Consider the following 144,179-nt stretch of genomic DNA (forward strand, 5'->3'; position numbering starts at 1 on the left):
TAGTGATAAATCATATTACTGAGGACAAAGCTGACAATGCAGAAATAATCTACAGCGCCTGCTTCAGTCTTCAGCTGCAGAGAACAACTCTTCTCTCTCTCTCTCTCTCTCTCTCAGTCAGACAGTCAGTCAGTCAGTCAGACAGACAGACAGACAGACAGACAGACAGACAGACAGACAGACAGACAGACAGACAGACAGACAGACAGACAGACAGACAGACAGACAGACAGACAGACAGACAGACAAGCTTGATTGATGTGCGATAGAGTGTGCCACTTCATTACTGACTCAGTCTGATGCACTAAACAACAGAGGATGGACTCTGGGGCTGGACTGGCTCAAGGTGTCTGGGAAATAACTACCTTCCGTAGATTTGTATTGTGGGTTGAGAGGTGGCAGTGGAAGGATCGCATTCTCAGTCATGTCTGTCTGGTGATCTCACACTGAGACAGGAATAACAGAGAGGAAGAGAAGTGTGATGATGACCAAATAAGGAACTAAGGAGCCATAAAACTCTCCCAAGTATTTCAAAAGGAATAAGAAACAAAGGAAGAAGGAAGGATCTGTGTAACCCCGAGCTATGAAAAGCCTGGATGATGCAGTAGTGCATCAAAGTTGCAGCATAATTTAACATCAACAGTAAAATTTCGAACAAGAACATGCATTATTTAAATACAGCTGTAATACCTTATTCACAAAGATAATGTGCTTCATCCTGATATGTTAAATAAAATGTTGACCATTTTGGACTTCTAGTACTCATAAACCTAGTTCTGGAGTAGAACATGCTTTGATTGGACAGGGAAGAGAGATGGATTGAAAGAAAAGAAGCGATGGAGTAAGAGAGACTGACAGAGAGAAAGAGAGAGGAGAGAGACAGAGGCAGAGATCGGAGCCCTGAGAAGAGAGACATTGAAATAAATAAATACAGTAGCAGTCAAAAGTTTTGGAAACAGCTACTGTACTCATTCCAGGGTTTTTCTTTATTTGAAATATTTTCTACATTGTAGAATAATAGTGAAAACATCAAAACTATGAAAAACACAAATGGAATCATGTAGTAACCAAAAAAGTGTTAAACAAATCAAAATAAATATTATTTTTGAGATTCTTCTTTACCTTGATGACAGCTTTACAAGCTCTTGGCATTCTCTCAACCTGCTTCATGAAGTAGTCACCTGGAATGCATTTAAATTAACAGGTGTGCCTTCTTAAAACTTGTGGATTTTCTTTCCTTCTTAATGTGTTTGAGCCAATCAGTTGTGTTGTGACAAAGTAGGGGTGTATACAGAAGATAGCCCTATTTGGTAAAATACCAAGTCCATTATCTGGCAAGAACAGCTCAAATAAGCATAGAGAAACGACAGTCCATCATTACTTTAAGACATGAATGTGAGTCAATCCGGAAAATGTCAAGTTTCTTCAAGTGCAGTAACAAAAACCATCAAGCGCTATGATGAAACTGGCTCTCATAAGGACCGCCACAGGAAAGGAAGGCCCAGAGTTACCTCTGCTGCAGATGACACGTTCATTAGAGATAAAGATAAATGCTTCACAGAGTTCAAGTAACAGACACATCTCAATATCAACTGTTCAGAGGAGACTGCATGAATCAGGCTTTGATGGTTGAAATGCTGCAAAGAAACTAACGGCCACCAATAAGAAGAAGAGACTTGGGCCAAGACACACGAGCAATGGATATTAGAGCGGTGGAAATCTATCCTTTGTTCTAATGAGTCCAAATTTGAGATTTTTGGTTCCAATCTCCATGTCTTTGTGAGATGCAGAGTAGGTGAACAGATGATCTCTGCATGTGTGTTTCCCATCGTGAAGCATGGAGGAGGAGGTGTGATGGTGTGGGGGTGCTTTGCTGGTGAAACAGTCTGTCATTTATTTAGATTTCAAGGCACACTTAACCAGCATGGCTACCACAGCATTATGCAGCGATACGCCATCCCATCTGGTTTGACCTTAGTGGGACTAACCATACTTTGTTTTTCAACAGGACAATGACCCAACACATCTCCATGCTGTGTAAGGGCTATTTTATCAAGAAGGAGAGTGATGGAATCAGATGACCTGGGATGAGTTGGACCGCAGAGTGAAGGAAAAGGAGACAACAAGTGCTCAGCATATGTGGGAACTCCTTCAAGACTGTTGGAAAAGCATTTCAGGTGAATCTGGTTGAGAGAATGCCAAGATTGTACAAAGCTGTCATCAATGCAAAGGTTGGCTACTTTGAAGAATCTAAAATCAAAAAATGTGTTTAACACTTTTTTGTTTACTACATTTACTACATATAAAATTGTTATTTTACAGTTTTGATGTCTTCACTATTATTCGACAATGTAGAAAATAGTTTTTTAAAAAGAAGAAAAACCCTGGAATGAGTAGGTGTGTCCAAACTTTTGACTGGTACTATAGATACATAGAAAAATAGAGTGAGTGAAGCCCTGCAGTGTCGTGTCAACCATTCAGCATTCAAAGGAATGCTCCAGACACATTAAAAGCAGTAAATGAAACAACTTCATTCGAGTGGTTTGTCGTATCGATGCCCCTGCCTTTGATCTAGTCATCACTATACATTTTTATGACTTATCTAGGCCTCAATATCCTGCTGTTTATATACCTCCCTAGGCTCCACCATTATGCTTCACAGCGGCTCACCAGAAATGCAGGAATAAAAAACATATCCCCCTCAGAAGGGATATTGGACTTGGTTTTCATTTTGTTTTAGCACCTCCGGGCCAGAGAGCACATTAGAGCACTTGGATTATTTGGTTTGTTTCTGGATGCATATGTGTTTGTGTGTGGTAGTCGGGTTTCACAACGCTACACACTCATGCCCATCTTTTGACACAAAGCATAGACTGGTAACGCTGCCTCTCCTCTATCTGGAGAAAAAAAGGAAGAGAGCTCTCGCGCTCTCCTTCCCGGGGTTGCCGTGGCAACGTGTCTGAGACAGCAAATGTGCGGTACTTCTCTCAGAGGCTGCTGGTGACCGCTAAATAGGACCCTAGTTGAGAAAGAAGACAACACAATGCAGTGGTAGAGTCCTCGCCAAAAGCTCCAGTCCATGTACTGTGTACGTGCTGCCCGGGAACAAGATTGAGTTTAGACGGAGTACATTATTACATTATACTTTTACATTTGAGTCATTTAGCATGACGCTCTTATCCAGAGCGATTTACAGTGGTTAGTGCACACACTTTCATTTGTTGCATTCATGGTCTTTCTTGTTCCTCCAACATGTCGACAGGATTCAATTGTTCCACCCGACTGCTTCACCTACTGGAGCCGAGGAATCATGTACTGGCCCTGACAGAATTATCTATTTGAAATCCATCTGAAACGTGAATATATGATTTAGACTACACCAGTACCCTTTGTGTATTTCATCAGTACTGCAATGAATCATTGAGTCTTCATAACATATTTTAAGTGATACAGGATCAATCAAGGCTATTGACATCAATTGAAAATACATGAACTGTTTACAATTGTCTTGTTGCTATGTCATTTACTGTATCTAAGGGAAAAAACATGGTAGAATACAGAACTTGAAGTGTATGTTTATCAAACTGAAGGCCATCCACTCTCACACTGGAAAATGTTTTCTAATTTTCTAATCTCAATTGGCATAATGGTTTCAGGGGTTTTAAAAAGGGCAGCTATCACTCCGTCCCTTAGCTCCATAAGAGGGCCTACTATTGCTCTGTCGCAGAGTTTCATCACAGTGCCTGATATCGCTCCACCACAGAACCCCCTCCTTGTCCCTAAGCCCCACTACCTGTCCTAGTGCTCCATCATGGAGTGACATCATGACAGGGCCTATTATCTTTCCTTCATAAGTCCCTTTCTCATTCCATCTTCAGAACTCTAGTCTGTTCCATCAGTTGAGAACGTCTGGTGCATTTATCTGCTAGAAATGGGATCGGTACTGGTACTTCCTGTATATAGCCATGTGATTTTTACTCATTATTCACTGTATATTTATTTCTTGTGTCATTATTATAGTTTTTTTTTAAATGTATCTTTATCTCTGCATTGTTGGAAAAGGACCCTTGAGTAAGCGTTTCACTGTTAGTCTACACCTGCTGTTTACGAAGCATGTGACAAATACATTTTGATTTGATTTGATAATGTCCCTAAGACATCTTAAGAGGTACATTGATTTCTGCCTCTCTTCTAAAGCGGCAGTGGCCAGTCTCCAACTCATGTGTTACTCCTTGGTTCCCACCGAAGCATCTCAAACGCTAGCCCCTGTTTTTCGCTCTGTCTCTTCTTCTCTCATAGTCTCTCCACCACCGGTCTGTCTCTCTCTTTTATCCCTCAGCACATTCCCTTTTGGTTCTCGGGGATGCTGTTTAAGCTGACGAGGAGCAGGAGCTCTCCCTTTCAATTTAGGTCAACTTTCTGCCCTACTTAAGACCTCCCTCTCCCCCATGATAACTAGGTCACTTTCCAACATCACATGCCTGCACACCCATGTGTATCATCTATACAGCAATTCTATTAATTATAAAGAGTATAGGATGTTATGGCAGCGAACAATCAGTATGGGCATTGGGGTCATGGAATGCAGAGGCTGATGAAAGAAATGAAAGCTGAAATTAATCATTCTCTCTACTATTATTCTGACATTTCACATTCTTAAAATAAAGTGGTGATTCTAACTGACCTAACACAGGGAATTTTTATTAGGAATAAATGTCAGGAATTGTGAAAAACTGAGTTTAAATGTATTTTGCTAAGGTGTATGTAAACTACCGACTTCAACTGTAAGTATGTGATACTGAATTGACATCACAATATGCCATTGTGACACAGAGACATGACATCACAGTGTGCCTCTGTGACACAGGGAAATGACATCACTATGAGCATACAGTATGTGACACAGATAAAGGACATCACGGTCTACTTCTACCCCTACCAAAGAACTACATCAACATATGATTCTGTGACACAGGGAAATTACATATACCATTACATATACCATTACATCACAATGTATACATGCAATACAAAGATGACATCACTATGCGTCTCTGTGACACAGATGAGACAGAAAAAGATATCACCATCAACAAACAATCTAGTTTGATAATCAAACATTTATTTCAATATTTAGACATAGTCAACTCCATAGAATAGTGAAATACAGAGTGTATTTAGAATGTGGAATACAGAGTATGTCTGGTGGTATCATTATACACAATGATAGGAATTCGACCCTCTAAATAAGAGCGACTTCTGACTGAGGCTTCTGTTTCGCTAGCCACAAAGCTATCTGCCAATCACCACATCTGTTCTGAATGTGCACAGGCCAACGTTGCAGATGTATAATAAAGCCAACTGTCAGTTCGACCATAGAAATAGAATGACTAGATTATTATAGATTCCATTTCTATAATCTCAACTCTGTACAAATGCATCCTCAGTCTATTGAACATCAAAACATCTTCTGCCAAACATGATTTTATTTCTGTAGATATGCTTTCCTAACAACATTGTCTGCATGGCAAAGTTACAAATATTGTATTTACAGTGATAGAAATAATTCAGAGTTAATCAATTGGTTGATTGATTGATCAATTGAGTAGGTATAAATCAAGGTACCAGCCAGAACTTTCAAAAGGTGTCATATACAAAAAAATAAGCCTTTAGATACAGTACATATCAAAATGACCATGCAGATATGACCACAGTTTAAAGCCATCATGAAAGTACACAGGCAAATATGAAACATTTTCCCCTTAAGCTGTCGCTTCCAATATACCCTTTGAGACATAAAAAATATGTAGAATATTTATATAATATCAATTCAGTGTCACTGAAAAGAAAAACACACACACACACACACAAAAAAAACGTGATTATCGATGGACATTTTTAACAACATCTTCATTTAATACATCTTACGTTCATATTGTGTACAGACACAAACAAACTGAATTACATTCCTTATCTTGGCAATCCAAATGCGACTGACATATCATGACCACTGTAAAAAAAAAAATTTAAAAAATGATACTGTGGTAGATATCTCATGTTACTTCATAAGTAGATAGTGTTCTTTACGCATAACACTCATGTCAGGGGTCTCAAACTGGCGGCCCACGGGCCACACACGTATTTAATGCGGTCTGACCTTGATTTAACCTCGTTGAAAGAGAACGTGGTCCCCGGCGAAATGGCTTTGAGACCCCTGCTGTATATGTGCAGTAAGCTCTTGGCACAGTTTTGTAAAGGTATCAGCCTACTATAATATACGTACTATACACGCCCTACTTACATTTATAGATTGCTGAATGGTTCTACCTTTGTACACAACAAACTGGATATAAATCATTGATTATTTGTCCTTGAACAATAGTCTTGTTCAGTGGCAGCATGTCACACACATATAGATCAGGTGTGATAGTTACAGTGCCACTAACCAGTGGTAGTGAAAGTAATGTTATTTTTTCACTTCTGTACTTTAGATCAAGGTTGTAATAGTTGTGTGTTTATATTCACTTTTATTTCTATTAGTTTTGACATTTTTATTTGAAATTCAGCTTAGTTTCAGTTCGTTTTCCGACCTGATTTGTTAGTTTTGATTTAGTTTTGAGTTGTATAAAAATATTTATATTTTGTTTTGATATTATTTAGTGCTGGATTCAATCCGTATCGCCAGAGTGTCGCCGAAGATCCACGTTAAAATGTAAAGGTCATTTCCGATTGAGCCGACATATGCAACGTTTACAGTGAATGCAGTCGCCGCGCCCGCGGGGAACGTTGCCTTAAATTGTCAATCACGCTATATAGCGGATCTTCAGCGCTATGGATTTAATAGAGCCCTTAGTTTCAGTTTTAGTGTTAGGGACAGACAGCATGCATGGGAGGCTAGGAGCCATTTGTGTTGCATAGTTTTTTGGGGGTGTTTTTTTGGGATGTCGTCTTCTTGCAACTGGGAGGCAGTTATACATAAGGTGACTTTTAAGGTCATAGGTTAGTTTTAAATTATTCAATAAAATTATTAGAAATTATTAAATCAATCTCAATGTAAAAAAAAAGGAATGGCGAAAGATCTGGAATAGCAAAACATACGGTGATAGGAAACTTTCTCTAGAGTATGTTTACACCAGTGCTTTTTACATTTAGTAGTACTGTACATGTAAGAATACCTAGACTATTTTTAGCTAGTGATAGTGTTCGAAGATTATGACACTGATCCTTTTTCTCAAATATTTTATGAGTTGGAGAACACATCGGGAGGGACCTCAGACCATTCCTCCATACAGAATCCTTCCAGATCCTTGATATTTTTTGTCTGTGCTTATGGACTGCATCTTTCTGGATTTTGATGTGTGCTTGGGGTAATTGTCTTGCTGGAAGATCCACTTGTGGCCAAGTTTCAGCATCCTGGCAGAGACAACCAGGCTTTTGGCTAAATGATGCCATGAAGCCGTTGACCTTAACAAGGGTCGCAGGACCAGTGAAAGCAAAATAGCCCCATAACATCAAAGATCCACCACCATTTCACTGAGTCATTTGAGTCATTTTCTATCAAGGTATCTTTACTTTTACTCAAGTATGACTACTGGGTACTTTTTTCATCACTGCAAAATTGTTTTTCTCAAAGTTGTCGGAATTCCACGTGAGTCCACTTAACAATATAAACATTACGGCTATTCGATCAAATAAGCCTCACACAGCAAATTAGCAATTCAAATGTGTTTTGACCAAATTTGACAGCTGCATACAAATAAATCCCCACTTCCTCTGCTTCTGTCTGTTTTTTTCCACATGGACAGATTTTGGGGTAGATTCAAGTCTCTCGCTTCGCCTCTTCCTCTCTGTAGCGATTCACAAGCTAGGCCTATTTGAAACGTCGCCATCTCCTGGACGCATTTACCACCCAATTTGTTTGTAAAAAAATAAAAAATATAAAACTGGACACAATTCATGATGCTTTATTTTAGTTAGTTTTGGAGTCAAAGATAATAGTTTCAGTATAGTTTTAGTTTTTCAAACAGGTTTGTTAATTTTGTTTTACTAAATTGTTTTTTCATGATTAGTTTTGGTTTCAGTTTTAGTTTACTATAATAAACTTGCTTTCGACCGATTATGACTCACTTGTTTACTATTCCTCTTGTGGGAGGGAGAGGGATGGTATTGGCATTATACAACCTCGTCTCTCAAGACTTGTTTATACCTGGCGCTAACATGCGTTCTTAGTGCTGGTCTTGCCCACACTCTGATTGTGCCCACATTTTCAGAAATGCATCTAATGTGGTATTAAAATGTCTCAAAGGCTGCATTTACACAGGTAGCCCAGTTCTGATCTTTGTTTCACAAATTGGTCTTTTGACAAATCAGATCACCTCTGAAAAATATCCGATGTGAAAAGCCTAATCCGTCCACTGTGTCTGCATTGGTACCAGATTTCCTGGTTCCTCCCTGTATGTAAATTATTTGACTGCTATTCTTTCAAAAAAATATTGATTTATTTTAAGACACATATTGACATCTGTCAATGATTTTAAAGGGCGAGATAACGATGATTTAAAATGGTTGAACTGTCCACATCTGTCTATACTTGTGTGCCTGACCACCTATGTGTACCTGACTACCTCCGGATGTGGGCTGAAAGATCTGATCACTATCCAATCACAATGCACAGTCAGAATGTGAACAAGATCAAGAAAGGACGCATGTTAGAACCAGCTATAAACAGGGATTCAGTCGTGACTCGTACACTGTACATTATAGCCCAAGGGAGACGAATGTATGATTTAATTTAATCTAACAGTACAACCAAAGTCCACAGTACAGGCTTGGCTGTCACATTGTCCAATCTGGAAAATCAACCGGATAATTAGACCAATTGGTGTGCGCATAGCAATGGGTTGGGAAGTGAAGCCTCTCCCGAGAGTGGTTTCCTTTTTATGGCACTCATCAATAGATCCATTTACTTGAAAATGAGTTGAGTGCAAAGTGAGTAGCATTCACAACATGTACAGCAGTTATAGATTTTAGTTGGCTATATGAGCTGATAGGAAAAAGGGTACTTTATCAAAATATTTATCAAAACAGCGAATACTTATTAGTATACTTATTTTAAAGGCAACAAAGGACACAAAGACTCAAAGTCCTTCTTGAATTTCCCATCTTTAAGAAATGTTTTTTTAAATTAAGGCTCCTAGTAAGCAATTATCTTACATAGTTAACCCACTGCCCCTACTAATAAATTATCTTACATAGTTAACCCACTGCCCCTACTAATCAATTATCTTACACACTGTATGCACTGCCCCTGTTCATCTATTAATATACAGTATTTGCCACTGTATACCACTGTGAGCAAAAAAAAAAGAAAGCATGATATACTGTTTTCCAGAAATCCTGGTTGTAAGAATCCCAGCGTCAGAAGGATATCCACTCACGACTTCTGAAAAACCTGGGGATTTTGGGAGAGTTACTGGGATTTCTAACCCCAGTGATAACATTTGGTGATTTCTCAAAACATCGCTCTTTTATAAATCACCTGCCAAATCAATGCATATCCTGCTAAAGTTCCAAAAACAACAATAAACACATCTCTGGTAAAATAGACTATCAATAATTAGCAAAAAGCAAATGAGGACATGTGAATATTGTTGTCAGCACAATCAGAGTACTATAAATATGTACAGTACATAGCAAAAAAATAGAAACATTTATTTTCACAATTGTCAGAGCACTATATGTATGAAAGTTGTATTATGAAAAGCACCTCTAGAGTTGCTATGCATTTACTATGCAGTTGCTATGCAGTGCAACACACTATGACAGTCACATTACACAGGGATATTAATATGCTGAGAAAGAGAACAGATCGTCAATGGAAAAAGCCTACAAAACATCATGTCTATCAACTTTGGGTGCGTTCATAAAATTCACTCTGGCTATCTACTCAGATTTCAGAGCACTCTCGTCAGAGTGTGCCAGAGAGCAGAATTACTGATGAATTTATGAACGCTCAACAGCTGTTGAATATGGCCAGTATCAGTAAACATAGGCAAAAAAAAGCGTTACTAAATTGTTGCCAGCAGCACAGTTACAGTCATCAACGCTCTGGATAACATAAACAGCCTAACCAGCTCTGCTAGGGTGAGTAAAATGGTCAGAGTGAGCTGTTCTCTCATTTATGTCTGGAAGTAGCTAGCAAGCTAGCTAACTTTAGCCAGTTAGCTTGGGTGATTGACTGCCGTTGACTGCCAACTCTACTCCTCGGCCAGAGCGTTCAGTGTGCGCTCTGAACGCTCCGAGAGTGAAACGCTCTGAATGTACAAACAGACAATCTGACAACGCTCTGAATTTACGAACGCACTCAGAGCACCCTCTGGCACTCGGGAGAGAATTTACGAACGCACCCTTAATAAACAACTTGCACGGTTTATTGCCATCGAAGGCTCTTGCCGGGTGATAACAAAATAGTATCAAATTCCTAGTTCAAACCACTTTAGCCACTATATAAAAAGAGTTAGAAGTTGTGCTTCTCAAATGGATCAAAGTTAATGTAATGAAAGGAGGGTTGAAAAGTGTGCGCAAAATGACCTTGTGGCGATTATCCAGCGTCTCCTGCATTCTTAAAGGATTATTGTGCGTGCTATAGTTTCATTTTCTCAAAGAACACACAGCAATAAAGGTAGCCCCGGTCCTATCAAACCAGGTCTAACAGTAAAACAACTGCGAAAAATGAAGAAGGATCAGATTATTGAGTAATGGAGAAACCCCTATGTACTGTACAGTGGCCTTCCTGGACCAGACACACTAAGATAGCTCTAATGAACTATATGACCATAGGACAATTTATCCAGCCCAGCTAACTCCACTGAATCCATGACGGGTTTGATAATATACAGCCGTTTATGAGCTGAATGTTCTCATTGGTCTTGTTGTGAGGTCCAGACTAGATCCAGTGTAGAAGGCCACTCATGGGGGGGGGACAGATAGGACCACCACATGGGCAGTAAGGGGGAATGGTAAGAATAAGTGCTGACTGTGCAGCTGTTCACTCCCTATACGCCAGACCCAGGGTGGGGGGCGGTGTTTGGGAGGCACCTTTGAAATAGTTCCTGGAGTTGTCCGGACTTGGACCTCTATCCGGGAGCAGGATGATTTTGCCCTTCCTCCGCAGGGTGGACTCCCGACTGGAGGCGATGGAAAGGGTCTCGGAGGCGGCCTCGCTGCCCACTCCACTTAGTCCCTCCACAGGGGTCACACGGATGGTGGTGATGCCCTGGTGGGGGTGGTGGTGGTGGTGGTGGTAGTGTGGGTGGTGCATGTAGGGGTGACCCCCTCCCCGCTCGCTGCCGGTGTCCGTACCCGTCTGACTCATCCTCCCGTCGATGGAGCCGTAGCCGTCCTTGAGCGAGTCGCAGCTCTCCGAGTCGCGGTTGAGGTCGTTGAGCTCAAAGGACTGGCGGATGCTACCCCGTTGCTCCTGCGGCTTCCACCTCCAGGAGCCACTGCCGTCCGGAGGCTTGATCACAGGCTTGTTTTCCGGGTGGGCCTCCACCCTTACGATGCCCTGGCCCGGCTCCTGGTCTGTCAGGGCCTTGTAATGGATGGAGCCTGTGCAGCTGACCACGCTACCGTCCTCAGAGCTCTTGGGGCTGCCGTGCTGGAGTAGACCCTGCTGCTTGGACACGGTGATGACCTGCATGATGCGCGGCTGGTTAGTTAGGCTATTAGTCCTGCACAGGGCGCCCTCTTTGGCCACTTTCAGCCACTTGGAGCGCGCCGAGCCTCCTCCGCCAGGGATCCCACCGCCGACATAGCTATCCTCTCTGTCCTCGTCATCCTCATCCTCCCTGGTGGAGGTGCTGCTGTTGTGCTCCTGGGTCTCCTCGGGGATGTGGACCAGCTGGGAGGAGCCTGGCCGGGACTGGATGGAGACGCGGGCCCCCGCGGCCAGGCCGCTGCTGCCCCCATTGTGGGGGAGGTGGTTGGACAGCGGCACGATGCTAGCTGCCAGCTTCATGTACTGGGCGGGGATGTGGCCCTGAGCACGGAGCTCCGCCTCCAGGCCCATGGCGGACGGCTCAGAGCTGCACCTCAGCTCCATGGTCCTCTGGGGCGAGGAGGAGGAGGATGTTGAATGGTGGCGTCCCACCACCACCCCACTGTCCATCACCTGCAGTGAGAACTTGCGGTTCTCGTTCTTGCTCTTCCACTGCGACAGCAGCTGCTTGGAGCGCGTGGAGTCCATGGAGGCGTGGATGCTCGCGTGGCGGCGCGGGACCCGGTGCTCTTCGGGGAGCGAGCCGCCGTGCGACCTGGGTAACGTGCTACTGTTAAAGGTCACCAGGCTGTCCTGTTTACACAGCGTGCTTGACGAGGTGATGCACTCCACATCAGCACTGGCCCTCTTCAGGTTGTTCAGGGAGCTGGACTCGCGGCAGGAGGGGACCCGGGTCAGGAGGGTCGCGGGACGGGCGGCGGTGAGGCTATCGGTGGTGCTGATGCTGTTCAGGCTGTTCATGCTGTTGAGGCTGTTGGGCTGCAGGTGGCGCCCTGCGCTCTGGCTGACGTTGGGCACGGTGTTGCTCCTGGGGGGCTCACGGAGCGGGGGAGGCTGGGGCTGCTGTCTGGACGTGTCCCGAGTAGGCTGAAAGTTACCCACTGCATACAGACCCTGAAGGGAGGACAGACCATGACAGCATTCTTTATAGGTTGAACTACAATCCTGAGCTACCTCTACCTACCTATCTATACCTAATATATCTGTATCTACCTATAAACTGTCTAAAATTGTCTTAGGCGTCTGTAGACAGACATTAGTACACAATCAAGCATCATTCAGTGAACATATGTAAGACAAAAAACATTTTTAAAAAAACAAGCAAGGGCAAAGAGCCATTCGTTCAACATGAGGTCTGCACGATTGTGTCAGTGGATTTGGTGTGCCACTGGTCATGTGACATGTCTTAGTCACTGAGTCATAGATAATGCAGCAGCCAACTGCATTACTGTCGTGGTAAATTGTCAGTGGCACGATCATAGCCACATCATAGCCTCAAGCACTTCTGATTTAATATTCCTCAATGTGAGGATATTGTGTGGGTGGGTGTAGGTGGTGTGACATGAATGTTTGTGGGATGTGCATGTCTGTTATTTATACATGTCCATGATCCAGTACCATGAAAATCCAATATTTTGTCGCATATTGCTGAAAAGGATTTGAGCAAATGCACAGTATCTTTACCAATCGTAATCATGTTATGTATTTCTGATGCTGCCCATTAAGCTAATTCAATGCACATTTCATTTTGGTGACATATCCATTACCATGTAGCCTAATTATAGCCAACAGTATTTGAAAAATGTTGAAACATTGACACCCTCATACAACAGCATGAATCATATTGCTCAAAACTAGTGCATCCTGCTCTGTTCAGCATGCCGGTAATTGGATTTCTGGAACCCTATTTACAAAAGCACCACAGACTCAACAAACAAGCTAGCAAAACATGCCACTATTCATTACATCCATCAATATACAGACAGACAGTTGCACCTTTTCCTAGAGGCTCCACTCTTAGAAAAAAATGGTTCCAAAAGGGTTCTTTGGCTGTCCCCATCGGAGAACCTTTCGGTTCTAGGTAGAACTCTTTTTATTTCAAGTTAGAACTATTTTGGGTTCCATGTAGAACCCTCAGTGGAAAGAGCTCTGCATGGAACACAAAAGGGTTCTACCTGGAAACAAAAGGGTTCTACCTGGAACCTAAAATAGTTCTTCAAAGGTTTCTCCTATGGGAACAGTCGAAGAACTGTTTTAGCTTCTAGATAGCACCTTATTTTTTCTAAAATGCCAGAAGGAGATGAGAGGCTAGCTATATCAGAGGTGTGCTCTAGTATTAGAAAGAATGGCTTCAATGAGATGAATCTTCAGATCAATGTTCTTCAATCCTGGTCCAGGTGACCCACCGGGTATGCAGGCTTTTGTTCCATCATGATACTTACACACCTAATTCAACTAAATCAATTTGGCATGTTATTTAATTTACAAGGTGAATGAGGTGTGTTACAACATGGACTGGAACAAAAACCTGCACCTCTTGTCAGTCTCCAGGACCAAGAGCCTGGAGTGTCCGAAATGGCACATTATTCCCTATATAGTGCACTTCTTTTGGCCAGAAAAAGTAGTGCACTTTATAGGGGATAGGGTTCTCTTCCATACGCAGACCCAGATCTACAGTCGTCGAGTGTCACCAGTTAGTCTCCCCGGACCAAGACCTAGAAGATCAGTGATCAACTAGAGATCTACTAGAGCATCTCACCAGGTAGACGGCGATCCCGCCTCCGATGAGGAAGCCACAGTAGACGTCGATGGCGTGGTTCTTGAACTGGATGATGCGGGTCAGGCCACAGATGATGCCACCCATAATGAAGGTGAAGACCAGCAGGGGCTTCAGCAGCTTGGAGGAGTCCGTCAGCGTAGCGTTGAAGTACATCTGGAGGAGAGAGGAGACTCAGTGTGCCATTACTCAGGCATCCATATTAGGAAGTCGCCAACTGACAACTGTGGAAGTTTTGTCGGAAAACTCACCATACTTACATTCTAAATAGTAGGCATTTTGGGTATGCGAAAATATAAACTTTTAAAGTATATGCATTCTTTAAATGCCAGGATGTCATACTCATTTCGGTTAATTATCTAGTAGAATTGTCTGCACACTATAGAGGAAGAGGATCGTCTTTTCAGATCCACGTGCGATTGACAACAGCTGATAATCAGAATATGGGACTCGCTCTACAAAAATGAACGAATGACCGATAACAATTGCACATTAGATGATGCCTTCACAGTATAGATGTATTATATAGTATGCTGTTATTTGTTGCATACTGCATTCAGTTTTACCAAACAGTATGTTCTAAATAGTATGTAGTATGTAGTATGAGTATGTAGTATGCAGTATGTAGTATGCCGTTTTAGTAAGTAGCAGGCAAGACAGATTTCGGCCACAGCCAGGGAGTTTTGTCTGACAACTGGCGAGTTCCTACTATGGATGCCGTACAGCTAATAATTCAGCTATCGTCTATACAGTTATCTATTTACCATATATCCAGTTGCATTATGGATTCGACAAATTGTTCTTGTTTGTAGAGAGGCCTTAGGCTGCGGAGAAGGATGTGTGTGTGTGTGTGTACGTCTGTGTGTGTGTGTGTATGTGTGCTTGTAGCTGGATTACTTACAGAGACGTAGACAGCAGCGAAGGCGGCCAGAGTGGCATGCTGCGAGGGAAAGGACTTCCTGGAACGACAGGAGAGGGAGACGGTCATTTTTTTATCTTCCGCTTGAGAGACGGTGAGACGGACTGAAGGGAGATCCACCGTGAAGGGCGCAACCCGTGATCGATTTGCCACAGCAATGAGTTGGTTATATTTGCCCCACAAATCACTGACCATATTTTGAGCAGTTTGAGCATTAGCATTGCGAGTTATTGTCACATCCCTAGCCTGCATTAGCTTGCCACCGAGGAATAAAGTCAACAAACAGCTGTTAATTCACTTTATTAAAAATGACGGACAATCAGACTTCAGGAGCAGCACATACCTACTGTGCTGTAGCCGTCATTCATCTATGGTCCTCCTCCAGACTCACTTGCCTATTAAAGTATTCCATAGCCTACATCATTTATACAATACAAAAACTGCACCCTTAAAGGACTTGAAACATATGCTAATCCTAAGAAAATCAACAATGTTTAATCTGACAACTGAGGGACCTTCTAACAAGGATTACAAAGGGGCCTATCTCCATGCAGATGTGCACAGGCCTACTTCCCTTCCTGAGAGGCTGGACAGAACAGAATACACACAGTACAGATTCCGCATATTGAGTAAACAGAAACTGACAGCCTCGGTAAGAGCTGAAAATGATAGCTGTGAAATACTCAGTTGCAATGGTCTGTGTGTGGGTTCAGGCAGATCTGCCACACATTCCCTGTTTCGTAAGTGCACCGGGATGAACTGAGTGGGCTGTAGGAACAGCATCTCCGGTTCTCCTTGCTCTCTTTTTATTTCTGTACCGGCAGACCGTAGCTAGGACAGCTACATTGTACAGTGAGTCAGACACAGTATTTATTAAGTTAAGCAACTTGGTGGAGAGAGTGGAGACATTAAAGTAAAGAAGATTCACCCATTTTTTTATGTTATATTGTATTTGTGCTTCTCTGAGCGATGTCCTATCAATTCCCAGGGTCATTTCATGTTTTCATGTGTATCCGAGCTACATGTGTTGCCGTTCAAGCAGGCCGATATAACATTTAAAATGGGTGATTATTTCCTTTAAGTGCCTTTAACAAACTAATGCCTCAGACTGGTGGTGAGTCACTCCTGAGGTAGAGGCTAGTGTGGGTGTTGTTTAGCAAGCTAGCGCTATTCTTAACATTGCAAATTAGCATTTCGTAACATAGCTTTCCAATGTAGAGTATATGAACAACAGATAGATGTACAGTAGGCATGTTGTTGGTTTACTGGCTGGGAAAGGTGTTCGCTGTAATAATGTGTGAAACTTCTGTATATACTACATTGGAGAGATATGCTAATGACCATCTGTGGCGGCCCACTATAGACGACGTTGCGTGCCACTTGCAGTGCACAATTTCAGTGCCTGTGTTTACAAACTCCAGGGTGAAGTTTCTCCTACGTTTCCCCTTCAAATCTAGGACAATGTTCCCCTCCACCAGTCCTAATCTTTAATTATGATCTAAATGGCAAACGTGATCCTAGATCAGCACTCTGACCTGCCAGCGTCGATGACGGCTGGGTCTGCTCCCCCAGAACAGAAGTCCTCTGTGATGAAGGAGCTGTCGTCACAGGTCAAGTTGAGCGTGGTGTAATTGGGTTTACACACTGTCAGGAAGTATGGGGCGTGGTAGCCCGTCGACAGCTGGATGATATCAGTGATGAGAGCCGTCAGGCACAGTCCAAATACATGGACCCCTGGTAGAGTGATGGGGGGGGGAGGGGGCAGGAAGTGGGAGAGCAAGGGAGGTATTACTCAGCTAATCACCAAAAGACAAGACAAAACACTATGTAGAAAATGTGGGTGTTCACTACACAGCTGTGTCAGTGTTGTGAAGTTAGATACCGCCATTATGTTTTCAAGACCTCGCAATTGAGAAAATACCAAAACTTACCAACAAACCGAACAGCACGCCGTATGTACGAGTTGAAATTGCAGCCGGCTGCATTGATATTGGCCTCTGTTTTGACCCCAGTCTTTTTCCTAGACAGACAGCAATACAGGATACCTTCTCCTATCATTATCTAAGAAGAGATTCGACAGAAAGGACAGACAGAGGGAGGGTTTAATTAACACAGACCAGGTTTGGGGTCCATCCTAGTTCAGTTTCTGTATGTTGAATAATTGGACCAAATAATTTATTCATAGGATTGCTCCTGAATTGACTAGAAATGTATTAGGTAACACTGACAGATAATGTATTCATAATCTCAGTGGATAGCAGCATCTGTTAGTGAAGGAGAGATGGCTAAAGTGAATGCAGGGCTGCTCCACCACCTGAGGCAGCTAAAATAACTACATGCCTTTGAGGCAGCTACACTAACTGGCTGCCTGAGAGGCAGCTACTACAGTCTGACACCTTCCACGGCTCCCAGTGCCATGCTAAGGTAGAGATTGGCTACTACACAGGACCACAGCTGGGACAAACCACAGGACCCGCGTGGGAAACTCCCCACGACAGCTGGCACGTACTCTCTCACCTGCGGGGTGAGAAACAAATTACCCTGTTGGGGAAACACTGTACATCTGGGTTGAACCATCTAAGCAGCGGGGGGAAATATCTACTCCATGAGAACAGGTGGGAAACACCATACAATGACAGACTGTATGAGAAAGAGGAAAACATCGACATGGAGAAAACTCCAGGGGATAACTTCAATTATGTATGAACACATACAGAATGTGAGATGCTCAGAGATGCTTGGGAAAATGGTCACAACGGGGGACCAGCGTGCGTGTGTTTCAGGGGAAAGGGGTGTATCCGAGCTCCTTCAGCTAGGACTTGAAAACCTCCCCATTCTTGCTCAATGTTGCATGCCTTCTCAAACAGCTGCGACTGTATATGCATTCGCACGTCAAGTCTTCTCTTGAGTTGGGTTCGAGGATGGAACAACTGTTGAACATCTGAGCTTGTGGTTGTTTGTGGGGGAAGGGTGGGGAGAGTGTGTGTATGTATCCCACATCTGTTGCTAAGAGGTAATGATGTTCGGAACAGTATAGGATGAATCACAATAACCGTTTCCCAAAAATAAAATGTTGAAAAAAGTGTAGGGATCTGAATACTTTCTGAATGCACTGTACATATTTAAAATAATATTTATATTTGTTAAAAAATATATATGTGGGGGATTGGAAAGAATGCAGACAATTACTGTACAATGATTGAAGCCACAATCTATTTGCAATATTAAAGCCCCTACAAAAATTATTCAAAACAAATAATAATAATAATAATGAACACATACACACAACACATTTGTGAATGTGTATGTGTGAAACACTGGAAAAGTGTGTTCAATCTCCAAATTGTAAAAGTCGTGGTAGAAAACAGAATCCTAAAGGGGTGAAATTTGTTTTGGCAGAAGAATCACCCATAAAAAAAAAATGGAATTTCAACAAAGAAGACATTGGACAAAATACACATTTCAAACATAACCAATAAATGATGACACTTGAACCCTTAAAAGCCCAAGGGCAAAACACTTCTAGAAGAGTGAGATACATTCATGCTACACAGGCATGCCCTCTAAATAAATGAATACCCGTTGTCAAATTGGTTAAACGTTCTATAACGGTTTACAATTGTCCATTCTAGGAGCAATTACTACAGTATAGCCTATACTGTATAATGTAAAGTGTGCGTTCGGCACAGTAGGAGGAACATGACATTAAATACATTATTGCCTGCATTTACTTTAATGATGAGAGGATCAGCGAGTGGGAACAAATTAAATAGGCAGGATTTATAGTCCATCAATAATCTCCTGCTACAGAATATTGATGTTATAGAATCTATATATATGATTTATCTCAAACAAGGGGGATAATATGAAGTTAATGACTCAAGGAGGGAGATAGGGAGTTGCATTAACCATCATAGACCATGTTGCTAGAGGCGGACTCATTAGCCATTGTACTGAAAATATTTGTTGTATGCTTATATGGCCGTCTTGTAGTTTTTGTATATAATACTTAAGATGTATAGTGACCTACTTCTTTAAAAAAAATAACATCAGTACAAGTCACAGCTTAGTATCTGAACCATATTAATTTTGGACTGCAAAGCTGGTAACATAGTCCGATAAATGTAGTCATGTAGCTAAAGTAGAAGAAACCTAAATAGAGAAACCAGGTGTAGATTCCTCTGTGTGCTTCCACCTCGAGACCAAGTCATGCACGTATTAAAAAAACACAAGAAAACCCTTCAGTGGAAAGCTGTATTATAAAATCCATAAATGGTTTTAGCAGGTGAATTTCACCTATAACAATATTTGGCCTTATCATGGCTATGCTTTATTGTAACCAACTGCCATTCTAAGCACCCCAAGGGCCCTGTTAAATAAAGCATGCAGTAGGATACTATAGGGCTTTAACAACAACAAAAAATCACCACAGGACCAGAGAGATGTCTGTCTGTCTGTCTGTCTGTCTGTCTGTCTGTCTGTCTGTCTGTCTGTCTGTCTGTCTGTCTGTCTGTCTGTCTGTCTGTCTGTCTGTCTGTCTGTCTGTCTGTCTGTCTGTCTGCCTGCCTGCCTGTCTGTCTGTGTTGATGTTCAGCCAGTGGCCCTAGGTGGGCAATAGTCCAATAGAAGCTGACAGCGCCAGCCAAACTGTATGGGTCTGAGAGACAAAGCATGACACCGCAAGAAGCACAACACCCCGCAGGTTGCCTAGGTGATAACAGCCGAAAGAGAGAAAGAGAATGTGTCGCCGAGCGAGATGCTGTCAGGGGAATTTTTGCTGAGGACCATAGAGAGAGCAGCAGCAGCAGAGTGATGCTAAGGATTGTATGAATATAACACGCAATTATTCACCAGAGAAATCTGAAGATGTTTTGGAACGTGTAGGCCAACACTTTCCATAAAAGGTCCATGGGAAACTGTATGGCGGACACCTTCAGGTCTGTTGTTTTCTCACACGAGCAGTGTCTAATATAGAGAAGAGACGATAGATAGAACACCATAGATGTTATCTTTATGGAAGAAACAATTCCAAAACCAAGACCTTTAGCAAAGTGATGGCACTTGAAACCCTTACAAGCCCAAAGACAGAACACTTTTGGAAGAGTGAGATATTACATTTGAAAACAATGAAAACCTATTCTTTACTAGACCCTAAAAGTAAATCCACTGTAAAGGGGGAAAAAAACCTAGGGAGTGTACACTTCTGGGTGAGTGAACCCTTAGAAGTGATCCTACAGCCTAGGAGTGAATTCATCTGCATGAGTAAACACATTGTGACATACCGTTGGGAGAAAACCCTTCTGATATAGTAAGTCTAGGTAAATGAGCATGCTAAGATATGAAAAGGCATACCTTTTTGAAGTGAACCTCAGACAGTGTAAGTAAGCCCGTTGGATTCTCCCTGAACTCTCATTCAGCATGAATAAACCATATGTGACTACTGAAATGTGGAGGAACCCTTAGGAGGGAACACACTGAGATTAAGGGCATGCTGGCCGTGAGTAAGCCCTTAGAAATGAAACATGAAGAGTGAATTTAGCTGACAATCTGAATATGGAACCCTTAGAGGGGGACTAAGCACACACACAGTGAGTAAACCAGGACCGAGTGAGTTTTCCAGCACAGGCCCTAAACCCTAAGAAGTGATCCCGTAAGAATACATTTGGTTGAACACTGACTGTGAGTTCAGCTAACACCGGAATGAAAGTAAATTGAAGAGCACACTGATGCCACTAGCTTGGTCCCAGATCTGATCGTACTGTCTTTCCAACTTCTATGGTCATTGTTTGGCGTGACTAGGAGTTGGTAAGACGCCAAAAACAGATCTGGAAACAGGCTATGATGCTAGACCCTTCAGGCAACCAATAGGGAGCGAGGGAATGAGGTTTGTGGTTATACTGACCGTAGCTGTAGGTCCAGCGAAGGCCAGGCTGAAGAGCATGAGGAAAGGGATGACTTCCTCAGCGGGCCTGATGTAGGGCATACTCAGACTGCGGTCATTGCAGCTGTAGCCCAACCGCACCGGTTTGAACACGTCGGTCAGCTCCAGGAAATACAGGCTGACCACAGAGGAAGCCATGATTGGGAGCTGGAGGGAGAGAGTGGGGAGGGAGGGGGAGAGGGGAATGGTAGGGAAGAGAGATGAGGTTGAGAGGAGGATAGAGGAAGACAGAAAGAGAAAGAGAGAGATTAAACAGAGGAGGGCAATAGGCAGATGTTTCAGAAAGAGAGGAGAGAGAGAAATGAGAGACAGAGAGGGGGGAAAAGGTTAGAAGCTGTCATGATAACATATGGCAGGCAGCAGACAGAAAGCAAACTACTATAAGAGCCCTGTCGGACAAGCCAACCAAAATAAAACCCACTATTCTTCAAAATGACATCCTTCCTGAGCACTGAGATATTAGCCTTTTTAAACAGCAATGCTCTTCCAGACAGGGCCACAAAGGGGCCCCTGTTTCCAATTAGCGACTTCATTTAGCAAACTAAGAAACATAGAGAATACAATGATGATAACTGGTTTGATATGAAACACCATTGCGCTAAAGAGTGATTGGATCCCGACAGAATTCCACAGTCTTAAGAGATTTACCGCCTAGCACTTTGTTGATAACCATCTGTTACCCAAGCACAACAGCACTGTGTACCACACCGCATAGTGCATACAGAACCAACACAACAACACGAACTGTGAACATGGAGAACACAAAACGAGCGGTTTATGAAAGCACAGCGATTACAATGGGGTAGATTTCCCATGAATTCTTCCTTCGTAGTGCACTCCACTTCAGAACAACCCAAGAGCTCCGTGAGAAATGTGTTTCTCCAGAAATCACACAGGCGGTTTCCATGTACCCCTTGCAGTGGGGATGACACATTATTACAACAGCAACAGAATGGCATAGCACGCAGGCTGCTGAGGATGCGTGAGGACTATTGATTAACCAAACAAATATATATATGGAAGCGTAGCATTTCAAAGGAAAATACATTTGAGGGGAAATGTTTATCTTTTTACCGCTGACCAAAGGCATCTTCAGAGGCTGTGATGGCATTTACAGATGTAACACCAGTGAGAGCAACCATTCTCTGTTGGTGGGGGTGTTACTGTAGTAGGAGGGACTCGTACGAATACAGGATCGGTGTGTGTGTGTGTGTGTGTAACTGTCTGGTAAACACTTCAGTGTCCGACAGCTGCTTTACCTTAAAGCTGCACACATAACAAGCATCATTACTATCGCAGAGGGACAACGCAGATAAATTTTTCGCGGTCTACCCATTTCCTCCAGCCCTTGAAGGTCTGAAACAAACTGTCAAAACATGTATCCTAGTTGGTAACTCTCCTACCTGGAATGGGTCATACCAACTCACTTCTACAGAGGTGACATTATCTTTCTGAAAATACATCACAGTATTTACACTTTCTAATAATAGCATACAATCCCTAAGCCCGAAACAATACAGAGGCCGTACATTTACGTACTCAACAGAGAGAAACTAAACCCCTGCTCCAAAATGTGGCACCACCACACGAGGCAATGTGAATGGGCATCCAATGCGGCACATTGCCTCCCCCTAGGATCGGAAGCACACATTGGACATGGGGGAAACAATGTCACAATTAACATCTCTAAAAGGCTGCTGCAAGCTCACGTTTCGAGTTTCAATTGATAATGCCATTGGTAAACAGGCCATGATGATTGAAAGGTCCCCAAATCCCACTTGATGTCTGAGGATGAGTTGAGGTGACTGGGAATGCAGCAGTCTCTTGGATGGGTTCACAATATGATTCATGATACCCAGCCTCCCACTCTCCTGTTCAGACAACCACTATCAAAGTGATCTACAATAGGGAACATTCCTTAGAACATTTCTTCCTGTCAACATTCTAATGTGGTATTCAGTGAATACTTGTTTTAGCTCCTGTTATTTTTCTATCACTCTAGTACACATTAATTGTTGTATGATTTCACAAAATTGCTGCATGTAAAAATATATATAAATATATATAAATATATATATATATATATATATATATATATATATATATATATATATATATATATATATATATATATATATATATATATATATATATATATATATATATATATATATATGTGGCCTCCCGAGTGGCGCAGCGATATAAGGCACTGAATTTCAGTCCTAGAGGGGTCTCTAGAGATCTGGGTTCGATCCCGGGCTGTGTTGCGACCGGGAGACCGATGAGGCAGTGCACAATGGGCCCAGCGTCGTCCGGGTTAGGGGAGGGTTTGTCCGGCCAGGGATGTTCTTGTCCCCTTGCGCTCTAGCGACTCCTTGTGGTGGGCCGGGAGCATGCACACTGACCTCGGGTCACCAGCTGTACGGTGTTTCCTCCGACACATTGGTGCGGCTGGGTTCCGGGGTTAAGCGAGCAGTGTTTCAATAAGCGAGCAGTGTGTCAGTGTGGCTTGGCGGGGTCGTGTTTCGGAGGACGCATGGATCTCGACCTTTGTCTCTCCCGAGTCCGTACGGAGTTGCAGCGATGGGACAAGATTGTAACTACAAACTGGGGCGAAAAAGGGCTAAAAAAATACAATAAAAAATGTATATACATATCTAAAGTGAGTAATTTATTACTTTTAATGATAGCTAAACGTGGACCATGTGAACTGAGAACTGTGAAACGTATCTTAAACCATCTGCTCGTGTGTGAGACGTTATTGACATGACAGTATAACCAAACAAACACAGAAGCAAAGGTGAATGAAGCGGCACATTTCTTCAAACACAACAATGTTGAATAATATTTAGCTTAACGCTAGTAATAAATAGGTAGGGTAGATGGACGCAAGGCAAGCCGCGTTGTCACAGGACCATTGAAGCAACTGAGCCCCTTCCATAACATGAATGATGATGAAGAGATATATAGAGTAGGCCTATAAGCCACAGTGCCAGAATTTCTACCGTATTGTTCATCACAATCCAATCCATCCACATGCATTCATTTCCGAAGCATCTTACAGTTGCCAAAAAATGATGGGTATAAAGCTAATCGCAAACAAACACCTGAGGAGCTGTGCTGCCTGGTTGCCCACCATACTGATAGCACTTTGCAACCTCATGCTCGTTTAATAAGAGCTTACCGTGCAAGTCTGTTCCTGCATCTGTTCGATTACTGCAATCCAGGTTCTGTGTAGGCTCTCTGCTCGCTATGATGCCACCAGTTAATTGACTAATTGAGCTCCATAAAGAACTTAACTAAACGATGATCTGCACGATTATCTTGCCTGTCCTTAAGCGATCGTAAAGGAGCATCGATGTAAATCGACTGAAGGAGGGGCAGTGGGTTGTTCCCCGCCCAAGGGCAAATTTTAAAAATGCAGTGTCACATTGAATATTTATGTTAGAATAATACAGTTTCCCCGGTCGAGCGACCAATGGTTTATCAGCCACATTTTTCTTTCCTTACCGTGGCTCTGAATAAATAGTCGCCATACCTTTGACCAACATATTATACATCAATTGAGTTTGTGGATTACACTTTACATGTTTCCACTTTTTCTAATGATTTTTTTGTTGTTGTGGTAGAGATATAACTTTTTGTTTTTCAGTGGATATTCCCTTCTATTCAATCCCATGGTAGAGCAGGCTGGGCCACCAGGGCAGTGATTTAAGTCCCATGGTATGACACTTTTATATTACAATGATCACTCACTCTCTCTCTCTCTCTCTCTTTTCTCTCTCTCTCTTACCCAGGGCAATCCTTCTTGTTGATGTCACACATAGACAAGAGTTAGCCGTTCTTCATATCCCGTCTTTATGCTTACTCAAGCATAGTAAACACAGTCGACATCGGCTAAAGAGAAATGAACCGAGGAAGAAATAGAGGCTGGAGCAGAGAACTCTCCATGGTGCTAAAATGAGATACTCTGTACCACTGTGTGGTTCTCCATTTTCATTACTCTAATCTTATTTTTTACTCACCTTTCCACTGACTTTTTACTGATATCAGACATGTTGTGCATTTATGGGGATGGAGAAGGCAACCCACATTTGGTCAAAACTAGCATTGCCATCCACTACAGTCACTGCTTCCAAGAATGGTATGGAATGGTATAGAATGGAATGAACTATTGAACTAACCTAACGTAGCAGCCATAAAAGACACGCGTGAAACTAGATCCCCTACATCCCTCAAACTCAACCCTGGACCTCGAAGCCAGTTCCACTGCCTTTTTTTCCATTGTACCCCTCTAATCAGGGACCGATTTAGACCTGGGACACCAGGCGGGTGCAATAAATGATCAGGAAGAACAGAAAAGCAGCATAATAACATAGCATAATATAAATATTATTAACTCCAGGTGATGTCACCAGGCAGGCCAAAAGTCCACCCAGCCAAAACAGGCTGAAATTTCAGGCGGTCTTTTTAAACAGCTCTAACTCCAACATCAGTGCTTAAAGGCACTGGGCCTTTAAGCCTGCACGGCCCACATATTCTCCAATCCAGACATACACTGAGCATACCAAACATTACAAAGACCTTCTTAATATGGAGTTGTGGCCAGTTAAACAGTCAGAGCCACATCCAACTCACAAGTTAGCAGGACATTTATGTTGTTCATCCTCAACTCATATCCATAGGGCATATATTTCCAATAGTGACTGAAACCAAAGAAGTCAGTGTTGACTTCCATCTGCTTGACGGACAAAGTGAAGGGAACCTCTGCATCTCAACGACATGTTTGCATTACAGCCCTCCTGCCTGTACTTTAGAAGCCCCATGAGAAAGCTTGTTCAACTTAATATGGGGATCTAGCCCTCTCCAATGTGTCCATCCAAGAACCAGGCCATATAGCCTAGTATAGGGGGAAAACGTGACCAAAGGAGTCCATCCTCACCTCTTCTATCACCGTCTGGTTTGGATCTGCGTCTACCCGCTGCAAGGGCAAACAGCAGCGCATCGTCTGGTCTGCGGAGGTCACCGGTTGTCACCTGCCTTCCATCAAGGACCTGCACGCCTCCAGGACAAGTAAGCGTGTGGGTCAGATCATCGCCGACGCCGCCCACCCCGGACACCCCATCTCTCAAAGACTCATGACCAAAACCGCCTGCCACCTGAACAGTTTCTCCCCTGCGGTGGCCCTCATCAACCGGCCATCAGGCTCATAGGGATTAAGTGACTTTGCATTGGGCCGATTACTGCACCTTGTCATCAACGACCTCGAATACCAATCTGCACTCTATTGCAATGGCCCAACACTGTATACTGTATTCGCCAAGGCAACTCTGCTTATTTAGATATTTCCCATCTGTAAATTGTATATTCCCACTGTTATCAGCCTATAATACACTCTAGAGTTTTATGTTTTATGGTTAGTGTTCCGATATTGTATATTCTGTATGATGTCTATTTGGATTCTGATTCTAAAATCCATTATTTCAAAGACCAACCTGATGTTTTTTTTCAGGTAATCATCTATAGTTAATCATCAATCGATCTATAATGAATGTAAAACATGGCCTACATATTTGGTGGAGCGTCACTAAACCCACAGTAATGCTTTGTAACTACACAGCAGTCTTCACCATCATGGAGAACTCCCAGATTCAGCAGGTACCATTACTACCTTTCTGACGATTAGGCCTCGAATCACACAAAATGCTAATGAATGAATCAACCCTTGGCTACATGAATATTTGACATGGGTGTAACAGGCTGTTTAAAACAGTAGGCCTGTATAAACTGGCATGGCATATTAATATTCATGATCCCTGCTTGGGAGAAAACAAACAAGGCTAAACATGTTTAATTCTTTGAGTCATTTTTGCATAGTCCAACTAGTTTTTATGAACACTCTCTAAATGATGTGGGTGTTGAGTTATATGAGCAATGAAACAGATATGAAACAAGAGTGATGTGACTATTCAGATGAGAGTGAAATGATTTATGGTTTGTCATGTTCAACACTTCAGTTGATTGGCTACTGTATGAATCTGTTATATGACACATGACAGAAAGACATGAAGATAGTCCCCACCGCCAGCTCGTTAACCTTGAATAAGTAATTTCAGGGCCGCCTCATCATTCATCCTAGCCTTCAACGTGACTGCCATACCAATACACAGTGCCGCCGTGACTGCCACACATTCTGCGCGGCTACCTGTAGGCAATGTGGTGTTGTGCATAAAATATGATACAGCTGTATTTCGTTACATTTCCGCTGTCAGTCACCGCATATTCATTCAAAACACATTGTTTCTCTAGGCTACTCCAGCGCCAGCGGTTCAATGCGCATTGGAGCTGTCGCGGAATGGTAAAACTCACCTACCTCAACGAAATAGAAACAAGGCAGCAAGGTGACGCTGTCTTTGGTCACCTTCCCTTTTAGTCTCTCTTTAGCAGACATGATGAACCTCCTGTCTCTCCTTTGAGAGGCCGGAGACAGAGAGTTGTATTTAATTCCGCCCGTAATTTTGGCAATGTAAGAGATTACGCTTCTGTAGCTGGTGGTTTCAGCTTCATCGCCAAGTGTCGCGCTTGTGTTGAATGAACGGCTCCACTGCAGCCAGTCACTCGCGCACCAAATCACTATCGAAGCAAACCGCAAAACCGAATGGTAAAATAAAAATGTTGTGAGTATTTAGATATCTAGTGGGAAAAACATGATCCAAATATTGCATTGTATTCCTTGAGAGTATTGAATATTTTGCAAGTGACAACAACGACGTGCAACGAGAAGGAAAATGCAAAAAGATCGATGCAAGTGACGTCAGACCAATGTGCTAAAAACCTATTTTTCACACGGGTGGCACGCATGGAAGTACGCGCACACCCGAATGAATACACGGTGCTTTGGAAGCGTGTGTGTGTACGTGCTACACATATAACGATTGTAGACCCTCTAGCTCTGCACTCATTGTTAATTTTCATGTAAACATCTGTCATTGAACACAAAATACATGTAATCATTGCAGAGGGGAATTGAGGCAGAGTTGCATATCTAGGCTACTGGTAATAGATAGATCACCTAAGCCTTTTATGCATATTTTGCTATAGTAGCCTAAGGGTCTTGAAGAGAGAGATTCAGGCAGACAGACAGACACATACAAATACCCACCTCTAACTTCGTTGCTGTACAACACAAAAACATCCTCAACTTTCCTTGTGTGTTTCCTTTTATGCAGAATGCTTTCCAATCCAGTCACGTTAGCTGGTTTTCGCTTGTTTGTTATTCCACACAATATCTTTGGGTGAGAGATTCCTGACATCTTCCATTTCTTATGCCAATTTAGTGAATACTGGGGCAGTTAGCTGAATTGTGCCACCGAGCATGGGATTTAAACCCTCAGCTCCAGCTTTGTTAACTCCTTCACGTGGTCAGTAAATTCTAATACTTTTCTTACCATTTTATTTTCCATTTGTTCTTATGTGGTGGTTGTGGTGACAGTTGTATCATGGTATCGTTTTGTAAGTGTAATTTCAGCTTTATTCAGGAAGACACTCCCAAGTAAATGTTTGTTTTCCTCACCCTTCAATGTAAACACCAGACATTCTAATGTTATTACAGTTATTACAACAGATGTATGCAAACGAAAAGGGCAACAACCCAACAAACAACCAAATTTGAACTCATTCTTCAATGACTTTTAGATATCAGATTCAAAACGGATTAACCAAGGCCATAGTCTTAAAAAATGTTTGGGGTGGGATGTGTTTCACCTCGTGTGCACAATTCAGAGCTGGTAACTTCCGCCATCTAGTGTTAGAGCTTGAATATTACAATAAAAGGGAAGGTTGCGTCCCAATTGTTTTGAACAGCCTCCTTTCCTCACTACCTTAGTAACATCCCTTGATGACCAATTATTTGAAACGACCTGATAAATATTGCCCTGAGACATGAGTTGACCAGGAAAAACTCTTTATCCTTATGATAAACTACAAACACTCCCGAGCACCCTGAGTTTTTCATGGTCAAGTCACATGGTCAGGAAAAATCCAGGGGCCCTAACTAAAAGTTATATTATAAAGGTAAATTCCAGTCTTTATAACTGTCAGTGATTATATAGTAAATAGTGTTATTAAATGGTATTGGAACATTGCCAATGGTGTGCTGTTAAACATGCAAGGTCCTTAATTAACACCTACACACTCACAGCTCAGAATATCCACCACAGCCAGGCTGGCAAGCTGGCAGGCAGGCAGATGCATGCCTTCCCAACTCCCTTTGTTAAATGGGAGCCAAATAGGTGTTAATGGTAGGCTACTCAAACAAACACGCATGACTAGACACTTCATTAGCTTTTTAGATTAAAAATCATTAATTTCACACTTTATTGTAAGATTAGCAATTTGAGATAGTGATATCTTCAATGTAATGTGTATCCATCGTAGTCCAAACTTTATTTGCCACATGCGCCGAATACAACAACGGTAGACTTTACCGTGAAATGTTTGCTACAAGCCCTTAACCAACAGTGCAGTTCAAGAAGAATAAAATATTTACCAAGTAGACTAAAATAAAAAGTAATAATAAAAAGTAACAAAATAAGGCCTCCCGGGTGGCGCAGTGGTCTGTGCCACCAGAGACCCTGGGTTCGCGCCCAGGCGGCAGCCGGCTGCGACTGGGAGGTCCATGGGGCAACACACAATTGGCCTAGCGTCGTCCGGGTTAGGGAGGGTTTGGCCGGTAGGGATATCCTTGTCTCATCGTGCACCATTGACCTCTGTGGTGGGCCGGGCGCAGTGCACGCTAACCAGGTCGCCAGGTGCATGGTGTTTCCTCCAACACATTGGTGCGGCTGGCTTCCGGGTTGGATGCGTGCTGTGTTAAGAAGCAGTGCGGCTTGGTTGGGTTGTGTTTCGGGGGACGTATGGCTTTCGACCTTTGTCTCTCCCGAGCCCGTACGGGAGTTGTAGCAATGAGACAAGATAGTAACTACTAACAATTGGATACCTCAAAAAGGGGGTCTTTTTTTAAAAGTAACACAATAAGAATAACAATAACGAGGCTATATACAGGGGGCACCGGTACGAGTCAGTGTGCAGGGGTACAGGCTAGTTGAGGTAATCTGTACATTTAGGTGGGGGCGAAGTGACTATGCATAGAGAACAAACACACAGCAAGTAGCAGCAGTGTACAAGAGGGAGGGTGTAAATGTAAATTGTCCGGTGGCGATTTTTATGAATTGTTCAGCAGTCTCATGCCTTAGGGATAGAAGCTGTTGCGGAGCCTTTTTAGTCCTAGACTTGGGGCTCCGGTATTGCTTGCCGTGTGGTAGCAGAGTAAACAGTCTATAACATTGGTGACTGGAGTCTCTGACAATTTTATGGGCTTTCCTCTGACACAGCCTGTTATATAGGTCCTGGATGGCAGGAAGCTTGGCTCCAGTGATGTACTGGGCCGTTCGCACTACCCTCTGTATTGCCTTACGGTCAGATGCTGAGCAGTTGCCATACTGGCGGTGATGCAACCGGTCAGTATGCTCTCGATTGTGCAGCTGTAGAACCTTTTGAGGATCTGGGGGCCCATGCCAAATCTTTTTAGTCTCCTGAGGGGGAAAAGTTTTTGTTGTGCCCTCTTCACAACTGTCTTGGTATGTTTGGACCATGATAGTTTGTTGGTGATGTGGACACCAAGGAACTTGAAACTCTCGACCTGCTCCACTACAGCCCCGTCAATGTTAACACCTTTTCCTGTAGTCCACGATCAGCTCATTTGTCTTGCTCACATTGAGGGAGAGTTTAAAGGTTTTGTTCACATCGGCTACCGAGAGCGTTATCACACAGTCATCCAGAACAGCTGGTGCTCTCGTGCATGCTTTAGTGTTGCTTGCCTCGAAGCGAGCATAAAAGGCATTTAGCTCATCTGGCAGGCTAGCGTCACTGGGCAGCTTGCGTCTGGGTTTCCCTTTGTAGTCAGTAATAGTTTTCAAGCCCTGCCACATCCGACAAGTGTCAGAGCCGGTGTAGTAGGATTCAATCTTAGTCCTGTATTGACGCTTTGCTTGTTTGATGGTTTGTCTGAGGGCATAGCAGGATTTCTTATAAGCGTCTGGATTAGTGTCCCGCTCCTTGAAAGTGGCAGCTCTAGCATTTAGGTCGATGCGGATGTTGCCTGTAATCCATGGCTTCTGGTTGGGATGTGTACATACATTCACTGTGGGGACGACGTCATCGATGCACTTATTGATGAAGCCGATGACTGAGGTGGTGTACTCCTCAATGCCATTGCATGAATCCCGGAACATATTCCAGTCTGTGCTAGCAAAACAGTCCTGTAGTGTAGCATCTGCGTCATCTGACCACTTCCGTATTAAGCGAGTCACTGGTACTTCCTGCTTTAGTTTTTGCTTGTAAGCAGGAATCAGAAGGATAGAATTGTGGTTAGATTTGCCAAATGGAGGGCAGGGGAGAGCTTTGTATGTATCTCTGTGTGTGGAGTAAAGGTGGTGTAGGATTTTTTCCCCCTGGTTGCACATGTGACATGCTGTTAAAAATGTGGTAAAACTGATTTAAGTTTGCCTGCATTAAAGTCCCCGGCCACTAAGAGCGCCGCTTCTGGGTGAGCATTTTCTTCTTTGCTTATGGCCTTACAGAGTTGGTTGAGAGCGGTCTTAGTGCCATCTTCGCTTTGTGGTGGTAAATAGACGGCTACGAATAATACAGATGAGAACTCTCTTGGTAGATAGTATAGTCGACAGCATATCATGAGGTACTCTACCTCAGGCGAACAATACCTCAAGACTTCTTTAATATTAGGCATCACACACCAGCTGTTCACCATGACGAATAGTGCTTGTGCAGGATCCTACTGTATGTGTTGATCAACATACTGATCAATGGAATGCGCGCAAAACTGAAAGCGCGAACCACCGCATTTAACTATGGAAAGAGGTATGAGAATGTGGCTGAATATAAACAGTGTAGTTATTCCCTCCACAAGGCAATCAAACAAGCAAAATGCCGGTACAGTGACAAAGTGGAGTCGCAATTCAACGGCTCAGACATGAGACGTATGTGGCAGGGTCTCCAGGAAATCATGGACTACAAAAAGAAAACCAGCCACGTGACGGACACCGACGTCACGCTTACAGATAAACTAAACACATTCTTTGCCCGCTTTGAGGATAATACAGTGCCACCGTCGAGGCCTCTAACAAGGTCTGTGCCCCCCCCTCTCCTTCTCCGTGGCCGATGTGAGTAAAACATTTAAACGTGTTAACCCTCGCAAGGCTGCTGGCCCAGATGACCTTCTTAGCCGCGTCTTCAGAGCATGCGCAGACCAGCTGGCTGGTGTGTTTACGGACATATTCAATCGCTACCTATCCCAGTCTGTTGTCCCCACATGCTTCAAGATGGCTACCATTGTTCCTGTACCAAAGAAGGCAAAGATATCTGAACTAAATGACTACCGCCCCGTAGCACTCACTTCTGTCATCATGAAGTGCTTTGATAGACTAGTCAAGGATCATATCACCTCCACCTTACCGTCCACCCTAGACCCAAAAAGGTCATCAAGGACAACAACCACCCAAGCCACTGCCTGTTCACACCGTTACCATCCAGAAGGCGAGGTCTGTAAAGGTGCATCAAAGCTGGGACCCGAGAGACTGAAAAACAGCTTCTATCTCAAGGCAATCAGACTGCTAAACAGCCATCACTAACTCAGAGAGGCTGCTGCCTACATTGAGACCCAATCACTGGTCACTTTAATAAATGGATCACTAGTCACTTTAAACAATGCCACTTTAAATAATGCTACTTTAATTATGTTTAATAATGTCATCAGGCCTTCACACAGGTGTTGCTATGTATGTTCATAGTCATATTCCTGTTCGGCTAAGAGAGGGTCTCATGTCAGATTATATGGAAGTAATATGGCTACAGGTTCATCTGCCTCACCTAAAGCTTATTCTCGTAAGAAGTTGCTATAGACCACTGTGTGCTAAAAGTCAGTATTTGGACTATATGTGTGAAATGCTCGATAATGTACGTATGTGATATAAACAGGGGTATATTTTTTGGGTGACCTAAATATTGCCTTGTTGTCATCAAGCTGCCCGCTCAAAAATAAGCTTCAAGCTGTAACCAGTGCCTGCAATATGGTTCAAGTCATAAGTCAACCTACCAGGGTAATTACAAACAAAATAGGAACTTAATAATGCATGTGTATTGATCACATCTTTAGTAATGTTGCAGAAACCTGCTCTAAAACAGTATCCACACCCATCGGATGTAGTGATCATAATATAATAGCCATATCTAGAAAAACCAAAGTTCCAAAGACTGGACCTAAAATTGGACCTAAAATTGTGTAAAAGCGATCATGTTGGTCTGATGTGTGTAATGAGGAACATCCAGACGCTGCACTTGAAGCATGTATGAAACTGCTTCTTCCGGTTACTGATAAGCATGTGCCCATCAAGAAACTGACTGTTAGAACGGCCAAATCCCCATGGATAGATGATGAATTTAAGAACTGTATGGCTGAGTGGGGTGAGGCAAAGGGAATAGCAAATACATTTTAAGTATCGCTGTTAATTCAGTTGATTGTGGTGTACCGCAGGGCAGCCAACAAGGACCAATCTTGTTTTCTGTTTTCACAAATGACCTTCCACTTAACTTGAATAAAGCCTGTGTGTCTATGTACGCTGACGACTAAACAGTATACACGTTGGCTGCAACAGTAAAATAAATAAATGAGACACAACACAGAGCTCCGGTCTGTTTTCTAATGGGTAACTAGTAATAGGCTGATGCTAAATATCTCAAGAACTAAAAGCATAATTTTTGAGACAAATCACTCGCTCAACACTAAACCTCGTTTAGATCTATTATTGAGTAATGTGGCTATTGAGCAAGTTGAGGAGACTAAACTGTTGGGTGTAATCCTAGAAAGCAAGCTGTCATGGTCAAAACGTATAGACTCAATGGTTGCTAAAATGGGAAGAGGCCTGTCCATGATAAGGCGTTGCTCTGCCTTCTTGATATCTCAGTCGACCAGACAGGTTCTGCAGGCCCAAGTTTTGTTGCACCTGGACTACTGCCCAGCTGTGTGGTCATGTGCGGCAAAGAAGGACATGCTGTAGGTAAATTGCTGTTGGTCCAGAACAAAGCAGCACGTATCGCACTTAGATGCACATGGAGTGAAAGTGTCAGTAACATGCATGTCAGTCTCTCCTTGATCAAAGTTGAGGAGAGATTGACTGCGTCACTATTGGTCTTTGTGCAAAGCATTGATTCGTTGAAGGTACCGAACTGTCTGTTCAAACAGTTGGCACACAGTTCAGGCACTCATCGGTACAACACAAGACGTCTCTTCACAGTCTCCAGGTCCAGAACAGTGGCTGGGAAACGCACAGTATTAAATAGAGCCATGACTACATGCCACCCCAGGTAACTCAAGCTAGCAATAAAACCAGTTTCAAGCAGATAGAAAAGCACATTGCCGCACAAAGGGGACTGTGAAGAGAGAGACATTTTATATATATTATATTGTAATTTGCAATGTACTACGTATTAGATCTAGATATTGTGTGTATGTACTGATATGTAGGCTATGTGTGACGTTTTAAATGTACTGTATGTATTTCAGTCCTTGACTAATAAAGTTCTATACTATGTATTATGTCATGTCTCATGTGGACCCCAGGAAGAGCAGCTGATGCTTTTACAGCAGCTAAAGTGGACCGTAATTAATACCAAAAAAACAATAGAGAGGTCTATTTTCATTTATACTCTATTATGTACAGTTCTAAAGTTTGGTTTGAAAAGGTCAACACGGCTGCACATATTGGCTTCTTATGTTTTGGTTAGTGGGAAGTGGCGGCTCCTGATAAGGTCACTGTCCACCATCCTTTTTTGCTGAACTTTGGAATTGTGATTCAGTTGCGGTCTGCTTCAATGGTGCTGAATTGGCGATTGGCGCTGTTACACCTTGTTTACTTTACCATTGACCTTTTACATTGTGACAACAAGTTTACCACAGGAGTGTCGCTCAGTGGGCAAAGCTTGAGACCCCCGAAATAGAGGACATATCAGCAGTAGGGAAGTGTCGGAAAATCCAATTTCACCACGGAGACCTTGTCAGTTGGTGTGTACACTGCAAGTCTGCCCACACAATTTACAAGGAGGGATTGTGTAGTTCCCTTGGGTTTAGCTAACTCTAGGTCCATGTGAAGATGAAGAATAAGACTGTCGTGTCCTCTGGGTCCTTTGAGGAATAAACAATGCTACCTCCAGTTGATACTAAACCCTGAACCAGTCCTATAGTTACCAAGCTGCAATGTACCTTTATATCAACACAACCATATTGTTCTGTGAAGGTTTCCTAGTTCCATTATTCACTATTTAGTGCGATGGGGTTCTCAGGAAGCGAACGCAGGAGACTGTTTTCCTTGTTGTCTCTTCTTATTACAGTACAAATGTGTTAAAGAAATTATTCATAAAGTGTGTTCTCTGTCCCTGCAATGTCTCCAAGCCTTGTCTGTGCCACCACTCAAGCCTTAGTCACTATACAGCAATAAAACAATGCAAAATAAATAATTATCCCACCAAGAGTGTCCATAGAGAACGCATGCAGTAACTGAACCAAGATGGCGGTTTAGTTTTGCTTGCTGACTGAGCTACCCTGCTTTATTTTAGGCATTGTGACAAATCCCTTTGTAGGCTCCACAAGTCTCATCACCTCATACTCAGATTGAGGCTACCCTGTCTCATTGCAAAGGGTCTAGCAGGATTGTGTGCATTTCTTTGTCTATTGCTGTTGTGCCGACCTGAGAAGGATTGATTTAGTACATATATTCAGGTGTCCCGCAGTGGACCTTTACTGAAAAGGTGACATTGATCTGACGTTATGAAATATGACTTGTTGACTGGGATATAATCTCAGTTAAGACATAACTAAAATCTAGGGTTATTTGGTCTGATGCTTTTTGTAGTCTACCCATGAGATGCTAGAATGGATTATTTTTTTAATCAGTTCATCTCTAGTGTGACGTTCAGTAACAGCGAGGTCATCATCTTGTCAGGACTAGGACACAAACATTTTCTTGTTCATCATATTCCACTAGAGGGCACACAGGCATGCCACAATATTGTTAAAGTGAGGGAACTAAAACCAACCATGATTAATATTTGTTATCAAGAGCCAAATGTTCTTAGTTACATTTCCACAGTATAAAATGTTACTGAATATGCTGGACTCTCCCTTCTAGTCAATCTGCTTGATTGTCAAGGTGATCTGAAAATGATAGGTGTCAGCTTTTCTTGGTGAATATTGGACAATAGTAAATTATAGTAAAACAAGACACTTCATCAGTCTTGTTGTTACTGTAGCCCACAGTATTTCATTCCTCGTGTACTGTACATTCAATTAATTCACAGTAAAAGCTTCCCTATCCTCTCGAACCACGTGTCTGTGCTGTAGCATCGAAGGGAGACCAGCAAAAGCCACTATAGTAATATCGTCTCAAGAAGCTTGTGATCGAGACAATGAGGGCAAATACATAATAGTATCAGCATCTGATTTTTGTCATCCATAATCTGAGGATTTATCATCTTAATCTGTGGGCTACTGTACTTCAGATCGCCTCCCTTCTGCTTATAAAGTGAGCCTTGTTTGTTATGTGAAAAAAAACGAAATATTGAAGATTTCCAGAGTGGCCACTCGAACAATATCTAATTTCCTTTGAAATAATAATGAGATTGCTGAATAAATTATGGAGCATTCAGCTTGTTTAGCTGAGCCACAACTTTTAGAAAGAGGGATTGTGACAGTCACGGCACATCTTAGGTTGGACTAGGAGCCGCAGTCTCATTGGATCACCATCAGAAACCCTCGCTACATAAATTAAGTGGTTAGTAGGGGAACACGGTTAAAGATGATAATCAACAAGATTTATGAAGACGGTGAGGAGGACCGTGGCAGTAACGATGTAAACAAGAAGAAGAAGACAGACGGACATAAACACAATTTTGGATATACTACGTAAGGCTATTGGCGTTTAGAGGGACAAGTCCATGGTCCCCACCAATACCAAACTGTGGTCTCTTTATGTTCCGAGTCAGAGTAACGGCTTGTTGCTAATTCACTTCTTACACAAAGTGAGGGAATCAAACATAAAGGATGTGTCAAATCTCACTGGGCAAATGTTCTCTTATTGTTCTACAGCCACCCATTAGTGTTGGATTTGCATGGATTTAAGCACTATTACAATGATTTTCATATAATCTTCACAGAGCTCTGTCTCTAATGATTTTCTGTCCAAGGATAAAGAGAAGGATTTCGGTTATTCGGGAGAAGGAACTAAAGTCACATTTACTAAGTCTTACCACTATGTTCTGGCTATTTTCAGAGTGAAATCTTTCTCTTTTCAAGATACACAGTTTATTAGGTACACCCATCTAGCACCATGTCGGACGCCCCTTTGCCTCCAGAATAGCTCATTGGGGCATGGAAACGTTGCTCAATTGATATCAAGGGACCTAATGTGTGCCGCCAGCCTGTATCATTGACACCAGGCAGGATGGGGCCATGGACTCATGTTGCTTACGCCAAATCCTGACTCTGCCATCAGCATGACGCAACAGGAACCAGGATTCGTCGGACCAGGTGATGTTTTTCCATTCCTCAGTTGTCCAGTGTTGGTGATCGCACGCCCACTAGAGCCGCTTCTTCCTGTTTTTAGCTGATAGGAGTGGAACCCGATGTGGTCATCTGCTGCTATAGCCCATCCGTGAAAAGGAATGACGAGTTGTGCATTCCGAGATGCCGTTCTGCGACCACTGTTGTACTGCGCCATTATTTGCCCGTTTGTGACCTGCCTGTTACCTTGCACTATTCTTGATATTCTCTTTCGTCCTTTTATAAACTAGCTGTTTTTAACAACAGGTCTACTGCTGACTGGATGTTTCTTGTTTGTTGCACCATTCTCGGTAAACCCTAGACACTGTCATGCGTGAAAAGCCCCAGAGGCCGGCCGTTTCTGAGAAACTGGAATCGGTGCGCCTGGCACTGACGATCATATCACGCTCAAAGTCACTTAGGTCACTCGCCCAATTTAATGTTCAACAAATAGTAACATAATGCTATGTCTGTCTGCATGCTTTATATAGCAAGCCACAGCCACGTGACTCACTGTCTGTAGCAGCGAACCATTTCTGTGTACCTAATAAACTGGCCACCGAGTGTGTATATCTGTTGTTATCCACATGCTTGAGTTTGAAGTAACCTCCTGTCAGAACAAATCATAATGAACTCCAGACTGGAGTGAGAAAAGTATCAATATTGTGTCCGTATACTGTCCCACGATCCGTGTGTATATTCACCATAACTCACAAATAAAACCATGATCTGTGAATATCTACAACTATTTCACAAATAAAACCATGGTCTGTGAATATCTACAACTATTTCACAAATTAAACTGTGATCTGTGAAAATATTAAAATGTTTCACAGAAAAAACATGATCCATATACTGTATACAGTGCCTTCAGAAATATTGACTTATTCCACATTTTGTTGTGTTACAGCCTGACTTCAAAATGGATGAAATAAAAAAAAATCTCACTAACCTACACACAATACCACATAATAACAAGGTGAAAATGTGTTTTAAGACATTTTTGCTAATTTATTGAAAATTAAATACAGAAATATCTTATTTACAGTACCTTGCGAAAGTATTCGGCCCCCTTGAACTTTGCGACCTTTTGCCACATTTCAGGCTTCAAACAGAAATATATAAAACTGTATTTTTTTGTGAAGAATCAACAACAAGTGGGACACAATCATGAAGTGGAACGACATTTATTGGATATTTCAAACTTTTTTAACAAATCAAAAACTGAAAAATTGGGCGTGCAAAATTATTCAGCCCCCTTAAGTTAATACTTTGTAGCGCCACCTTTTGCTGCGATTACAGCTGTAAGTCGCTTGGGGTATGTCTCTATCAGTTTTGCACATCGAGAGACTGACATTTTTTCCCATTCCTCCTTGCAAAACAGCTCGAGCTCAGTGAGGTTGGATGGAGAGCATTTGTGAACAGCAGTTTTCAGTTCTTTCCACAGATTCTCGATTGGATTCAGGTCTGGACTTTGACTTGGCTATTCTAACACCTGGATATGTTTATTTTTGAACCATTCCATTGTAGATTTTGCTTTATGTTTTGGATCATTGTCTTGTTGGAAGACAAATCTCCGTCCCAGTCTCAGGTCTTTTGCAGACTCCATCAGGTTTTCTTCCAGAATGGTCCTGTATTTGGCTCCATCCATCTTCCCATCAATTTTAACCATCTTCCCTGTCCCTGCTGAAGAAAAGCAGGCCCAAACCATGATGCTGCCACCACCATGTTTGACAGTGGGCATGGTGTGTTCAGGGTGATGAGCTGTGTTGCTTTTACGCCAAACATAACGTTTTGCATTGTTGCCAAAAAGTTCAATTTTGGTTTCATCTGACCAGAGCACCTTCTTCCACATGTTTGGTGTGTCTCCCAGGTGGCTTGTGGCAAACTTTAAACAACACTTTTTATGGATATCTTTAAGAAATGGCTTTCTTCTTGCCACTCTTCCATAAAGGCCAGATTTGTGCAATATACGACTGATTGTTGTCCTATGGACAGAGTCTCCCACCTCAGCTGTAGATCTCTGCAGTTCATCCAGAGTGATCATGGGCCTCTTGGCTGCATCTCTGATCAGTCTTCTCCTTGTATGAGCTGAAAGTTTAGAGGGACGGCCAGGTCTTGGTAGATTTGCAGTGGTCTGATACTCCTTCCATTTCAATATTATTGCTTGCACAGTGCTCCTTGGGATGTTTAAAGCTTGGGAAATCTTTTTGTATCCAAATCCGGCTTTAAACTTCTTCACAACAGTATCTCGGACCTGCCTGGTGTGTTCCTTGTTCTTCATGATGCTCTCTGCGCTTTTGACGGACCATCACAGTGCAGGTGCATTTATATGGAGACTTGATTACACACAGGTGGATTGTATTTATCATCATTAGTCATTTAGGTCAACATTGGAACATTCAGAGATCCTCACTGAACTTCTTGAGAGAGTTTGCTGCAATGAAAGTAAAGGGGCTGAATAATTTTGCACGCCCAATTTTTCAGATTTTAATTTGTTAAAAAAGTTTGAAATATCCAATAAATGTTGTTCTATTTCATGATTGTGTCCCACTCGTTGTTGATTCTTCACAAAAAAATACAGTTTTATATCTTTATGTTTGAAGCCTGAAATGTGGCAAAAGGTCGCAAAGTTCAAGGAGGCCGAATACTTTCGCAAGGCACTGTACCTAGGTATTCACACCCCTCAGTCAATACTTTGTAGAAGCACCTTTGATGGCAATTACAGATTTGAGTCATCTTGTGTGTGTCTGTATCCACTTTGCACATCTGGATTTGAGGATTTTCTACCATTCTTGCTTACAGATTTTCTCAAACTCTGTTAAATTAAAGGGTGAACAGCAATTTTCAAGTCTTTCCACAGATTTTCAATGGGATTCAAGTCTGGGCTTTGACTGGGCCACTCAAGGACTTTCACATTCTTGTTCTGAAGCCATTCCAGCATTGTTTTGGATGTATGCTTAGGGTCATTGTCCTCTTGGAATGTAAATCTTCACCTCAGTCTAAGGTCGTTTGCACTCTGAAGTAGATTCTCATCCAGGTCTGCCGGGTTGGGTGGGGAGCGTCGCTGCACAGCTATTTTCAGGTCTCTCCAGTTCGATCGGGTTCAAGTCCGGGCTCTGGCTGGACTACTCAAGGACATTCAGAGACTTGTCGCAAAGCCACTCCTGTGTTTTCTTGTCTGTGTGCTTAGGGTCGTTGTTTTGTATGAAGGTGAACCTTCACCCCAGTCTGAGGTCCTGAGCGCTCTGGAGCAGGTTTTCATCAAGGATCTTTCTGTACATTGCTCCGTTCATCTTTCCCTGAATTCTGACTAGTCTCCCAGTCCCAGCCGCTGAAAAACATCCCCACACCATGATGCTGCCACCACCATGCTTCACCGTAGGCATGGTGCCAGGTTTCCTCCAGACGTGACGCTTGGCATTCAGGCCAAATAGTTAAATATTGGTTTCATCAGACCAGAGCATCTTGTTTCTCATGGTCTGAGAGTCTTTAGGTGCCTTTTGGCAAACTCCAAGTGGGCTGTCATGGGCCTTTAACTTCTTATGGCTGGGGGCACTATTGAGTAACTTGGATGAATAAGGTGCCCAGAGTAAACTGCCTGCTACTCAGTCCTAGAAGCTAAGATATGCATGTTATCAGTATATTTGGATAGAAACCCCTCTGAAGTTTTTAAAACTGTTTGAATGATGTCTGTGAGTATAACAGAACTCATATGGCAGGCAAAAACCTGAGAAAAAATCCAACCAGAAAGTGGAAAATCTGAGGTTTGTAGTTTTTCAACTCTTGGCCTATCGAATACACAGTGGGCTATTGGTCATGTTGCACTTCCTAAGGCTTCCACTAGATGACAACAGTCTTTAGAACCTTGTTTGATGCTTCTACTGTGAAGTGGGGGCGAATGAGAGGGGAATGATTCAGGGCTCTGGCAGAGTGCCATGAGCTGGCCACGCTCGTTCACGTGAGAGCAAGGTCTGTTCCATTGCATTTCTACAGACAAAGGAATTCTCTGGTTGGAACATTGTTGAAGATTTATGTTAAAAACATCCTAAAGATTGATTCTATACTTCGTTTGACATGTTTCTACGACCTGTAATATAACTTTTTGGACTTTTCGTCAGTACTTTCCGCTGGACTTGCACGCTCGTTGTGAAATGAGGTATTTGGACATAAATGATGGACATTATCGAACAAAACAAACATTTATTGTGGAACTGGGATTCCCGGGAGTGCATTCTGATGAAGATCATCAAAGGTAAGTGAATATTTGTAATGCTATTTCTGACTTCTGTTGACCACACAACATGGTGGATATCTGTTGGGTTGTTTTGGTCTCTGAGTACCGTACTCGGATTATAGCATGGTGTGCTTTTTCCGTAAAGTTTTTTTGAAATCTGACACAGCGGTTGCATTAAGGAGAAGTGTATCTATCATTCCGTGCATAATAGTTGTTTCTTTTATCAATGTTTATTATGTGTATTTCTGTATATTGATGTGGCTCTCTGCAAAATCACTGGATGTTTTGGAACTATTGAACGTAACGCGCCAATGTAAACTGAGATTTTTTAATATAAATATGAACTTTATCGAACAAAGCATACATGTATTGTGTAACATGAAGTCCTATGAGTGTCATCTGATGAAGATCATCAAAGGTTAGTGATTCATTTTATTTATATTTCTGCTTTTTGTGATTCCACTCTTTGGCTGGAAAAATGGCTGTGTTTTTCTGTGACTTGGCTCTGACCGAACATAACCGTTTGATTTGCTTTCACTGTAAAGCCTTTTTGAAATCGGACATCAGATGACACTCATAGGACATCATGTTACACAAAACTCTCAGTTTACATTGGCGCCTTATGTGCAGCAATGTTTCAATAGCCAAAACATCCGGTGATTTTGCAGAAATACTAATAATAAACATTGACAAAAGATACTAGTGTTATTCACAGACAGAATTAAAGATAGACTTCTCCTTAATGCAACCGCTGTGTCAGATTTCAAAAAAACTTTACGGAAAAAGCATAATCTGAGAACGGCGCTCAGAACAGCCAGAGGAATAGCTGCCATTTTGGAATCAACAAAGTTAGAAACAACACCATAAATATTCACTTACCTTTGATGATCTTCACCAGAAGGCACTCCCAGGAATCCCAGTTCAACAATAAATGACTGATCTGTTCCATAAAGTTCCATCATTTATGTTCAAATAGCCACTTGTTGTTAGCGTGTTCAGCCCAGTAATCCATCTTCATGAGGCACGAGCATTTCATCCAGACAAAAACGCAAAAAAGTTACGTTACAGTCCTTTAGAAAGATGTCAAACGATGTATGGAATCAATTGTTAGGATGTTTTTAACATAAAACATCAATAATGTTCCAACCGGAGAATTCCTTTGTCTTCAGAAAGGCACTGGAACGAGAGGTAACTCTGTCGGGGACGCGCGTCATGAGACCAAGGCTCTCTGCCAGACCACTGAAAAACTACAAACCTCAGATGTCCCACTTCCTGGTTGGATTTTTCTCAGGTTTTCACCTGTCATATGAGTTCTGTTATTCTCACAGACATCATTCAAACAGTTTTAGAAACTCCAGAGTGTTTTCTGTCCAATACTAATAATAATATGCATCTATTAGCATCTGGGACAGAGTAGGAAGCAGTTCACTCTGGGCACGCTATTCATCCAAAGGTGAAGATGCTGCCCCCTTTCCCAAAAAGGTTAACCAGAAGTGTATATTTTTAAAATTGTGTAAAATACTTGTATGTTTGAGGAATTTTAATTATGAGTTTTCTGTTGTTTGAATTTGGCGCTCTGCACTTTCACTGGCTGTTGTCATATCAATCCCGTTAACGGGATTGCAGCCCTAAGAAGTTTTTAACAAGGGCAACTACAAGGAGCTTGCAGAGGTAATTGTACGCTATGATGCTTTACTTACTGAACATATGGAACTTTTGAATTGTTGAAAACAATTCCGAATGATTTGATAGCTTCCATCACCTCATCCATTAAAAGTTACATTACATTAAAGAGAGAGGTTGACACAGCAATTTTTTTCGTGTGCGCTCAGATAGGCTTTCCACTTTCCTCCTGTATTTATTTAGCAAAGATGATAACAATCACTCCAGACAGACACAAGCAAAAACTCATGACATAAATGTTGCAGCAGCCTAGGCTACACCTAAACGTTAGAGATCTGACATGCTGTATCGGATGAAAACGAGACGATTTTTCAGTCTTATCAACTGTTAAAAATTGCCCCACCGCTCTGGGACCTGCACCAGTTTGCTTGCAGTTGTCTGTTATCGTTAGGTATGTGGATGATCAAGGCTGTATTCAGGAACGTTTCTTGGTCTACTGTGTCAAGTGGGCGAGATGCACAGTCTGTGTTTGACTTTATGAATTTTGAGATGTTTAACTTCATAGAGAAATGTGTTGTCAAAACCTAAGATGGCACAGCTGTAATGGAATGTATCTGCTATTTGTATTTACAGCTAAGTCCCCTCCTGTTCCCTGATTTAAGAGGTGATGACTACTCCACTCCACTACCATTGTCAACTTTCTCCTGACATAATCTGAAGCCACGTCTCATGTGCCCGCTCATCCACTGGCACATTGAATGTTTCCCCTCCAAGCACAGTGAGTACCCCTATCAATTTTCTCACATTACTGTATGTAGAGTTACTCACTTACACAATCACATTATTACACATCAATGATTTTACTCCTTGCTTGGACTAACTCATTCTTAGCTCTTTTGTCTATCTATGTAGTGTGTTGTCTTATAGTCTTTTGTCTTCCCAGTCAAATCCTGGCCTGCACTGGTCAAGCCTCTGAACACTCCAACTCATGCCTCATACCCTCATTCAATCACTGCTGTGATCCATTTCCAACACGGTGTAAGTAGCCCCCTCATTCCCATTCCCATTCCCCATAATATTGTACTTTAAATGTCTTTATTAAATGCTTTAGGTTAAAATAATCAGTCTTTGATGATTTTTGAAGTACACTTTGTCATTGCCGTGCGTTCCGTGCCTATACCGTGGGTCTCCCATCCTCCTCAAGTTTTCAAGTCACCAGCCTCCACTGGTATATTTATATATATATATAAAGACAGGTGAAACAGATCAGTGTGTGACATATATGTCACACACTGATCTGTTTCACCTGTCTTTGTGCTTGTCTCCACCCCCCTACAGGTGTCGCCCATCTTCCCCATTATCCCCAGTGTATTTATACCTGTGTTCTCTGTTTGTCTGTTGCCAGTTCATTTTGTTTCGTCAAGCCTACCAGCGGTTTTCCAATGCTCCTATCTTTCTCTAGTTCCTGTTTTCTAGTTTTCCCGGTTTTTACCATTCTGCCTGCCCTGACCCTGAGCCTGCCTGCCGTTCTGTACCTTATCACACCACCCTGGATTACTGACCTCTGCCTGCCCTTACCCTGCCTGCCGTTCTGTACCTTCCGGACTCTGCTCTGGATCACTGACACCTGCCTGCCCTTGACCTGTCGTTTGCCTGCCCCCCTGTTTTCGTAATAAACTTTTGTTACTTCGAAACTGTCGGCATCTGGGTCTTCTCCTGAGCCTTGACAATATATACATATACATACGGATCATTACTTTATTTGAAAAATATTTGAACACATTCACAGATCATGGTTTCATTTGTGAAACATTTTAATGTATTCACAGATCAAGGTTTTATTTGTGAGTTATGGTGAATATTCATGTGGATTGTGGGACACTATACAGACAAAACATTGAGACTTTTCTCACTCCATGCTAGACGACCAGGCGTGTGTTTGTGCGAAGAACATTGTAAATATGATTTGTTTTTGCTGCCAGGATGATGCACAGCTTAGAAGATCAAAAAACATCAACAACTTTTTGGTCTAGCTAAACACTGACAATCTGTGGACCCCCAAGGTTTCTAGTAAAATCATGTTTTGTTTGTTTTTATTCAAAAAGACCACTAGTGTCACGTTCTGACCTTTATTTCCGTTGTTTTGTATTTATTTAGTATGGTCAGGGCGTGAGTTGGGTGGGCAGTCTATGTTTGTTTTTCTATGTTTTGGGGCATTTCTATGTTTTCGGCCTAGTATGGTTCTCAATCGGAGGCAGGTGTCATTAGTTGTCTCTGATTGAGAATCATACTTAGGTAGCCTGGGTTGCACTGTTTGTTTGTGGGTGATTGTCTATGTTAGTGGCTTGTGTCAGCACAGGTCTAGTTTGTAGCTTCACGGTCGTCATTTGTTTATTGTTTTGTATGCAGTGTCAGTACTTTCTTTATTAAAGATTTACCATGGACACTTACCACGCCGCATTTTGGTCTACCGATCCATCTCACCTCTCCTCTTCAGATGAAGAGGAGGACGGTCATGACAGAATCACCCACCAACCAAGGACCAAGCGGCGTGGTAGAAAACAGCGACGACAGCAGCAGCAGCAGCAGCAGCAACAACAGCGGCCGGTATCACAGGACTCCTGGACATGGGAGGAGATACTGAACGGAGAGGGACCCTGGGTACTAGGCTGGGGAATATCGCCGCCCCAAAGCAGAGCTGGAGGCAGCGAAAGCTGCGCGGCGGCGATATGAGGAGGCAGCACGGCAGTGCGACAGGTACGAGAGACAGCCCCAAAAAATGTTTGGGGGGGCACACTAGGGGTGGAGCTAAGCCTGGTAGCAGACCTGCGCTCACTCCTTGTGCTTATTATAAGCAGCGCGATACTGGTCAGGCACCGTGTTATGCGGTTAAGCGCACGGTGTTGCCAGTACGTGTCCATAGCCCGGTGCGCTATAGGACAGCCCCCCGAGAGTGTCATGCGAGTGCGGGCATCGAGCCAGGGCGTATGGTGCCTGCTCAGCGGGTCTGGTCGCCGGTACGCAGTTTTGGTCCAGGGTATCCTGCGCCGGCTCTGCATGCTGTGTCTCCGGGGCGCTGGGAGGGTGCAGTGCGTCCTCTGCCTGCGCTCCGCTCGTGCCGGGCGACGGTGGGAATGGAGCCTAAGGGAGAGGTGCGTGTAGTAAGCACCAGATCTCCCGTGCTTACCCACAGCCCGGTTCAACCTGTGCCTGCACTCCAGAGGGTCCGGGCTAGAGTGGTTATCCAGCCTGGGAGAGTGGTGCCAAGGTTGCGCACCTGAGCTCCAGTGCTCCCCCACAGCCCGGTCTTTCAGGTGCCTCCTCTTAACCCCAAGCCTCCTGAAGGTCTCCCCAGACTGGTGGTTCCTGTGGCAGCCCCACGCACCAGGCTGTCTCTCTGTCTCCTTCCTGCAGGTGGTCCTGTCTGCCCGGCGCCGCTGCCGGAGCCTCCCGCCTTTCCGGCGCCGCTGCCGGAGCCCCCCGCCTGTCCGGCGCCGCTGCCGGAGCCCCCCGCCTGTCCGGCGCCGCTGCCGGAGCCCCCCGCCTGTCCGGCGCCGCTGCCGGAGCCCCCCGCCTGTCCGGCGCCGCTGCCGGAGCCCCCCCGCCTGTCCGGCGCCGCTGCCGGAGCCCCCCCGCCTGTCCGGCGCCGCTGCCGGAGCCCCCCGCCTGTCCGGCGCTGCTGCCGGAGCCCCCCCGCCTGTCCGGCGCCGCTGCCGGAGCCCCCTGTCTGGCGCCGCTGCCGGAGCCCACCTCTGTCCCGAGCAGCTGCCCCACCTCTGTCCCGAGCTGCCCCTCTGTCCCAAACAGCCCCTCTGTCCAGTGGGGTCATTGAGTAGGGTGGCCATGGTGAGAAAGCCACGGAGGCGGACAATAAGGCGGACCAAGACAATGATGAAGTGGAGTCCGCGTCCCGCGCCAGAGCCGCCACCGCGGACAGACGCCCACCCAGACCCTCCCCTATAGGTCAAGGTTTTGCGGCCGGAGTCCGCACCTTTGGGGGGGGGGGGGGGGGGGGGGGTACTGTCACATTCTGACCTTTATTTCCGTTGTTTTGTATTTATTTAGTATGGTCAGGGCGTGAGTTGGGTGGGCAGTCTGTTTGTTTTTCTATGTTTTGGGGCATTTCTATGTTTTCGGCCTAGTATGGTTCTCAATCGGAGGCAGATGTCATTAGTTGTCTCTGATTGAGAATCATACTTAGGTAGCCTGGGTTGCACTGTTTGTTTGTGGGTGATTGTCTATGTCAGTGGCTTGTGTCAGCACAGGTCTAATTTGTAGCTTCACGGTCATCATTTGTTTATTGTTTTGTATGCAGTGTCAGTACTTTCTTTATTAAAGATTTACCATGGACACTTACCACGCCGCATATTGGTCCTCTGATCCGTTTCGCCTCTCCTCTTCAGATGAAGAGGAGGACGGTCGTGACAACTAGGAATTCAGCCAAAAAATGTGTTTCATTTTTATAGGAAATCTGTTCCCAAAATTCCCACAAAAAAATATATATATGTGATCGTGTCTCAAAATGCAATGAAGCTGTGAAATTATGTCATTTTCAAATGCAATCTCCTTTTGGGCTTAGTTGTGGTCAATTTGAGGTGGACAAATTATTATTATCCAACAAACAACCACTCGTTCCGACAAATCGGATTTTAGCTGAATCTAGTTGCCTACAGATGTTGCTGTCCTACACATGAACGTTAACAAGATCCTGTGGCTCATGCTAATGGTTGGCGCGCGCTGTCACTCATCATCGCTCAAGGCTGTAAGAAGTCTGCATGCCTATGGTTCCGAACATTCCACGCACATCTCTCACGCCACGGAAGGAAAGTCGATTCCATCCCACGCGCTCATGTTCCCAACCCGCTCCACACTCTTTTTCTGTCTTCGCGCTCACCCTCGCATGGATCTCTGAGCGGTGTCAAGACTGAGCTCGCCTCTTCACCTAAACACGATGTTTTATGGATTATCTTCCATTGTAGTAGCGAGAGATATATGTGGATGGAACGCGGAGCGAGGTGGAGTACTGGACGGGTTACAGCAGTAGCCTAAAAACCGGGCGGCTGGGTGTTCCATTCAACCATGCTTTACTTCCAGCTGGTGATCATGGCTGGGACTGTCATGTTGGCATACTACTTTGAGTACACCGACACTTTCAACGTGCACGTCCAAGGGTTTTTCTGCTATGACAATGCCTACACCAAGCCTTACCATGGACCCGAGGCGTCCAGCGCTGTTCCTCCTGTAATACTTTACGCAGTGGTCTGCGGATTGCCGTTGCTTTTGGTGAGTTTTGGAAAATGGGCAAATATTTGTATAAGGAAGGCATAAACTAATGGACACACCAACTGCATAGGGATGAACCACACAAATGTACAACTTTAGGTTACAACAGTAGCAGTTGAACAGGTCTCCATTGGGAAAGAGGTATTCAGACCTCAATGGTGCAACCTGTCTAGGTAAACATTAAGTGTTTGTTTTTCTACATTGGCAATGAATCGACGGAAGTTAGTCGTGCCAACCATATATCTTATTGATAAGACATACAATATATCCCCGTTGCTTTTACATGGCTGATACTGTGTAGCACCCGCTGTACTGTACCCTTTTGACAGTCCCCATGGATGTTTTCAGGTGTTTCGTGACATGTAACTTTCTACTGGGCAAAAACTGGTTGAATCAACGTTGTTTCCACGTCATTTCAAAAAATAATATGTGATTAAGTTGAATCAATGCGGAAAACTAATTGGATTTGCAAAAAGTGGTACTGAGTTAGTGCTTTTTGAAGTCGGTTTGGTTCAATTATTTAAAAAAATATATAACGGTTTTCAATTTCGGTTTTGCTAGTTTTTTTAAAACATTAAATGCACTATACATTTTGTGGGTTGAATTCTGTAACAACACAGTATACAACAATTAATAAAAGCCCCATGATTACTTTAATAAAATAATTCAATTGCTATATACGGGTTAGAATGGTTCAGGGAACATAACCTAAAACTGGAAAATAACGAAATTATTTGAGGAACAAAACCCAAACCGGAAGCGATCTATACTGTTCCGAAAGAGAAGCATTATTTTAAAAGCATGGGAACCGCTTAATAACGTTATTTTACGTTCCGTGCATTTTTTTCCAGCCCCACAAATATCGCAACAAAGCGCCTATGCAAAGCACTCACTCACTCTGTCACTCAGAAATGTATTCCAGCGTCTGCCTGCCAGCTGGAAATCTAGTGCCGGTGGGTGTGTAGGCTACATGCCCCTCCCCTCTGAAGCATACAGTAGGTTACTGTTGCCTGCTAATGACATTACAAGAGTGATTCAGAAATTAGGGAGAAATGTTTAGAAGAATGCATTAACTTTTTAAGTTCTTGTTAATAACCTCTTAATGCTCCACAGCATACTGCTCTATCCACACTGATTGGTGAAGTAATTTAATGTTGAGCTAAATGTAAAAAAATAAATGTAAAAAAATAAATGTAAAAAAATAAATTTAAAAAAAGGAACAGAAAGGAATGATATTAACCGGTACTTTTTGGGGTTCTAACCGGTTCAGAACTTTATTTTGCCCGTCGGAACAGTGGAACGGATTAAAAAAAAAATATTTTGTTCAGAACGAAACCATTGGCTCTATACACTGAACAAAAATATAAATGCAACATGTAAAGTGTTGGTCCCATGTTTCATGAGCTGATATAAAAAATTCCAGAAATGTTCCATACGCACAATTTTGTGCACAAATCTGTTTACGTCCCTGTTAGGTTTTGCCAAGATAATCCATCCACCTGACAGGGGTGGCATATCAAGAAGCTGATTAAACAGCATGATCATTACACAGGTGCACTTTGTGAAGTTTTGTCACACAACACAATGCCACAGATGTCTCAAGTTTTGAAGGAGCATTCAATTGGCATGCTGACTGCAGGAGAATTGAATATCCATTTCTCTACCATATGCTGCCTCCAATGTCGTTTTAGAGAATTTGGCAGTACCTCCAACTGTTCTCACAACCGCAGACCACGTGTATGGTGTTGTGTGGGCGAGCGGTTTGCTGATGTCAACATTGTGAACAAAGTGCCCCATGGTGGCGGTGGGGTTATGGTATGGGCAGTCATAAGCTATGGACAACAAACACAATCGCATTTTATTGATGGCAATTTCAATATACAGAGATACCGTGACGAGATCCTGAGGCCCATTGTCGTGCAATTTTTATTTATTTATTTTATTTCACCTTTATTTAACCAGGTAGGCAAGTTGAGAACAAGTTCTCATTTGCAACTGCGACCTGGCCAAGATAAAGCGTAGCAATTCGACACATACAACAACACAGAGTTACACATGGAATAAACAAAACATACAGTCAATAATACAGTAGAACAAAATAAAACAAAATGTCTATATACAGTGAGTGCAAATGAGGTAAGTTAAGGAAATAAATAGGCCATGGTGGCGAAGTAATTACAATATAGCAATTAAACACTGGAATGGGAGATCGGCAGAAGATGAATGTGCAGGTAGAGATACTGGGGTGCAAAGGAGGAAAAATGAATACCAGTATGGGGATGAGGTAGGTAGATAGATGTGCTGTTTACAGATAGGCTGATCTGTAAACTGCTCTGACAGCTGGTGCTTAAAGCTAGTGAGGGAGATGTGAGTCATCAGCTTCAGAGATTTTTGCAATTCGTTCCAGTCATGGCCAGCAGAGAACTGGAAGGAAAGACGACCAAAGGAGGAATTGGCTTTGGGGGTTACCAGTGAGATATACCTGCTGGAGCGCGTGCTACGAGTGGGTGCTGCTATGGTGACCAGTGAGCTGAGAAAGGCGGGGCTTTACCTAGCAGAGACTTGTAGATAACCTGCAGCCAGTGGGTTTGGCGACGAGTATGAAGCGAGGGCCAACCAACGAGAGTGTACAGGTTGCAATGGTGGGTAGTGTATGGGGCTTTGGTGACAAAACGGATGGCACTGTGATAGACTGCATCCAGTTCATTCATCACCTCGTGTTTCTGCATGATAATGCATGGCCCCAAGGATCTGTACACAATTCCTGGAAGCTGAAAATGTCCCAGTTCTTCGATGTTCTGCATAATCACCAGACATGTCACCCATTGAGCACGTTTGGGATGCTCTGGATCAAAGTGTACGATAGCATGTTCCAGTTCCCGCCAATATCCGGTAACTTTGCACAGCCATTGAAGAGGAGCTTGATCAGCTCTATGTGAAGGAGATGTGTCACGCTGCCTGAGGCAAATGTTGGTCACACCAGATACTTACTGGTTTTCAGATCCATGCCCCTGCTTTTTTTTTTTTAAAGGTATCTGTGACCAACAGATGCATATCTGTATTCCCAGTCATGTGAAATCCATAGATTAGGGCCCAATGAATTTATTTTAGTTTCCTGATTTCCTTATGTGAACTGTAACTGAAATTGTTGCATGCTGCGTTTATATTTGAGTTCAGAATCATTTTGGTTCCAACTCCTGGTTGTGTATATTACATTTGTTTTATTTGATTACTTTATTATTTCATTCCAAATCATCATCAGATCTCTATAGAGCTGCTGCCTATGCCGTCTGACAAAATCACTATTTTAGTAATTCTTCAAAGTAAATAAGGCATACTTTTATGACTGCTGAATGCCAACTATCAATCACTTAGATAATGTATTTTCAAGTATAGACACCTCACGAAGCAACCCCTCTCTATCACGCATTCTTCTCTCTCCTCTCCCTGTCTGGCCCACACTAACCTAATGTAGCAGGCATAAAAAAACACACACTGGACATGTAGGCGCTCAATGGATTATGTAGTTAATTACCACGTTTTCTGAGCTAATATGTCGATTTTTGGTCTTTTGGAAACTACAACTCACACAGTTCGGTGTTGATTTGATTTATCTCTAGAGAAACAGTGCAATGTGCGCATTGAGCTTACATAATAGAAACAAACAAAATGGAATTCAAATAATTGAACCTAATTTATTTCAGGCAATTAGTGGTTTAAAAAACTAGCAAAAAGTCATTAAAGTAAGGGCATTTCATCCTTCTTTTAACCCAACTTTTTACCTAAATCCAATGACATGGTGAAATTTTAATATATTTTTAATACAGTGCCTTGCGAAAGTATTCCGCCCCCTTGAACTTTGCGACCTTTTGCCACATTTCAGGCTTCAAACATAAAGATATAAAACTGTATTTTTTTGTGAAGAATCAACAACAAGTGGGACACAATCATGAAGTGGAACGACATTTATTGGATATTTCAAACTTTTTTAACAAATCAAAAACTGAAAAATTGGGCGTGCAAAATTATTCAGCCCCTTTACTTTCAGTGCAGCAAACTCTCTCCAGAAGTTCAGTGAGGACCTCTGAATGATCCAATGTTGACCTAAATGACTAATGATGATAAATACAATCCACCTGTGTGTAATCAAGTCTCCGTATAAATGCACCTGCACTGTGAAAGTCTCAGAGGTCCGTTAAAAGCGCAGAGAGCATCATGAAGAACAAGGAACACACCAGGCAGGTCCGAGATACTGTTGTGAAGAAGTTTAAAGCCGGATTTGGATACAAAAAGATTTCCCAAGCTTTAAACATCCCAAGGAGCACTGTGCAAGCGATAATATTGAAATGGAGGGGGTATCAGACCACTGCAAACCTACCAAGACCTGGCCGTCCCTCTAAACTTTCAGCTCATACAAGGAGAAGACTGATCAGAGATGCAGCCAAGAGGCCCATGATCACTCTGGATGAACTGCAGAGATCTACAGCTGAGGTGGGAGACTCTGTCCATAGGACAACAATCAGTCGTATATTGCACAAATCTGGCCTTTATGGAAGAGTGGCAAGAAGAAAGCCATTTCTTAAAGATATCCATAAAAAGTGTTGTTTAAAGTTTGCCACAAGCCACCTGGGAGACACACCAAACATGTGGAAGAAGGTGCTCTGGTCAGATGAAACCAAAATTGAACTTTTTGGCAACAATGCAAAACGTTATGTTTGGCGTAAAAGCAACACAGCTCATCACCCTGAACACACCATCCCCACTGTCAAACATGGTGGTGGCAGCATCATGGTTTGGGCCTGCTTTTCTTCAGCAGGGACAGGGAAGATGGTTAAAATTGATGGGAAGTTGGATGGAGCCAAATACAGAACCATTCTGGAAGAAAACCTGATGGAGTCTGCAAAAGACCTGAGACTGGGACGGAGATTTGTCTTCCAACAAGACAATGATCCAAAACATAAAGCAAAATCTACAATGGAATGGTTCAAAAATAAACATATCCAGGTGTTAGAATGGCCAAGTCAAAGTCCAGACCTGAATCCAATCGAGAATCTGTGGAAAGAACTGAAAACTGCTGTTCACAAATGCTCTCCATCCAACCTCACTGAGCTCGAGCTGTTTTGCAAGGAGGAATGGGAAAAAATGTCAGTCTTTCGATGTGCAAAACTGATAGAGACATACCCCAAGCGACTTACAGCTGTAATCGCAGCAAAAGGTGGCGCTACAAAGTATTAACTTAAGGGGGCTGAATAATTTTGCACGCCCAATTTTTCAGTTTTTGATTTGTTAAAAAAGTTTGAAATATCCAATAAATGTCGTTCCACTTCATGATTGTGTCCCACTTGTTGTTGATTCTTCACAAAAAAATACAGTTTTATATCTTTATGTTTGAAGCCTGAAATGTGGCAAAAGGTCGCAAAGTTCAAGGGGGCGGAATACTTTCGCAAGGCACTATATATATATATATTTAATTAACGTTAGTTAACAACTTAACCAAAGGTACATCAAAATTAAACGTGCCAAGTGGGTAATTTTGCATATAAATAAATGTATGTCTGCATCAAGCAGATGTCTGAAAGGAATAGTGAAGTTGCCATATGGCCAAATAGAACTACTAGGCATAATGTAACTTTCAATAGTCATTCAGGTGTTGTACTCTGCTGTTTTGGATTCAGGCTTAAAAAACAGCTAGATGCATTGGGTAACAAGGATAATATGTATAATTATTGGCCATGGCCCATGGGGCCCTGCCGTTTGCCAAACCTATCTGGTTTATTTGTGAAAAACACAGCCAAACCCTGTCTATGAATTTACTCATATTCTTATACCTATCTCTTCGTATCTGTCAAGATATGTCCTATTTGTCAAGATGTGGTCCCCTGAGTCTGTTCGCTTACAGGGTCGTTCCATGGCATTTCAGCAAGCAATGACACCCACCATCTCAGATTGCTCTGAAATCATTTCTGTAGTTAGAAACAGATACGAGTATCACTTCTGAAACGTTATTTAGTTGAAATATAATTTGACCTCAGAGAAATTAAGCTAATTGATTGAAGAAAATGTAGTCTATTTCAGAAGAACAGAATAGCATACTGAGTTGTCCTTATGTTAGGTCCTGATCTGGCTATGTCAAATGGCTGTGGGCTATATTAGTTCATTTAGCAGACAAGATTTGCTTAGAATTCTATGGCATTTTTTTTTATAGTATAAAGAATACAATTGAAAAAAGCTGAATAAAATTTTCTCCAAAAGATTTGAGGGAGTGCGCACATACAGCTATTCTGTGTTGAGCGGTTAACAAAGAAATAGGTATTCCAGATGCTTAATTTAGTTATTAATGTAACTTTAGTTTTTATACAAACGTTGGGCTGTGTGTTTTGATTTTTAATACATTGTAAGGCTGCATGATACGACTCTAATGATGATTTGAAAAAAGTTGCTTGAAGGCATCAGCTCTGCTTTGTTTTTTTTGCGCAGGCTGTACACTAGATCAGTCACTCATTCACAATTTGACAAGCACTGGATAATGCCTAGAATTTAACGCCGGCATCCCCTTTGTGTGGGCGTAACGCACCATAAAAAAATCCATGCCTTTTGCAGCCAGTGGCCTGTGTGCCCTTCTCCCTGAGTGCTGAGCGCTCTGAATGACCTCTCACTCTCATGACTCTTCATCACGTGATCGGGTCTTTCTCACAGGCTACAAGTGAAGACAGACACATCGGGGACGCAATTGCGCGGGTCCTTATCCAATTCCCGAGTTGGAATTGAAGATATTGCAATGCGCACAAGGTAGTAGGCTATAAGCGCGAATGTTCCATTATCAAATTGTTATGCTTTTATTATAAATGCGCATTTTTATGGTGAAAATGGTCTTCCCCAAACTTGAAACTCACATGCTGCTTATGTATGCCAGTTAGGCTCTGCACCCCTTGTAATGTGCTTAATTTTAAGAAGTTATTTGGCAACTTTCGTTGTGATACAAACATTATCAAAACATACAGGCCTATGGGCTAGGCTACATGAGGTGTGCGACTGATTCGAAAAAGACACGCAAAAAAAAGGCATTGTTTCTTATGCTGGGCATCATTCACAAGTGATATGCTAATATTGTCACCCTTCAGACTATTCTTGATTTAATCTTGTCTTTACATATACTAAATAATATATGTGTGAAATTTGTTTTTGATTTAGAATGGACCATTATCATGCACCTGTATCGAAACAGGGGCAGCGGGAATACAAGTAATCTATGTACTTGAATAGCGAATGAAGGATGTTTTGTGGCGTGGTTCAGTTAAACAAAGTTTAAATAAAATACAAATAAAAACATTTCATGCAAGCCAGGTAGGCTATACTCCTGTTGTAAATATAAGCAATGTGCTTAATATTAGGAAAGTTGAGAAATACATATAGGAGGCCTCCTCCTCTTTTTTTCTCTCTCTCAATTACATAGCCTATAGAAATGTTGCTCAATATGAGCTCATGGGCTCTCATGAAGTGTTTGATTCGATTTTCGATCACATTTGCATTGATGCCAGAGTGATTAGAGGGACAATAGAGTGCTGAGTACCAGGCAGTTAGCAAGTTTGGCAGGCTACTAATGACCATCAGCAGCATCATAGCTTGGATATTAACTCAACTTTGTATAAGACTGTAATTGAAACTGTACAGCCTAACTGTGCTGGAGGACATCTGCAAGATGGTGCTGGCATGCTTAAATAAGGAAATTAATGTAAAATCATTTGCACTAAGTTGTTGATATTTTTGTTTGCTGTCACAATTTACTGTAAGTTGTAAAAAGAAACTAGTTCTTAAGTAGATTTCTGACCAGATACCTTTTTACTTTTACCAGAGTAGTTTCTAAAAAGGGTTACTTTTACTTGAGTAAATTACAATCTAAGTAAGTTACTTTTACTTTAGGTCAAACGTAATATCAGAGCTCTGACTTTGTGATAGACTGAGTGTAACGGCATTCCTCCCTCCTCTTCTGAGGAGGAGTAGCGAGAAGGATCGGAGGACCAATGCGCAGCGTGGTAAGTGTCCATTATGTTTAATATGAAAAACAACAGAACACTAGAACAAAATAAAATAACGTGCATCAACGAAAACCGAAACAGTACCGTGTGGCAACAAACACACACACGGAAAACAAACACCCACAACTCAAAAGTGAAACCCAGGCTACCTAAGTATGATTCTCAATCAGAGACAACTAACGACACCTGCCTCTGATTGAGAACAATACTAGGCCGAAACAGAAACTTAACATAGAAAAACAAACATAGACTGCCCACTCCAACCCACGCCCTGACCATACTAAATAAAGACAAAACAAAGGAAATAAAGGTCAGAACGTGACACTGAGTTAGGGCAGGCTTTGGGTCAGTCCTTACCTCATCTCCCCAACTGAGTCTGACTACCCTGCACCTCTGTGCCGTTAAGCGCTTCTATCCAACTGTCTCATTACTGTCACTCATCTCGCACACCGCTCCTCTAGACCCATCCATTCCCATTCATTCCCCCAGAGTTGTTAGCTTTGAGAAGGAAGGGGACAGAAAAAATTAAATCCATACCAATATAAGATTAGTTTTTTTTTTTGCAAATAGAGAGGGAACAGCGAAGAGGTTCATAAAAAATTAAGCTTTTACTCAACTGCACCGAGACCTGAGCTTTGGGCAAATTTACAGAGGTATAGAGCTAGATTAAAAAGCATGATTCGACACCTCCGTGTACTTGTCACGGCCGTTGTTGTTGGAAGAAGGTGAGGACCAAAGCGCAGCGTGGTATGTGTTCATGATGTTAATATTTAATGAATCAAACTGAACACTGAAATACAAAACAACAAAGTGAAAGAACGAAACAGTCCTGTCTGGTGAAGACACACAACAGGAAAATAATCACCCACAACTCAAGGGTGAAAACAGGCTACCTAAGTATGGTTCCCAATCAGGGACAACGATTGACAGCTGCCTCTGATTGAGAACCATACCAGGCCAAACACAGAAATCCCAAATCATAGAAAAAAGAACATAGACTGCCCACCCCAACTCACGCCCTGACCATAACAAAACAAAGACAAAACAAAGGAACTAAGGTCAGAACGTGACAGTACTATTGCAAATTTGAACTAGCTAGCGAGAGCACGCCATAGCTTGTCGAGTGGTCACCTTTATTTGGGCCATGAAGTACTACCATGGTTTTGGTAGGCTACTGATTGTCAGTAGCTATGGTCTTACGTATTGTTGTGAACTCGAGTCCTTTTCAAAGACTTTTGTCTAAGGACCTTTGAATTGAGTGCACCAATCCTTGACTCTGTGGGTTCCTATCCTGGGCGGGCAGCGATGGATGTTACATCATTAGATGGGACAGTCCAACTCCTGAATCCTAGGCAGACGAGAATCAGTAATGGTTCAAGCCTGGCCCAGTCCAACCCCCGAATCCTTGACAGACGAGAATCAGAAACATCCACTGAAGAGTGTCTCACCCCTAGCCTTCCCCTAGACTTCCCCTAGCCTTCCCCTAGACTTCCCCGGATATCCCTTATGGCCCTATGTAATGTTGAGGGGGAATTTATGATGAGCGGATATTGACGGACCCAGCTATCAATAAAACAGTAGCAGCGTGACCATTGAGACGCATTTCTCCGCACCATAACTTGATCAATGAAAGGTTGCCCTTGCCTGATACCAAGGCCTCTTAGATTCCCTCTCCCAATCACTATTATTATCTGCTATGTTCTGGGGAATTGTGTTCGATAATGGGCTAGGATGGATGGGACTACTAACAGGTCATAATCTCACACTCCACTAGACACGTAATGATAGCCATTATTATTATAAACCCTCCAGAAGCTGTTCAGGGATGCACTGAAAAGCGAACAAATTCTCTCCTGCACCTTGAGGGTTATGGTGGTGCACATCCATTTAGTAATCTTGACAATGGCTAAGGGTGCTAGCTTTGCTGCAAGGTTGATAACTTACAAAGAGAGTATACAAAACAAGGACAGGAACCATGCCTCATTTGTGAACGTGTTATGAGCACAAACACATGTAATGCACATATTATACATGTTATGAGCTACAAAGGGTATTTCTTTGGTATTTTAGAGAATGGTGCTCCTTGGACTGAAGTCTCACAACATGAGGGTGACAAGCCGTTGTAAACATTGACTTTACGATCAAACCGTTTTTGATTCATAACCACAGGTCCTCACTACTCTGTCTTGTCCTGACCCACAGCAGTAACTCGCAGCTGTAAGAAATCAACACTGCAGGAGAAATCGATATGTGTGTGGAGAGCTGTCTCCGCACACACACACACACACACACACACACACACACACACACAGACACAGACATACATGCAGGCACTTACTCACACACACTGACAATTCGAACAAGGACTACTCAAGCTGAATCAAAGGAGACGGCCCAGTTATCCACTGTGCCATCTGTCTGTCTGTCTTAACAAAGGAGTTAAGAGACTGTAAAAACAGAGACTGTGAAATACAGTCCCACAGTGGAACTAGAGAGGCATATTTGGTTGTTGTAGAGAATATAGTTGAAAGCGGCAATCTGCACTTGCTACATACATTTTTGGACTTATAAATGAATGATGTGTACCCATTGATTCGTGAAGAATATAACTTATTCATCGCTCATGAGCTTAGTTCAACTGTTCAATATAAGCTTGTTTTACTCCGTAGTTTGTTAGCGATGTACACTGAACAAAAATGTAAACGCATGATATAAAGTGTTGGTCCCATGTTTCATGAGCTGAAATACAGTGGTGGAAAAAGTACCCAATTGTCATACTTGAGTAAAAATATAGATACCTTAATAGAAAGTTACCCAGTAAAATTGCCCAGTAAAATACTACTTGAGTAAAAGTCTAAAAGTATTCGGTTCTAAATACACTTGAGTATCAAAAGTAAAAGTAGAAGTATACATCATTTCAAATTCCTTCTTTTAAGCAAAGCAGACGTCATCATTTTCTTATTTTTTTAATGTATGGATAGCCAGGGGCACACTCCAACACTCAGACATCATTTACAAAAGATGGATTTGTGTTTAGTGAGTCCGCCGGATCAGAGGCAGAAGGTATGACCATGTGTTGTCTTGATAAGTGTATGAATTGGTACATTTTTCTGTCCTGCTAAGCATTCAAAATGTAACAAGTACTTTTGTTGTCAGGTGAAATGTATGGAGTAAAAATGGCATTATTTTCTTTAGGAATGTAGTGAAGTAGAAAAGTTTAAAAATATAAATAGTAAAGTACAGATACCCCCAAAAATTACTTAGGTAGTATTTTAAAGAATTTTTACTGCAGTACTTTACACCACTGCTGAAATAAAAGATCCCAGAAATGTTCCATACACACAAAAAGCTTATTTTTCTCAAATTTTGTGCACAAATTTGTTTACATCCCTGTAAGTGAGTATATCTCCTTTTCCAAGATAGGTGTGGTATATTTGCTGAGACAGGTGTGGTATATCAAGTAGCTGATTAAACAGCATGATCATTACACAGGTGCACCTTGTGATGGGGGGACTATAAAAGACTACTCTAAATGTGCAGTTTTGTCACACAACACAATAGCACAGATGTCTCAGGTTTTGGGGGAGCGTGCAATTGGCATGCTGACTTCAGGAATGTCCACCAGAGCTGTTGCCAGAGAACTGAATGTTTATTTCTCTACCATAATCCGCCTTCAATGTCGTTTTAGAGAATTTGGTAGTACTCCCAACCGGCCTCACAACTGAAGATCACATGTATGGTGATGTGTGGGTGAGCGGTATGCTGAGGTCAACGTTGTGAACAGAGTGCCCCATGGTGGTGGTGGGGTTATGTTATGGGCAGGTATTGTCTATGGACAATGAACACAAATGCATATTATCGATGGCAATTTGTATGCACAGATATAGCGTGACGAGATCCTGAGACCCATTGTCGTGCCATTCATCCACCACCGTCACCTCATGTTTCAGCATGATAATGCACGGCCCATGTCGCAAGGATCTGTACACAATTCCTGGTGGTCACACCAGAAACTGACTGGTTTTCTGATCCACACCCCTACTTTTAAAAAAAAGGTATCTGTGACCAGTCGTGTGAAATCCAAAGATTAGGGCCTAATAAATGTAATAAATGGGGTGGGCATTCTATGTGTTGTTCTAGTTTTGTTTTTCTATGTGTTTGGCCTGGTATGGTTCTCAATCAGAGGCAGCTGTCAATCGTTGTCTCTGATTGAGAACCATATTTAAGTAGCCTGTTTTTCCCCACTTGATTTGTGGGTAGTTGTTTTCTGTTTAGTGTATTTCACCTTACAGATCTGTTTTGTTTCATTCGCCGTTGTTATTTTGTTTAGTGTTTAATAAATATGAATATGGACACGAACCACGCTGCATATTGGTCCGATCTCTCCTGCTTCTCCGAACGTTACAGAACTACCCCCCCCCCCCCCAAAGGACCAAGCAGCAGCGATCTCAGGACTCCTGGACATGGGAGGAAGTCCTGGACAGCAAAGGACCCTGGGCGCCGAATATCACTGCTCCAAGGCAGAGCTGGAGGCAGCGAAAGCTGAGAGGCGGCGATATGAGGAGGCAGTACGGCAGCGCGGCTGGAAGCCCGAGAGGCAGCCCCCAAAAATTATTGGGGGGGGGGCACACGGGGAGTGTACACGGGGAGTGTGGCGAAGTATGGTAGGAGACCTGCGCCAACTCCCCATGCTTACAGTTTGTATAGTAGTGTGTATTACTGTATTTAGTAGCCTCAAGCATCCTGACATATACTGTACCTCTCCCCAACTCATCAAACAATATATTGGTTGCAATCACTTTGCTCTCATTGTAGCCTTGATAGGACTAGGAAAATCTCAGGGCCCTCCAAATCATTGTAATGATCCATATTGAGTAGTGATTTGACATCCATTATCCACAATGTGAAAAAAAGTCCATGCCTGCTATTTAATTATTGTCATGGTATTATTTATTTTCATACCATGACATGTATAGCGTCATGGGAAGGGACACATTAGCTCTACACATTGTGCACTGCTTCTGACTTCATCAGGACATCAGTCTCTCTCCATGTCCAGTAGAGTATGTCCACATTGATTAAAACACACATGAACACACCCATGCATCTACTCAATCATGCAGACACAATTATTTGGACACACACACACACTCATACACACTTATAACTTCCCCTTGGTTGTTGGACAACAATTCTCTTTTTCCTTTTGATGGATGAGGTTGCAAGTTCAAATCCCCGAGCTGACAAGGTACAAATATGTTGTTCTGCCCCTGAACAGGCAGTTAACCCACTGTTCCTAATTTGTTCTTAACTGACTTGCCTAGTTAAATAAAGGTAAAATAAAAATAAATAAATACAATATCATTAAAACCGGAGCTATGTGAACCTGTCATTACTAGAACAGTCCCCACACATATAGTGAACTTGCTTCCTCCCCTCCTTTAGCTTCCAGCTTTATTTATACTGTACATCATCTGTTTAAAGCACTTCAGGCCCCTGCGACGGGATCTCAGGATGCTTAAAGATAGATCTAGGCATTTATTAATCCACGGTGCTGCGTTGTGAGATTTTCCACTTGACGCGTTGCTTTAAAAGAGATTCATTTGACTCCACGAGGTGGACTCACTTTACCAGGGTGATTTACGCAAGTGAGATTTTAGGGGAAGTTGGTCTCTTTCCCTAATCTCAATATTGTGAAAGACTGAATTTGGGTCATCATTGGTAGTCACAAAACTTAATTTCAAGTGGAAATGTTTATTTGTAATTCTTTAAATGGATCATGTGGTGTATTGGGAAATGTGTTCATGAGTTTCGCTGTAAAAATGGTTGCAAATAGCCAATGGGATTTGTATGCAGGGGTTGAGTTATTTGAATTAACAAATGATAATGGGGTTTCCGTTCTTGCATTGAAGGGATTGGATTATGAGATGCAAGGGCGGTAAAAGTTAAATGATGTATTGGAGAGTTGGGCTGAAGACACTGGAGACAGTAGTCGACTCTTCAGTAAAAGAACCCAGCATATTAGGATGCAACAGATCAGTTATCTTTTTACAAGATTCTCCAAGGCATTAGATAACAAATAGTTAATTGCTATAGCAGTTGTAGACAGTCTTGTCTTTCAGGCTTTTATTTCACAGTTGTTCTGCTTTGTTCAGTTCTTCAATGTCTTCACAAGTTCTTCAGAGGCAGACACAATATACTAGTTAATATACTAGTTAAGTTATACAGCAGTTGAGGACATTCCAAAATGTAAAGGTTGTCCAATATGTCCTCTTTGCCATTGTCACGCCCTGACCTTAGAGAGCCGTTTAATTTCTCTATTTGGTTAGGTCAGGTTGTGATGTGGGGTGGGCAATTCAATGTTTTGTTTTCTATGTTTCTTTATTTCTATGTTTTGGCAGGGTATGGTTCTCAATCAGGGACATCTGTCTATCGTTGTCTCTGATTGGGAATTATACTTAGGTAGCCCTTTTTACCCTCCTTTCAGTGTGGGTAGTTATCTTTGTTAGTGGCACTATAGCCCTGTAAGCGTCAAGGTTGTTTTTCGTTTGTTGTTTTGTTGGTGACATTTACTAAAATAAAAGGTAAATGTACGAGTACAACGCTGCGCTTTGGTCTACTTCTTACGGCGCCGTGATGTTAGCACATCATTTTCAGATGTAGCCTAGCTCTGATTGTCCAGGCCAGCTCTGATTGACCACTAGCCGCACAGCTTGAGTAACCTCTAACTAATACTCACCTCATTTCAATGTAATTTGAAGCTTCAAATGAGCAGTGTAACCGGCAAAGTTTAAAGCCATCTATGATGTACACACCAGAACACCAGATCCCCCTTTTTTTTTTTCACCCAATCAAATGTGTACTTATGAGAGGCATAAAGTGCAAGTATCAAATTCCACCCAAAGTTGTGCCCCATATGGGAATAAGGTGTCATCTGTGACAGAGCCACAGGTATGGGTTGGTTTCAATACTAGACCAGTGGTTCTCAACTTGTTTTGCTTTGGGACCCAAATTGAACCAGGTTGTCTCAGTCGCGATCCAATATTCACATCACAATGTTTTTATTGTTGCAAAAATGCAATCTGGAAAACTATTTTTAATGATATATTGATAGTAAATGTATCAGTTATATTACAAGGGAACGAAAGTCCCCACTTTTTCGTTGTCAATAATTCCATTTTGCCCATATTCTTGATGAAGAATGTTAAGCTCACTGCTATGAGACCACAACATCAACCAAATACGCTAAATAGCGCTGCTAATAACTCTATATTGAAAATACTGTGATTGAAGACATAGTTCAAACTTCAAAGGTTAGTTTCTACCTGGTTTTAGTCGTTTAAGTTTAGACTGTAGTATTTTTCATTAAATAAATCTGAAACTCGTGACCCATTTAAAACCTCCCACCAACTCCAGACTAGCTCCCCTCCCCTGGTCTTCTGTCAATCATGATTATCAATCAATCAGTCAAATTTATTCATAAAGCCCTTCTTACATCAGTTGATGTCACAAAGTACTGTACAGAAACCCAGCCTAAAACCCCAAACAGCAAGCAATGCAGGTGTAGAAGCACGGTGGCTAGGAAAAACCGGAACCTAGGAAGAAACCTAGAGAGGAACCAGAATATGAGGGGAGGCCAGTCCTCTTCTGGCTGTGCCGGGTGGAGATTATAACAGAACATGGCCAAGATGTTCAAATGTTCATAGATGACCAGCAGGGTCAAATGATAATAGCCGACCATTCAGAGTACTCTACCGCTCCCTCTGTCTCTAGAGAGTTGAAAACAGCAGGTCTGGGACAAGGTAGCACATCCGCTGAACAGGTCAGGGTTCCATAGCCGCAGGGAGAACAGTTGAAACTGGAGCAGCAGCATGACCAGGTGGACTGGGGACAGCAAGGAGTCATCAGGCCAGGTAGTCCTGAGGCATGGTCATAGGGCTCAAGGAGAGAGAGAGAGAGAAATAACTTACATTTACACCGTATAAGATATATCTGGAGAAATACTCCAGATATAACAGACTGACCCTATCCCCCAGACACAAACTATTGCAGCATAAATACTGGAGGCTGAGACAGGAGGACACTGTGACCCCGTCCGACGATATCCCCAGACAGGGCCAAACAGGGAGTATATACCACTAGAGGGATATCTTCACTACCAACTTACTATCCTGAGACAAGGCAGAGTATAGCCCACAGAGATCTCTCCCACGACACGAACCCAAGGGGGGCGCCAACCCAGACAGGAAAGACTTAAAGGCCGAGACCGAGTCTGCATCACTCACATGGATAGGCAGACCATTCCATAAAAATGATTAGGTTTGCAAAATTCCGGGAACTTTAAATATATTCCCTGATTTTCCCAAAATCCCGGTTGGAGTACTACCTCCTCAACTATTGAAAGTTGCCAGAATTTTGCAACCCTAATCATGATTGAGCTCCATAGATCAGAATAGACTTGACTAGAGGTCAACCGATGATGATTTTTCAACACCGATACCAATTATTGGAGGACCCAAAAATGTGTAATAATGACAATTACAACAATACTGAATTAACACTTATTTTAACTTAATATAATACATAAATAAAATCAATTTAGCCTCAAATAAATAATGAAATATGTTCAATTTGGTTTAAATAATGCAAAAACAAAGTGTTGGAGAAAAAAGTAAAAGTGCAATATGTGCCATGTAAGAAAGCTAACTTTTAAGTTCCTTGCTCAGAACATGAGAACATATGAAAGCTGGTGGTTCCTTTTAATATGAATATTCCCAGGTAAGAAGTTTTAGGTTGTAGTTATTATAGGACTATTTCCCTCTATACCATTTGTATTTCATATACCTTTGACAATTGAATGTTTTTATAGGCACTTTAGTATTGCCAGTGTAACAGTATAGCTTCCATCCCTCTCCTCGCCCCTATGTGGGCTCGAACCACCCTCTAAGCAGCGTTACCCATGCAGAGCAAGGGGAACAACTACTCCAAGTCTCAGATCGAGTGACGTTTGAAACGCTATTGGCGCTCACCCCGCTAACTAGCTAGCCATTTCACATCGGTTACACCAGCCTAATCTCTGGAGTTGATAGGCTTGAAGTCATAAACAGTGCAACGCTTGAAGCATTGCAAAGAGCTGCTGGCAAAACGCACGAAAGTGCTGTTTGAATAAATGCTTACGAGCCTGCTGGTGCCTACCATCGCTCTGTCAGACTGCTCTATCAAATCATAAACTTAATTATAACACAGAAATACGAGCCTTAGGTAATTAATATGGTCGAATCCGGAAACTATCATTTCGAAAACAAAATGTTTATTCTTTCAGTGAAATACTGAACCGTTCCGTATTTTATCTAAAGGATGGCATCCCTAAGTCTAAATATTGCTGTTACAATGCACAACCTTCAATGTAATGTCATAATTACGTAATATTCTGGCAAATTAGTTCGCAATGAGCCAGGCGGCCCAAACTGTTGCATATACCCTGACTCTGCGTGCAATGAACGCAAGAGAAGTGACACAATTTCACCTGGTTAATATTGCCTGATAACCTGGATTTATTTTAGCTACAGTGCCTTGCGAAAGTATTCGGCCCCCTTGAACTTTGCGACCTTTTGCCACATTTCAGGCTTCAAACATAAAGATATAAAACTGTATTTTTTTGTGAAGAATCAACAACAAGTGGGACACAATCATGAAGTGGAACGACATTTATTGGATATTTCAAACTTTTTTAACAAATCAAAAACTGAAAAATTGGGCGTGCAAAATTATTCAGCCCCCTTAAGTTAATACTTTGTAGCGCCACCTTTTGCTGCGATTACAGCTGTAAGCTGTAACAGGCAGGCTCCTTGTGAGGCAGGTGGTTAGAGCGTTGGACTAGTTAACCGTAAGGTTGCAAGATTGAATCCCTGAGCTGACAAGGTACAAATCTGTCATTCTGCCCCTGAACAAGGCAGTTCTTAAATGTGTTCTTAACTGACTTGCCTATTTAAATAAAACTCTAAAAATAAAACTGAAAAAAATATATATAAAAAAAATTATGCGTCCAGAAATACCGATTTCCGATTGTTATGAAAACTTGAAATCGGCCCTAATTAATCTGCCATTCCGATTAATCGGTCGACCTCTAGACTTGACCATTCCCACCAAACTGGTGATCAAGTCAAAGTGACCCATTTGGGTAGAGTTTGGGACACGCAAAGCGGGAAGTAAAGGCAGCCAACAGCGTCACAGAATCCTACTATAACTTTGAGATTTTTCATTGGCTCGATAGGCTGCAAATATAGCTCGGCGCTGTCACTATACGGAAAAATGAACAAGAATCAAATAATAACCTGCTGAAGTCCTTGTAAAGCGGCCAGAGGAACATTCCCACTTATCAGGGTTGTTGACATGTGTGGGCCAAAGATGGCATGATTGCTATTATTAGTGAGCAGTGAATAAGGCTCTGGCTTGTTTGTGAACGACTACACTAAATGCTCTGTAATGTCAAAGTAAAAATAAATACAAAATAAACTAATATATCTTGATTAGGTAAGTATTCAACCCCCAGAGTCAATACATGTTAGAATCACCTTTGGTAGTTATTACAGCAGTGAGTCTTTCAAGAGATTTGCACACCTGGATTGTGCAATATTTGCGCATTATTCTTTTTAACATTCTCTTGACATGCTCTGTCAAGTTGGTTGTTGATCATTGCTAGACAGCCATGTTCAAGTCTTGCCATAGATTTTCAAGCCGATTGAAGTCAAAACTGTAACTACAGTAGGCCACTCAGGAACATTCAATGTCATCTTGGAAAGCAACTCCAGTGTATATTTGGCCTTCTGTTTTAGGTTATTGTCCTGCTGAAAGGTGAATTTATCTTCCAGTGTCTGTTGGAATGCAGATAACCAGGTTTTCTAGGATTTGCCTGTGCTTAGGTCTATTCCATTTCTTTTAATACAAAAAACGTAATCTTCCTTGCCGATGACAAGCATACACATAACATGATGCAGTCACCACCATGCTTGAAAATATGAAGAGCGGTACTCAGTGATGTGTTGTGTTCGATTTTCCCCAAATATAACACTTTGTATTCAGGACATAAATTTAATTTCTTTGCCACATTTTTTGCAGTTTTACTTTAGTGCCTTCCTTCTTTTCACTATGTCAATTAGGTTAGTATTGTGGAGAAACTACAATGTTGTTTATTCATCCTCAGTTTTCTCCTATCACAGCCATTAAACTCTGTAACTATTTTAAAGTCACCATTGGCCTCATGGTGAAATCCCTGAGAGGTTTTCTTCCTCTCCACCAAATGAGTTAGAAAAGACGCCTGTATCTTTGTAGTGTATTGATAAGTGATGTAAAGTAATGAAGTAAAAATACTTTAAAGTACTACTGACGTCGTTTTTGGGGGTATCTGTACTTTACTATTTATGTTTTTGACAACTTTTACTTTTACTTCACTACATTCCGAAAGAAAATTATGTATTTTTTTGTCCATACATTTTCCCTGACACCCAAAAGTTACATTTTGAATGCTTAGCAGGACAGAAAATGGTCAAATTCACACATGTAAGGGGTGCGTAACCGGTGGCAGGGAAGACTCAGGAGAGCAGAACTGTGTAATAGCCGGAGCAGTTTAATAGCAAAACCAAAGGCATAAAAATAACAAGATATTGGGTACAAAAACCCGTCGCGCACCAATCAACACGTGCACAAGCACTTACAATAAACAATCCCACACAAAGACATGGGGGGAGGGAACAGAGGGTTAAATACACAACAAGTGATTGAGGGAATTGAAACCAGATGTGAGGAAAAACAAGACAAAACACATGGAAAATGAAAAGTGGATCGATGATGGCTAGAAGACTGGCGACGCCGCCCGAACAAGGAGAGAACCCGACTTCGGTGGAAGTCGTGACAGCACACTTGAGAGAGTGTTCAAGAGAACATCCCTTTACTTAAATATATTTTAGCAACTACATTTACTTTTGGTACTTAAGTATATTTAACATTTTAAAAATGTACTTCTACTCAAGTAGTATTTTCCTGGGCGACATTCACTTTTAATTGTCATTTTCTATTAAGGTATCTTTACTTTTACGAAGTATGAGAATTGTGTACTTTTTCCACGAAGGGTATTGATACACCATCCAAAGTGTAATTAATAACTTCATGCTCAAAGGTATATTCAATGTTTGCCGTCTTTTTTCTTTACAAATAGGTGCCCTTCTTTATGAGGCAAAAGAGAGGAAAACCTCTCTGGTGGTTGAATCTGTGTTTGAAATTCACTGCTCGACTGAGGAACCTTACAATTATCTGTATGTGTGGGGTACAGAGATTATGTAGTCATTCAAAAATCATGTTAAACACTATTCTTGCACACAGAATGAGTCCATGCATTTTATGTCAAATGTTTGAGTGCTTCAGAACTGTACCATTATGACTTGTGAAATGTATGTTTACAGCTTACATAGTGCTGAAAATCAAAGTACTTACAAGGGATAAGCCCAGTTGGCATACTTTTCTGGTGTGACTCCATCATCATTATGTTCTTGATTGGACCAAACAAAACAAAAACATATGTGATGCATGCCAGCAAAGCCACTACACTACACAACACAACACTAAACAATACATTAATTGCACTATAACGGTGACAAATGGTGCCCACAAACTGTTATGGCTGTCCCAACAGCAGCGTCCCAACAGCAGTCCCAACACCTTACCACTGCTACACCTGGCTATCAGCAGAGCCTTGTCTGGCAGCGAAACAGTTCATTCAGCCTCATTTAATGCCTTTAAAAAAACAAAGCTGATATGGCTCACTTTCTTAAACAAATGTGGTTAATACTGACAATTGAGATGTACAAACTATGGCATAAGGGGACAGCAAGCAGATAAGAGGCAATCCGTAATTTCGATTAAGACATTAATGAGCGCGCTAGGACAGACGTAGTCAATTTAACTATTGGTTCAGCACTTTTGAAATATACAGCGACAGAATTCAGAACATGGGCCACTGAAAGCAGTGTTCTCCCTGTACACCAAGTCGGAACAGTAGGTAAAAGAAAGGGGGCATATAAGCAGACAATGAAAGCTCTTACAATATTTTATGATTACATTTCTCTAAAACAGATTATTGGCTACATTTGCACCACAAATGTGATACCTGTGCACCACAAAGTCAGAACAGTAGGTGAATTTAAGAGGGGAAAATATACCAAATTATTAGGGTGAGGCACATGGGCTACTAACAGCTTACTACACAACATACACTTAGTATTACTTTCTTACCTACATATCTCCCTGGCATATTACATAATTTATGCAGCAGCGTACAAGACATTTATGGACTCACCTTGTGCTGTGCTCACTTGCACAGGAAGGTGGTGCGCCAGTCCTTTGTGGGCAAATTTTGTCATTAAACTTTGTCATCAAAGTATGGCATTCTATGGATTTATGGTGCTTTCAAGACAACTGGGAATTTGTAAACAAGGTCGAATCATGATGACGTCAGTGATCTTCAGGTCGTAGGTCTAGAAAGAGGCCCAAGTTTGCACAATCGATTCACTTTTAGATGGTGCATTTGGCTGTTTTGGCTTCCAGAGCCAATTCACCCTTTAAACAGAACATGTAAGGTCCTTGGACTAAGGAGTAACGTTACACTTCTTTTAGTTCAATACAATACAATACAATACAACTTACAATTCCGAGTTGGCTGACCGTTCAAAACGTATTTTCCCAGTCGGAGTTCAATTTTTCCCCAGAGTTCCCAGTTGTGTTGAACTCATTGAAGTCAGATTTCCCAGGTCTGTGTTAACAGTTGTTTTGAGCGTGGCAGAAATTATGCTGGATTGACAGCATGGCCAATGTTGACTGTTTATCATTTTAAGCTTGGAATAGAGACACTTAGACCCAGAATTAGGACCACACACCCACTCCACTGAATAGCAGGCTAGTGATTGCTTTGCAATGCTTGCAGTTAGCCACTGATTCCTTCCAAACCACTCATTGTTAAGTTTGCGATTTCCAACTTGTAATGTTTATATGCAATGGTCGATGAGCACCGATACATTTTGTCTATAATTTCTCTATAATTTCTCTTCATATGACAAGAATTAAAAATGATTTGACAGTAGAATGTCAACTTGATTCATGATGATGACTGCTATCTAAGATTTTGAAAGTATGATGTTGATCAGTCCAATCAAAGCTACTGTAGATATAACGTGATTTGATGTCATTTTATCTGTGGCCAATGACCTTGAGTCTTCTTGGATGGGCACTTCTAATGCAACTCTATGGCAGCACCCAAGGGGCTTGAATTTTCACTGTGTCCCCATGAGTGACAGAACACTAAGCCAATCATGGCGCAACTAGAGAACATTACCAATCCCTGCGCTCCGTATTTTCTGCTAGCTGCCCCACCACAACAGAAAGCACTGAGCTAGGCTGAAACGCCTACATTTTGGAGCTGTCCTACTCAAGAAAGCAATAAAGAGACCATGCTTTATTAACTCAAAGATTATTATAATATATTTTTTTACATTGTTTGCAAACTGATATGTAACACTTATTAATGCCAACACTTTTTTTCCCAAATAATGTGGGGCTCAAAACAGGTAACACCAGGGAGACAGTATAATATAATCTCACTGAAATGGATTCAACTCACTGAAGTGGATTAAACACAGCATCCCTGATGCGCTGGTCTAGGTGTTGGAATAGGTAAACCTGCAGACTAAACCAGATGCCCTGTGTCACGAATGTGTCATGATCGCCAACCTACCTTGTCACATACCAAGGATTAACACTCTACCACCACAAAATGCCTATGTTTGTTTCCGGGAAATTATTGCAGACTGGGTGTCTGCACAGTGTCTTTACCTAAAGGTGCTTATCACCCCATTGAACTTTGGCAATTGGGCTAAATGGCCCAGTCAAGTCCAACAGCTGTAGTTGAACACTGGCATTACAGCTGAACCGAATCTCAGCCCAAATCAATTGAATTGTTCATTGGTGCAGTATTCTTCCGTCTTAGGTCTAAGTGTTGTACTCTATGCTTGGTTGCAGAGAGAAAACAAAATAGATGTTAATGTATGCCCTCAATAGGACATTTGGTTGATGTGGCACGAAGGCATTGCTACAGGGAAGATGGTTTAACGGGGACCATGGTGTGCATTCTTTGCCCAAAGAATTCACAATATTCAGATCCTGTTATCAGTGATTAAAGTCTCTCTCTCTCCCTCTGTATGTTAGATCACAGCCATAGAGTCGGTGTTGTTTCTGCTTCAGTATATGTCAGAGGACCTGGACAACAGGGAGAAGATCATCGTCATGGGAGACTGCTGTTACCTCAATCCTCTGGTGCGCAGGACCTTCCGCTTCCTGGGTACGTGTTTTGGCAGTAACCTACCTCCATACCACTTGCCGAATGCTTACTGTCCCCATGCAGAATGGCTGCCCAAATTCATGATGTGGTAGCAAGGACCTTCGTTGCAATGTGATGTCAAAGGTCTGCACTCAAAATAAGACAAAGATTGTTGGTATACAGTAAGTGGTGTACAGGAAATGTCTGACTCAAAATGATGAGTGATGATGAGTGATGTTTACCTATATTTAATGCAGCTAGTAAAGTACAATGTAGCAACATTTTCTAAGCTATCAGTAGTGTCAACAAAGTTAAACCTACCCACATATGCCTAGGTCTGGCTGCAGTCAAGATGGTGAATGGAGTGTTTGTCATTGCCGTGTGCTGGCTTGAAGCCATGCTCTGTGGTGTTTACCCTTGCTGTAAGAAAATAACATTTCCAAAAGCCCTAAAGAAATGAAGTGGAGCGGAATTGATTGGATAAAAGCTGTTTGAATATCTGTAATATAGTCCGTGCTATTTTTTTTGTACAGACTGAGACTGTGTTTTGGCCAGTGACAGCTTATAGGACAAGAAGCCCAATGCTAGTGTAATCAAATCAAATCAAGTGTTATTGGTCACATACACATATTTAGCAGATGTTATTGCAGGGATGCGGATGCGAACAAGTCACCTTTCGGTGAAATTCGTCGTTTTGAATCCAAAATAGGTGACCTACGTGAATCGTGCAGATCCGATGAGAAAAGTTTAGGGGGGAGAGGCTTTGGATCATTACTGGCTGTAAGCAAACGAGTGATGTGTGTTTGGAGAAATACCTGCTGTATCCAAGGCTCAGCCAGTCGTTCACATAACAACAGAATGCCGCACGCGACTGAAGAGAAGAGACAACCAATTTGATAGTTACAGAATCAGCGTGCGCTCTAGAAAGACAGCAGATAGTGCAAAGACAGTTACAGCAGTGTGTCCCCTGAACTATAACGAAGAGGTAGATGAGAAGCCTTTTAGCTAGCCAGAGAAATGTTGAGCAACATTAGCCTACTTAGCTGATCTAATAATTGAGTTTAATGTGTGAAACTTTTCTGGCTAATAAAGTCAGACAGCTAACATTAGCTAGCTAACGTTACAACATCAGATGAGCTAACGTTAGTAACTTAACCAATTCGCTACAGTATTAACTGGTATACGACTCCTTGCCGTTCCTCAAGTTATAACGCGTTAGTTGCTTTCTGGACCCTGGCAATTTGTGTGAAATGTTAACTAGCTAACTAGCTAACAAACTAACTACTATCTGTGAACTAATGTTTTCCCTCTACAGAATGCGGTTCATTTTCAGAATGAGAGAATTAGGTGAAAATGTGTAGCTGGAGTTGGGCCTGGTTTATTATGCTAGATGCTAATAGAGGTGAAAGAAATTCCATACACTAACCCTCTCAATACAGTGGATAAAAGGGGTATGCCGGGTGTACTCTCTGCCTGAAAGAGGTTATACCAACCAAGGGTATCATGCTCTGCTGGCACATTGTAGAACAGATGTCCACAGGCAGAAAGTGTACAATGTAATAATGTGCAGTGTAGCTCAAGGATATTGCTTTTTTTGTGTTGAACTTGACAGTAACACTTTTGTGTGAGTGAGGGGGGTTATTTTTGCACACATGTAGCCTTGTGCACTTGATCAATGTCTCCTATAGTGGCCACTATAATAGAGCAAACATAGAATGCCTGTTTGTTTCATTCTATTTCTACTTTAACCCTAGGATGCATAGTAAACATGGCGCCCCAAGAATGCATATGCCGGGTCAAAATGACCCGATAATGTAATATCTGTGTTTTATTTATATGTGTCTAAAATATTATCCATTTTGTGGAACATAATTATTTTGAGTGATGATTTGGACCTTTCAATAATTATTTTGTTTGAAATGCTTTTAGCCGCTCTTCAACAGTTTGATGCACATTTCAATGGTAACGTATTATGAAAATTCATTACAGCTATTGAAAATCTTCGCATATTTTTTATTACAATCAATCTTACAATCAAAGTTTCACATTCAACCTTTTAGTGTGAAGAACAAAATAAAACCACCTTTAAGACTGTTTATAATATTTCAAAACATTTATTTGAAAATCCGAAGTTCATCATCAATTTCAACGACAACACTAACAATTGTGAATTCAGAAAACATGAACACTAAAAGGAACAAAGTGACTGCTCTTTGCAGACACGTGTGTTGCACTGAGAACACCAGCAGCTGACTTTTCCATCCTTTGCGCTTGGGCAGAGCTGGCACCTCTTCCTCTTCTGGACCTGGCTGCTCTGAGTGGTGGTGGCATGGCTCTCTTGCATCACCCCACATCTTTCCATTGCCTCAGTTCTTCTGTGGAGATGGGAGAACCGTCCAGAAGAATAACCATCTCTGCAGCACTCCACCAATCAGGCCTTAAGGTAGACCTGCCAGACGGAAGCCACTCCTCAGTAAAAGGCACATGACAGCCCGCTTGGGGTTTGCCAAAAGGCACCTAAAGGACTCTCAGACCATGAGAAACAAAGATTCTCTGGTCTGATGAAGCCAAGATTGAACCCTTTGGATGGAATGTGAAGCGTCACGTCTGGAGGAAAGCTGCTCATTCACTGTGACGCAGTCGCTGGGTATGAACCTTCACAGTTCGCTGGACAAGGTCCCACACATACCGGAATGCTGCCAGGTGGTCAGTTGCCTCTCTGGACACTCTGGTCCTCTTGTCATCAAGGCAAATGATTTACTGTATGACAAATTAATACTACTACCAATATTGTTAATACATATTTCTAAAACAAAAGTCAAAGAGAATAACACACAGCTCAAAAAAAAAAAATCTTCAAAAGTGGCTTGTATTCACCTATCACCTTGGCGATCTCACTGCAGAGTTACAGGGTCAGAGAGTTAGAGGGCTAATCCTTAGGAAGACATCCTGACCATCCAAGTTAAAGTTGTTATTGAAGCAAGAAAAAAACAAAGTAAACTTCAACCCATTTGAAGTAACTCAACCATTACCAACATATTTTTCCTTTTACTGGCAGGCAAGTGAAGAAAAGCTATTTGCATATTTACCAAAGGCCCAGGGAACCTAATTTGCATATGTACCATAGGGGACCGGTAATACCCCTTTCGATACATGACTTTCACATCGTGACTTACATCGTGATTCATGCGTCCCCCAAAACCAACACTGCCTAATAAATAAAAAATAACAAATCAAATTACAGCTCTTGATAACTCCATAAAGTAAAAATAATTGTATCTCATGAGGTAATGGTAAAAACAGACTAGAGACAGGTGTCCCACATTCAAGGGCAGCGCTCTCTCCCTGACATTCACGTGGCCTGAAGCACACATAGGACTATTGATCAATTATAAACTTGTTAATGATCCGGGCACCTTTAACTGCTCTCCCAAGGCACTTGCCTTAGGAAGCCTTTCAAAGGGAGAGATATGTAATCATTCATAAACAGTTGTATATGGAATTCAGACACATAAGATTATGCAGTGTCCCGATAAGGTGAATAGGTACCTACTGAAGTTAACAATCCCAGAGCCCCTCTCTTGTAATCATTGTCAGTTTGACCTGTTGCATTGACATACAAACAGTCCCTGGGACATAAACTATGTTGGTGGAGAGAGAAATGTGCAGTTTACAGCTAATTACCTGTGATTCTACATATAGAGAAAATGTAGTTTTAAAGAGAGTTTGCTGCAATTGTAACCATTCTGTCAAATGTGCAGTTTCACAGATAATGTCCTGTATTTCTACACATTTTGCCATAGGGTGGAGAGAAATGCTTGCCATTTTTAAAATGATATCTGAGTGAGAGTGACTTAAAAAATTGACTATGATTACTACAAGTTTAGATAGCTGGGTAGATTAATTTACCAATCCAACACTTTGGCTGGCATGGGCTAATTGAGTGACTGCCAGTGACTGACATGACAATAGAAAAACAGCTGATACACAACCAAACTTCTAAATTGCACTTTGTGTATTCTACTGTTCTAACTCTCAACAGTAAGTTGAGACCTCCACTGATGCCGCATTCACATGCTAGTCGGAACTAGGAAACTCTGAAATGTCTGATTTGGTCATTTGTTGAACACGACACGTGATTAACTACAAGTTAGACATTTCAGAGTTTCCTAGTTCTGACTAGCACGTGAATGCGGCATCAGTTCCCCCCCAAAAAAACTATTCTGCCACAAGTTGCCCATCCCTGGTCTAATTAGACACTGCAGTCAAGCCTTTAACAATTTTTCATTTTCTGGAGGATTTCAAGCTGAAGGAAGACATTCAAGGTGAAGGATTCTCATCTAGACAAAGATAATCACATACTCATCATTAGTCTATGACTAATTTAACACAGTGGTTGGAGACCATCCTGTCTCTTCACTTCCTCACCTCTAACCTTTGTTGATCTCTCTCTCTCTCTCTCTCTCTCTCTCTCTCTCTCTCTCTCTCTCTCTCTCTCTCTCTCTCTCTCTCTCTCTCTCTCTCTCTCATTCCCATCTCTCTCCAGGTGTGTATGCGTTCGGACTGTTCTCCACAGACATCTTTGTAAACGCAGGCCAGGTTGTAACAGGAAACCTGTCCCCCCACTTCCTGACGGTGTGTAAGCCCAACTACACGGCCCTGGGCTGCATGCAGACCGCCCGCTTCGTCAACCAAAAGGGGGTGTGCACGGGAAACGAGGACGACATCATGCGCGCCCGCAAATCCTTCCCCTCCAAAGAGGCGGCACTCAGTGTCTACGCCGCGCTCTACACAGCGGTAAGTGTAGTACACTATTTGTAGAAGTTACTATTATGTATTATTTATTTATTACTATTCCGTATTTGTTTGTTTGTTGGTGGACTATTAGGGATGCAGGATGATATTACCACAGTTATCTATTATACAGTACATACGGTGAAGTGGGGGATCTCATGCTAACTATGCATATCTGATCCTGCCGACTACACCAAATGTACTTCTAAGGACAGTTTGAAGATGATCTACACCACTTTGTTTAAAAGGCCTATTATCCATAGTTAATTTATATTGGTGGTCCTACTTCAGAAATTTGATGTTGATAGAGAATCTTCCCCGATCTGCTCAAGCGAGGTTGTTGCTATCAAATCCAAAACGGAATTTCTGCTTATTTCAGAATGTTAATGATTGCCCATTTATTTTTATGAGACTGAGCTTAGTTTCATTGTAAGGTTTTCGGCTTTACTTCTTTGAACAGCCAAATTATGTTAAATGTGTACAACAGACATTTTTTACAATATCCTTGTGGTAACCATCTGTTTAGTTCAGATTTAGAACCAAATTGCATCCAGGTTTTCAGAAAAGTAGGCCCATGGCTTTTCACTCCGAGCCTATATTGTGCTGCTGCTGTGCTATTGAATGAAACAGTTGGATCTAGACTGAGCAGAATGCTTTGCTCTGCTCAGAATGCTGCTCCGTTGATCTTTTGGAGGGTTGCTGCTGTTGTTGGTGGTGTCTATGCTGTTGAGCACCTTGATCAAATTAGTTCTTATTGAAGAATTTCCTCTCTGAAGACGGTGCAGGGAAAAGGGTGCTCCAAAATCACTTCCCCATCCTATTCTGTTCTCCCTCCTTTCCAATTTCAGCTCAAGTGGCCCGCCCTCTAAGATTGGATGTCTCTGTTTTTCTCAAAGCGACTGATTGTATGTGAAGCCTGAGGGTAGAGGCTAGACACAGGAGTTTGGTGACATGCTTATCATTAACACTCATCCAGCATTAAGAATGTTTAGAAGACAGTATTTATATTTCTGCAATCATGTCTAATGTTTTGTTTGAATTATTTATTGTTGCCAGAGGAGGGGTGCATTTGGAGTCAATGCAGGGCTAGTTATTCAAATAGCTTTCTGGTTAATACTGTAGGCTATGTCTCTGGGTCTCAGGGCTGCTCTGTGCCTACTAGCTAGCGCTTAGCGGTAATTGCTGCCTCTTGCTCTTCAGCCTTATTGGACGTTGTCTCTCAGAATCAGACACAGACTCGGCTGAATAACCCTTGTCTCTCCTTCATGCTTGTCGCTAGAGGGGTGAGGGACTGGAGGTTTGTTGGAAGAGCAGAAACAATGTCCTCTCCAAACGTTACTAGAGCAAATGTTTCATCTCCACTTCATTGAAACCTCTAATTAATTGAAAGTTTAAATATATACTGAACAAAAATATAAACACAACATGTAAAGTGTTGGTCCCATGTTTCATGAGCTGAAATAAAAGATCAACATTTTTTTCCATACGCACAAAAAGCTTATTTCTCTCAAATTTGTTAACGTCCCTGTTAGTGAGCATTTCTCCTTTTCCAAGATAATCTATCAACCTGACAGGTGTGGCATATCAAGAATCAGCATGATCATTACAGAGCTGCACCTTGTGCTGGGAACAATAGCAGGCCATTCTAAAATGTGTAGTTTTGTCACACAACACAATGCCACAGATGTCTCAAGTTGAGGGAGTGTGCAATTGGCATGCTGACTGCAGGAAAGTAACCACGCTAGCCCAGGACCTCCACATCCGGCTTCTTCACCTGCTGGATCATCTGAGGGGGCAGTTCTGAAGAGTATTTCTGTCTGTAATAAATTATTTTTGTGGGGAAAAACTCATTCTGTTTGGCTGGGCCCTGCCCCACAGTGGGTGGGCCTGTGCCCTCCCAGGCCCGCCCATGGCTGCCCCTGCCAAGTCATGTGAAATCCATAAAGTAGGGCCTAACGAATGTATTTCAATTGACTGATTTCCTTCTATGAACTGTAACTAAATCTTTGAAATTGTTGCATGTTGTGTTTATATTTTTGTTCAGTATAATTAACCTTTGGTGGCAGATTCAACATGACTTTTCATTCAGCAAATTAACTACAGAGACATAGAACTTAGAACTCTTAACAGTGTTCATTGCAATTGACCCTGCAGCGGTAGGAAAAGTAAGCCTTGCCTGAGTCAGACTCCTTCCCTATGGGCTATTCTATCTCCTGTTTCTATAGTGTGAGGCAGCTTGACATACAAGCACAGCCCCATAGACAGCAGAGACACCAGGTCCCAAATGTTTTGTCTTTCATATGAAATGACTGGAAATCGAACACCCAACCTTCCAATCTGATGTACTGAGTACGGAGACTATGCTTCTCGGAGTCATGGCTGAACAAGGACATGGATAATATACATCTAGCTAGTTTTTCTATGCATCGGCAGGACAGAATGGCAGATTCCGATAAGATCAGGGGGGTGATGTGTGTCTCTTTATTAACAACAGCTGGTGCACGATCTCTGATATTAAGGAAGTCTCAAGGTTCCAAAAGGGTTCTTTGGCTGTCCCCATAGGAAAACCCTTTTTGGTTCCAGGTAGAAGCCTGTGGGGAAAAGGTTTTACATGGAACATAAAAGGGTTCTACCTGGAACCAAAAAGCATTCTTCAAAGGGGTTTCCTGTCGGAGAACCCGTTTAGGTTCTAGATAGCAGCTTTTTTTCTAAGAGTGTAGAATACCTCATAATAAGCTCTATACCAGGGTTATTCAAAGCTTGCCCTACGAGGTCTGTGGAACTGGCTTCGAGGTTCAGTGTTGACTTTGAGGACTGTAAGACCACACTATTCACCAAGATAGTTTTCAACTGTATTTTCCGTAGCTGTCTATTTATCATCACAAACCGATGCTGGCACTAAGGCCGCACTCACCGAGCTGTATAGCGTAATAAGCAAAACCAAAAATGCTCATCCAGAGGCGGCGCTCCTAGTGGCCGGTGATTTTAATGCAGGAAAACTGAAGTCCGTTTGACATAATTTCTACCAGCATGTCACCTGTGCAACTAGAGGAATACAAACTCTAGATCACCTTTACTCCACACACAGAGACACATACGAAGCTCCCCCGCCCTCCTTTTGCCAAATTGGACCATAAATATATCCTCCTGATTCCTGCTGACAAGCAAACACTCAAATCACGCTCTCTGTGGTGAGTAAGATATTTAAACAGGTTAACATTCAGAAGAATTACCAGGACGTGTACATAGAGCTTGTGCTTACCAGTTGGCAAGTGTCCTCACTGACATTTTCAACCTCTCTCTGACACGTCTGTAATATCTACATGTTTCAAGCAAACCACCATAGGCCCTGTGCCTAAGAACGGCCAAGTAACATGTCTAAATGACTACCGCCTCTGTAGCCATGAAATGCTTTGAAAAGCTGGTCATGGCTCACATCAACACCATAATCCCAGACACCCTGGACCCACTCCAGTTCGCATACTACCCCAGCAGATCCACAGATGATGCAATCTCTATTTCATTCCACACTGCCCTTTCCCACCTGGACAAAAGGAACACCTATGTGAGAGTGCTGTTCATTGACTACAGCCCAGCGTTCAGTGCCCTACAAGTTCATCACTAAGCTAAGGACCCTGGGATTGAACACCTCCCTCTGCAAATGGATCCTGGATTTCCTGATGGACCGCCACCAGGTGGCGAGTTTAGGCAACAACACATCCGCCATGCTGACCCTCAACGTGTGGGCCCCTCAGGGGTGCGTGCTGAGTCCCCTCCTGTACGCCTTGGTCACACATGACTGCGTGGCCGCGCACAACCCAAACAGCATACTTTTAAGTCTGCCGACGATTCGCCGGTGGTAGGCCTGATCACAGATGACGATGAGACAGACTATAGGGACTAGGTCAGAGCCCTGGCAGTGTGGTGCCAAGACAACAACCTCTCCCTCAACCTCGGCAAGACAAAGGAGCTAAATGTGGACTACAGGAAACGGAAGCCCGAACAGGTCCCCCATTCATATCAACAGGGCAATAGTGGAGCGGGTGTACACTATCATGGTCCAAACACACCAACACAGTCGTGAAGAGGGCATGAAAACACCTCTTCCCCTCAGGAGGCTGAAAAGATTTGGCATGGGCCCTCAGATCCTCTATGTTCTACAGCTGCACCATTGAAAGCACTTTGACTGGCTCCATCACTGCTTCGTATGGCAACTGCTCGGCATCCGACCGTAAGGCGCTACAGTGTGTAGTGCATACAACCCAGTACATCACTGGGGCCAAACTCCCTGCCATCCAGGACCTCTATACCAGGTGACCAGGTGGTGTCAGAGGAAGGCCCTAAAATTTCTCAAAGACTCCAGCCTACCCAGGCCATTTGGAATTTACATTGACTCCCTTTATTATCTATTTATTTATCTTAGTTGTTTTGCGCTGGCTCTATGCACTCTGACACTCCAACACACACACACACACACACACACACACGCACACGTACACGCGCACACACACACGTTCACATTTCACATATGCTGCTGCTACTCTATTTATTCTGTATTCTGATTGCCTAGTTACATTTACCCCTACCCACATATACATACTGTATTACCTCAACTACCTCGTACCCCTGCACATTGACTCAGTACTGGTACTCCTTGTGTATAGCCTCGTTAGCCTGTTTTTATTGTGTTACTATTTCCTTTTTTATTTAGCAAATATTCATCTTACTTTTTAACTGCATTGTTGGGAATGGGCTCATAAGTAAGCATTTCTCTGTAACTTCTACACCAGTTGTTGGATTTGATGTGTGTCTCCCTGCTGCAGATGTACATCACGTTAACAGTGAAGGCCAAGGGGACCAAGCTGGCCAAGCCTGTCGTATCTCTGGGTCTCATATGTCTGGCGTTTCTCACGGGCATCAACAGGGTGGTGGAGTACCGCAACCACTGGTGTGACGTCATCGCCGGATTCATCATTGGAGGGGCCATAGCAGTCTTCATGGTGAGGGATCTCAACATCTTTATACTACAGCCTTCTTTTTAAAGATAGAGGGATCGTTTCTTTGAACGGGTTTGTTACGTATTGTTAGGTTCTTATTTTTTAGAGTAAATGACTCACGGACACTAGAGAAGCTTTAACCAAGTTGAATTATTCCCAAAGGTTCTGTACAGATGTATTCAGACAGCAAAACATTTCTCTCCATCACAGTTATATACATCCCACTTAAGACACTCCTCCTTCTCTCCAATCCTTACATCTTATGGTTCAACAGAAAGAGGGTAAAGAGGGTAACAGGATACCAAACCCTTATTACTACCTTAAGGGAATCTGTCCTCACCTCCTGACCTCAATCCCTCCGTCACCTAATCCACAGATATCCATCTGTCTTCCCTATATCAACAGTTGCTCTCCTCTCGTTCGCTCAACACATTCCAAAGCCTTCTGGCTTTCTACAGAGAACCATTAACTTGTGACATAAAACCCAGTCTCTTTCACTCTTTCTATTCAAGGCTTCTTCTCTATCGTTTATTTAATATCTCAATGTTCAACGTTTAGCCGATTCCAACAGTCCTTCCTCTTGAACAATAGCGTCCTAATGTTCAATTTACAAAAACTTCGAAATGACTTATAAATGGATAAACCATGGTAATAAAACATGAATTTACACAAAAACAAAAACAAATTATTATAAAACATGAATTACACAATCTAACAAATGGAACAAACAATGAACAACATTCACCTGTACTATGATCACACAATTTTAATTCCCATCTATCATCACATAACAAAATGCCATTCCAGCTGAATCACGCTGTCTTGTTATATGTCAGATGGAGTGGCTTTGGTTTCTCCACTTCCCCCTTCTGGTTCCTAAGAGAGTAATAGCACAAGACTTGGAAAGCAACAAAAAGACAAACAAAACATAACAGTATAAACAATGTGATAAGCTATGCATAATTATATATAAATGAAAACCAAAGTCTGAGACCCTGACAATTCCCACTCTCTCTTCACCCGACCTATGCCTCCCGGATACTTTCCTGCTGAGTTCCACAAAAATTAAAGCTCTAAAAAAGCTTCCTCATGCTTACACCCAGTCTTCCCCTTTCGGCCCCAGGTTCCGAGAGGTGTTCCCAAGTCATGTCATTTCCACTTTGTTCTCCATCTCCTCCATTTCAACTGATAGGCACGTCACCTGATATGCAAGTACGTATCCCTAATCAACATTACATCATCTTGAGGTCACTCAGCACTGTATCTGCTTTCACATCAATGCCTTCAACATTTTTGTTCAGAGTACAATGACCCCTCTATCCTTTATCATATGATGCATTAACCAAAAAAGCAGCTAACCCCAACTATGATGTTTATAGTAGCTCCCAGACCCCACACATCTGTATGTCTTACAGTGGAATCTCTCTCTCGCTCCGCTTCCTCAGTCATGGTGTTTTCACCCACCCATCATGCAGCTGGAACTCACTTCACGTGAGAACTATGCACCCCCCCAAGGAGAGACATGACGATCTTTACCGCTGCAGGTACTGTATGGAGTAGTGTGGGTCCCAAACCAACGCTGTCCCAACACCCCCGCCTGGTGTCTCTTGTATTCAGCCCGTGCCCTTGGTTATACCTCTGCTTCCACCTGAGGATATACACACTGCAGCACATGGGTCATTTCCTGACAACATCATTTGTGATATTTGAATAACCACATCCCGTGTCCTCCCATCGGCCCCCCATTTACCAGTTACTAATCCATGTGACATGAGTCGTCATAAACTGATATCCCAACAATGCTACTAAAGTAACCATTGCTACTTAGTAACCATTGCTACTTCCAACATGGCCCATGACAATAGTCTCACAATACCGTCATTTGTGCAGTAGCCCAATTCCATGCTATCAATATAGCATCCTTCGCTACTAATACTGCTCCTTCAGTTACTGTCCCTACAGCGCCTGCCGTGAGAACACCTCCTGCATGTAATCTGTCAAATGTACACCGGCTGTTAGAAATTGGAGAAAAATGAACGAGTTGGGAATAATATCCAAACTAACAAAACTCTGAGTCACAGGTGTCCTGAAAGCTTTACCATAGTGTCTGAAATGCCACCACAATCTCTTCTACTCTTACCACGATCTAGGTATGTGTAATGTTCAACTAAATCCCCATATTGTGTACAGTTAGCTGCTCTCCCACTTCCATTAGAGGTCTCCTGTAACAATATACAGTCTCCGGGGAATGATACTCCTCCATAATCTAACCCATAACACACTATACTCCTAATGCATTTTCTACAGTTATAAACATACTAACACAAAGTACATGTTTAATAGCTTCGCACAACTCATTGATGCGATGTAACGTAACAATTCTGAGTGCAGGGTAAAACAGTTAAAACCTTCATGGTTGTCCCAAGCTTTCATCCAGTGATTCCCCCCCAAACAATCCACCTCCCCTCAGGATGACACTCAGAGATAAGTATCCCAATCACAACTGAAACGTTTGATCAATTCTCCAACCCATATTTAGATTGACTGACCTCAGTGCTGACTTTGAGTCTAGGGCTCAAATTCCAGTTGACCAACTTAGCACAGATCATCCCTGCTAGAACATACATTTATAAACAACCTTTTATTGCTGGTCATAACTCTTCTCAATACAGCCCCCCCCCCTGTCCCTGTTTTCCTGTCATGATTGGCCTGGTAAAGAAAGATCAGTATCTCAATGCATTCTTGAGTCTAAATAGTTAGCAGGGCGTATTCCAACTCCCGGATCCCAATCTGGTGATATTTGTATCAAAACAAAAACACAACATGAAATCAGCAATACATATATCACAATCCATTTGAAGTAACTGTCATCCCTATTTGCCTTTCTATATGCAGCCTGAACACAGTACCACTGTATAAGTACCCAAAGACCAGGACCTCAGGGAACTGGTCATTTTCCCCTTTCAAACACGTGATTAAACAAAAACATGTTAAATCAAAAATGAACAAATTCGAATAACTAATCCACTTAGACTTACAACTCTTTATAACTCCCTACGGAAATAATAATAATTTCCTAAAGTAATGGTACAATTTGGATAGAGAATGGTGTTTCTCATGAATTTTATAATGAAATCCCCCTGTTCCGTCAATTTCTAATGAGGGTGATCATTCCTCATTAGGATTTTGTTTGTGTACAGAGCTTTCTACACCATTAAAATGTTTCCTCTCCCTTCCTTTCCCTTTCCTTTGGAAACCATTTAAATAGCTCTTCAAAACATTTCCATCCTCCTGCATACCCAATTTAACTGCATTGAAAAGACCCCATACAATAAATCCCACAACATGGCGACAGTATCTCTCTACCGAGTCCAACGATTCACTGGTCTCCTTTTCCCCATGATTCTCTATAACCACCACACCACATAAAATATGAAAAGTAAATTTTAGGTTTGGTAAGCCCTATACCAATTCCTCATGATCCCAGTTCATTTTAGGTTAGGTAACCCCTATACTAATTCCTCGTGACCCCTCCACTCTTTCGTCCATTCTAGAATTCCATTCCAGAATAAGACATCAAATGTAAATTTATTTAAAAATAAAACCAAATAAAATGTCTGATTTAAACAAACCCTAAGGAGTGTTTGGCCATATAATTGAAATGTTTTACCTTTAGAATCCATTCCCCTGGCATTTCGCCTTGATTCTTCAACCCAAAATACATTTTCCTGTGGCAAATTTAGCCAATTTGTCATCGTAAGGAATTCGCAATATATACATGTGGTTTTCTAACACTTTCTCTCACCAAGGCAGCCGCCTTAGCCATTCTGTCTGCTTTACGATTCCTTATGCCGATTTTATCTGTACGACTAGTATGAGCTTCACATTTCACCACTGTTAATTTACTGGGTAACTGACATGCTTCTGATAATACCTCCAGACCATTTTTAATTGTGTTCCTGTCGCTTAACATGCCCCGTTGTGACCACAATGTACCGAAATCATGAACTACTCCAAATGCATACCACACACAGCGTACCCCGTTATGTTACTCTCTTCCCTTCAGTGTTCATGTATCTAGAGCCATCTGTATACAATATTTTTCCCGATTCCAATGCTGTCTCTTGCAAATCAGGCCTAGGTTTTGGAGTAATCTGATCTGGGTGACATGTCTGCGATTCACCCTCCCCATGCAACGACATTAACGACGCAGGTTTCAAAGCACCAATCACCTGAAATTGTACATTTTCATGTGATGTTCACTATGGTTGCTACTGCGTGTGTAACATACAAATCTACTTTTTGACCCATTGTAATGGAAGCCGTGTTATGCAACACTGTTTCTGACGCCTGTACCTCCCTAAGGTACGGTAGTAGCATTCCTCTTGGCCCTCTTCATTTTTGCGTAACCATCGCGCTACAATGTTTTTCCTGTTCACGAACAACATTTTTTAACAGATCATTTTAGATTTGGCAATCCCAATGCTGGCACTTGACACAATTGCTTCTTTAACTCGACAAACGCTTCCTCACACTCTTGATTCCACTCTATCCTCTCATGGGGGACCCCCCCCCCCCTTTCGTCAACTTTGTAAGTGTCTCAACAATTTCAGAAAATGACGAAATAAAATGTCTTACAAAATTGAAAACTCCTGAGGTTTTCCTGAGCGTGCGAGGAGTGTTTGGTCATGCCAAAGAACGCATTGTTTCTACCCGATCCCCGGTAATGCGTATCTTGCCCTTAGAAATCAAAACCCCAAAATAAGTTACCTCTTGCTTTGGTAGTTGTGCTTTGTCATATGATGCTTTATGACCCTGTTACGCCAAATTGTCTACCAATGTGTTGCGGTCTCGCACATAAAATGTCTATGAACCACTTATTGATAGAACAGAGACTATACACCAATAGAACAGAGGCTATGCACCAATAGAACAGAGACTATACACCGCTCGGTGAAAGTTCCATTCCTTCTACTTTCCGGAGGATTTGTTGTTGCGCTTTTGAAAATGATGCAAACGCTTGCTTGGCAGCATTTTCTCCAGTCCCTTTTTCAATGACCAATAGCCCCACTCCTAAAACAGGACTCAGTCTCCCTACGCTTTGATGCTTTTCCGCTAAGTTTTTTTGTCTTGTCTTGGCCATTGAAACTATGGGTAGTGATTTTCTCAATGGCCCTATTAACCCCTCGCCGGTCTGCGAGTTAAGCCTTGGTAAGATTTCAGGGAATAGAAAAGACTGCTCTATGAATATTTTATATGAGATGAATGCAGAGATGACAATCTGTAGGGGACTATGACACCACATTCCAAGACTGTCCTAATAACATCCTCTGGGATGCCCCTGGAACATACCGGGAACTAGACAAAATCTCCAGAGGACCATAATACAATGCCCAAGAACGTCCTAAAATCGTCCCTGTGGACGTCCCTGGGTAAATGCGGGAACTACACAAACCTCCAGATGACCATGACACAAAATCCTGACCACTTTTGGCACACACAACGCGGGCGGTGAGGTCGGCATGTAATGGACATCATAACAACTTGTTATACTGTGACCAAACCGGGACCTATACTGAACATCCTCTTCTGGTCCCGAGGTTAACAATATGTTTTAATATTCCTGGAACGTTCCCAGAACGTGAGTTGGATAAAGTCTCGCCAAAACCCTTAAAGGGACCTAATGGGAACTTTGCAGAATGTCCTTAGGACGTCCCCTGTTTGCTGGGTAGTGAATACAACCCTGTGTGCGTCCCTTTTCTCTCACCATCTTTTAAAAAAAGAGGCACCAGGGATAGCCACAAGATGTAGGATGACATTTCTTCTAAGCACTGATCTAAGGCCGGTTTTACCATTTCCTCCCAATGATTAATCTTAAGACTGTCATAGATTGATCCTTGTTTAACTATCTACTGTAGATCTGGGTGGAAAACTTGGAAAATCAATGGTCATGGCTCAGTTCTGTTTTCTGTAAGTACATGGAGTAGCCAGCCAAATAACAAAAGTAACCAACCAGGGAGTTCTGGGCTTAAGAGGTTCGGGGGGAAAACATTGCAGAACAAGCTCTATTTTTGTGGCCTCTGGTACATGCGAATGCCTTGAAATACACAGCTAATTTTAATACTTTAACAACTTTACCTCCAAGATTGTGGTATTGAGTAAAAAGACATTACTTTACAATTAAAATGACTAAAAATGTATGAATTCAGTGTTTCGGATATCATCTATTGTCTAGGCCTATATGATCAGGACAATTTTTCTAAGTAAGATAACCTTTTTTAAACATTTAACCAGTGTCCTCTTGAGATTAAAATCATATTTACAGTTTTACTGCAATATATGAATTGCCACAATAATGTTTGTTCGTCAAATGACAGTGCATTCGGGAAGTATTCAGACCCCTTGACTTTTTCCACATTTTGTTACTATAGCCTTATTCTAAAATGGATGAAATAGTTTTTTTCCCCCTCATCAATATACACACAATACGCCATAATGACAAAGCAAAAACAGTTTTTAGAATTTTTTTGCACATTTATGAAACAAAAACCCCCCAGAAATAATGCATTTACATAAGTATTCAGACCCTTTACTCAGTACTTTGTTGAAGCAGCGATCACAGCCTCGAGTCTTCTTGGGTATGACACTACAAGCTTGGCGGAGCTTCTCCCATTCTTCTCTGCAGATCCTCTCAAGCTCTGTCAGGTTGGATGGGTAGCGTTGCTATACAGCTATTGTCTGGTCAGAGTTGTTCGTTCGGGTTCAAGTCCGGGCTCTGGCTGGGCCACTCAAGGACTTTCAGAGACTTGTCCCAAAGCCACTCCTGCGTTGTCTTGGCTGTGTGCTTAGGGTCGTTTTCCTGTTGGAAGTTGATCCTTTGTCCCAGTCTGAGCGCTCTGGAGCAGGTTTTCATCAAGGATCTCTCTGTCTTTTGCACCATTCATCTTTCCCTCGATCCTGTCTAGTCTGCCTCTGAAAAACATCCCCACAGCATGATGCTGCCACCGCCATGCTTCATTGTAGGGATGGTTCCAGGTTTCCTCCAGACTTGACACTTGGCATTCAGGCAAAGAGGCCAATCTTGTTTTCATCAGACCAGAGAATCTTGTTGCTCATGGTCTGAAAGTAATGTAGGTGCCTTTTGGTAAACTCCAAGCAGGCTGTCATGTGCCTTTTACTGAGGTGTGTCTTCTGTCTGGTCACTCTACCATAAAGGCCTGATTGGTGGAGTGCTGCAGAGACGGTTGTCCTTCTGGAAAGTTCTCCCATCTGCTCTGTCAGAGTGATCATCTGGTTCTTGGTCACCACCCTGAATAAGGCAATTGCCTGATTGCTCAGTTTGGATGGGAGGCCAGCTCTAGGAAGATTCTTGGCAGTTCCAAAGTTCTTCCGTTTAAAAATGATGGAGGCCACTGTTCTTCGGGACCTTCAATGCTGCAGACATTTTTTGGTACCCTTTCCCCTGTCTCGGAGCTGGACAATTTCTTCAATCACCATGGCTTGGTCGACTGTCGGACCTTATATAGACAGGTGTGTGTGCCTTTCTAAATCAGGTCCAATCAATTGAATTTACCACAGGTGGACTCCAATCAAGTTGTAGAAACATCTCAAGGATGATCAATGGAAACAGGATGCACCGGAGCGCGATTGAGTCTCATAGCAATACTTATGTAAATAAGGAATTTCTGTTTTTTCTTTGTACATTTAAAACAGTTGTTGCTTTGTCATTATGGGGTTTTGCATGTAGATTGATGATTTAATACATTTTAGAATAAGGCCGTAACGTAACAAAATGTGGAAAAATTCAAGGGGTCTGAATACTTTCCGATTGCACAATGTATTTTATTGGCTCTGCTGCTGTGGACACTTAGGGTAAGGAAAGCAATGTCATTTTGTAATTTGGGTGAACTATCCCTTTAACAGTTTGTACTTTCAATCAATCACTGTGGGTGGGACTGTCAGGGGAGGGGGCAGGTTGTTTTTGAGTCACAGAATATTTAGGGTTTCAGACCTGTCAATCACTGTGGGTGGGACTTAGAGGAAGGCTGTAGATTAGTAGTCAAGTCAGAAAAACTAGTTTAGTCTACTATTTTAATTGAATTTATTGTAGCAAAATCTAAATCTAGTCTACACTTCAATTGAATGTATTGTGGCAAAAACCTAATAAAATCTTTTGTGTTCTTTCAAGTAAACATTGATTCCCTGTTGTGAAAAAATATAGAATCACAGGAAATGGTTTTAAAAATGCAACATTTTCAGGTGGAGGACCCTCAGACAGATACAAAGTCAGGCACCCATGAATAGACCTACAGGTATGATTCAGTGGAGGCTGCTGTCGCGGGGCGGACGGCTCATAACAATGTATGGAACGGAGTAAACGGAATGTTATCAAACCATGTGTTTGATGTATTTGACACCATTCCAGTCATAATGCTCCAGCCATTACCACGAGCCCATCCTCCCCAATTAAGGTGCCACCAACCTCCTGTGGTATGATTCCTTGTATCCTGATGACTAATAATAAGGACATCAGGGAATGCTGTATCTTTGTTTTTACAGACACATGGCTTACATACAATTCACTCGACTGTGCTTTGTAATTTTGCGTATGGTGACTTCTGATTAAGGTATGGTGGAAGGTGTATGTTTCCTCGTCAACAATTCCTTGTGTACCGAAGTTGAAAACATCTCGAGCTCCTATTATCACAGCTGTGTACATACCCCTACAAGCACACATCAAGGCCGCACCTAGTGAACTATATAAGCACATTAACCAGCAAGAATTGTCTCACCTGGAAGCAGTCTTGATTGCCGTGGGAGATTTTAACCAAGCAAATTGTAAACAAATGATTCCAAAGTATCACCAACATGTAAACTGCCACACGAATGGAAACAACGTGCTGGACCATGTGTACGCAAACAGCCGTGATGTGTAAAACGCCATCCCCCACCCTCACTTCGGCCAATCAGATAGCGTCTCTCTGTTCCTTCTCCAAGCCTACAAGCAGCAACTCAAGAGGCAGCCATCAATACAGAGAATAGTGAGGCGCTGGACATAGGAGGCAGACTCGATGCTTTCAGGACTGTTTTTGAAAATACTGATTGGAATATGCTCAAAGATTCCTCAACCCAGGATTCATCCATCAACATTGAGGAATATACATCGTCAGTCACGGGCTTCATTAGGAAATGCGTTGATGATGATGTACCCACAATAACAATCTGGACATACCCCAACCAAAAAAACTGGATGAACTGAGAAATCCATACCTTGCTGAGAGCCCGAGGTTCAGAATTCAATGTCAGCAGAACGAACCCCGACGACCCTGTGTCGCGCAACGCGTAGAATGCAAGTAGCTAGGAGCTCCGCAAATCCACCTGTGTGGTGCACACACACATAGAGTATATGCATTCATGCTACACACAAATTACAACGACTGCTACCAGACTCAATTTGCTCATACTGCACAATTTAAACACTTGCCCTCCAATCCCTCCTTGTGTAAATATTGTACTATAAATTGTGCCTTCCTGTAGTATACCTATGCTAAAATGTCTATTCTATTCTATTCAGCCATTTACTTTATGTTCATATTTTTATTTTCTTATTTCTTATTGTTGTTGCATTGTCGAGAAGGAACCTGCAAGTAAGCATTTCGTTGGACAGTGTATACCATGTGTATCCTGTACATACGACTAATAAAACTTGAAACGTGATTGAAGCATGTTGGTGATCAGGCATTGTGTCATCAGCAAACTTGATGATTGAGTTGGAGACGTGTCTGGCCACGCAGTCATGGGTGTACAGGAGGGGGCTGAGCACGCACCTTTGTGGGGCCCACATGGCGAGGATTATCGTGGCGGAGGTGTTGTTGCCTACCTTTACCACCTGGGGTCGGCCAGTCAGGAAGTTCAGGATAGTTGCACAGGTCGGGCTTCAGACCCAGGGCCCCGAGCTTAGTGATGATCTTGAACAGGGAGAGGAAGTAGGGGGCTAAGCATGCACCCTTTTGGGCACTGTGTTGAGGATCAGCTTGGCGGGAGTGTTGTTGCCTATCTTCACCACCTGGCGTCGGCCCGTCAGGAAGTCCAGGCCCAGTTGCACAGGGCGCGGTTCAGACCAAGGGCCCCGAGATTAGTGATGAGCTTGAAGGGCACTATGTTGTTGAAGGTGAGTGTTCAATCAATAAATGGTGTTCAATGGCTTTCAATCAAGAAATTGATAATAAAAACTTTTGCTAGACTTTTGACTTTGCTGAAAAAACGTATATGTTATTGATTTACGTTCTCTGCTATATCGTGGATCAAGAGTAACCTGCCTAACCGAAAACAGAGGGTGTCCTTTAATGGAATTCTCTTCAACATAATCCAGGTAGAGTCGGGCACAACCCCAGGGCAGCTGTCTACTAATGACCTGCCACTGGCACTGAGTAAAGCCTGTGTGTCTATGTATGCTGATGACTCAACATTATACTTGTCCGCTACCACAGCAAGTTAAATCACAACAATACTTAACAAATAGCTACAGTCAGTTTTAGAATGGGTGGCAAGTAATAAGCTAGTCCTAAATATTTCTTATAATAAAACCATTGTATTAGGTACAAATCATTAACTAAACCCTAAACCTCAACTAAATCTTGTAATGAGTAATGTGGAAATTGAGCAACTGCTTGATGTCACCCTGGATTGTAAACTGTCATGGTCAAAACATATTGATGCAACGGTAGCTAAGATGGAGAGAGGTCTGCTTTCTTGACATCGCTATCAACAAAACAAGTACTACAGGCCCTAGTTGTATTGCACCTGGACTACTGTCCAGGCATATGGTCAATTGCCACAAAGAGGGACATAGTAAAATTACAATTGGCCCAGAACAGAGCAGCACCTCTGGCCCTTAAATGTACACGGAGAGCTAACATCAATAACATGCATGTCAATCTCTCCTGGCTCCAAATAGAGAAGCGATTGACTGCATCACTGCTTGTCTTTTTGAGAGGTATTGACTTGTTGAAAGTACCGATCGGTCTGTTCAAACGGCTAGCACACCCATGCATACCCAACAAGACATGCCACCAGGGGTCTCTTCACAGTCCCCAAGTCCAGAACAGACTCTGGGAAACACACAGTACTACATAGAGCCATGACTACATGGAACTCTATTCCACATCAAGTAACTCAAGCAAGCAGTAAAATCAGATTTAAAAATCAGATAAAACTACACCTTATGGAACAACAAGGACAGGCATGCACACGCATACGCAAACATATTCTAAACACACTACACAGACGTACATTGTAACGTTGAAATATTATGGTATTATATATTTTGTATTGTAATTATGTAGTAGTGGTGTAATAATGTGTTGTATGATGTTAAATAAAGCAGTACATGTTGGGTGACGTAATTGCCTTAATCCTGTTTGGACATTGGCAGCAGCTAATGGGGATCCTTAATAAATACAAATGCAAATCTGTTGTCTTTTATCGTATTTTGGACCAGAATGAGGCACTCTCTTCACTTCCTATTGATCCTGCAGTGAGGATTCAACACCGTCGAATGTTTTCATAATTTATCTGCAGATAATCGGCAAAAAGCAGTAGCAGCCTACCAGTATTCACGTGCCACAAAACAATAATTAAGTGGATTTCAACTCATCGTTACCAGTTACATTACATAGGACGTGTAAATTCACTCACAGGAGATGAGGAAGAAGCATCATGCTCTCCTCCATAAATAGATTTGACTTCAGCCAACCACAGGGCACAAAAATAACACCGGTACCAAGAGGTGGAACAGACAGCAGATTGAAAAACTGTACAAACCAGCAGTCTCACTGTCATCGCTCGCTTTGTGACTGACAGGTGCCTGTCCTACCAATAGATCAATGTAAGATGCACATCGTTCATTCTAGCGGGAGAAGACTAGGGATTTTTCTGACTAGCGAATTGAAACGTCTAAATGAAAAGAAACCTAGTTAATTTATGAAGTGGAAAAAGTAACCAGCTTACAATGACTCTGTTATTGTCTATTTAGCCGACGGGCCAGCACTTATGGAAAACACTGGGTTTTCCCCCTATATGGCTGGATAATTGGCTCAGATGAACACAGTAGGGCCATGTGGATCTGTTGTGTTTAGTATAGGGAAAGTGACTGAGCTCCTCTATGAGTGGGCTCCTTTTTATATCTCTGCAATACACGTATTAGTTGGTGTGTCTCTTGCTAGAGCGAGTATGAAAACCGTTAGATTTGCTTGAGTTTCTCAGATTTCAGAGCACTCGTCTATGGAGAAATCTTGCTTAATTGGTTGTGCATACAAATTGGGTGTGGAAACAGTGCAAAGTTGCTGCTCATGGCATGTTTATCCTCAACAACTCTAAATTACTACTAGCACAAAGATCATCCATTTCTGACAGGATAGGTGGAGAGTTGTAGTGTATCCCTGGGTAGAGGAGAGGTGGAGGGTTGTGCTACTGTACGTCCCAAATGGCACTCTATTCCCTATGTAGTGCACCACTTTTCTAACAGCCCTTGTCAAAAGTAGTGCACTATGTAGGGAATAGGGTGCCATTTGGGACACAGTCTGGTATGACCTAGTTAACGAGAATGGGGAAAGGGGAAAGGTGGGAAAGGACCCAGCAGGAGATATCGGAGATCAAACCACCGTATAACAGGCGAGCAGGAGCACATCACGCATCATCAGCAAGAAAGCACAGTGCCTAACAGAAAACAGCAGGGTGCCTGGGCCATGGGGTGTGTGTGTGTGTGTGTGTGTGTGTGTGTGTGTGTGTGTGTGTGTGTGTGTGTGTGTGTGTGTGTGTGTGTGTGTGTGTGTGTGTGTGTGTGAGCGTGTGAAAACCGCAGGGTGCCTGGGCCATGGGGTAAAGGTGTGTGTGTGTGCAGGTTTACTTGCATCCATGTCTGTGTCTTGTGTGTGACTGCATGTTTTTCCCCCTAAAGTGGAATAGAGTACATGAACCTATAACGACAGAATGCTATTTCCTGGATGTATTCACAACATGTGTATGTGTCTCACGTTAAGTCAAATATGTCTTTTACCTTTGATGTGCCCTACTTTTGTCAATTCTCTGTACGCCTGTGCCCTGCTTGTGTTATTCACTCTCACATGCAGTGTTCAGTCATGCATGTGTATATAATTTAGTGCCGTGGCGTAAGATTACAACTTGCGCACAAACTATTATTACTACATTGCAATTTCATAACATACCATATCTGAAGCGGAAGTATACTGACCCATATACTGAAAAGAAGTACCACACATACGGTATTATTTATTGTTGGGATATAAGTCAACAAATGACTGCAGGGCCTTTTGGCCTTGTAATGGAAGAGTCCCTCTAGATCAGTGGTCACCAACCTTTTCTGAGTCAAGATCACTTTGAGTCCAAAAGCAAGGCAGGATCTATTAAACATTACTTTAAAAAAACATAAGCGAATGCAACATTAACTTGTTAAAAAACAGTTCTGTAGCAATGAGGTTTGTGCAGTAGGCTATAGGCCCAATACATTATTACTGCATACTGGCTTTGCTGGAATTGACTTGCCAATGTTGTTCTTCTCAGAGCATTTTGACATTATACTGAACAAAAATATAAATGCTACATGTAACGTATTGGTCCCATGTTGCATGAGCTGAAATAAAAGATCCCAGAAATTTTCCATATGCACAAAAAGCTTATTTCTTTCAAATTTTGTGTACAAATTTGTTTACATCCGGGTTAGTGAGCATTTATCCTTTGCCAAGATAATCCATCCACCTGACAGGTGTGGCATATCTAGAAGCTGATTCAACAGCATGATCATTACACAGGTGCACCTTGTGCTGGGGACACTAAAAAGACACTCTAAAATCTGCAGTTTTGTCACACAACATAATGTCACAGATGTCTCAAGTTTGAGAGAGCGTGCAATTGGCATGCTGACTGCAGGAATGTCCACCAGAGCTGTTGCCAGAGAATTTAATGTTAATATCATAAGCCGCCTGAAACGTCATTTTAGAGAATTTGGCAGTATATCCAACCGACCTCACAACCACAGACCACGTGTAACCATGCAAGCCCAAGACCTCCACTTTCGGCTTCTTCACCAGCGGGATCGTCTGAGACCAGCCACCCAGACAGCTGATGAAACTGAGGAGTATTTCTGTCTGTAATAAAGCCCTTTTGTGGGGAAAACCCATTCTGATTGGCTGGGCCTTTCTCCCCAGTAGGTAGGCCTGGCTCCCAGTTGGGTGGGCCTATACCCTCCCAGGCCCACCCATGGCTGCGCTCCTTCCCAGTCGTGAAATCCATAGATTAGGGTCTAATTAATTTATTTCAATTGACTGCATATGTCGGGGGTCACTACTTCACAGGAGAGCCGTTTAAACTTTTAAAAAGTTTAAACAGAAGAAATGCCTTCTGGAACATGTGAACTTTCATGTGCTTTAATAACAAACTTGTATGCCATCTGTAAATACAAATACAATTGTTAAATGACAAGCCTAGTTGGTTTGGCCACATAAATAGACAGCAACCTTCCCACTAGCCATGATTGGCTGAGATAGAGTTCAGTGATTGGCTGAGATAGAGTTCAGTGTGTCAAATCGGAGGGCCTGTTGTCCGGACCTCTGGCAGTCTCTTTGGGGGTGCTACAGGGTTAAATTCTCGGGCCGACTCCTTTCTCTGTATATATCAATGGTGTCGCTCTTGCTGCTGGTGAATCTTTGATCAACCTCTATGCAGACGACACCATTCTGTATTCATCTGGCCCTTCTTTGGACACTGTGTTAACAAACCAAACGAGCTTCAACGCCATACAACACTCTTTTTGTGGCCTCCAACTGCTCTTAAATGCTAGTAAAACTAAATGCATGCTCTTCAACCGATCGCTGCCCTCATCCGCCCGCCCGACTAGCATCACTACTCTGGACGGTTCTGACTTAGAATATGTGGACAACTATAAATACCTAGGTGTCTGGCTAGACTGTAAACTCTCCTTCCAGACTCACATTAAGCATCTCCAATCCAAAGTTAAATCTAGACTCGGCTTCCTATTTCCTACCGATCCTTGACTTCGGCGATGTAATTTACGAAATAGCCTCCAACACTCTACTCAGCAGATTGGATGCAGTCTATCACAGTGCCATCCATTTTGTCACCAAAGCCCCATATACTGCCCACCACTGCGACCTGTATGCTCTCGTTGGCTGGACCTTGCTACATATTTGTCGCCAGACCCACTGGCTCCAGGTCATCTATAAGTATTTGCTAGATAAAGCGCCGCCTTATCTCAGCTCACTGGTCACCATAGCAACACCCAACCGTAGCACGCGCTCCAGCGGGTATATTTCACTGGTCATCCCCAAAGCCAACACCTCCTTTGGCCACCTTTCCTTCCAGTTATTTGCTGCCAATGACAGTTATTTGCTGCCAAATGAGAACTTGTTCTCAACTGGCCTACCTGATTAAATAAAGGTGAAATAAATGAAAATAAATAAAAAATAATAAGTGGACTGGACATGCCGAGAGTTGAGTTTGGATTGGTCTGCCATATAGCTGCTTCTGTCTATTTGAGCTGGTTCTATTTGAGCTGGTCAGTATGTCTAGGTAGTCTCTAACTATGCTTTGAAAAAAATGTATTGCGTATTAAAACTTCATAAGCCTAATGTCAAGTCAAAGTGTACTGTTAGCTAGCTAACGTTACGTGTATGCTCTCCACTTTCTGGAGGACTGACTTTGAGACAAGTGGAATTTGAGTATGATAGCTAAGGAGATGGAGAAAACACCTGTCTCCATCTTCATACTAAGAGCAACCATGGCGTCCGAAGGAGCTGCATCCATCGATGATTAGTTCGGGTAAGATAGTCTAGCTAGCTACATTGTGGTTTAATTTCAAGTTAATTTCAATTTAAAGTGTACTGTTAGCTAGCTAACGTTAGCTGGCTGGCCAGCTAGCTATTGTTCCGTGTGTGATCTTATTATTTGTATCTCAGACCCATTTGCTTGACTAGTTATAGCCTAATGTTAGCTACTGTAGCTAACATTAAACCTGGTTGGTTAGCTACCTACCGATTCCTGCATGGTAGTAACGTCATGAGTTAAGATAGTGCCGGAAGAAATGGCAGCCGTTTTACAGGCGCCTAACCAATTGTGCTATTATGTGGTTTTTTTTGCGTTATTTGTAACTTATTTTGTACATAATATTTTGTACATAAAAAGCTTCTGGATATTAGGCCAGTGACCACTCACCTCGGATTAGACAAAGATTTTTTCTTCAAAGAGCAGGACGCACAGGATGTACTTCAGACACCCGACAAGGCCGAAATCCCCGTCATAGGCAAGAGAAAGAGACACGGGGCGGGGTGCCTCGTTAGGATCCGCCGACGCCCCTTACCATCAATATTACTTGCCAACTTACAAACATTGGACAACATCGATCACGAATATCCTATCAATGGGACATCAAAAACTGTAATATCTTATGTTTCACCGAGTCGTGGCTAAATGACAACATGGAAAACATTTAGCTAGTGGGATATACGCTGCACCGACTAGACAGAACAGCACACTCCGGTATGATGAGGGGGGGGGGGGGGGGGCGGTCTGTGTATATTTGTAAACAACAGCTGGTGCACGAAATCTAAGGAAGTCTCTAGATTTTGCTCGCCTGAAGTAGAGTATCTCATGATAAGCTGTAGACCACACTATTTGCCACACTATTTCATCTATTTTTTTCGTGTCTGTTTATTTACCACCACAGACGGACGCTGGCGCTAAGACCGCACTGAGTCAGCTGTATAAGGAAATAAGCAAAGAGGAAATCGCTCACCCAAGGGCAGCGCTCCTAGTGGCCGGGGACTTTAATGCAGGGAAACTTAAATCAGTTTTACCTCATTTCTATCAGCATGTTAAAAGCGCAACCAGAGGGAGAAAAAATTCTAGATCACCTTTACTCCACACACAGAGATGTGTACAAAGCTCTCCTTCGACCTCCATTTGGCAAATCTGAACATAATTCTATCCTCTTGATTCCTGCTTACAAGCAAAAATGAAAGCAGGAAGCACCAGTGACTGTCTATAAAAAAGTGGTCAGATGAAGCAGATGCTAAACTAAAGGACTGTTTTGCTTGCACAGACTGGAATATGTTCCAGGATTCTTCCGATGGCAATGTGGAGTACACCACATCAGTCACTGGCATTGTCAATAAGTGCATCGAGGATGTAGTCCCCATAATGATTGTACGTACATACCCCAACCAAAAGCCATGGATTACAGGGAACATTCGCACTGAGCTAAAGGGTAGAGCTGCCGCTTTCAAGGTGTGGGACTCTAACCCGGAAGCTTATAAGAAATCCTGCTATCGTACTACACCGGCTCCAACGCTCGTAAGATGTGGCAGGACCTGCAAACTATTACAGACTACAAAGGGAAGCACAGCCACAAGCTGCCCAGTGACACAAGCCTACCAGACGAGCTAAATACATTCTATGCTTGCTTCGAGGTAAGCAACACTGAGGCATCGTTGAGAGTATCAGATGTTCTGTGTGATCTCGCTCTCTGTAACCAACATGAGTAAGACCTTTAAACAGGTCAACAGTCACAAAGCCGCTGGGCTAGACGGATTGCCAGGACTTGTGCTCCGAAGCATGTGCTGACCAACTGGCAGGTGTCTCCACTGACATTTTCAACATGTCCCTGATTGAGTCTGTAATACCAACATGCTTCAAGCAGACCACCATAGTCCCTGTGCCCAATAGCACTAAGGTAACCTGCCTAAATGACTACAGACCTGTAGCACTCATGACCATAGCCATGAAGTGCTTTGAAATGCTGGTAATGGCTCATATTAACACCATTATCCCAGAAACCCTGGACCCACTCCAATTTGCATACCGCTCAAACAGATCCACAGATGATGCAATCTCTATTGCACTCCACATTGCCCTTTCCCACCTGGACTAAAGGAACACCTACGTGAGAATGCTACTCATTGACTACAGCTCAGAGTTCAACACCATAGTGCCCTCAAAGTTCATCACTAAGCTAAGGATCCTGGGACTAAACACGTCCCTCTGCATCTGGATCCTTGACTTCTTGACGGGCCGCCCCCAGGTGGTGAGGGTAGGTAGCAACACATCTTCCACGCTGATCCTCAACACTGGAGCCCCTCAGGGTTGCGTGCTCAGTCCCATCCTGACACCTTGTTCACCCACGACTGCATAGCCAAGCATTGTTCCGACACCATCATTAAGTTTGTAGACTACACAACAGTGGTAGACCTGATCACCGACAACAAAGAGACAGCCTATAGGGAGGAGGTCAGAGACCTGGCCGTGTGGTGCCAGAATAACAACCTTTCCCTCAACGTATTCAAAACAAAGGAGATGATTATGGACTACAGGAAAAGGAGGACCGAGCACGCCCCCATTCTCATCGACGGGGCTGTAATGAAGCAGGTTGAGAGCTTCATGTTCCTTGGTGTCCACATCACCATCAAACTAGAATGGTTCAACCACACCAAGACAGTCGTGAAGAGGGCACGACAAAACCTATTCCCCCTCAGGAGACTGAAAAGATTTGACATGGGTCCTCAGATTCTCAAAAGGTTCTACAGCTGCAACATAGAGAACATCACTGCTTGGTACAGCAACTATTCGACCTCCGACTGCAAGGCACTACAGAGGGTGCTGCATACGGCCCAGTACATCACTGGGCTAAGCTGCCTGCCATCCAGGACCGCTATACCAGGCGGTGTCAGAGGAAGGCCCTACAAATTGTCAAAGACCCCAGCCACCCCAGTCATAGACTGTTCTCTCTGCTACCGCATGGCAAGCTGTACCGGAGTGCCAAGTCTAGGACCAAAAGGCTTCTCAACAGCTTTCACCCCCAAGCCATAAGACTCCTGAACAGGTAATCAAATGGCTACCCAAACTATTTGCATTAATATTAATAATAGTTTATTTTAAAATGACCAGAGGAAATGAAATATTCCTCAATATAAAAAAATACACAAGCCGCTAAAGAGAATCTTGCAAGCTTATCGAAACGCTTTTCTATACTCATTCATTGCAGCTGCAGTGCTGGTTGTAGCGTGAGTGGAAGTAGTGAGAACACACATTTAAGACTTGTAAAAGTGTTGAATAAAATGTGCTGAATAACAACATAAACATGAATTTACTTTTAAAAACAGCAGCTCTTTGCTGTATTCATTGTCTCTCTCTAGTCATGGTTTTAAACGTTTGGAAATCTCACAGTATCAACTTTGCAGTGGCTTTGCTTTATGTCTATGGCTCGAGGAAACTGCAGACACAGTGATCTGAACTATCTGATTGGCCAGTGATAGGCCTATAGGTGCACTTGCTCTCTGGGCCTGCCGGGTATGAAGAGCTCTACCTTCAGACACATTAAATGGTTCAAAATAGGAACACTTTGCCTTCTTGGCACTAGTGCTGCTGAATCATGTGCACCTACCACCAACAAAGAAAGAATTATAGGAACGCAAGGCTTTATCGTTTTTTTTTTGTTTTTTTTTACAGAAATGTTTGGTAAACGACTACAAATGCCTTCGAGATTGAACAGGTTGGTGACCACGATCGACTTTGTTGGTGACCACTGCTCTAGATGATCATTGTTCTCTGAGTTGCATTTCTCCTCCATCTGAACATTGCCTTAGATAGCAAAGCAAATTTGGGCTCTGGTAATGGATGAAACTCCTTGAAGACACATGAATTCATGAAACTCATTGAATTCATGTTTTTGGGCAACAAGCCATGCGATTCCTTTATAATAGAAAAAAATACTTACATAACCCATACTAACATAACCCATGTTATGAGACGTGAAAGGCACTCTGCCAGGCACTCAGCTCTGCAAAAACACCACAGACACTCTATTTCCATCTCAGCCTAACTAACTTACTAAGTCTCCCACTCCTTCTCCTCTCTCTCACATCTCTATTTCTTCTTTCTTTCCGTCTCTCTTCCGCGCACATCTATCCCCCCTATCTATTTTCCTTTGTCTGCCCCGTGACCGTGGCTGTGAGTGCAGGTTCTAGGGGTGGTGCAGAACTTCAAAGGGAAGACCCTGCTGAACGAGATCCCACCGGAGGAGAGAGTGGTCGGCAGTGTTCCTATGATGGGCCAGCCCCGCATCATGGACAACACCATGGAGAAGTACATAGCCTCACAGGTATTGTCAGCTACACTTCACTGCAGTAGGCTAAATGCAATATAATGTGCTTTTGCTTGGAAGTTTTCTAGAGTACCTTGTTTGTCAGCCTCAGTCCATTCTGTTGTGTCCACCATACAGAAAGACACATCAGATACAGTATATCCTTCATTATCTGTATAGAAAGATACAAATGTCTTCCAGATGTGTATTATGAAGGTTGAAAATTGACCAAAGAATATGAACATTGACAAAAATATACATTGGGGTTTGGAATATAAAGTATGTATCACTTTTGGGTTGAGAGTCTCATCTTCTTAGTTTTTTAGTCCAGGTAAAGATAAGCTCTTACAATGCCTCTGGCAAGAGGTACACAATCCCAGTCCCTGAAAATAGTCTGTCTACTAATCATCTGTATACAGGTGATTAGCAAGAAGCCACACACATTGTTACATTGGGCTAAATCGCACACTGTTTAAACTGATCATGTAAGAATGAAAACCTGTCTATACAAAGTGTCTTGATAGCAAAGCTGTTCGGGTATAAACATTGTGTGTCAAATTGGGTTAAGTAGCCCATTTGATGTGTATTGATTAAAACACTGTTCAGAACATTGGAAGCAACAGTTACCACATACGGTTGAAGTTTACATACACCTTAGCCAAATACATTTCAACTCAGTTTTTCACAATTCATGACATTTAAACCTAGTAAAATTCCATGTCTTAGGTCAGTTAGGATCACCACTTTATTTTAAGAATGTGAAATGTCAGAAAAATAGTAGAAATAATGATTTATTTCAGATTTTATTTCTTTCATCACATTCCCAGTGGGTCAGAAGATTACATACACTCAATTAGTATTTGGTAGAATTGCCTCTAAATTGTTTAACTTGGATCAAACATTTATGTTAGCCTTCCACAAGCTTCCCACAATAAGTTGGGTGAATTTTGGCCCATTCCTCCTGACAGAGCTTATGTAACTGAGTCAGGTTTGTAGGCCTCCTTGCTCACACACACTTTTTAAGTTCTGCCCACAAATGTTCAATAGGATTGAAGTCAGGGCTTTGTGATGGCCACTCCAATACCTTGACTTTGTTGTCCTTAAGCCATTTTGTCACAACTTTGGAAGTATGCTTGGTTCCATTGTCCATTTGGAAGACCCATTTGCAACCAAGCTTTAACTTCCTGACTGATGTCTTGAGATGTTGCTTCAATATATCAACATTATTTTCCATCCTCATTTGTGCAAACTATTTTGTGAAGTGCACCAGTCCCTCCTGCAGCAAAGCACCCCCACAACATGATGCTGCAACCCCGTGCTTCACGGTTGGGATGGTGTTCTTTGGCTTGAAAGCCTCCCCCTTTTCCCTCCAAACATAACGATGGTCATTATGGCCTAACAGTTCTATTTTTGTTTCATCAGACCAGAGAACCTTTCTCCAAAAAGTACGTATATGGGGACAAAGTATCTTTGTCCCCATGTGCAGTTGCAAACTGTAGTCTGTCTGTTTTTATGGCTGTTTTGGAGCAGTGGCTTCTTCCTTTCTGAGGGGCCTTTCAGGTTATGTCGATATAGGACTCGTTTTACTGTGGATATAGGTACTTTCGTACCTGTTTCCTCCAGCATCTTCACAAGGTCATTTGCTGTTGTTCTGGGTCCTTTGCTGTTGTTCTGGGTCCTTTGCTGTTGTTCTGAGATTGATTTGCACATTTCGCACCAAAGTACGTTCATCTCTAGGAGACAGAATGCGTCTCCTTCCTGAGGGGAATGACGGCTGCGTGGTCCCATGATGTTTATACTTGCGTACTATTGTTTGTACAGATGAACGTGGTACCTTCAGGCATTTGGAAATGGCTCCCAATGATGAACCAGACTTGTGGAGGTCTACCATTATTTTTCTGAGGTCTTGGCTGATTTCTTTTGATTTTCCCATGATGTCAAGCAAAGATGCACTGAGTTTGAAGGTAGGCCTTGAAATACATCCACAGGTACACCTCCAATTGACTCCAATTGAAGATTCTAAAGCCATCACATCATTTTCTGGAATTTTCCAAGCTGTTTAAAGGCACAGTCAACTTAGTGTATGTAAACTTCTGATCCACTGGAATTGTGATACAGTGAATTATAAGTGAAGTAATCTGTCTGTAAACGATTGTTGGAAAAATTACTTGTGTTATGCACAAAGTATTGTGGAGTGGTTGAAAAACGTGTTTTAATGACTCCAACGTAAGTGTATGTAAACTTCCGACTTCAACTGTATGTGTTGACTGAATATAAGCTAAATAATCAAGTTGATGGTGCAGTCATATAGCCTCGGCACCTACATAGAGCTGAGTGACTCACTCATTCATAGCTTTGGATCAAAATAAATAAGTACCAACATTCTTTCGGATAGACTTTAATAAAGAAATGTAAAGAAATGCAATTGATCAGCATTAAAAACTTTGTGGATGGGGCCTCCCAAGTGGCGACGCGGTCTAAGACACTGCATCGCAGTGCAAACTGCATTTTGAAAGATGCGGGTTCGATACCCCTCCCATCCCGACCGCGACCGGGAGACCCATGAGGTGACTTTGGGCTTTTGGTTTCATCTCCCTCTAAAAACAGAAAGAAATCATTCTAAATAACAAACTGGCTTTATTTACAATTTAGTAAGAATATCTCACCCCATGTTCAAGAATGGCCTTTTTCTCACTCACTTTAGGTTATTTGAAATCTACAAAATATTGTTATTTTTTAATCAAAATGATTATTATTATCATTCTGAATTAATTTAGAATGATATAAAAGCCCATTAGATATTCTCATAGATCCGATTTGCTCTAAAGAAAAATACCCCTTAGATATTAATTTAGAAACCTCCAATCATCTAAATCTAATTATTGGCGGATAGTCACGTCATTGAAAAAGTATTTTTCAATATACTGTAGGCCTATCGTCGGCGACATGAGTCTCACTAGTGTTGAAAAGCATATTGAAGTTAGAAGCAATAGGATTTGAAGCAGTAGCCTACCCGCTGTGGTCAACTATTTAGCACCGTTGGGGACTGGTCTTGATAAATCAATGAGATTTGGATTTTCACTGAATTTCCATTTGGGTATTGGTTAGACTACAATTAGGATGTGGAAATGTATGCTCTTAGTACTGTAGCCTACTCCCGACCGTCACGTAGTACAGTGCCATATTTTCCTAACGGAAACACTGAGGGTTTTGTTTTTCTTGGAATAGAAACAATATAATATTAATTAAATTAAGCTAAATTTCTTAAAATCAATCCCATATAGTATGTTCTTACAAAAAAAGGTTTTAAATTCTCTAGTACAGCCAATATTGAAGGCTATCAAATGCTTCTCAAACATTTTTTTTTCTACCTTTATTTAACTAGGCAAGTCAGTTAAGAACAAATTCTTATTTTCAATGACAGCCTAGGAACAGTGGGTTAACTGCCTGTTCAGGGACAGAAGGACAGATTTGTACCTTGTCAGCTATGGGATTTGAATTTGCAACCTTCCGGTTACTAGTCCAACACTCTAACCACTAGGCTACCCTGCCGCCCCAAACACGCATACACACATATCCTCTGGTGGTCAAGCTAGCACTAACTAGCATTAATGGTAACAATGGCTGACAATTAAATAACTTGCCATAGATCTCTGCGGCAGCCTGCAAGGTGTGCTGCAGTATGAAGCACACCTTACAGGAAGAACCACTGCACTTTGAATGTGCTGAGGGGCTTGTTAGGCTGTCTGTCCACATACACACACACACACCTGCATGCACACACACACACACACACACACACACACACACACACACACACACACACACACACACACACACACACACACACACACACACACAAAGTGGGCAAAGTAGCATGAGGCTAGCACACTGTACAGCTCATGGGTAGCCTCTGTAAGCATAATACAGTAGCATTGCTCCTGAAGATTAATGATGTAGCCTTTGCAGAACCTATAGCGAGGGGAATGCAAGGTCATGCATTACAGGGACATACAGTATGTCTCCGGCCCCCTTGGTAATTTTGATGAAGTGCCTTATGGAGACCCAGTGCTCCCCCTATTTGAAATCACAATGAGTCCAGGGGAAGTTACATTGGGCCATTCATCAACGCAAAGGAGGATGACCACATCTCATTAGACTGAGGTGTGTGAGGTGAATCTGAACGAGGAGATGTGGAGAGATGTGTTTGTGTTTGCGTTCATGCATGCATGCTTGAGAGGTAGATGAGCAAAGCATTAATGGCAAGAATAGTCAAATATGTAGTAGTTGAGGTTTGAGGGACTATATGTACTTTAGAAATCCAAAAACACCCAGTGGAAACCTAAACTGCTGTATGGATTCACTCATTGCACAGTTTAGTGTAGCAGCAGGGAGACTGTAGCTAAATGCATTTCCACACTAAATGCATTGCCACACACAACATCAACATGGCCATAGGCCATCTTCAAACTCAGTACAGAAGGTGACCCAAATAAATCTGACACATTAGGATGCGTTAGAAAACCTTTTGGATCCAGGCTCACTGCTCGCTTTGACTGCCTGGCTGCCTGCTTCAGTGTTCATAGATTTTAAGGGAGGTAAATTAAACACGCATACACCATCCCATAATTAAGCCAGTAGTTAGTAGTGAAGGATATCATGCCTTGCTAAGTAAGAAAGAATGAAAAATAATATACCATTATTATTTTAAAAGGCATTTTCCAAATTGATGCTATTGGTGTATATAGGATACATGAATTCATCTGAAAACAATAACTAAAGCTAAGTTAAGTTATTATAAAAATGAATAATTCATGTTGTGGAACACGTAACCCCATCCATCTACAAGCACTGTGTATTTCCAGTAGCTTGTAAGTTTTCAGTGTCAGGCCAGCAGTTCTGTTCTTCTCTCCTGACAGTTACAGTTGAAGTCGGAAGTTTACATACTCTTATGTTGGAGTCATTAAATCTCATTTTTCAACCACTCCACAAATTTCTTGTTAGCAACCTATAGTTTTGTTTAGTTGGTTAGGACATCTACTTTGTGCATGACACAAAACAAAATCCAGAAAATGATGTGATGTCCTTTAGAAGCTTCTGATAGGCTTATTGTCATCATTTGAGTCAATTGGAGGTGTACCTGTGGATGTATTTCAATGCCTACCTTCAAACTCAGTGTCTCTTTGCTTGACATCATGGGAAAATCAAAAGAAATCAGCTAAGACCTCAGAAAAAATAATGGTAGACCTCCACAAGTCTGGTTCATCATTGGGAGCAATTTCCAAACGCCTGAAGGTACCACGTTCATCTGTACAAACAATAGTACGCAAGTATAAACACCACAGGACAACGCAGCCGTCATACCGCTCGGGAAGGAGACGTGTTCTTTCTCCTAGAGATTAACGTACTTTAGTGCGAAAAGTGCAAATCAATCCCAGAACAACAGCAAAGGACCTTATGAAAATGCTGGAGGAAATGGGTCCAAAAGTATCTACATCCACAGTAAAACGAGTCCTATATCGACATAGCCTGAAAGGCCACTCAGCAAGGAAGAAGTCACTGCTCCAAAACAGCCATTAAAAAAGCCAGACTACGGTTTGCAACTGCACATGGGGACAAAGATCATACTTTTTGGAGATAAGTCCTCTAGTCTGATGAAACAAAAATAGAACTGTTTGGTCATCCTGACCATCATTATGTTTGGAGGAAAAAGGGAGAGGTTTGCAGGCCGAAGAGCATCATCCCAACCGTGAATCACGGGGTTGCAGCATCATGTTGTGGTGGTGCTTTGCTGCAGGAGGGACTGATGCACTTCACAAAGTAGATGGCATCATGAGGCAGGAAAATTATGTTGATATATTGAAGCAACATCTCAAGACATCAGTCAAGATGTTAAAGCTTGGTTGCAAATGGGTCTTCCAAATGGACAATGACCCCAAGCATACTTGAAAAGTTGTGGTAAAATGGCTTAAGGACAACAAAGTCAAGGTATTGGAGTGGCCATCACAAAGCCCTGATCTCAATCTTATAGACAATTTGTGGGCAGAATAGAAAACGTGTGTGCGAGTAAGGAGGCCTACACACCTGACTCGGTTACACCAGCTCTGTCAGGAGGAATGGGCCAAAATTCACCCAACTTATTGTGGGAAGCTTGTGGAAGGCTACCGTAAACGTTTGACCCAAGTTAAACAATTTAGAGGCAATGCTACCAAATACTAATTGAGTGTATGTTAACTTCTGACCCACTGGGAATGTGATGATAGAAATAAAAGCTGAAATAAATCATTCTCTCTACTATTATTCTGACATTTCATATTCTTAAAATAAAGTGGTGATCCTAACTGACCTAAGATAGGGAATTTGTACAAAGATGAATTGTCAGGAATTGTGGAAAAACTGATTTTAAATGTATTTGGCTAAGGTGTATGTAAACTTCCGACTTCAACTGTATATCTTAAGAATATCATGGAATATAATTGAACATTTTCATTTCTCTTAGAATAAAAAACTTAGTGTAACAACAGTTTTAGTAAGTAATACTGACGACTAGGGTGTGTGCGTGCAGGACAGAGCAATTCTTACACTATTGTTCTAAATTCAATCACCTCCTTCATCCTCATCATTCAGTTCATTGAAATTGCAAGTTTCTATTTGGTTTATGTCGCCCATTCATTGTCAGTTAGAGACACATTAGCGCCTTGGGATCCAAAAGCACAATCAGTGCTCTAACTCCCCATTGCGCTGACCTGGAGAAATGAAGTAGTGACGCAGGGTACCGTACTAATCCACAAATTACCTCTATGTCCCACAGCATAATCTGAAATATTTTAGTTGAGCAACCACTGTAGAGGCAACCCAAGAGCTGTACACTGTGCTAACCTCATGCTACTTGGCCCACTTTGTGTGTGTTGTTTGTGTGCGTTTACATTTTGTGTGTGTGCATGTGTGTGTGGACTGTCAGCCTAACAAGCCCCTCAGCGCAATCAAAGCAACTGACTCATTAGCTCGAGGTTATGTAAGGGTCGTTATATAATTAAAATACGGAAAGCAAGAGATGTTGGGGACAAAGATGTCACAGGACTGATACTGTATCTTGACTGTGCTAATTTGTGTTTTTGAATTTTTTATATCAAGATCGCAAATATCATGTTACCAAGCAAGTAATGTCTAATCTGAAGTAATCAGTTTACTTCATAAAAATGCTTCAGTACTTAATAGTTCCTTTATGGCGTAACTAATCTTGGGATGTATTGAATGCAGCGAATGTCTTGAATATTAAAAATACTGAATCATTGAAGACACATTTTGCTTCTTTTTTCCTTTAGAATTCTAATACTTTCGCCGAGGTCACATGACAATGAATGTGTCACCTGACACACAGTTGGATGTGGTTGCTGCTCACTGCCATGGTCGCCAGAGGGCAACACAGATCCTGAAGATGATATCTATGTATAACAGGGTTGTGGTCAGTAGTACTTAGTGAATTCTGGAAGTAAACTGAAATTCAATAATTGAAAAAAGGCATCTGTTTTCAAGACTTCTCAATAAACAAAAAAAAATGTTGTTTTCCATTATTTTATTTTAAATTCAAATCACTTCAAGAATTGACTTCAATTCAAATTGACCCCAACCTTGATCTATACAGTATGACCCGATTTCCAAATCAAACATCCTTTAGCTTTACTTTTTTTTTGCTCTCCAATCAACATGTTCCCTCCTTCTGTTCTTTGACTGATGAATGGTGTTCATTGATTTCCCAAAAAGTATTCCTTATTTGTATATACTATAAGTTACTGTATCAAACACGTCTCATATACAGTATGTGTGTATATATATATATATGTATTGTACGGCATTTTTATTTTATTTCCTTCAATGTCAACGATCATGAATCCTAGCCAACAGCGTAAACGTGTATAATGTGTTTTCTATCATGGCTGTTTATTACTTTTTATGTGCTTGCTTGTGAAAGTGCAATCCAAGCTGTATCTTGTCAGAGCCAATATGTATGGGCCTACTTCTGTCTAGATTTTACCAACCAGACCTGAGAGAATGAAGAGCCAAAGATCATTGCCATTTTATATAGGCTTTGGTAGTTTTCAGAGAAATCCATGAATGAATTGTGTCCCTCTTACGATTAGCTCGAAATACATGGGCATTTAGGTGTGCAGCTATGCGACTGTGTGTGCATATGCGCATGGAGCCGTAAAAGTGTGTCCGTGTGTGTTTGCTTGATAAACCTTTGAACATAATTTTCTCTTGTGGATTGAAGGATGTTGCTTAGGGCTTGCCAGACAATCAACAACCATAATATGACCACGGTCAGGCAACAGAGCCAGTGCGGAAATAATATGGAAATAAAGAGATGTTTTTTCATTTCTCGGGTTTCATTCCTCCTATTTTATTGTGTTGCAAAAGCATGGATCTATACTGTTTGTTGATATGTCAGATACCTGTTAAGCACAATATGGAGTATTGTTTTAAACTCACAGGCCAGCAATGATATTCATAGTTGATGCATGACCAGACTTTAGTTTCCCAAATGCATTATGGGTAAAGTTATTTTTATACCACCACAATTTGATGAAAACCCCTGTTATATGTTAATCTCCAAGATGACATTTTTACACTGTTGTACTGTACGTTGCTGTACTGTTTACCGTGTACTGTATGACCCCTAACAGTCTCAGACCGTCATCTGAAAATAGGGAGGGTTCTACTATTCATGTGCAGTTAGAAAAGGTTTCTATACATGTACAATGTGATGGCATGGTTTTTATACTTTTAACATCTCATTATTTACTTTGTCTTAGTTTTTATAGAAAATGTAGGGGGCATTTGAATGATTCTGGAGATGTTGTTCACTATCAACCATTTCGTTGCTTAAAAAATATTAATTATAATATATAATATAAAATGTATAATATTAAAGTTAGATTTGTGTATTGTTTTGATCTTATATATAGTTTCTGAGTGTTAGTTTTTTCGCTTGTACAGATTTCGTTACTTTTATAACTCTTGTTTTGATATTGTCCCATTATACCAGATCTTTGTTTATTGATCTCATCACTGAGTAACATTAACCCAGCAGCAGCTGCAGGACCTCTTACACTGTAGAAAATGAAAAAATAACTAAACTGAGAAAGTTGCGGTGTAAATGTATTTGAATGAAATCAAAATAAATAGGTTTGACTCAAGCATGTCTGTTTTGAAGTTTCATTTCAAAACCTGATACTATATATCCATTTTCAGAAATGTTTTTAAATTGACATGAATTAACAACACATCTTGTGAAAGAGATAGAGCTCAGCTTTTTTCATCTTAACATGACATGGGCTAGTGAAAAGACAGATATAATTTTGTTTCAAATATATTGCAAGGTCATTTTATTTTAGAGAGACAAATAACCATGCTTTGTGGCAAAATGCTATATATCCACCTCAAACAACAAAACTCCAATAGAATAAGTATCATGATTGGGATTTAAACAGTTGCATGTAAGAAAGTATCGATACCTAAATTAATAAATATTAAAATAATCAATTTCTTTCAACTTTATTGTGCAAAATAGCCTATATCACATTGCCAATTTATTGTATCCAGAGAGCAAACAGTGTATACAATGTGTTTTTTTTTTTTTACATTTAAGCAACTTTTGAAACAAATTCAGCGGGTTTTACAGGTTTTATCATTAGGATAAATTAAGGAAAGCTTCTTGAGTTTCATTATACAGTGCCTTCAAAAAGTATTCACACCACTTGACTTTTCCCACATTATGTTGTGTTACAGCCTGAATTTAAAATGGATTAAATTGAATTCTTTGTTACTGGCCTGCACATAATATCACATAATGTCAAAGTGGAATTATGTTTTTAGACATTTTTACAAATGAATACAACATTTAAAGCTGAAATTTCTCAATAAGTCAATACGTATTGAACCCTTTTATTATGGCAAGCCTAAATAAGTTCAGGAGTAAAAATGTGCTTAATGACCTTAGGGATTCCAAAAAATGAGAGAAACTGAGTCAAAGCTTTTTACACAGATTTAGTTGTGATAGATCGGAGAGGATAGGCAGCAGGAAACCTAGTGGTCTGACACATCACAGTGAACAGGTAACTGCTACCCTTTTTAGAACGAGGCAGGGGACCCACACAGTCAATAATCAGATACTCAAAAGGTTGGCTGAGTACAGGAATAGGAAACAATGGTACCGGTTTAATAGCTTGATTAGGCTTACCAGTTAATTGACAGGTGTGACAAGTTTTTATAAAATCAGAAACATCCCTCTTTAATCTAGGCCAAAAGAAATGTCTTAAAATGCGATTGTAGGTTTTCCTCACCCCCATATGTCCAGCAACGTCGCTGTGGGAAGTTTCCAACACCAAGTCACGAAGCTTAACTGGTACAACAACCTGACTAATTGCCTCCCCCAGAAAACAACTATCATGAGACACCCACTTTCTCATCAGGACATCCTCTTGGAGAAAATAGCCATAGGCGACATCTCCCAACTGTTCTACAGGCACAATTTGGTCACGCAACTCTTCTAACGTGGGGTCATCCCGTTGCGCATTAATTAAATCTGAGTGGGTTACAGATAACGGAATAACAGGGAAAACAGTGGCATACTTCTTTGTATTATTATCATTAGTCGGCGCAGTGACCAATTCGCCACGGCTCATAGAACGTGTCACTGCACACGCAGAGAACACCTCTGGGAAACTCTGTACACTCTCATCTGGAATCCCAACCGATGACGGCTTAGTGGAAACCACTAGAGATGGAAACACGGCAGGCCATACACGCTCACCAGCCAAGTTATTCCCAAGGATAACGTCGATACCCTCAATAGGCAACGAAGGCCGCACTCCCACAACAACTTCACCTTTCACCAGTCCACAATCCAGCATCAGTTTATGCAATGGAACTGACAGAGTGTTCAAACCTATTCCCCTAATTAGAACACTATTCCCCGAATCAGTCTTAGCAGAAAAGGGTAACACAGATTCCAACACAAATGATTCAGAGGCACCTGTGTCTCTCAGGATCTTCACTGGCACTAGGTCTTTACTTCCTAACATAGACACAAAACCTTCCGTAATAAAAGGTAAATAGTCTGGATCAATATGGACTTTCACATTCTCCTGGGCCTGAGGAAATGAGTCATGAGTGAACTGATGTGGAACAGGTGCAGCTAACGCGGTAGGCTTGGATTTAGCGTAAGCACCCTTTGACCTGAGAAGTGGACATTCGTTTTTCCAATGACCGGAACCTTGACAGTAGTGACACTCCTGCCCAAAGTCAGCTTTACCATGGGAGTCAGGCTCAACCTTAGTTGAATAGAACTCTGCCCGTGAACCAAAGTATCTCAGTGAGCGAAGCCCAAATCTATCCGAACGCCCCCACTCTTTCCGAATACGAGGCTCTGCAAAGACACTTTTGTGAGTCAACACATACTCGTCCGCCAAAACCGCAGCTTCAGCGACATTCTTTACTTTCTGTTCGTTAATATACGTGGCAATACGATCAGGAATTGTGTCCTTAAATTGTTCTAACATAATCAGATCACACAGCCCTTGGAAAGTCACAACTGCAGAGGCGGAACACCAGCGATTAAACTGTAAAGATAATTGTTGCGCAAATTCAACATGAGATTGCTTATCATCCCTTTTTAAATGTTCTAAATCATTGGCGGTAAGCCTCAGGGACCAATTCATAAATCTGTAACACAGCTGTTTTAACTTTATCATAATTGGCACTGTCGTGTACACTAAGAGCTGAATATGCTTCCTGCACTTTACCAGTCAGCACACACTGCAACATTAAAAGTGCGGTCAGAATCAGGCCAACTCCTAGCGTCAGCAACACGCTCAAACAACGAAAAGAATGTCTCGGGATCCCTTTCATTAAACTGAGGCAATAACCGTAAGTTCCCGACAATATCAAACGTCTCTGGGGCACGACCAAAAGAGGAACTACCCCTAGGTAAATCTGGATCACCTTCCCAAAACAAACTCTCCCCTGAGATCTTTCCTTCCCTAACCAACTCTATACGTTCTTGTTGCAACTTGATTTTAGCACGCTCCATATCTTGTTTAAATGCCAATTCCTTTTCATACTTTACACGATCATGCTCTAGCTTCTCACGATCATGCTCTAGCTTCTCACGATTACTTTGCCGATCATGCTCTAGCTTCTCACGATTACTTTGCCGATCATGCTCTAGCTGTAACAAAAGCAGTTCTTTCTGCTGTTCAAAAAGAAGACTACTTGGACTAACCGATGGAATGGCCATTGTAACGTTATGGGGAGACGACAAACTCTCAGCAGAGGCTGGCTCAGTGGTAACTTCAAGAATACCACTCTCCATCAGATTGGCCTTCAATATCAACCTAATAGAATTCTTTAGACGTTTATCACTAATCTCAACGTTGTAGTGTTCAGCGACCTTCAACAGCTGTTCTTTAGTACCTAAATCTAACCATTTCTCCGATGGAAAGCGAATGAATTCATCTATATAAGATGCCATAGTTACAACAACAAAACAAAAAACGTAATAATAATCTCACTCTTCCCCTCTGCTGAGCACACCAGACCATAACCCGAGAATTGACAATCACCCTGAGCACCACAGAAGAGAGATGAGATACGGAGCTTCCCCAAAACCTACAATAACTCAACCCTAGTCTTCGTGCAGATTTGCAGTGGGAATTTACGCACTGTAGCCCGCTGGCAAGGAAAAACTCCCCAGCATGCTGGTAAATTCCACCAAGCCACGGATGTGCCCCCGAGACAACTGCTCAGTCCACAGACACCACACAAAAATAAACATTAACCATGCCCAACATATTCCAAAAATGAAACATGTCACTAAGCCTATCAGGGGAAAAAAGCTATAGCTCCAGGTAGCAAGTTCCACTACCCTACCCAAATCTCCCACTGAGGTACACAGCCGATTACTCACCTCAGGCTGATGTCCCAAAAGAAAGTAGAACAAACGTTTCCAGGCTAGGCAGGGCCTGGAAACTAACCATTATACTTATACTCTCTCCAACGCAGCACACAACCCAAACAAAGGCAACCAATACTGGGCCTATTAAACTCAAACACAATATACAAACACATACTTCCACGGTCTCCCAAACATCCCGGACGAGCCCCCACTTGTCACGAACCGGCTCAAAGCCCGTAACAAAGGGAGACAACGTGGAGATAAGGAGTAACAAAAGATATTTATTAACTAAAGCAACTAAGGAAAATATACAATGATGTGTGTAATCAGTAGCGTAAGTGAGTGTTTTGCATGCATGAATGTGATAATGCAGGGTGTTGAAAGGTGCCAAAGCAAACAAACAAACAAACAAACAAACAAACAAACAAACAAACAAACAAACAAACAAACAAACAAACAAACAAACAAACAAACAGCCAACAAGAACCACAACAAAATCTACAAAATGTCTGCATGGAGAGAGTCTCCTCCATGAATGGGGAAGGGGTGTATTTATCCTGGGAAACACCTGGGCCCAGGTGTTTCCCATGTAGCTGACGACCCTCTCAACTCCGCCCACCGGCATCCTAATAAGGAAACAAGAACAAAGACAAAATACGGCAGACAGAGTGGGAGGGTCGTCACACAAGTCACAATAAGTTGCATGGAAATAAGTGTTTAACATGATTTTTGAATGACTACCTCATCTCTGTAACCCACACATACAATTAGCTTAGTCAAGCAATGAATTTCAAACTCAGATTTCCAATGCCTCCCAAAGAAGTGCACCTATTGGTAGATGGGTAAAAAAAATTGTAAAACAAATAAGAGACATTGAACATTCCTTTTAGAATGGTGAAGTTATTAATTATACTTTGGATGGTGTATCAATACACCCAGTCACTACAAAGATACAGGCGTATCTTTCCCAACTCAGTTGCCAGAGAGGAAGGAAACCACTCTTATATTTTACCATGAGGCCAATGGTGACTTTAACAGTTACACAATTGAAGGGCTGTGATAGAAAACTGAGGATGGATCAACAACATTGTAGTTACTCCACAATACTAACCTAAATGACAGAGTGAAAAGAAGGAAGCATGTACAGAATAAACATTTTCCAAAACATGTATCCTGTTTGCAATAAGCCACTAAAGTAAACCTACAAAAAAATTGCCAAAGAAATGTACTTTATGTCCTGAATGGGGCAAATCGAACACAACACACCACTGTTTAAGGGCACAGAGTGAGACCCAGATGCAGACACGGGAGGCAGATGGTTCAAGTCTCTGATATTTATTAGTATCCAAGGGGCAGGCAAGAGAATGGTTGTGGACCGGCAAAAAGATCATAACTTGATCTTAAAAGAGTCTTGGAGGTACAGAGTGGCAGGCAGGCTCAAGGTCAGGGCAGGCAGAATGATCAGGCAGGCGGGTTCAGAGTCAGGGCAGGCAAGGGTCAAAACCGGGAGGACTAGAAAAAGAGAAGAAAAAGCAAGGGAATGGAGACTTCACCCACAAGTAGTAAAGATGATATGGCAGCGGTTTGGAACAGCACATGTGGACCTGTTCACCTCAGAGCAAACATCCCACTGGGCATGGACGCCTTAGCCCACACATGGCCGGAGGGCCTACTGTATGCTTTCCCTCTGCCCACCCTCTAATTTTAGAAACACTGTATAGGGTCTCTTAGGCAAAGCACAGGATGCTGCTTGTATCACCCAGATGGCCATTGAGACCCTGGTTTCCAAACCCCCCAGTCTTCTGTAGGGAGAGCCATGGCAGCTCCCTCACATACAGGACCTGCTCTCACAGTTGGATGGCAGGAAATGGCACCCCAGCCCAGACCAACTACAGCTATGGGTGTGGCATCTGAAGAGCCAGACCCTCTACTGATCAGCTGTGATCCTGCTATTTTCCAGATGTTACAAAATGCCAAAGCCCAGTCGACCAGGATGATGTATGATGGTTCTGGAAGCTATTTACCAAATGGTGCTCTACCGGGGGGAGGAACTGATGTACTGCTCTGTACCTGTTATATTGAGTTTCCTTCAGAAACTATTGAACTCAGTGCCTCCCGAGTGGCTCAGTGCTCTAAGGCATTGCTACAAACCCGGGTTTGATCCCGGGCTGTGTCACAACCGGCCGTGATCAGGAGACTCATAGGGCGGCACACAGTTGGCCCAGCGTCGTCCGTTTTAGGGGAGGTTTTGGCCGGGGGGGCTTTACTTGGCTCATCGCACACTAGCAACTCCTTGTGGTGGGCCGGGCGCCTGCAGGCTGACCTCGGTCGTCAGTTGAACGGTGTTTCCTCTGACATATTGGTGCGGCTGGGTTAAGCGGGCAGGTGTTAAGAAGCGTGGTTTGGTGGGTCATGTTTCAGAGGACGCATGACTCAACCTTTGTCTCCCAAGCTCGTTGGTCGAGGTGCAGCGATGAGCCAAAATCGAAATTGAGGAGAAAAAATATTTTTTTACATGCACAAAATATTGTACTCTACCTTGAAGGTGAATGCCTCAGCCATATCGGCTAACCATTTACATATCAATGGAAAATCAGCAGGGGCCCACTACCTCATCTGCCAATTCTTCCACGGTGTTCACTGGCTGCATCTCCCCAGGGCTGTCCATGCTACATCTTGGGAGCTGCCACTAGTAATGGAGGCTTTGATGAAACTTCCATTTGAGCAAACAGAGGAGCTAGACATAAAATGGTTCTCTCTGAAAACGACTTTCCTCTTAGCAAAACATGTGAGTGAGCTCCATACAGTCTATATGAGCCCTCTCTGCCTATGATGGAAGGCCTTTATGGCCCAATCCAGTCTTTTTGCTTAAGGTTTTACTTTTTTATTTTACCTTTATTTAACTAGACAAGTTTATCACCATTTCACATCAATCTAGACATCGAACTGGCGGCCTACTGCCCCCCTCCTTTCCAGAATGTGGAGGAGGAGCGAGAAAATCTCCCGTGTCCAGTCAGTTCCCTCAAACGCTATATGCAAGCATCGGAGCGCTACAGGAAATCAGACCAGCTGTTTCTGAGCTAGGAAGTCAAAAGTCCTTGTATTGTCCAAGCAGAGGCTTTCACACCGGGTTGTGGATGTCATCACTCAGGCCTACGAGGGTGTAGGGCTCCCTGTCCCAGAAGGTGTGATATGTCACTCGACCAGAAATGTCGCCACATCCTGGGCTGCACAGAGAGGCGTCCCCCTGAATAACATATGCGCAGCTGCTACCTTGTCATTGCCCTGCATGTTGTCATGACTGTCATGTGAGGATCACAATGGGTCAGATCAGCTTGGCAATGATTGACAATAACCAGACCTTCTCTCACCCACAGAAAAGGGGAAGAGGGAACTGGGCCGGTTCGACAGTTCACAGTTCACAAGGGGGGGGGGGGGGATGGTCTTTCTCCGCCTTTAGTATCTTTGTTTCACAGACAGTTTTCCCTCTTAAACTCTAACACGGTCGAAAGTGGATATTGGATCAGTATTTCTAACATAAGAATGTGGGGAATGGTCAGTGGGGAGTTACACTACCGGTCAAAAGTTTTAGAACACCTACTCATTCAAGGGTTTGTCTTTATTTGGACTATTTTCTACATTGTAGAATAATAGTGAAGACATCAAAACTATAAAATAACACATATGGAATCATGTAGTAATCAAAAAGTGTTAAACAAATCAAAACATATTTCATATTTGAGATTCTTCAATGACAGTTCTGCACACTCATGCCATTCTCTCAACCAGCTTCACCTGGAATGCTTTTCCAACAGTCTTGAAGGAGTTCCCACATATGCTGAGCACTTGTTGGCTGCTTTTCCTTCACTCTGCAGTCCAACTCATCCGAAACCATCTCACTTGGGTTGAGGTCAGGTGATTGTGGAAGCCCGGTCATCTGCAGCACTCCATCACTCTCCTTCTTGGTCAAATAGCCCTTACACAACCTGGAGGTGTGTTGGGTCATTGTCCTGTTGAAAAACAAATGATAGTCCTACTAAGCGCAAACCAGATGAGATGGCGTATTGCTGCAGAATACTGTGGTAACCATGTTGGTTAAGTGTGCCTTAAATTCGAAATAAATCACAGACAGTGTCGTGTCTTTGGCTATGCCAGATTAAGTGATATGACATGCTATTCTATAAAATAATTTCTCTGTAATTGATATTACCTGATTAAGCTAATCAGGTAAATGTAATTAACCAGAAAGTCGGGCCACCACGAAAGAATGTTTATAGAGCTGTTATCTTCAGAATGAACTCTTAAAGCCTGGTAATCTTTTACCTCAATAGCAGTCCATATTTAATCGTCACCTTATTTAGTCTCATCTGAAAGTTGTAAATTCTTGGTTATCTTCATGAACCCTGGCTAACAAGTTGAACCCGCAATACAAAATGTGGTTTAATTATTTATTTACTAAATACCTAAACAATCACACAGAATTACATATACACAGAATGGATCATACATTGATTACAAATTATGTCATACAGGAAAACGTCCCTAGCAGACGGAACAGATATGACAACTGGTTACACAAAGAAAGGGGGTTGGGTTTTTAATGAAAGAGCGGGAAGACTGAGGAACAAATAGATTTTGTGTCTCTATTGGGCCATAGGCAGTTACTCTATCGTAAATACAGAATCTTATGCATTCTAAATAACCACCCATTTGGAAAAGGAAAATGCAATTAATATTTACTCTGAGCTGCGCTTTGATCGGTTGGTCATAGATGGAAGGGCTTGTTGTCATTTGAAGAATTTCTGGTGGTAGAACGGGTACTTGGTAGTATCGTCGTTGTGTGGTAGAATGTTCGGCTGGTATAGTCGAAATCCATCCTTTTGTCGTGTGGATTGTCATCTTCACGTTGAAATTCAATGCTAATTTCCTTAGGTTCTTGTCATTCAACCAGAGCTCACGCTGAGGTAGGCTTAGTTCTGTAGGTGACCTTGTCCCGTTTAACGCGGGGATTGCAAGTCCTCACGTCCTTGGAACAGGAAGTTGAATTTTCATCAACGGGTTTATATATTGGTGAATGAAGAGCGTGTTTCATAGTTTACAACAAATAGTTTCATATTTAAACATTTAAATTGCACAACAATTCCATGTGAATATGACAACTCGAATGTGTCGACTTTCCAAGATACAGTTTATGTCGTCCTATCATCAGTAATAATGTCTCAGACGCCAACTGATCTGACATCATATTCTCTAAGTACCAACGCATATTTTCAGCTGGTTGGATTACCGAAACATGGTTCCTTTCCCCCACCTTTTGATGTTCCCAGACTCTCTATGTTAACAAAGGGCTTTTCAAGAGTCAACTCTATAGAGTAGAGAGAGAGAAACTGGGGGGGGGGGGGGGGGGGATGTATTTATGGGGGTCATAAACCTCCCCCAACAGGCCAACGTCATGACAACAGTGTCACCAGCAAAGCACCAACACACCATAACACCTCCTCCTCCAGGCTTTACGGAGGGAAATACACATGCGGAGATCATCCGTTCACTCGCACCGCGTCTCACAAAGACATGGCGGTTGGAACCAAAAATATCCAATTTGGACTCCAGACCAAAGGACAAGTTTCTACTGGTCTAATGTCCATTGCTCGTGTTTCTTGGCACAAGCAAGTCTCTTCTTATTATTAGTGTCCTTTAGTAGTGGTTTCTTTGCAGCAATTTGACCATGAAGGCCTGACTCACACGTGTCTGTTATTTGAACTCTGTGAAGCATTTATTTGGGCTGCAATTTCTGAGGCTGGTAACTCTAATGAACTTATCCTCTGCAGCAGAGGTAACTCTGGGTCTTCCATTCCTGTGGAGAGCCAGTTTCATCACAGCGCTTGATGTTTTTTGCAACTGCACTAGAAGAAACTTTCAAAGTTCTTCAACTGTTCCATATTGACTGACCTTCATGTCTTAAAGTAATGATTGACTGTCATATCTCTGTGCTTATTTGAGCTGTTCTTACCATAATATGTACTTAGTTTTTTACCAAATAGAGCTATCTTCTGTATACCTCCCCTACCTTGTCACAACACAACTGATTGGCTCAAACACATTAAGAATGAAAGGAACTCCTAAAATTGACACCGGTTAATTCGAATTGCATTCCAGGTGACTGCCTCATGAAGCTGGTTGAGAGATAGCCAAGAGTGTGCAAAGCTGCCATGAAGGCAAGGGGTGGCTATTTGAAGAATCTCAAATATATTTTTATTTGTTTAACACTTTTTTGGTTACTACATGATTCCACCGCGTGGGAGGACGTGGGGGCACGTCCTCCCATGCTGTCATGTCCTCCCACGCTGTCACGTCAGCAGCGTGGAGCGCCAGGGATATAATCCATAATTTAAACCGTACTGACGGTCTTCCAGGTATTCGCAGAACCACAGTTACATTCGTTACTTCCGTTATGGACTTGAGGCTCCTGTACGACGCACTCGAACTCATCCTACTGTCCAAGTGCTAAGAAAACAGAAACGCACCACCTCTATTGCGTATGCAGACAAACTGATCCACCGCATGAACTTTATCACCAACCAGATCTGCCTTGTTGTTCATAAAACTCCACAGGACCCCCCCCCCCCCCCCCCTTGTGCAGTGGAACCCTGAAAGATACGGTGCTGGCCTTTCAGCACCATGACTTTATAATCACTTAAAATAACCCTGATCGAGTTATGTTGCCTACGCCTAATAATCCTACTCATCACTTATTATTATAGAAGGTTATCACTTCTCATAATGGTGCTCGTTTAGTAGTTAGATCAAAGCTGAATCAATGGCTCAATGAGTTTTGTGTGCAGGTTGATGGCTGATTCCTTGATCTATACCAATTAACCTTCCCGCCGTCTTCATCAAGTGTTGAAGCTTGATTTGGTCTTGCACTCGCATGTTTCCGAACACGCATATCCGACCAAAGGACGGCACATTCTGCAGGACAGATTTATAGAACATTTGAAAGATATGCAATGTCTTTATCTTTACAAAGGCACAGTCATTGAATATCAGTTTATCAGTTTGTGAATATCAGAATATCAGTTTGTGGTCACTCGATCAACTGATTCCCCATTGATCTTCGTAAGGGGTAGTGGAGTTTTTTCCCTTCTGAAATCAAGTTCCATCTCTTTTGTTTTGTCGACATTTATGTCCTTTTTTTGTAAAAACCTTGAAGATAGGCTTGGTCTGGGTGGAGAAAACCCACAACAGCTGTGTCATCTGTACATTTAAAAAATGCTTGTGCTGCGTCAGAGGCTTGACAATTGTTTGTGTACAGTGTGTACAGTCTCAGTAAAAGTATGCAACCTCGAGGGGCTCCTGTTTTCACCATTCTAGATGTAGAGAAGCTGAGTTAAAATCAAATCAAATTTTATTTGTCAAATGCGCCAAATACAACAAGTGTAGACGTTACCGTTTAAAAAATACACTGATCAAAAAAATAAAGGGAACACTTAAACAACACAATGTAACTCCAAGTCAATCACACTTCTGTGAAATCAAGCTGTCCACTTAGGAAGCAACACTGATTGGCAATACATTTCACATGCTGTTTTGCAAATGGAATAGACAACAGGTGGAAATTATAGGCAATTAGCAAGACACCCCCAATAAAGGAGTGGTTCTGCAGGTGGTGACCACAGACCACTTCTCAGTTCCTATGCTTCCTGGCTTATGTTTTGGTCACTTTTGAATGTTGGCGGTGCTTTCACTCTAGTGGTAGCATGAGACGGAGTCTACAACCCACACAAGTGGCTCAAGTAGTGCAGCTCATCCAGGATGGCACATCAATGCGAGCTGTGGCAAAAAGGTTTGCTGTGTCTGTCAGCGTAGTGTCAGAGCATGGAGGCACTACCAGGAGACAGGCCAGTACACCAGGAGACGTGGAGGAGGCCGTAGGAGGGCAACAACCCAGCAGCAGGACCGCTACATCTGCCTTTGTGCAAGGAGGAGCAGGAGGAGCACTGCCAGAGCCCTGCAAAATGACCTCCAGCAGGCCACAAATGTGCAGGTGTCTGCTCAAACGGTCAGAAACAGACTCCATGAGGGTGGTATATGAGGGCCAGACGTCCACATGTGGGGGTTGTGCATACAGCCCAACACTGTGCAGGACGTTTGGTGTTTGCCAGAGAACACCAAGATTGGCAAATTCGCCACTGGCACCCTGTGCTCTTCACAGATGAAAGCAGGTTCACACTGAGCACATGTGACAAATGTGAGTCTGGAGACGCCGTGGAGAATGTTCTGCTGCCTGCAACATCCTCCAGCATGACCGGTTTGGCGGTGGGTCAGTCATGGTGTGGGTGGCATTCTTTGGGGGGCCGCACAGCCCTCCATGTGCTCACCAGAGGTAGTCTGACTGCCATTAGGTACCGAGATGAGATCCTCAGACCCCTTGTGAGACCATATGCTGTTGCGGTTGGCCCTGGATCATCCTAATGCAAGACAATGCTAGACCTCATGTGGCTGAAGTGTGTCAGCAGTTCCTGCAAGAGGAAGGCATTGATGCTATGGACTGGCCCGCCCGTTCCCCAGATGAGCACATCTGGGACATCATGTCTCGGATGCTTTAGTCCAGGTCTGGGAGGAGATCCCTCAGGAGACCATCCGCCACCTCATCAGGAGCATGCCCAGGCGTTGTAGGGAGGTCATACAGGCACGTGGAGGCCACACACAATACTGAGCCTCATTTTGACTTGTTTTAAGGACATTACATCACAGTTGGATCAGCCTGTAGTGTGGTTTTCCACTTTAATTTTGAGTGTGACTCCAAATCCAGCCCTCCATGGGTTGATCAGTTTGATTTCCATTGATAATTTTTGTGTGATTTTGTTGTCAGCACATTCAACTATGTAAAGAAAAAAGTATTTAATAAGAATATTTCATTCATTCAGATCTAGGATGTGTTATTTTAGTGTTGCCTTTATTTTTTTGAGCAGTGTATATTTCACTGTTATTTAACTAGGTAGGCTAGTTGAGAACAAGTTCTAATTTGCACCTGCGACCTAGGCAAGTCAGTTAAGAACAAATTGTTATTTTCAATGACGGCCTAGGAACAGTGGGTTAACTGCTTGTTCAGGGGCAGAACGACAGATGTACCTTGTCAGCTCGGGGTTTTGAACATGAAACCTTTCGGTTACTAGTCCAACGCTCTAACCACTAGGCTACCCACATGAAAGTTGGTGGTTCCTTTTAACATGAGACTTCAATTTTCCAAGGTAAGAGGTTTTAGGTTGTAGTTAATACAGTATTTATAGGACTATTTCTCTCTATACCATTTGTATTCCATATACCTTTGACTATTGGATGTTCTTATAGGCACTATAGTATTGCCAGTGTAACAGTATAGCTTCCGTCCCTCTCCTCGCCCCTACCTGGGCTCGGACCAGGAACACATCGACAACAGCCACACTCGAAGCAGCGTTACCCATCGCTCCACATAAGCCAAGGCCCTTGCAGCGCAAGGGGAATAACTACTCCAAATCTAAAAGCGAGTGATGTTTGAAACGGTATTAGCGCACACCCAGCTAACTAGCTAGCCATTTCACATTGGTTACACCAGCCATTAGGCTGATAGGCTTGAAGTCATAAACAGCCCTGTGATTGTGAAGAGCTGATGGCAAAAGCACGAAAGTGCTGTTTGAATGAATGATTACGGGCCTGCTGCTGCTCAGTCAGACTGCTCCATCAAATCAGACTTAATTATAACATAATAACACACAGAAATACGAGCCTTTGGTCATTAATATGGTCGAATCCGGAAACTATCATTTTGAAAACAAAACGTTTATTATTTTAGTGAAATACGGAACCGTTCTGTATTTTATCTAACGGGTTTCATCCCTTACTCTAAATATTCTTGTTACATTGCACAACCTTCAATGTTATGTCACAATTACGTAAAATTCTGGCAAATTAGTTCGCAATGAGCCAGGCAGCCCAAACTGTTGCATATACCCTGACTCTGCGTGCAATGAACGCAAGAGAAATGACACAATTTCACCTGGCTAATATTGCCTGCTAAACTGGATAAGTAGTTATAACTAGTGATTATGATTGATTGTTTTTTATAAGATAAGTTTAATTTTAGCTAGCAATTTACCTTGGCTTCTACTGCATTCGCGTAACAGGCAGGCTCCCCGTGGAGTGCAATGGTTAGAGCATTGGACTAGTTAACTGTACGGTTGCAAGATTGGATCCCCTGAGCTGACAAGGTGAAAACCTGTCGTTCTGCCCCTGAACAAGGCAGTTAACCCACCGTTCCAAGACCTTAATTGAAAATAAGAATGTGTTCTTAACTGACTTGCCTGGTCAAATAAAGGTATAATCGGCCATTCCGATTAATCGGTCGACCTCTACTTAATTCCCTCACAAAACAGTCATTCAAGAAGCTCCAAAGGCATATTCCCATGAAACTGATTGAGATCAAATGATTGGCATGCAGATGTGGACATTTCGCCGGTAAAACATGAAGAATTTAAATTAACAATTGACAGTGTTGATGGTCTATTTTGAAATAAGGTATGCCTTAACTCGGTCTTTGAGAGTTTTATAAATTGAAAATGGCATACTGTAGGCAGACGTTGTAATTGGAAGGTGCATTTTATCTACAATGAAATTCAAACCTCACCATGTTTAGATACCACAGTATCTCTACTTGCACATCCATCTTTTGCATCTTCCATTCCAGTGATTAATTGTCATATTATAATTAATTCGCCACTGTGGCCTATTTGTTGCCTTAACTCCCTTATTTGACCTAATTTGCACTCACTGTATATAGACTTTGTTTTCTTTTTTTCTACTGTATTATTGACTGTATGTTTTGTTCATTCCAAGTGTAACTCTGTGTTGTTGTATGTGTCGAACTGCTATGCTGTATCTTGGCCAGGTCGCAGTTGCAAATGAGAACTTGTTCTCAACTAGCCTACCTGGTTAAATAAAGGTGAAATAAAGGGGCAAAACATTCTGGTTGACATTTTATTAATTCCTTTCGTCCTGCATTAGGTAAAGAAAGGCACTGCTTGAGGGTACCTACATCTGTACACAGTAAGATGGACGGGAAATCTTTACTTGAATGAGCAGACACGAAGAAAGTGGCTTCAGCCATTCTACAACCCCTTGCAAAAAAATAATAATGAGATCTTTATGAAAGGCAAAGAACGACTCAGCGTGCAGGAAGAGAAAGGGAAAGTACATTTCTATCCTGCAGTGAACTTTTGGAAAATAAGGTTGTTGGTTATTTTGACACTGGCGGTGAGTGCGGTTGGCTGTTAATGAGTCTAAGGGGTGAGAGGAAGGCGATAAGAGACAGTGAAAGAAAGGAAAGCGCCATACAGTGAGGGTTGTCAGGTCCTCATGTCCGTCTCTCTCTTTGTCAGCAGTCCATCTCCAATGCGCTCAGCCCTTTCTTCCTTTCGTGTTTACTTAGGAGCGTATTCAGACTGTAGAGTAAAAGGTGCTCTGAAGGCTCGTTTACAAGGCATTCATTACATTCGCAGGCCTGCATCATATAACATGCAATTTGTCATTCAAAAACCCACTGGGCAAAAACTGGTTAAATCAACAATGTTTCCACATCATTTCAACCCAAAAAAACACAGAGATGACGTTGAATCAACGTGGAAAATTGATTGGATTTGCTAAAAGTCATCGACTTTTAATCTAAACCCAATGACATGGTGACATTTTGTGTTGGTTTTGTTGATTTGGCAGTTACTCATCCTGGTAAAGCTATCAGTCGGACTACTGTCATCACCACTACAGATGGCACGTGAATCAAACAACACTTAGATTTAGCCATCTAGTTTATCCCCTGAAGGTTAGCTTGTTAATTAGCTCGACGTGATCAGTTATTACCTCGCTAGCCAATTTTAACGTGGTCCTTTTAATCAATGTAGCCTATCATACCTGTCAGCAATTGTGATTAAACACGATTGAATAATGTTGAAAAGGGGATAATGTTAGCTAACTTTGCTAGGTAGGCTTACATTAATTGGAGAGAAAAAATTGCATTAGGTCTACTCACCACTATCTTTAGCCAGCTGTTCAAAGTTTCTATGGATAGCTTGCAAAGCAAACACCATCGGCTAACAGTACATCAGCAAATGCGCCCTTCTGCTGCTTGACAGACAAAGCCCACAAAGAAGGTGAAATGAACCTAAGCAACTCATTCTTGTCAGGTATAGTTCACTTGTATTTTATATCACTCAAATATCCAATTAATGGTGGACAATACTGAGAAATACACAGACATGACCAAAAGTATGTGGACACCTGCCAGTCAAACATCTCATTCCCAAATCATGGGCATTAATATGGAGTTGGTCCCCCCTTTGCTGCTATAACAGCCTCCACTCCTCTGGGAAGGCTTTCCACTAGATGTTTTAACATTGATGCAGGGACTTGATTCCATTCAGTTACAAGAGCATTAGTGAGGTCGGGCTCTGATGTTGGGCATTTAGGCCTGGCTCGCAGTCAGTGTCCCAATTCATCCCAAAGGTATTTGATGGAGTTGAGGTCAGGCCTCTGTGCAGGCGAGTCAAGTTATTCCACACCGCTCTCGACAAACTATTTCTGTATGGACCTCGCTTTGTGCATGGGGGCATTGTCACGCTGAAACAGGAAAGGATCTTCCCCAAACTGTTGCCATAAAGTTGGAAGCACAGAATCATCTAGAATGTCATTGTATGCTCTAGCGTTAAGATTTCCCTTCACTGGAACTAAGAGGCCTAGCGCGAACCATGAAAAACAGCCCCAGAACATTATTTCTCCTCCATCAAACTATACAGTTGACACTATGCATTGGGGCCGGTAGCTTTCTCCTGGCATCCTCCAAACCCAGATTAATCCGTCAAGACTGCCAGATGGTAGAGCGTGATTCATCACTCCAGAGAACGTGTTTCCAGTGCTCCAGAGTCTAATGGTGGCGAACTGTACACCAATGCAGCCAACGCTTGGCATTGCGCATGGTGATCTTAAGCTTGTGTGCGCCTGCTTGGCCATTTCATGAAGCTCCCGATGAACAGTTCTTGTGCTGACGTTGCTTCCAGAGGTAGTTTGGAACTTGGTAGTGAGTGTTACAACCAAGGACAGACGATGTTCAAGCGCTTCAGCACTCAGTGGTCCCGTTCTATGAGCTTTTCTTGCCTACCACTTTGCGGCTGAGCCCTTGTTGCTCCAAGAAATGTCCACTTCACAATAACAACTTTTGCCCGGCAGGTCTAGCAGGGCAGAAATTTGACAAACTAACTTGTTGGAAAGGTGGCATCCTATGACGCTGCCACGTTGAAAGTCACTGAGCTCTTCAGTGAAGCCATACTACTGCCAATGTTTTTTTGATCAGCCTTAATATTGCCAATAAACTGTAGTTTCCATCAATGTAATTGTCTGCATCATTTCCAATCCCCAATTTTTTGTTGTTGTAAATATATACAGTACCAGTCAAAAGTTTGGGCACACCTACTCATTCAAGGGTTTTTTATTTCTACATTGTAGAATAATAGTGAAGGCCAACAAAGTGTTAAACACAGTGTTTTAATAAATAAACGCAACATAATCCAAAACAAGAAACACGAACAACGCACAGACATGAAACTGAAACAGAAACAATGACGACTGGGGAAGAAACCAAAGGGAGTGACATATATAGGGCAGGTAATCAAGAAGGTGATGGAGTCCAGGTGAGTGTCATTATACGCAAATGCGTGTAACGCTGGTGACAGGTGTGCGCGATAAACGAGCGCCCTGGTGACCTAGAGGCCAGAAAGGAAGCACACAGTGACACATTCTCTCATTTCTTTCAGCCTACGGGTACATGATTTATGAATTCATCATTTGACATGGATAAAGTACCCGTAAACCCTTCAACAAAAGAATGACAAAACCAATAAAAACGTGCACAAAAAACATAAAGGTCAACAGTTTAACTGGGCGGCAGCGCCAGGGAAAGGCCAGGGGGAAGTGTGTGTCTACTGCGTGGCAGAGATGGCGCTATCAGACAATGGATCTGGACAGAGCTGTTCTCTGTTCTCTCTCCCTGTCCTTCCAAACCACCTGGGCTAATCTAAAAGCAAATATATTTTTATTTAGGGGATATATATGCTCAGGGGTCTTAATGCTCAGCTGTTTCAGTTACTATAATTATTTAACCAGGCAATGACAGCCTACCCCAGCCAAACCATCCCCTAACGACACTGAAACAAGGTGCAGCGAGAGTTGGGAAGCAAGTTCAAGGAGTGAACCAGGGTCTGTAGTGACACTTTCTATCACTGAGATGCAGTGCCTTAGATCACTACGCCACTCAGGTTTTGAGAATTTACTGAGAAAATACTGTTTAACATCATTTTTTATGACTACCTCATCACTGTAAACCACACATACACTTACAGTGGGGAGAACAAGTATTTGATACACTGCCGATTTTTCAGCTTTTCCAACTTACAAAGCATGTAGAGGTCTGTAATGTTTTATCATAGGTACACTTCAACTGTGGGAGACGGAATCTAAAACAAAAACCAGAAAATCACATTGTATGATTTTTAAGTAATTCATTAGCATTTTATTGCATGACATAAGTATTTGATACATCAGAAAAGCAGAACTTAATATTTGGTACAGAAACCTTTGTTTGCAATTACAGAGATCATAAGTTTCCTGTAGTTCTTGACCAGGTTTGCACACACTGCAGCAGGGATTTCAGTTGCTTCTACACCTATGCCTAAACTGGAGGGTTTTAAGAGTTTTGATGATAGTTTCCCCATGGAAATGCGCAAGGATGTGAATGATGATTCATCAGCAGCTTTACAGTAGCAAGTGCAGAGAAGAGCTGGCATACTCACTGACTGCCAAGATGACTTGACTCTGACTGACGACGGTTCACGCCGACTTGACGGACCTGACAGTTCAAGCAGTCCTGGGGTCTTACTGATATTTACGTCAAGTGTCTCCTGCTGGTAAGAAGAAACTCATCCAGCTCATAGCCAAGTACCAGTCCATCTTTTCCAGGCACAAGTTTGATTGTGGAAAAGCTACTGGATGTCTTCCTCGCATTCAACTGAGTGATGAGAAACCCATTCGGATGCCATCCCGATGCCTTTCACCCAATCATTATGAGATGCTCAAGCAAGCGTTGAATGAGATGGAAGAATGTGAAATCATAAGGAAGTCTATTGGTGAGTTCGCCTCACGCCTTGTCCTTGTCTGGAAGACATCTGAAGACCTGAGACTCTGTACTGATTTTCATTTGCTCAATGCTCGCACCATCAAAGACTCCCACCCAATGTATTTTTATCGACAATGGACCTTACCTTCGGCTACTATAATGTGGAAGTGCATGAGGATGACCGGAGATTCACAGATTTTACATTGCCATTTGGATTGTACGAATACAACCATATGCCACAGGGGTTATGTAATAGTCCTGCAACCTTTATGAGGATGAAGCTAAACATCTTTGGGGATATGAACTTTCTTAGCCTGTTGTGTTAACTTGACGATGTGTTGGTCTATGCTGAAGATCTGGCTGTACAGCACCTGGAAATGTTTTTTGAGCGTCTCAAAGCTCACAACCTGAAGTTGGCGCCAAAAAAGTGTCACTTTATGCAGAGGCCTGTGAAGTTTCTGGGGCATATCATTCGTGCGGATGGTGTAGCTACAGACCCTGAGAAGGTGAGGGCCATTAGAGGAGTGACAGAAGCTGATCTGATGGAAGATGGCACTGACATTCCATCTCAGAAGAAATTGAGGTCATTCCTTGGGACGGTGATTACCAACAGTCCATTGAAGGTTGCTCGGCCATTGCAAAGCTTCCCTTTGGATTGACAACTGGGCACAAGGCTCCACGCTGGAAAAAGGGGCGACACTCACCTGTCAGGAAGTTGATGGCTGCCGACTGGACAGCAGAATGCAGACAGGCCTTATTCCAGCTAAAGCAAGCCTTACTGGACCAGGTTTTGTTGGCCCATCCAGACTTCGACAAACCCTTTCTACATCAAGAGTACATCCCTGGGCCAAAAAATGTTGTTGCAGATTCTTTGAGCAGAGAGCCAATCTTATGACCCATTGCACTCCATCGCCTGACAAGGGTCCCATACGAGACCTTACTACTGCGCACAGACAGAGTGCAAGACGTGTTTCGCTGGTCCAACCACCCTTTTGACAAAGCATCTGACTCCAACGAGGTGGTCATTAGCTGCCAGGCTACTGTTGACCCCCAATCTGGTGCTTTATCAAGACATGAAGTTGCAGCTGTACTTCATTCACACAGGTGCTGGGTGGGTGATGTGGGCTCACATGCACTGCTGTTGCCACAGCTTCCGCTGGCTGTTATGCCATCAGAGCAGACCTATGTCGATGTTCTGCCACACGACCAACTGATGAGTAAGCAGCGCCAAGACAATGTGATGAGCAGAGCGATCTTCTTTGTGGAGAGGGGGAGAAGACCATCCCAGAGAGAGCGTGCCCACGAGAGTGTTGAGGTTTTGTGTCTTCTCAGAAGTTGGGACAAGTTGACCATGAAGATGGGTGTACTGTTTCGTGTTTCGAAGAATGTGGTTACAAAGAGGAAAATGTATCTGCATGTGGTTCCAGCCTCCATGAAAGCAATGGTGTTGAAGGGTGCCCATGATGAAGCTGGCCACTAGTGCCAACAGAGAACAGTGTACCTGACAAGACTGAGGTTCTTCTGGCATGGCCTGGAGAGGGAGGTAAAGGAAAATGTGAAGTGCTGCAGGAGATAAGTTGTGAGCAAAACTCCTGATCCAGAAGCAAGAGCTCATCTGGAGAGCATAATAACAACCAAGCTTCTTGAGCTAGTGTGCATAGACTTTTGCTCTGCAGAAGATTCTTCAAACAAGTACCTGGATGTGCTCATTGTTACTGACCCCTTTACCAAATTGGCTCATGCCTTCTTGTGTCCAAACCAGTCTGCTAAGTCTGTAGCTCATCACTTTCTGTGTCTACGGGATGCCTTGCCGTATACACTCAGGGAGCCAACTTTGAGAGCTCTCTAATAGCCGAACTGTTGAGTGTTGCAGGCGTTCAGAAGTCTCACACCACGCTGTACCATCTGATAGGGAACGGGTCCCGCGGAAGGATGAATAGGATGTTGGGAAACATGATCTGGGCACTGCTGGCGAGAGCAAAGCACAGATGACCTTAGGCGCTGAAGTCCCTCACTTTTGCGTACAATTGTACAATCCACGAGACCACAGGCTTTGCCCCTTTCCTGCTAATGTTTGGGAGGACGCCAAGACTGACTGTTGACATAGTCTTTGGCTCTGTCATAGAGAACCCAGAAGTTGTCGACTATGACAAGTTTGTTCAGTCCTTGAGGAGAGATCTGAAAGAAGCCATGAATACAGCACAGGCATCTTCAGCAGAGGAGTTGAAGAGGCATGCTGATCTGTATGACAGAGTCAGAGGAGCAGAAGTGGAGATTGGTGATCGAGTGTTGCCGGCTAACAAGGTGGAGTGTTGAAAACGGAAGCTCGCTGACCGTTGGGAGGATACTGTCTATCTTGTCACTGGAATGAATGTGGACAATCACACTTTTAAGATTCAGAACAGCTCCACTGGACGGGAGAAGACAGTACATCGCAACCTGATAATGCCAGTCAACTTTATTCCTCTTCCCCATGCTGCTGTTGATGATGAAACATCAATATATACTGTATTCTATAGCATCTACTGCATCTTGCCTATGCCACACGCCATCGCTCATCCATATATTTTATATGTACATATTCTATTCATCCCTTTACATTTGTGTGTATTTCAGTGTATAAGGTAGTTGTGAATTTGTTAGATTACTTGTTAGATATTACTGCATAGTCAGAACAAGAAGCACAAGCACTTCACTACACTCACATTAACATCTGCTAACCATGTGTATGTGACCAATAACATTTTATTTGATTTTATGTTAGCCTTCTAAATGAGATACTTGTTAAGATGTAAAGTTTTAACTAGTCAGTGGCCACGCCCACGTAAGCATAGGCTTGGTCTGGGTCATGGAACGCCCCCTTCTTCCACAGAGTATAAAACCCAATTCCTACAAAATTAGACCTGACAGCCTGCAGCGGTGGCTACACGGCTGACAAATAGTTTAAAACTGCAAGACCAGAAAAGCATGGAGCGGTAGCTACATGTGAAATGGTTAAGAACTACAACTCTATAGGCTGAGGAGACCATACAGCGTGGAGCGTTGGCTACACGGCTAGACATGGTTAAACTCTAAAACATTGCCACAGAAAGAGCAAATCTTAGACGAGGCCTTTTCAGTCTGCAGCTGGAAATGTACGTTGCCTAGGATGAAGAATACCGACAACCGCCGAAACATCTATTCTATGCGACAACATGGGTACGTCTAACGTATCCATTAGGAACGCAACCAGAGACTTTTCTGTTGACTCTCTCCAGCAGATGGACCGGCGACCAAAGAGAGAGACAACAAGACATACACTCGTAAATATGTCAATTGCAATTTCTTTTTGACTGAGCGGTTGTTCATATTCAAAGTATTAGCAATTTCTATGAGTGTAGTTAACAACTATGAGTCTCCCGCTCTTGAGCGGTCCCCACCCCATTTCCTTTGTCTACCAAGCCGTCATATCGGTTTCATCCGCAGGGGACATTTTCTTTGTATCGTGTAGTAAACCTTGCATGAACTAATTGTGTGTGTGTTTTCATGTATTTCTGTGATTTGATTAGTTAGTTAGTAAATAAATAATTAAACCAATTTGTATATCGCTGATTCATGATCGAGGCTAGGGTTTGTGCAGATATCCAAGAGTTTGTAACATTTAGTAATGAAACTAATGAGGTAAAATTCATTAATAAGCGACTGTTTTGATAAGATGTGAAAATATCTGAAGAGTTACAGTATATTCAGGAAATTGACATTCTATAACATTCTATAAACAACATGATCCACATTTGCACACATTGTATATAGACTCCCCCTTTGTTTTCTACTGTGTTATTGACTTGTTAATTGTTTACTCCATGTGTAACTCTGTGTTGTCTGCTCATACTGCTATGCTTTATCTTGGCCAGGTCGCAGTTGCAAATGAGAACTTGTTCTCAACTAGCCTACCTGGTTAAATAAAGGTGAAATAAATTTTAAAAAAAAATAAAAATCCCATGGTGCCCCGACTTCCTAGTTAATTAAAGTTACATGATTAGTTTAATCGCTTAATTAAATTACACGTAGAGAAGTGATTTGATAATATACCATCTTGACATTTAATGATAGTCAACGACACGACAATATATATTATTTTACTGCTTTAGGGATGTGATTATTGTTTGGATAACCTTATTTACTATTATGTGTTGATTTTTTTACCACTCTTTATGCGATGCGTAATGCAGAGAACACTGGAAGAAGAATGATCATTTAATTACCATAGTGAATTATTGTAATGTTTGTTTATGTGTCAATTAATCCCATAAAGGATAGGTTGCCAATTGGTGATTTGACACAAAATGGGATGGTATTGTTAATGTTATGCCCCCTTGAGAGTTCATGATTGGAGTGCTTCTTCTTCTTTCAATACACATGCTGTATCAGGCTATATAAAGAAGAAGCACTCCATTGCCAGATTCAGTTCAGATTCATTGTGATATCTCGTCTGCACAGGTCACCGTCCTTGGTGATAAGGGAATTTATATGTTTAAAGTAATGACTAAAGAATTCCACCCCGAAACGTTATTATTAGACTATGTGAAATGTATTAGAATAATTAGGCTATAATCCAATAATGTAAGCGTGAGAAATGTGTGACTGAGAAAACACAGAGGACAATTGAACTATACATGACCTATACTATACAGGAACTGCCAGCTTGGTAGAATAGTGATAAACGAGGAATGTGAACTATGGAAAAAGATACAGCCCACCTACTGTTTGTGTGTGAGTGTGTGTGTGTGTGTGTGTGTGTGTGTGTGTGTGTGTGTGTGTGTGTGTGTGTGTGTGTGTGTGTGTGTGTGTGTGTGTGTGTCTGTGTGTGTGTGTGTGTGTATATATGGGGGGGTTAGAAAGACTGCTCACATTTTGGTTGACTTTAGAACGTTCTCTGAATAAAGAACAACTAACCTTTTGCAGAATCTAAGTCTTTGCCTAATTAGCATTAAACCCAGGGTCTTACAAACCTCCTGGATTGGTCAAAGCTTAAATAATTATTAAGTTATCATCAATGGGATTGAACATTTTCGTGGTGCTTAGTTAGTTAGTGAGCTAGCTAACGTCAATGAAGCAAGCTAACGTTAGTTCATTCTCACAAAAGTGAGATAACTGCTCTAGATTGGAAACTTACGTTAATGAGTGTAAAGCCATGTTGGCTTTATGGAAATGATAAACAATATATAGGACAGAATATAGTTCAGGAAATAATACAAACCTAGTTCTGCCTAGTTAGGACATAATGTTAGCTAACATTAGCTAGCTAACCGTACTGTAGCTGACAACGGTCAAACGGTCAATGATCTTTGAGGATCTTAGAAGAACTCCAGTTGAACCCCTAAAGTGTAGCATACATATTCTTACCTCTTTGTTGATTGATATCCATTGAATTGTGTCCATTTTCTAATTGTGTCATTTTCTAATTTCTAACACACCGCTCCCATTCTTGTGTCAATATTTCAAAGTATCCTCAAGTCACATTATCTTCACACATATTTCAGATGCTTTGCTAATCAGCTAGGTCTATAGCCACATGCGCTGTCCAAATGGCGGGTTTCCCAACTGCACAGTAAAATCACCAGTGTTAAATTCACTGTGTCAAAAGTGATCGACTCGCATAGAGTTGTTTTAGCAACTGGCAGTGCCAAATGACCCTTACTGTCAGTGCTGCTAACTGGTATTAATTGCTAAGGTATAACATTTTACTCTATTAGTGTAGACTTTTACTCAGTAAGTGTAAACATCATCACAACCCCACCCATAAATTCAGATTCTGCATTCCAATTTCCTCTTTTCTCGCCGTCATTGTTGGATAAACAAACTCCTAATATGCTCCATGCAAAGGTGTGTTTTAAAGAATTATTTCACTGATATTATTTAGTTATTTTAATTGAAATACTTGATACTTGGTTGTCAGACTGCATTGTAACGTAAAAAGGTCTAACAGTTTTGATTGCATGTGTGCAGCTAATGTCAGTTACTTGCTTTTCACTTTTAGCACATATTTGCTAGATAGCTAGCATGCTATCTAACTAGCTCGCCCCTGTCCTGTGCAGTTAGTCTGCTCCACGTGGTGGTTCCATGGGCACATGTCTCATTTCAGCACCAAGCTTTTTTAGCCTCATGTCAGTTTGTTCTCTTTATTTCAGCTGCTTACTATATATTGAGGACTAATCGGATTAAGGTGAGTTGTTTATTTAGCCAAATTATAACATAATTTTTGACTTGTGGGTGATGGTTATAGATACATATTGTGGTCATTGCATCGGCAGCTACCTAGCTAACTGCGTTTCCCACTCACTTTATCATCAGTTCATTTTGGCGGTCTTGTAAGACTGCTCCTAGAACATGGCATCAAAATATAGTGACTAGTTGGAATTATGAGTGTATTTCATTGGACTAATTAGCCTGTGTCCATATTTCGGGAGAGTGAATGTGAGTTGAATAGACTGTTTGCTGTAGTTTGGGACCTGCTTCAAGAAATATCAGACAAGTTGTAGTCATGATCCAATATTTTCATAATGCTAAGTAAAGGAGTATTGGTGAAAACGTTTGTAGTCATCCTTATGTAATGTGTCATGATTGAAATACAAATGTAATGATTTTTCATCCATTTTGGCTTTCAGACCTCGTCATCATGCTGATCAGGGTGAAATTCAAAATGATGGACAAAAACATGTCAAGATCATTGACCGGACACAAACCTTTTGATTGGTAAACTTTTAATTTGTGATTGGAAATAAATGTATTGTTTGCATGCATTTACAAGGCAGTCTGATTACTCTTACCATTACGATTGCAAATCTAATTGTAGGTTGTTGTTTAAATGTGACACAGCTTTCCTGAAATTTGAGATCCCACTTGCTAGTTTATCAGAGGTAAAGCTGTATGATGGGTCTGGAACTGAAGTTGTTGGGGATGTGTTTGAGGAGGTGGTGAAAATGCCAGATCTTGGTGTTTTCAAACTCACACTGAACAATGATGCTAAAGGTACACCACCATTCAAAAGTTGGGGGTCACTTAGAAATGTCCTTGTTTTTGAAAGAAAAGCATGTTTCTTGTCCATTAAAATAACAAAATGTATAAGGAATACAGCGTAGACATTGTCAATGTTGTAAATGTCTATTGTAGCTGGAAACGACAGATTTTTTCTGGAATATCTCCATAGGCGTAAAGTCCATTATCAGCAACCATCACTCCTGTTTTAAATGGCACGTTGTGTTAGCTAATCCAAGTTTATAATTTTAAAAGGCTATTTGATCATTAGAAAACCCTTTTGCAATTATGTTAGTACAGTTGAAAACTGTTCTGATTAAAGAAGCAATAAAACTTGCCTTCTTTAGACTGGTTGGATATCTGGAGCATCAGCATTTGTGGGTTTGATTACAGGCTTAAAATGGCCATAAACAAAGATCTTTCTTCTGAAACTCATCAGTCTATTCTTGTTCTGAGAAATGAAGGCTATTCCGTGTGAGAAATTGCTAAGAAACTGAAATTCGCGTACAAAGCTGCGTACTACTCCCTTCAAAGAACCTCACAAACTTGCACTAACCAGAATAGAAAGAGGAGTGGGAGGCCCTGGTGCACAACTGAGCAAGAGGACAAGTACATTAGAGTGTCTAGTTAGAGAAACAGACACCTCACAAGTCCTCAACTGGCAGCTCCATTAAATAGTATCCGCAAAACACCAGTCTCAACGTCAACAGCGAAGAGGTGACTCCGGGATGCTGGCCTTCTAGGCAGAGTTCGTCTGTCCAGTGTCTGTGTTCTTTTGCCCATCTTAATATTTTCTTTTTATTGGCCAGTCTGAGATGTGGCTTTTTCTTTGCACTCTGCCTAGAAGGCCAGCATCCCAGAGTTGCCTCTTCCTCCTGACAGAGCTGGTGTAACTGAGTCAGGTGTGTAGGCCTCCTTGCTCGCACTTGCTTTTTCAGTTCTACCCACAAATTGTCTATTGGATTGAGGTCAGGGCTTTGTGATGGCCTCGCCAATACCTTGACTTTGTTCCCCTTCAGCCATTTTGTCACAACTCTGTAAGTATACTTGAGGTCATTGTCCATTTGGAAGACTCATTTGCAACCAAGCTTTAACTTCCTGACTGATGTCTTGAGATGTTGCTTCAATATATCCACATAATTTTTCTTCCTCATGATGCCATCTATTTTGTGAAGTGCACTAGTCCCTCCTGCAGCAAAGCACCCCACAACATGATGCTGCAACCCCCGTGCTTCACGGTTGGGATGATGTTCTTGGGCTGGCAAGCCTCCCCCTTTTTCCTCCAAACATAACGATGGCCATTATGGCCAAACAGTTCTATTTTTGTTTCATTAGACCAGAGAACATTTCTCCAAAAAGTACGATCTTTGTCCTCGTGTGCAGTAGCAAACCGTAGTCTGGCTTTTTCATGGTGGTTTTGGAGCAGTGGCTTCTTCCTTGCTGAGCAGCCTTTCAGGTTATGTCGATATAGGACTCGTTTTAGTGTGGATATAGATACTTTTGTACCTGTTTCCTCCAGAATCTTCACAAGGTCCTTTGCTGCTGTTGTTCTGGGATTGATTTGCACGTTTCACACCAAAGTACGTTCATCTCTAGGAGACAGAACGCGTCTCCTTCCTGAGTGGTATGACAGCTGCGTGGTCCCATGGTGTTTATACTTGTGTACTATTGTTTGTACAGATGAATGTGGTACTTTCAGGCATTTAGAAATTGCTCCCAAGAATGAACCAGACTTGTGGAGGTCTACAATTTATTTTCTGAGGTCTTGGCTGACTCTTTGATTTTTCCATGATGTCAAGCAAAGAGGCACTGGGTTTTAAGGTAGGCCTTGAAATACATCCACAAGTTCACCTCCAATTGACTCAAATGATGTCAATTAGCCTATCAGAAGCATCTAAAGCAATGACATAATTATCTGGAATTTTCTAAGCTGTTTAAAGGCACAATCAACTTAGTGTATGAAAACTTCTGCCCCACTGGAATTGTGATACAGTGAATTAATTATAGGGGAAGTAATCTGTCTGTTAACAATTGTTGGAAAAATAACTTGTGTCATGCACAAAGTAGATGTCATAACCTACTTGCCAATACAATGGTTTGTTAACAAGAAATTTGTGTAGTGGTTGAAAAATTAGTTTTAATGATTCTAACATAAGTGTATGTCAACTTGTTGACTTCAACTGTATGTTTTGTTTGCCATGCCAGTCATGTAATTACCAACTTTCATCTCAAGTTGATGCATGGAATGTGCCCTGGCAGAACTCTTAGACTAAAATGTGTTCAAGCAGATTGTTGTGTGTTTGGTACATTTTCAGGCTTTAGGAAGAATTTGAACAGTGCACATTCCGGAGACTGTCAAATTTTGTTAAACACTAACTTGGATGCTAATACAGCCATTGATAATCAGCCAAGTAATACTGATTTTCCTTCAAAATTCTAGTTTTAACCATGTTGTTCCAATTTCTAACAAGAACACACTTGATATGTGTGCGTCTGCTATTGCACAACTGCAGGCTGCAGGTGTAGGTCAGGCGACTGTAAATTGTTTTGTGTCTTCCATGGAAGAAGCAGTTCAAGAGATACAGGGTCAAGCTGAAGCGACTGCTCATACATGCATTTCATCAAAAGACACAGAAACTGTCAGAAAAATCCTGAAAATCCTTTCACATTGTTGAATTCGGTATCAAAACGAAGTGCTTATTTCATACAAAAATGGGGAAGAGTGTTAGATTTGACAATGGAAGAAACAACACTACTGGAACTTGTGATCAAATAGTCATAACTGATACATTTTCTTACGTTCCGATTCTCCAGACATTGCAGTCAATTTTGAAGAACCCAAACACAAGTGGGTTTAACTTTATTTCAATTTACTTTTGGCTGCAGTGACTAATGTTACAGAATGTGGTTCTATGGTTAGGCTACTCCACACATTAGGAATTTTATTTTATTGTCAGCCTGCAAATACTTTATTATAAAAGGGATTTTTTTTCAACCCCCCACACTCAAAACATCTTACCACAACTACACTTCCATTCAAAATCTTGCCTAAACTGGCAGCTTCATTAAATAGTTTCCGGAAAACACCAGTCTCAAAGTCAACAGTGAAGAGGCAATTCCGGGATGCTGGCCTTCAAGGCAGAGTTGCAAAGAAAAAGCCATATCTCAGACTGGCCAATAAAATAAAAGATAAAGATGGGCATAAGAACACAGACACTGGACAGAGGCACTCTGCCTAGAAGGCCAGCATCCCGGAGACGCCTCTTCACTGTTGATGTTGAGACTGGTGTTTTGCAGGTACTATTTAATGAAACTGCAAGTTGAGGACTTGTACTTGTCCTCTTGCTCAGTTGTGCACCTGGGCCTCCCACTCCTCTTTATATTCTGGTTATAGCCAGTTTGGAATGTTCTGTGAGGGGAGTAGTACACAGCGTTGTACGAGATTTTCAGTTTCTTGGCAATTTCTCGCATGGAATAGCCTTCATTTCTCAGAACAAAAATAGACTGACACGTGTCGGAAGAAAAGTATTTGTTTCTGACTATTTTGAGCCTGTAAACGAACCCGCAAATGCTGATACTCAACTAATCTAAAGAAGGTCCGTTGTATTGCTTCTTTAATCAACCTGTTATGGCAAGGCGATCCCATAGGGGAACTCCCCCCCCCCCCCCCCCCCCCCATTCAGCTGAAAAGGTGGCGCAGGGAATTCAAAAATATTCTTTAGAAATATTTAACTTTCACACATTAACAAGTCCAATACAGCAAATGAAAGATAAACATATATATCCAATAACGTTCCAAACGGAGCATACGTTTTCATCTGCAGCCAAATGTAATGATGGTGACACCCACAGACAAATGGCCACAGGAAAATGGCATTCTGTCGGGACAGTGACTATTTCCCCTCCCATTCGGTCAAAGGTCACACCAGAAGCTCCATTCCACGTTCTACTGAATGAGGACATCTAGTGGAAGGCGTAGGAAGTGCTACCAGATCCATATCTTATTTGGAAGTGGATAGGCGATGACTTGAAATTAGACATGTATTCAGAATTTCACTTCCTGTTTGGAAGATTGCCTGCCCTATGAGTTCTGTTATACTCACAGACATAATTCAAACAGTTTTAGAAACTTCAGAGTGTTTTCTATCCAATAGTAATAATAATGTGCATATATTAGCAATCTAGGACAGAGTAGGATGCAGTTCACTATGGGCACACAATTCATCCAAATTGAAAATACTGCCACCTATCCCCAACAAGTTTTAATCAGACCAACAGTTTTCAGCTGTGCTAACATAATTGCAAAATGGTTTTCTAATGATCAATCAGCCTTTTAAAGTGCTCAACTTGCATTAGCTAACACAACATGTCATTGGAACACAGGAGTGATGGTAGCTGATAATAGGCAGTAAAGTTAGTAAAGTTAACCCTGTAATGAACACGATTGGAGACAGAGAGCTGGTTTCAAGCGCAGGGCGCTGGTGTTTATTGTAAAGGACCACAGGAGGAGGCAGGTAGCTGAGTCCAGGGGCAGGCAGAAGGTCATACAGAGGGGGTCCACAAAGGCAACAGTACGGGCAGGGAAAAGGCTAGTAATGTCATCTGGGAGATCAAGCAATAGTTTGATAACAGGAAATCTGATAGGCTAAAGTACAGGCAGGGAATAGGCAAAAGGCGTTGTGAGTGAGGCAGGCATAAACCATCAGACAAGGGAGGATTAAATTACGGGAAAACCAGCACAATGAAAGGAGTGTGTCACAAAACAAACAATACCTCACAATGATGGGGTGCAAGGAACTGAACTAAATAGTGTGTGATAATGACATACAGGTGTGAACAGGTGATAGCAGGTGATTGTCACGACTTCTGCCGAAGTCAGTCCCTCTCCTTGTTCGGGCGGCGGTCGACGTCACCGGCCTTCTAGCCATCGCCGATCCACTTTTCATTTTTCATTTGTTTTGTCCTTGTCTTACACACCTGGTTTCAATCCCCCAATTACTTGCTCATTATTTAACCCTCTGTCCCCCCATGGTTGTTTTTGAGTGATTGTTTGTTTGTAATACGGTACGTTATTGTGCGCTCGATTTATTGTGTTGTATTTGTGAATATTTGAGTAAATTACGTTTATTACTCATATCTGCTGTCCTGCGCCTGACTCCTCTACACCAGATACACACAGACACTATTACAGAATCACTCACCACCGAATGGAGTCAGCAGGAGCAGATGCCCTCCCTGTGGCGATAGAGGAGCGCGTCCAGCAGCACGCGACCATGTTGCACCGTCTGGGCACCGCCATGGATCGCGTGCAGCAGGCGATGGGATCGTTGGGAGAGAGGAGGAGGTCTTCCAGCGCCTCCAACAGCCCCACTACAGCAGGCCCCACTGTCCACCCCTCCTTCACCCGGTCCCAACAGGACTCGGCTCGCGCTCCCGAGGGAGTATGATGGGACGGCTGCCGGATGCCAGGGGTTTCTACTCCAGCTGGAACACTACCTGGCGACTGTCCACCCGGCCCCTTCGGGACGTAAGAGTGTGTCCGCCCTCATCTCCTGCCTCTCAGGCAACCCCCTGGAGTGGGACCATTACGCAGAGTCCACCCGCCAGTTTTCGACCACCCGCCAGTTTTCGACAACAGGGTCGAGCGCCGGGTGAACGTTTGTTCCACCTGAGGCAGGGGATGAGGAGCGCGCAGGATTTCGCGTTGTACTTCCGGAGCCTGGCCGCCAGCGCGGGATAGAACGACAGGGCCCTGATCGATCACTACCGGTGCAGTCTGTGCGAGGACGTCCGTCGGGAGTTGGTCTGCCGAGACACCACCCTCACGTTGGACCAGCTGGTGGACCTGTCCATCCGGCTGGACAACCTGCTGGCTACCCGCAGACGTCCGGATCGGGGCCTGTAAGTTCCATCCCCCAGCACCTCCGTTCCAAAGCCCATGGAGCTGGGAGGTGCTGCGCTTAGGGCGACCGGAGGAGGGGCCATTCCCTGCACCATCTGCGGCCGCAGAGGGCACACTGCTGGTCGGTGCTGGTGGGGTTCCTCAGGGAGTCGAGGCAGCATGCAGGGCACTACCGTGTCACCCCAGGTGAGTCGGCACCAGACTCACCCAGAGCCCCTGTTGCTCACATGTATGTGTTTATTACATGTCCTTAGGGTTTCCCCGCATTCCCAGCATACGGCGCTCGTAGATTCAGGTGGAGATTCAGGGAATTTTATTGACCGTTCATTTGCCCATAGTTTAGGGGTCCCCCTTGTTCCTGCAGATATGCCCTTCTCTGTGCACGCCCTAGATAGTCGACCATTAGGGTCACCGCTCCACGAGGCATGGTTACGCAGGAGGGTCACAAGGAGAGAATCAGTCTCTTCCTTATTGATTCTCCTGCGTTTCCCGTGAGGCTGGGCTTACCCTGGTTGGCCTGTCATGACCCCAATATTTCGTGGCAACAGAGGGCTCTCAAGGGGTGGTCACGGAAGTGCTCAGGGAGGTGTGTAGGGGTTTCCATCGGTGCGACTACAGTGGAAAGTCCAGACCAGGTCTCCATCGAGTGCATCCCCTCAGAATATGTTGATTTAGCTCTCGCCTACTATAAGAAGAGGGCGACTCAATTACCACCCCACTGACGGGGGGATTGTGCGATA

The 144,179-nt window shown here is 42.3% G+C and overlaps 2 protein-coding genes across 3 annotated transcripts; one reads left to right on the forward strand and one right to left on the reverse strand.

Moving 5' to 3' along the window:
* Window positions 1-5,104: 5,104 nt before the first annotated feature.
* On the reverse strand, window positions 5,105-28,180 carry LOC110530179 (phospholipid phosphatase-related protein type 4). Its single transcript, XM_021613047.3, has 7 exons — window positions 27,570-28,180; window positions 21,158-21,343; window positions 17,187-17,316; window positions 16,791-16,989; window positions 15,238-15,295; window positions 14,319-14,492; window positions 5,105-12,673 (listed from the first exon to the last, which is right to left on the reverse strand). Exons 1-7 carry the CDS (start codon window positions 27,645-27,647, stop codon window positions 11,048-11,050), a joined length of 2,451 nt encoding a protein of 816 aa, XP_021468722.3. The 5' UTR covers window positions 27,648-28,180; the 3' UTR covers window positions 5,105-11,047.
* Window positions 28,181-48,452: 20,272 nt separating this feature from the next.
* LOC110530181 (phospholipid phosphatase-related protein type 5-like) lies at window positions 48,453-111,564 on the forward strand. 2 transcript variants are annotated; one of them, XM_021613048.3, is made up of 6 exons: window positions 48,453-49,008; window positions 72,297-72,429; window positions 76,955-77,205; window positions 82,026-82,202; window positions 102,247-102,387; window positions 109,695-111,564. In XM_021613048.3, exons 1-6 carry the CDS (start codon window positions 48,805-48,807, stop codon window positions 109,722-109,724), a joined length of 936 nt encoding a protein of 311 aa, XP_021468723.1. In that variant the 5' UTR covers window positions 48,453-48,804; the 3' UTR covers window positions 109,725-111,564. The 2 variants fall into 2 exon arrangements, with proteins under 2 accessions (XP_021468723.1, XP_036841636.1); XM_036985741.2 differs by lacking the exons at window positions 102,247-102,387; window positions 109,695-111,564 and adding an exon at window positions 83,323-83,502 and having other exon boundaries at window positions 48,517-49,008.
* The last annotated feature ends 32,615 nt before the right edge of the window (window positions 111,565-144,179 follow it).

Source organism: Oncorhynchus mykiss, chromosome 8 (genome assembly GCF_057628025.1).
Source record: "Oncorhynchus mykiss isolate SJ-2025 chromosome 8, ASM5762802v1, whole genome shotgun sequence".
Taxonomy (NCBI): Eukaryota; Metazoa; Chordata; class Actinopteri; order Salmoniformes; family Salmonidae; genus Oncorhynchus; species Oncorhynchus mykiss.

Bases quoted from the DNA above. Each gene is read 5' to 3' on its own strand.
- LOC110530181 (XM_021613048.3), top strand. From the start codon at position 48,805: ATGCTTTACTTCCAGCTGGTGATCATGGCTGGGACTGTCATGTTGGCA. The intron at 72,430-76,954 runs GTACGTGTTTTG...ATCTCTCTCCAG, and splicing joins CAGGACCTTCCGCTTCCTGG to GTGTGTATGCGTTCGGACTG. The intron at 77,206-82,025 runs GTAAGTGTAGTA...TCCCTGCTGCAG, and splicing joins ACGCCGCGCTCTACACAGCG to ATGTACATCACGTTAACAGT.
- LOC110530179 (XM_021613047.3), bottom strand. From the start codon at position 27,647: ATGTCTGCTAAAGAGAGACTAAAAGGGAAGGTGACCAAAGACAGCGTC. The intron at 16,990-17,186 runs GTAAGTTTTGGT...TCACTCTACCAG, and splicing joins GCGTGCTGTTCGGTTTGTTG to GGGTCCATGTATTTGGACTG. The intron at 15,296-16,790 runs GTCAGAGTGCTG...CTGTCGTTCCAG, and splicing joins GCCGTCATCGACGCTGGCAG to GAAGTCCTTTCCCTCGCAGC.